This window comes from Cervus elaphus, chromosome 23 (genome assembly GCF_910594005.1).
Source record: "Cervus elaphus chromosome 23, mCerEla1.1, whole genome shotgun sequence".
Classification (NCBI taxonomy): domain Eukaryota; kingdom Metazoa; phylum Chordata; class Mammalia; order Artiodactyla; family Cervidae; genus Cervus; species Cervus elaphus.
The window spans coordinates 60,087,615-60,230,979 of NC_057837.1; the positions used below are offsets into that span (position 1 = coordinate 60,087,615).

General features: G+C 43.7%; 3 protein-coding genes, 1 long non-coding RNA gene and 1 pseudogene across 10 annotated transcripts; 3 read left to right on the forward strand and 2 right to left on the reverse strand.

Moving 5' to 3' along the window:
• Positions 1 to 3,465: 3,465 nt before the first annotated feature.
• LOC122681176 lies at positions 3,466 to 30,010 on the reverse strand. Its single transcript, XR_006336891.1, has 3 exons — positions 29,621 to 30,010; positions 7,811 to 7,910; positions 3,466 to 6,747 (listed from the first exon to the last, which is right to left on the reverse strand). It is a non-coding gene; the product is annotated as an uncharacterized LOC122681176 (long non-coding RNA).
• An 88-nt stretch (positions 30,011 to 30,098) lies between these two features.
• On the forward strand, positions 30,099 to 85,635 carry CSNK2A1 (casein kinase 2 alpha 1). Of its 4 annotated transcripts, none has more exons than XM_043882911.1 (13): positions 30,099 to 30,244; positions 62,603 to 62,813; positions 65,066 to 65,177; positions 69,635 to 69,736; positions 70,244 to 70,294; positions 71,455 to 71,514; positions 72,981 to 73,064; positions 77,675 to 77,785; positions 78,510 to 78,611; positions 79,960 to 80,060; positions 80,794 to 80,942; positions 82,140 to 82,226; positions 84,252 to 85,635. In XM_043882911.1, the coding sequence occupies exons 2-13, from the start codon at positions 62,713 to 62,715 to the stop codon at positions 84,365 to 84,367; spliced, it is 1,176 nt and encodes a 391-aa protein (XP_043738846.1). In that variant the 5' UTR covers positions 30,099 to 30,244; positions 62,603 to 62,712; the 3' UTR covers positions 84,368 to 85,635. The 4 variants fall into 4 exon arrangements, with proteins under 4 accessions (XP_043738846.1, XP_043738848.1, XP_043738849.1 ...); XM_043882913.1 differs by lacking the exon at positions 30,099 to 30,244 and adding an exon at positions 43,999 to 44,021; XM_043882914.1 differs by lacking the exon at positions 30,099 to 30,244 and adding an exon at positions 48,666 to 48,687.
• Positions 48,694 to 50,162, forward strand: LOC122681175 (annotated as a pseudogene).
• Positions 85,636 to 98,448: 12,813 nt separating the features above from the next.
• Positions 98,449 to 116,325, forward strand: TBC1D20 (TBC1 domain family member 20). The gene is made up of 8 exons (XM_043883111.1): positions 98,449 to 98,663; positions 106,200 to 106,385; positions 108,583 to 108,663; positions 111,256 to 111,442; positions 111,598 to 111,699; positions 112,625 to 112,766; positions 113,596 to 113,783; positions 114,047 to 116,325. The coding sequence occupies exons 1-8, from the start codon at positions 98,594 to 98,596 to the stop codon at positions 114,300 to 114,302; spliced, it is 1,212 nt and encodes a 403-aa protein (XP_043739046.1). The 5' UTR covers positions 98,449 to 98,593; the 3' UTR covers positions 114,303 to 116,325.
• Positions 116,326 to 121,142: 4,817 nt separating this feature from the next.
• On the reverse strand, positions 121,143 to 137,895 carry RBCK1 (RANBP2-type and C3HC4-type zinc finger containing 1). 4 transcript variants are annotated; one of them, XM_043883088.1, is made up of 13 exons: positions 137,841 to 137,895; positions 137,164 to 137,261; positions 135,619 to 135,763; positions 129,477 to 129,570; positions 129,175 to 129,373; positions 127,895 to 128,016; positions 127,646 to 127,819; positions 126,323 to 126,483; positions 125,191 to 125,302; positions 124,355 to 124,534; positions 123,483 to 123,662; positions 122,992 to 123,135; positions 121,143 to 121,832 (listed from the first exon to the last, which is right to left on the reverse strand). In XM_043883088.1, exons 2-13 carry the CDS (start codon positions 137,183 to 137,185, stop codon positions 121,752 to 121,754), a joined length of 1,614 nt encoding a protein of 537 aa, XP_043739023.1. In that variant the 5' UTR covers positions 137,186 to 137,261; positions 137,841 to 137,895; the 3' UTR covers positions 121,143 to 121,751. The 4 variants fall into 4 exon arrangements, 3 of the variants coding, with proteins under 3 accessions (XP_043739023.1, XP_043739022.1, XP_043739024.1); XR_006336916.1 differs by lacking the exon at positions 137,841 to 137,895 and adding an exon at positions 122,464 to 122,569 and having other exon boundaries at positions 121,700 to 121,832; positions 137,164 to 137,799; XM_043883087.1 differs by lacking the exon at positions 137,841 to 137,895 and having other exon boundaries at positions 137,164 to 137,797.
• Between the last annotated feature and the right edge of the window lie 5,470 nt (positions 137,896 to 143,365).

Consider the following 143,365-nt stretch of genomic DNA (forward strand, 5'->3'; position numbering starts at 1 on the left):
AGTGATGCTAAAGCTAAAGCTCCAATACTTTGGCCACCTGGTACGAAGAACTGATTCACTGGAAAAGACCCTGATGCTGGGTAAGATTGAAGACAGGAGAAGAAGGGGATAACAGAGGATGAGATGGTTGGATGGCATCACTGGCTCGATGGACATGAGTTTGAGCAAGCTCTGGAAGTTGGTGATGGACAGGGAGGCCTGGCATGCTGCAGTCCATGGGGTCACAAACAGTTGGACACGACTGAGCAACTGAACTGATACAAGATAGAAGTTGATTTCTCTCTCACTAACCAGTAGAGGATAGGAAGTGCAGTTGATATGGAGTCCCCTGGTGTCAGAGATCTTAGCTTCTTCCATTTTATTGCTCTGATATCCTTCTCACGTGGCTTTCATCTTATGGTCTAAGAAGGCCGCTCCAACTTCTGCCAGTATGTCAAACTCCAGCTGGCAGGAGTAGAAGAGGAGTGATGATAGAACGTCCCTTTTTTCTTTAAATACATAACCCAGAAGTTGCACACACCATTGGGTTCACATGTCCTTTGTCAGTACCTAATCATGTGGCCACATCTAATTGCAAAGGACACTGGGAAATGTAGTCTTCAGCTGTGTGACCATCTGCAGCTACAGAAGGGGAAGTCTGATAATTGCCTGATGACTAAATATCTTTGCTACACTTCCTTTCTCCCCACTTCCCAGATAATCTGTATCTCATTTCCTACAGAGGAAAACCAATTTTGATTCACCTATTCTTCCCACTCTGTTAGTTACAGCATAAATTGTATATGCTCAAATTCTTCAGGGCTTTGACTAAATTTCTATAATTTTTCCAAACCAAAAGCTTAGGACTTTGAGACTCAAAAAAGAATTTCTTCCTTTTCTGCCTTGTCTAAGGTGCTAGAGGCCACTAACAAACAGGGGAAAGGAAAGGCAAAGTGTAAAAGAAATGCAAGTGACGTCTTCAACATTACAAAATGCTTACAGCGACAGATACAACCCAGACATCTCCCTTTCCTGACAGCTCTTCTGGTGGCTTCTCTCGACCTTAGATTCTTAGTCTTGGCTTAAATGTTAACCCTTCAAAGAGGTGTTCTCTGCCTACCCTATTTGTTTCCTTCATAACAGACACCATGATATGTAAGTTATAAATATACACACTTTATTTGGCTTGTGAATGACATGAGGGAGGGATCATGTCTGTCTTATCATCTGTGTATCTTCAATACCTGGCACAATGCCCAACACACAATAGATGCTCAACAAATAAATTGAATGATGAATTTGCATACCACGGCTTCATGAGGTACAAACAGTGTTCAAATCTCTTCCCAGGCAACTAAGTGGCTGGGAGTGGCTATAACTGTATTTACACTTAGCGTCTCAGGAGGAACTATGTTTCTTTGACTCTAGAAGTCAATGTATCAACATGAGTGGAGTTTTTCTCAGTGGATGCCAAGGGGAGGCATGCTGGAGAGCCGGCTGGGGCGGGGCGAGGGGGAACTGCTACATCTTGAGAAATACCAGTCATAGACCTCCCCATTCACCCCCAACCAATATCAAGATGCTCCCACCCATCCAGGACTTAAATCAATCCAGGAAAAAACAGAAGACAGGGAAAGTTTGACTCACTCAATTTCATTCAAATCTGAAATAGTTTTTTTTTTGCCTAGATTTGATTGAAGTTTGCATTTTTTGGCATCAGGAAAAACAGGAGCTCAGGAGAAGCAAAATCCTTACAGAAAATGGAGTGTTACATTTTTTTGCATGTCTGAGTACATGGCTGAGAGGTGTGTTTTGGCCACATTAAAATGATGCCATTCTGGAATCACAGATGGATTAACTTATGAAAACTTGTAATCACAGAGTGAAAGTCACTCAGTCTTAGAATCACAGAAGGTTAGAATCATAAACTCTATTCCGAAAGAACATTAGAGATTGTCTTAACTTGGATTCCCCTGAGACCAGAACCTGAGACAAGGATTTGAGTGCCAAGTAGCCCAGGAAGCAAGGGGGGAATTTGGGAGACTGAAACAAAGAAGGGAGGAAAAGCAATTAAAAAAAAGTGACTGAGCCAGTTTCCAACATGGGTAAAGGTGCCCTATCTCATGTCTGACCTTCTCAGCAGCCAAGGAAAGTCAACTCAGTGAATAAGAGGCTGAGACAATAATCTACTCACTTCAACCCCCCACCCGCATGATAGAGGGCTGCCTCTGGAAAGGGTCAGTTGATCCCAAGTCCTGGCTGGGAGTTCCCAAGGCTTCAGAGAAGCCAAATGACTGACAGGTACTTGAGGTGGGATACCATCAGTTTGCTGGGAAGTTACCACCACAGCTCCAGCCAAAGTCAGCAGTGTGGGATGCCAATAATAATCAGGGATCCAGTTTTACCCCAGAACAAGAATTCCCTTCTAAAGTCTAGACTGAGAGTCTGCACACTACACCAGTCTAGGGGATGCATTTTGTTTCATTTTATTGTTTGGTCGCTAAGTCGTGTCTGACTCTTTGTGACCCCATGGACTGCACCACGCCATGCTTCCCTGTCCTTCTCTATCTCCCAGAGTTTGCTCAAACTCATGTCCATTCATTTGGTGATGCTATCCAACCATCTTATCCTCTGTCATCCTTTTCTCCTCCTGCCCTCAATCTTTCCCAGTGTCAGGGTGTTTTCCCATGAGTCAGTAGGCTCTTCGCATCAGCTGGCCAAAATATTGGAGCTTCAGCTTCAGCATCAGTCCTTCTGATGAATATTCAGGGTTGATTTCTTCTAGGATTGACTGGTTTAATCTCCTTGCTGTCTGAGGGACTCTCAAGAGTCTTCTCCAGCACCACCATTCAAAAGCATCAATTCTTTGGTGCTCAGCTTTCTTGATGGTCCAACTCTCACATCCATACATGACTACTGGGAAAACCATAGCTTTAACTATATGGACCTTTGCTGGCAAGTGATGTCTCTGCTTTTTAATAAATACACTGTCTAGGTTTGTCATAGCTTTCCTTCCAAGGAGCAAGCATCTTTTAATTTCATGGCTGCAGTCACTGTCCACAGTGATTTTGGAGCCCAAGAAAATAAAATCTGTCACTTTTCACCTTCTATTTGCCATGAAGTGATGGGACTGGATGACAGGATCTTAGTTTTTTGAATGTTGAGTTTTAAGCCAGCTTTTTCACTCTCCTATATCACCCTTATCAAAGGATCCTCATCAAAAGGATCTTTAGTTCCTCTTCACTTTCTGCCATTAGGGTGATATCATCTGCATATCTGAAGTTGTTGATATTTCCCCCAGCAATCTTGATTCCAGCTTGTGATTTATCCAGTCCAGCATTTCCCATGATGTACTCTGCATAGAAGTTAAATAAGCAGGGTGACAAATATACAGCCTTGATGTAATCCTTTCCCAATTTTGAACCAGTCTGTTGTTCCATGTCCAGTTCTAACTGTTGCTTCTTGACCTGCATACAGGTTTCTCAGGAGCCAGGTAAGGTGGTCTGGTCTTCCCATCTCTTGAAGCATTTTCCATAGTTTGTTGTGATCTACACAATCAAAGGCTTTAGCATGGTAAATGAAGCAGAAGTAGATGTTTTCTGGATTCCCTTGCCTTCTCTATGATCCCACAGATGTTGGCGATTTGATCTCTGGTTCCTCTGCCTTTTCTAAACCCAACTTGTACATTTGGAAGTTCTCGGTTCACATATTGCTGAAGTCCAACTTGAAGGATTTTGAGCATTTTTTCATCAGCACCTTGTTAAAATGAAATCAGGATCTAAAGGCCTTTAGGAGATGCCCTCAGTCTTCATTTTGCTCTATGCCCCACCACTCCCCATTGCCCACACGCTCTCAGACTTGGTTACCTGTCCAGCTTGCAGAGCCATCTGGCCCTGAGGCCCCCACACAGCAGCTCCCATCAGCTGCAGGGCCCTCAAGAAGACCTTTGTCTCACATCTGTGTCTCCAGTTCCCTTATGCACAGCCTGGCCCATAATACGGCCCAGTAAATCTGCCAGGGAATGGCGCTTCTGCTTGCATTTTTCCCTGCCTGGGAGCTCACTCCTCTCAAGGCTGCCTGTTGTATTGTCTACTACCTGCCCCCACCCCCTCCTGCCCAGGCCCCAGTCATTCCCAGTGGGGACTGGGGGTGAAACTCCCTGCTTGGGGTGAGCAGCAGGTTAATTTCCTCCTGGAGCTTCCCTCGGCAAACAATGAGACAATGGCGAGCCGGAGGTGGCCTGCGTAAGACTGCCGTGGAGGGGAAGTTGTAATCTGTGCGTGAAGCCAGCGGGCGGGCAAAGGGGCGAGGAAAGCAGCCGGGGCCAGACCAGGCCCTCCACCCAGCCGGCCCCTGGGACCAACCTGAAGGTCACCTGAGTCGCCCTTGAGGAAAACAGCCACGAACCACCAGAGCGAGGAGAAAACACGGATGGGTGGGGCACGCCCCCACACCCCTTCCCTGTCCAGATGGTCCTAGTTCCTCTCTGCATAACCCCAACTGCCCACCTTCTGAGCCCTGCTGGCAGGGAGTCATCCCCAGACAGACACCATCTGAGTCTGGCTGTGCACTGGCGGTGTGACCTTGGGGCGTGTTACTTAACCTCTCTGTGCTGTTGGTTCCTTATCTGTAAAAAAGAGAATAATACCACCTCCTTCCCCTGGTTGTCAAGAGGATTCCTCCATCATCCCATAGGCTTGTATTGAGCATCTGCTATGTGCAGACACTGTGTCGGACGCTGGGGCTACCACTGTGAACAAGACAGCGTCCCTGACCTCATTAACTACAGTCTTAACATGGAGATAGTCAATAATCGAGTAATCACACCATGAAATTACGACAGTGATAGGTGTTGCCAGAAGAGGAGGTGGCAACCTTAGGACCAAACAACATGAAACTCAATCTAGTTTGCAGGTCAAGATGGGCTTCCTCCAGGAAGTGGCAGTTAAAACTGAGCTGAACAGGGCACAGAAGTTTACCTGGCCAAGGGGGATTGGTGTAGGGATCAATGCAAGGCTTGGATACTGGAACAAAGTTGGCATCAATGAGGAAGAACCAGGAGGCCTGTGCACCCATGACAGGAGTCTGTTCTTCATCTGGAGGGCAACAGGAGGCCACTGAAAGTTGGAGTGGAAGGAAATCATTCCACTGGCTTTCAACTGATGCAGGACAGCACTTAGCACAGTACCCGGGCAGGTGGGGTCCCTTCTCCTCGACAGGCGGCCCTGTCCAGACACGTCAGGCACAACAAACCACTACTTTCCTACCCTTCCCGTCATTGCGCCAGGGCTGGGTTTTGCTGTGTTCCCTCATGGCGGCTGAGGATCAGGGGAGAGGGAGACTGACTGAGCATACCAGTGGGTCCAGCCCCCTCTGGGGGCGAAGGATGAGTCAGAAGGGCAACCTGAGACTGTAGAGGAGGACCCCCAGACTCCTCTGCATCTCAGGGTGGCTCTTTGCCCCTCTTCCCTCACCCTAGTGGCTCTCCTAAATCCAGCTCTGGCCTCAGAAAGGGAAAGCAGCTGCAGACAACTCAGGGGTATCCCCATCCAAGGTCATGACCCCACACATCCCTGGGAGTTGAGCAGCCTCATTCAAAGCCACACCCATGCTCACATTCAAAGCCAGCCTTGAGCTCTGCCCAAGCAAGTGGCTTCAGACTCACAGAAAGAGCAACTCCCACCCTGGGAAGCTGTCGCTACACCCTTCATGGTCCTTCTTCTTGGTCATCTGAGTGCTATGAGCCCCCCTTTTACCAAGGAGGAAACTGAGGCTTGAGAGGGGGAGTTCCCTGCCCACACTCAGAGCTGGGAAGCAGCCTTGCCTGGTCTCAAAGCCCATGCTCTGAGGGCGCGTCTCCTGCAGCATCGCCTACGCCACCCCCAACCCCTGTGGGTTATTTTGCAGACATGTCACTGCACTAGTCAGGGCTCTTGGTGGTTTCCCATGAATGAAGCCAAGGCCCTTCCTGGGCTACAAGCCCCCACCTCTCTCTCAGCATGGGCTTCCCCCTCTTTCCCTCACCTGCACCCACCTCTGAGCCTTAGGATCCCACCGCCCCCTCTGCAGCCTAGCCCGCTTCATTCATGCCTCAGCTCTCCGGTCCCCTAGCAGAGGCTCTCCGCCAGCCCTCACACCCTGCTTCACTGTTCCCCATCTCCTCCTGACTTTGCGGGGACTTTTGTCTGTGGATTGAGCCTTGGTCTCTTGTGCTCACTGCTGTGCGCCAGTGCTTGGCACAATGGTAAGTGCTCAACAAGTTATTTGTCTCATGAACGAATGAAGGAGGATGGAGGATCTTCAACCCACCCTTGCCCCAGTGTATCCCCCAAACCTGCCTCCCCAACACCCCCCAACACCTCACTTGCTCGTGCTGAGCTTTATCCCCTCACTGGACCATCCACAGGCCTTGGCAGGTCCTGGTCACAGGCCCCAGGCTAAGGCGTGAGGAGACCAGATCCCAGCAGGAACCTGTGGCTTGTCCAAGGTCACAGGGCCCCAAAGGTCACAGAGTCACAGTTGTCTGAAGGGGTGTCTCGTGGCGGCCCATCACAGGAGTAGGCACCTCTTCTAGGAGCGTCCAATGTAACGGGAATCCTGAGGCTCCAGCTCACCCCCTTTTTCCAGAGAAACCAGTTATGTTTGGGGGGCGGGGTGGTGTTCTGCTGCCAGCAGCTTTCCTCCTCCCAGCGCTGGGACTCCAGCTCCGAGTGTTCCAGGAAATCCAGGCCGCATTTCCCTCCAGGAGCCGCCGCCCAAAGGGACCCTCTGGGGAGAGACAGAGCATTTTTGAGGAAAAGGGGGGTGAGGGTTGGGGGTGTGGGAGAAAGAGTCACCAAAAAAAAAAAAAAAAATTAGTGGCTGGGCCAGGAATGTGCCTGGGTGAATTGGAGCCAAGCCTCCTGTCACATCCACAGCTGTGCTGGCCAGGGCGGGGTGCAGGGCGCAGGCGGGGCCGGGTCACTCTCCGGGCAGGACACCAGCTGCCAACCTGCTCCTGCTGGACTCCCTGCCACCAGCCTGGTGGGGGAGGAGCCGGGCAAGCATCTGGGCCAGGAGTCAGGACCTGGGGCTCTGTCACCCTAGCCCACTCGCCAGCCGGGGGGCCTCAGTTTCCCCCTCTGTGCAATGATGGGATTTGGAGAAACGCTGAGACAGGGTGACTTTACAATCAGAGATGGGGATGAATAAAGTGAGGGCAGCCACACTCTGTGACAGAGGTTCTGGACCTGGGCTCCAGGACTCAGGGACTCTGAGAGCTTGGATAGGAATGAAATAAAAACTGTACAGTCACCAACCTCTAACTGAAATTCAGCATTCCCTTCAAGTATGAATGGGGACCACGAGCCCCGGGAGGGTCAGCAGTGACCTTGCCACAGCAGAAGTTGAAGACACTTGTCTGACATCATCACAGTGCGTGTAGACACCCCCACACACACATATTGTTTAAGCTCATCGAGACCCCAAACCTGCCTGTGCACCTTTAACTTAATGTCGTTATAAGGAGGCTCTTCTGTTACTACATCGCGAATTCTTGCTGCTGTTGCGGTCATGGCATCTCAGTATGATTGACTTCCTTTGTACCTCTATGCGCTTTATTTTATGTGGTTAAAAACCATGATTGTGATAAGGGGTCCATCCTACCACCAGATGCCAAAAGGGGTCCATAGGACAAAAAGCTAAAAATCCCTGCTTTACATGCAGCCATTTTTGGTTGTAAGTGGGGAGGTACTCTGTATATTGACTTGGAACAGTGTCAAAACACTGTGCTAAGTGCAATACAAAAAGCAGGATGCATCAGTGTCCGTGTAAAAACAATCTGGGTACCTACATTTGCTTGATGTGCAAGGAGGCCCAAACCGGAAACAGTGGTCATCTCCAGGGTCCCAAGGAGATCCATCGCTCAACACCTCGAGTACTGATTTTTCCCCCTGTGCATAAAAATTCAGAAAGAGTCAGGCTTCTGGGAAGATGACTGTGACTGTGGTGGAAACACAGTTTTTGAATCTTTCCAAATCCCCACATCAAAATAGGTGAAGCAAGTAGTTAGCAAACCAAAACCCCACCGCCCAGATTTACATCCAAACCAGGTGATGAGCCGTCCCTACAAATCCCCAAATACAAGTGGATGGAGATCAACCTGCACAGGATCAGGGTCTTCATGGGAGAACACTCACACTGTATTTGTCTCCAGGGATACATGACTTTTAATAATAAAGCCTCAGTCACTGCCCCAGGGCCCAGGATTAGTGGGAGACACAGTTAATCACAGAAAGACATATAAAATTGCAACTGTGGCCAGAGTGATTCTAAGAGTTCCAGATCCTGAAAGTATACAACAGAACCCATGTCGAACAAATCATGGTTGAGAAAAAAGGACAAAGCAAAAAAGAAGAAAGAAAGAAAGAGCCCGGTAGACAGACAGACACACAGATAATCCCCTCTTTGCAGACCCAGCTCAGTGGCCAGGAGACAGAGCGGGCAGCTGTCCACCCATGCCTGCTCCAGGGAAACTACCCAGCCCCCCAGCCCGAGCCTCAACACCCACCGCCCAGCGTCTTCCTTCGCGATGAATCATGTGTTTGTGGACTGAAGACAAGGTGATCTAGCCAGGAAGTCTGCAGAGTCATTAGCATGGAAGCAGCCCCTCAGAGCGGAAAAAACACAGACCTCAGAAGCTGGAGACGTGGGTTCGAGTCCCAGCTTGGCCACGTAATTCACAGCATGCCCTCACACAGACCCTGGAGGTACAGAGAGCCCGTATCTCCCAGGTCTCACACGCACATCTTTAGACGCTTCTAGACTCCATGTGGGCTCTCCTGCACCTCAGCTCCTCTGTGCAGAGGGAAATCGGAGGCCCTTGGTAGCCACTGGACTGTCTCTCACAGGGATGAGGATGAAGGCCTGTGCCCTCTCGCCTTAGGCTTCCCAGATACTCAGGTGGCACCGACAGAGCCCTGGGGACCCAGCCGCACTTCTGTCCACTCTCAAGAGCAACTCCAGGAGGTAGGTGTCCTCATCCCCATTTGACAGATGAGAAAACTGAGGCCCAGAGAGGGGAAGAAGGTGACCTGAGGTCACACAGCCCTATTGTGCTTTGACCCTGGTAACTCGATGGGTGCACCTCACTCCCCTCCCCGGGGACAACGAATCTGTCCTGGCAACTCTGGCCCCATGCCCAGTCTGGAAGCCCGCTCAGGGGTGCGGCTGTCTCCCTGTGAACAAGACTATTTTTAGCGTCAGCAGCAGGGGCCAGGGGCCAAAGCCAGGAGTGACAATGGGGGGAAGGGGGTGGGGCTGCTGGCGGCCGCCCCCGCACCCAGCAGCCGCCCCATTTCCTCGAGGAACCAGGCTGTGCACAATACAAGGAAAGCCGAGTGGGGAGCGGCTGGGGGCTCCCGTGGGGGGGCTGACCTGGCCCATCAGGGCAGCTGGGGGACTGGAGGAGGCCTCTGGACCAGGGGGGAAATGGACCGTTAGTCCAGCTGCCTGGCCTGGGCAGAGATCTCTCATGCTTTATACACACACACACACACACACACACATTCATTCTCTCTCTCACACACACCTCAATCTGCCTCTCACACTCAGGCTCATTCTGTGTTTCTTTCTCTCACGTGTACTCACCCATACACATGCGCACACGTGCGCACACACACATATACACACACAGGTCTTTTCCTAACTCCTACAGTCTCACTTCCAGCCTCAGAGGCAGAGAACTGGGGCCCTGGGGACTCAATGAGGTGATTCTCACAAAGGAGCTGATCCTCCCCAACCAGGAGCTGATCTGGGGTCCAGGTGAGAAATGCCATCTTGAGCACCCCAGACCCTCTGCCAGGCTGTGGCTTCTCGGGGAGGGGTGTCCCTGCTGGGGAGGGTCCTAGGCTGGAGCTCCCAGTCAAGGGGGAGCCGTGTGACAGGAGCAGGAAGGTGGCTCCCTCCAGCCTGGCAGCAAGGGCTCCTTCCTTGACACAGGGGGCTCCAGTGCTGCTGAGCAAGGTCCCTGAACCGAATTTGACATCTGAGGTTCTCACAGGTCCTCCCATGGCCCGGGGCAAGAGACTGTGCCTCTGGTTCCCTGCCCCTGCACTGCCATCCATCCCACCTCCACACCCTGGCTTATGCCATGCCCCTGACAGGGGTGCCCTCCTGGTCTACCCATTCTCCTGCCACCATTAAAGCTCTGAGAGCAAAGACAGCGACATTCTTATCTGCCACCATCACACCTCCAGAACCAAGTACGGTGCCGGGCACATAGCTGGGGTGCAATAAACACCTGTCGAATAAAATCCTTGCCTCCTGCCGGGGGCCTCCTTGCCCCTCACCAAGGCCAGAGTTATCTCACTGGACCTTCTCCACTGTCCAGTGAGGCAGACACATTCATCCCCACCTCAGGGAGGAGAAAACAGACTAGGAGGGGAGGCAGCTTGCTGAAGATCACACAACAGATAGTAGCTTAGGCAGGACTCAGTCTGTACCTGGGATCCCAGGCTGTGTCCTCACAAGCCCACACCTGCCCCCGGCCGTCAGCTCTCAATCTGGAATTGATGTGGTCTAAGTGCCATCACAGTCCAGCTGCCAGATGAAAGTGATGATGGGACAGGGGAGACGGGATAGAGTTCCAGATGCATGTTAGAGATGAGACCAGCAGGACAAGACGCAGGGGTGAGGTGAGAGGAGTCAAGGCGGTCCCTCCTTGGTGTTGGGCCTGAGCAGCGGCATGAAGGGTGGCCCTTTACTGACAGAGAGAATTGCAGAAGCAACAGTAGTGGGCATGCTGATGGGCACGCAGATACCAGCATCTAGAGCTCAGGAGAGAGCCTGGATTCACATGTCAGATTTTTTTTTTTTTGGTTGTTTCCCACAGTTTGTGGGATCTTAGTTCCCTGAGCAGGGATTTAGCCTATGCCCCTGGCAGTGAAAGCACAGAGTCCTAACCACAGGACCACCAGGGAATTGCCTACCTGATAGATCTACATTTAAGAGTCATCAGGGCATGGGTAGGCTAAAGTCGCGGGGCTGGGTGACATTACCTGGGAGTGAGTCCACAGAGGAGAGAAGATGGCAGAATTTTACTATGAGAGTAATCAACGCTGGCATGAGTGAGGTTCCTTTGCCCCAAGATTTCAGGTCTTTGTTCAAATGTCACTTCAGAGAGGCCCTCCCTGACTACCCTCATGAAACAGCTCTGCTCACCTCTTGGGCTTTACAGCCTGACCTGATATTATTGTACACTGATTTGTTTCCTGTGTCTTGTCTGTCTCCTCGTGAGACTGGGGGCTCCTTGAATTGGAACTTGGTGTCTCCTCAGAAGGACTTAGTTTCCTGCTAGGAGGAGCCCAGGAGCAGCCTGGCACACGGTGAGCACTTCATAGGTGTTTGTTGAATGAATGAATGAATGAATGAATGAATGGCCTGGACAGTGCCCATCTGGTCACTCAGTTGCGCTCAGAGTGTGTGAGCCACTGAGGCCGGGGACTCTGGGCTCACCTTGGTGGCACCAGCATTGTGCAGCACAGGAGTGAAGGTGGCATCTGTTGAGGGTCCCTCCACAGGGTCCCATCTGTGGAGTCTGGAGTGGCAGGGGTCCAGAACCCTGGGCCAAGGGCCTGGCCTGTCCCCAGCCCACCCCTTCCCCTCTCCCCTGAGACTCCAGACTCTGCTTCCTCTCTTGCAGCTGTATCTTCCGCCTCCCAGCCTCTTCCTTTCCTCCTCATCTGGGCCCCTAGCTACATCTCCTCAGGACTTTATCTTCCCTTCAGCTGCTCTGGAGGGACAGAGGCCCTCCCTACATCCTTTCCTTCCCTGCCTCCCTGGCCTGCGCCCTAAAGCCTCCCCCTCAGGCTCAGTGCCCCAGCCATCCTCTCTTCTCCCCTCCAGCCACTTCCAGGGGGTACAGTGGGGCACAAGGCTAGACAGGAGTGGCCAGAGGAGCCCTGGGGTCCTTCCAAAGGCCTCTGAGCCTCCAACTTGCTGCGTGGTCTCTCCACTCAAAAGGCCAGCTCGGAAACTCAGTTGTCTGTGCTCCAGTCCCCAGTCTGCCACTTGTTACCTGTGTAGTTTTAGGCAAGTCACTTAGCCCTCCTGTGCCTCATTCTTCTCAGGTGAAAAATGAGGGTCAAGACACCCACCTACTTCACCTGGAAGATCAAAATATAAAGCCTGTCAGGCCTTTAACAGAATGCTTGACATAGAGAGTTTGTCTTAACACAAGGGCGTGATGCCACTGCGTGGAAGTCTTTGTAAAACTGCAAAGCCCTAAATGACCCTTGGCTGTGTATTTGTGCCATGTTTCTGACCCAACAAACCCAAAACTCTGAAGGAGGACCGCCTAGTGGCCCCTAATCTACCCCAGATGTTCTCTACCATCATTATCCTAATCAGTACATGATCAATAACCTCCTCAGGCTTTAGAAAGGCCACAGACAAGGGTTGAGGTTCCAGAGAACACCCTAGAATAGCACCCCTCCAACTAAGCCCACTGTCAGCAGAGGCCTCACAATAATCCAAAGCAGGGAAGAGTCATTATTATTCCATTTTACAGATCCGGATGCTGGAGCTCAGAGAACTTCCAGCTCCCTGACCCCAAAGTCCAGGCTCCATTGCTGTCCCCAGCTGACTGACTGGAGTCCCGGCCCAGCAGTCCACACCTGCACTCAACCTGGGGACTCCTTTGAGCTCCCCAACACTCCTGCCCAGCAGCTTCTCCCTCCCATTTTCACCAGGTACTTGCCTGTCCTTCCAGGATCCTTATGCCAGTCAGCCCAGGAACAAGCTAAGAAGCTTTAGTCATGTCCTACTCTTTGTGACCCCATGGACTGTGGCCCGCCAGACTGCTCTGTCCGTGGATTTCCCAGGCAAGAAAACTGGAGTGGGTCGTCATTTCCTACTCCAGGGGATCTTCCCAACCCCGGGATAGAACGTGCATCTCTTGCATCTCCTGCATTGGCAGGCGGGTTTTTTTTATCACTAGTGCCACCTGGGAAGACCAGGAAGAGCCAGCAACAAATCAACTGCTCTTTCCCCCTAGATTCCAGAACAAGAGAAGCTGGTGTCATTGTGAGCCTGGAGGCCCCAGGCTTAGATTTGCCTATCAGTATTACCAACAGCCCCCACATGGAAGGGGCTCTTATTCCCATATTACAGTTTGACTCAGAGAAGTTAGGTGAACAACTTGCCTAGGGTCACTTAGCTAAAGAGGCTGTGAGCCAGAGTTGAAACTCAGGTCTGTTGGATTCCAAAAGGCTTGCTGCCAGCCATCAAAGAGTTGAGTGACATCGAGTGACCTCTTTCCCAACTCTAGTCCTTAAATGCAGATAGCAACATGTCGTTTGTTGAGTTGTGAGAATTAAGTGGAAGAGTTTATAAAGTGCCCAGAACAGCACTGTGCACACGAGTGTGGTATTGCTGAAGGACCGGGGGCGCTGAGGTCAGGCCAATCTAAGGTCAAGACCCCGCTTCACTTTTGCTCATGGAGACAAACGTTGTATCTCTCTGAGCCTCAACAGACTCATCTGGAATACAGGAATGATCAGCCACTATCATAAAGCTGATCCCCAAAGATCAATTTTTTCAAACCTAAAGACATGATTCTCATACAAATAAAAAGTACGTATGTGCCAAGGGGTTCCCTGGTGGTCCAGTGTTTAAGAATCTGTCTTGCATTGCAGGGGTTGTGGATTTGATCCCTAGTCAGGGAATTAAGATCCCACATGCTGGGGGCATCTAAACCTGAGCCCCACACTACTGAACCTGCATACCACTGCTAGAGAGTCAGTGCACTGCAGTGAGGATCCCGAATGACACAACTGAGACCCTGTGTGGGCAAATAAATAATTCTCTTTTTAAGTGCTTGTCCTCCCTGCTCTCTCTTGGGCCCACATTCTGCGCAACCGTGTCTTGCTCTCAAGAGGCATAAGTTATCTCCCCCAGCAAAGCCGCCCAGGTTGCAGAGGTGGTGGCATGCAGCTCCTCTTTGCTTGGCTCTCAGAGCACGTCATGGCCCTGATCATGGCCTGAAATTCAGCTAGCCCTTCCTTCTGGGTGCTTTGGGAGAGTAGCTCCATGTTCTGGCTTGACTGTAAAACACTTCATAGATGTAGGAGCTGGTGTCATAGATGAAGAGCATAGAGGAAATGTTGGTGTTGTACTGTTATTTTGGCCAAGAAAAGTTTGAAGTCAAAAAGGGTAGTAGAACTGCACAGCTCATTTTACCCAGAAATAGAGAAAGCTCAAGTTTTAGATGACACTGAGGGGGTTCAGGAAGTTTTGGTTTCTGGAAATAATTAAAATTTATACCAAGAACAGAAAATGAGAAAAGGTACTTTTTCCTTGAAAATAAAGACTTTACTTAAAAAAAAAAAAAGCACATGCCAAAATTATCTGTAATTCATTAGCATTTAACCAATCAGCAGGGCCGTTAAGCTGCTTCAATGAGTATAAGAAAGTTTATAACCAATGAAAGACAAAATGCTGAAAAATGATTGCAGAGTGAAACTGCCTAAACTCCTACAGGGCAAAACAACTGCAATCTTCAGGATGACCTTTTCTACTGGACAAAAATCATAAATAAACCTACAAGTGAACACAGAACTTCCCTGTGTTTGGGCCCTAGCAGATGAGTAAATGACAAGTCAGAAAAAGATCTGTTCCCCTAGAGACTTAGATAACCCTTGAGTGGGCCTGTTAAAAGGATGCTCCAGCATGTTTCTGAAAGAACATACAGTTCTCCTTTTGCATTATTGCTGAGTGTGGGGTAGTTTTTTTTAACCTGAGGGTGCAATGCAATAACAGAGGTAGAAAGGATTTACAAATTTATTATTTGTGCAGTGTCTCTGCCCACCAAACCCAGAACTCTGGGGGAGTCCCTCTGAGCAGCCCCTATGATAGATAACAAATGAGGTAGACAGTGAGCTAGGATTGCTTGCAAGGCTATAAACTCTTAACAAACACCACCTTATTCATCTTAAAAAAAAATTCATTTATTTGCTTTTGGCTGTGCTGGGCCTTCTCAGGTTTTCTCTAGTTGTGGCAAATGGGGGGGGGGTACCCTCAAGTTGTGGTGTGCAGGCTTCTCACTGCTTCTCCTGTAGCATAGCATAGGCTCTGGAGCGCAAGAGCTTCAGTAGTTGTAGTACATAGGCTTTAGTTGGCCTTCAGTATGTGGACTCTTCCTGAACCAGGGATCAAATCCACGTCCCCTGCATTGGCAGGGAGATTCTTAACCACTGGGCCACCAAGTACGTCCCTTTATTTATCTTTATTTCCTTCCAGATCACTCTGAATGTCAGGGTTGGGACTAGGGTGAGGTGATACTGAACATCACATAATCCATATCCTTTACATGGAGTCCCTGCTCACCCACTGGCTGTCTGGTAGGGTCTGGAAAAGTGTTTAGTTCTATTTATTCAATGACTATTTCCTGGGGGGCCTACATGCTGCCAACACTGTCCTGGGTACTTGGGATGAAGCAGAAGGCAGTCCCTGACTTCAAAAGCCTAGAATCTAAACAGGAAACAATCAACCAAGATAAGGTAGCTGGGTTTCTCTGGTAGCTCAGACAGTAAAGAATCCGCCCGTAATGTGGGAGATCTGAGCTTGATCCCTGGGTCGGGAAGAAGCCCTGGAGAAAGAAGGGAATGGCAACACACTCCAATATTTTTGCCTGGAAGATCCCATGGACAGGGGAGCTACAGTCCATGTGGTTGCAAAGAGTTGGACACAACTTGAACGACTAACACACACACACACAAGCACTCAAAAGCAAAAGAACAGGGGTGAAGAGGAGCAGGGCTGCCAGCTTCCGGGCCAGCAGAGGAAAAGCTTTTCAAATGGTGACATTCAAGTTGGGGCATAAGGAATGAGAGGGTGCCAAGCAAGGAAAAGACTGTGGGGAAGGCATCACAGGTGAGAGGCACAGCACGTGCAAAGGCTATGATGCAGGAACCAGCTTCAAGGACGGAGCAAAACAGTGTGGCCATTGCTTAGAAAGTGGCAGGAGATAAGGTGAGGAGAGAAACTAGGACTTGTGGCAAGGATGGAGGGGAATCTGATCAGAGACAGATTTAATTCTAAACATGATGGGAAGATACTGGAGTGTTTTGGTCAGACACCTCTGTTGCCCCATCTCTGAAAGGAAGGAGGCGGTCTTGATTTCTACTTCAGGGCTCCAACCAGGGGTTCTGATGGTGAGGTTCCTGAACTGGCAGCATCAGCATCCCCTGGAACTTGTTAGAAATACAGATTCTTGGGACCAACCCCAAACCTATAGATCAAACACCCTGAGAGTGGGACCCAGCAAGCTGGGTTTTAACAAGCCCTCCGGGTGATTTTGATGACGTACAAGTTTGGTAACCACTGCGCTGGAAATCAATTTTGTCATTCAGTCACTCAGTCATGTCCGACTCTTTGTGACCCCATGAACTGCAGCACGCCAGGCTTCCCTGTCCTTCACCATCTCTGGGAGTTTGCTCAAACTCATATCCATTGAAGTCAGTGATGCCATCCAACCACCTCATCCTTTGTCGTCCCCTTCTCCTCTTGCCTTCAATCTTTCCCAGCATTAGGGTCTTTTCCATTGAGTTGGCTCTTCGCATCATGTAGCCAAAGTATTGGAGCTTCAGCTTCAGTACCAGTCCTTCCAATGAATATTCAGGGCTGAATCAATAACCCACAAGTTAGAAACGCGACCCCGAGTCGCCACCTCGTGTTATTTTATGGGAACTACAGCCTGGATACACATTCCATCACCAGCCGGCTGGGAAGAGCAAGAGCACTTTCCACCAAAAGGACACAGACCGTGGTCCTGGACAGGAGGGTGGCTTTAGAGTGTACCTGCCCACTTTTCTCATATGCAAGGACACACAACATAGGAGGGCTTCCTCAGTGAATAACTTCAGGTTTTTTCCCTGCTACAGTCAGGATAAAGCCCAGATTCCTGGCCTGGTCTGCTCTCTCCCTATCTTCCTGTCCTCACCCTCTCTCTCCTCTCACTCATGCACTCCCTGTCAGCTTGCTTCCTCTTTGATTCTCAAACACACCAAGCATATCAGGGCTTTGGTACTTGCTGTTCTGCCTGGAAAGTTCTCCTTGCAGACTTGCGTGGCTCATTCCACTTCAATCAGATCTCTGTTCCAATGCCACCTCCTTCTGGAAGCCTTAACTATACCCAAGCAGCCCTAGCCCTATTTCTATGACCCTGTCTTCTTTTTCTTCCTCCCTGACATTGTTTTATACATTTATTTGATCTTTGTCTATCTTTCTGAGACCATGAGTTCCAATAAGGGAGGGATGTTCATTCTGTTCACGTTATAGCTCCAGTACATACAGTTGGTGCGCAACAGATATTTACCAAACAAATAAATACACTGTGAGACAGGTCTTACCACCCTCTTTCTGACCAATGGGGAGACTGAGGCTTAGTAAAGTGACATGACATGACTAACTCAAGCTCATACAATGAGTAAGGGGCTGAGATTCATACAGAAAGAAGGAGTTCTGAAAGCTGATGTGTGAGCTATGTTCATAGAGGCTAGAGGAACTCCAGTAACCCTGAAGTTGCTGAGGCTAGGGAGACTTTTTTTCTTTTTTGGCTCCTCTAGGTCTCCATTATAGCATGTGGACTTTTTTCTAGTTGCAAGAGAGCTTAGCTGCCCCATGACATATGGGATCCTAGTTCTCTGACCAGGGATCGAACCTGTGTCCCCTGCATTAGAAGGTGGATTCTTAATCATTGGACCACCAGGGAAGCCCCTAGGGAGACTCTTCAATCTGGCCATCAAGACTCCATCACCCAAGGTCAGCAAGAGGCACTTAGGAGTTTCAAAGGATGTTCTTCAAGGTCAAGGGACAGAGGGCAAGGGTCCAGTGCCAAGATCTCAAGTGGGGCAGCATTGTCAGGGGTGTTGGGCAGCCCCACTGATTGGGGTGTGGCCTGGGCATAGAGCAGGAGGAAAGCAGGAGTGCAGACATCCTGCAACAGATCCCAAGTCAAATGCGGTATTCAAACATTCCATTATTAATTAGCATAGGTGCAAATCTTGTTTTTAACAATCTGAGCCTGGGACTAAATTCTATTTTACAACAAACACAGTGTGTGTGTGTCGGGGTGGGGTGGGGAGGAAGGGGTCATTGTTTTTTGTTGTTGCTTTGTTTTTGCTTTTTTGGCTGAACCAGGAGGCTTGTGGGATCTTAGTTCTCCAACCAGATATTGAACCTCAGCCCAGGGATTGAACCTCGGCCCTTGGCAGAGAGAACAATCCTAACCACTGGACTGCCAGGGAATTCTGGGAGGCTTGTTTTGCTTCATTCATTTTAATAGGCTTTATTTTAGTTTTAGGTTTGCAGAAAATTTGTGCAGAAATTACACCAAGTACCTCTATACTTCTCCCCGGAACACATCCAGTTTCTCCTATTTTTAACATCTTGCATTAGTGTGATACATTTGTTACAACTGATGAACCAATACTGACACATCATTATTCAGGGAAGTTCATAGTTTACATTAAGATTCACTTTTTTATGTTGCAAGGTTCTGTGGGTTTTGACAAATGCGTAATCCTGTATTCACATGACAGTATCATAGAGAAGGGTTTCACTACCCTAAAAATGCCCATGCATCATCTATTCATCCCTCCTGCTCTTCCCCCAAATCCTTGGCAACCACTGATCTTTTTATTGTCTATAATTTTGCCTTTTCCAACACAGTATTTGCTTGGTTTTAATAAACAATGAATCTGCCAAGAAAGCAGATAAGTTGGGAACAGATCAGGTTGTGCTTGGTTCAGAACTTTACCTAGAGCTGGCACTCACATTTTGGACCATCACAGCCACGCAGTTGTAGTGTTTGAGTAGTCGGAGCTCCTGATTCAGCCCACAGATTCACAGTGAGTCCACTTACAGCCGTGCCCTCCCAACTACAAGTCATCCCCTGGTATCCAGGGAGGAATTGGTTCCAGGGCCTCCTGCAGATACCAAAATCCACAGATGCTCAAGTGTGTGGATATATAAAATTATATAAAATGGTGTATAGCATTTGCATATACCCTACATACATCCTCCCATATACTTTAAATCATCTCTAGATCACTTATAATACCTAGAACAATGTAAATGTCATGTATTTTGGTGGTGATGGTTGTTGTTTTTTTGGCTGCAGTTTGGAGTATGTGGGGTCTTAGCTCCCTGACCAGGGATCAAACTCAAGCCCTCTGCATTGGAAGCAAGGAGTTGACCACTGCACCTCCAGTGAAGCCCCAAAACCAAGTAAATAGTTGCCAGTGTGTGGTATATGCACATTTTGCTTTTTAGGTCTTTCTGGAAAAAAAAAATTTTTTTTTCCCAAATATTTTCAGTCCAAGGTTGGTTGAATCTTTGGATATGGAGGACTGACTGTACTTCGTGACAATATTGTGCCCAAATATTTATGTGTTGTTTTTTATTCTTTATTAGCTGTTCTGGGTCTTTGTTGCAACACACGGGCTTTCCCTAGTTGTGGTGAGTGAGGCTGGGCTACTTCCCAGTTGAGGTGTGCAGGCTTCTCACCATGGTGGCTTCTCTCGTTGCAGAGTCAGGCTGCCTGGAGTGCAAAGTCAAGTGGGCCTTAGGAAGCATCACTACAAACAAAGCTAGTGGAGGTGATGGAATTCCAGCTGAGCTAGTTCAAATCCTAAAAGATGATGCTGTGAAAGGGCTGCACTCAACATGCCAGCAAATTTGGAAAACTCAGCAGGGACCACAGGACTGGAAAAGGTCATTTTCATTCCAATCCCAAAGAAAGGCAATGCCAAAGAATGCTCAAACTACCACACAATTGCACTCATTTCCACGCTAGCAAGGTAATGTTCAAAATCCTTCAAGCTAGGTTTCAGCAGTGCATGAGCTGAGAACTTCCAGGTATAGAAGCTGGATTTAGAAAAGGCAGAGGAACCAGGCATCAAATTGCCCACATCTGTTGGATCATAAAAAAAGCAAGGAAATTACAGAAAAACATATACTTCTGCTTCATTGACTACACGCTAAAGGCTTTGACCATGTGGATCATGACAAATTGTGGAAAATTCTTCAAGAGATGGGAATACCAGACCACCTTACCTGTCTCCTGAGAAACCTTATGTAGGTAAAGAAGCAACAGTTAGAACTGGACATGGAATAACGAGCTGGTTCAAAATTGGGAAAGGAATACATCAAGGCTGTATATTGTCATTCTGCTTACTTAACTTATATGCAGAGTACATCATGCAAAATGCCAGGCTGGATAAAGCTCAAGTTGGAATCAAGATTGCCAGGAGAACTGTCAATAACCTCAGATATGCAGATGACACCACCCTTATGGCAGAAAGCAAAGAACTGAAGAGACTCTTGATAAGGGTGAAAGAGGAGAGTGAAAAAGCTGGCTTAAAACTCAACATTCAAAAAACTAAGATCATGGCATCTGGTCCCATCACTGCATGGCAAATACATGGGGAAACAATGGAAACAGTGATAGACTTTATTTTCTTGGGCTCCAAAATCACTGAGGACAGTGACTGCAGCCATGAATTTCAAAGGTGCTTGCTCCTTGGAAGAAAAGCTTTGACAAATCTAGACAGCATATTAAAAAGCAGAGACATTACTTTGCCAAAAAAGGTCTGTCTAGTCAAAGCTATGGTTTTTCCAGTAGTCATGTATGATGTGAAAGTTGCACCATAAAGAAGGCTGCATGCCAAAGAATGGATGCGTTTGAATTTTGCTGGAGAAGACTCTTGACCTTGGACAGTGAGGAGATTAAACCAGTCAATCCTAAAGGAAATCAACCCTGAAGAGGTTGGAAGGATTGATGCTGAAGCTGAAGCTCCAATACTTTGGCCACCTGAGAAGAGCCAATGACTGATTGGAAAAGACTCTGATGCTGGGAAAGATTGAGGGCAGGAGCAGAAGAGGGAGACAGAAGATGAGATGGTTAGACAGCATCATCAACTCAATGAACATGAATCTGAGCAAACTCCAGGAGATAGTGAAGGGCAAGGAAATCTGGCCTGCTGCTGTCCATGTGGTCACAAAGAGTCAGACACAGCTTAGTGACTGGACATTTCCTCATGAATCGGCCATGCACTTTAACAGAAATACCACTGAAAAGTATGCTGCATCCCCCTCAGCGTCATATGAGGGATAGGTCAATCTGCCCCATTACTGGTGGTTCTTTATCATCACTTGATCGGTTTCTTCACTGTAAAGTTACAATGTTACCATTTGTAATTAATAAGTACCCTGTGAGGAGACACTCCAGGACTATGCAAATATCCTGTTTCTTGTCAAACTTTAATCCACTATTGCAATATCCATTAATGATTCTCTCCTGAAACAATTATGACTAGAATGGTTGCCAAATGGTAAATTTCTAATTCCTCTTTTTCTACATTTACTTGTTCTTTTACTGTTAAGAGCTTTCCTTTCCCTTATGTGTATATGTATGTATGTATGTGTGTGTTTATACCTTAATCTTATATATACTCTCTTAATCCTACTCCAATCAGACTCTTGCTCCCATTTTTCTATTTACACTCTTTCCTGTCAAAGTAACAATGCCCTCCACTTGGCTAAATCAGTTCTTGATCTTTATCTTCCTGGACCTCTCAGCAGCATTTGACACAGTTCATAAATTCTCCCCGCCTTGAATGTTTTCCTCACTTGGTTCCCAGGGCCATTTTCCTCACTAGCTGCCCTATCTCAGGCTCCATTGTTGGTTCTTTGTCTCTTAATGTTGGGGGCCCCGGGGTCTGAGTCCTTAGCCCTGCCCTCTTCTCTGTCTATGCTCACTCTGTTGGAGATTTCACCCAGCCTCACGGCTTTAAAAATCATTTCCACAATGATGACTCCTGTGTTAATCTACTCGGGCTGCCATAACGAGATACCAGACTGGATGGCTTAAAAACAGAATTTTTTTTTATTTCTCAGAGTTCTGGAGGTTGAAAGTCCAAGATAAGGGTGCCAGCAGGGCTGGTTTCTATAAGAACTCTCTTCCTGGTTTGCAACCTTCTTTGTGTGCCTTCACACAGCCTGCCTTCTGCACACACATACACACACATACACACACACACACACACACACACACAAAGACAGAGGAGACACTCAGATGTCTGTCTTCTTCTAAGGATTACTGAATTAAGGCCCTACCCTCATGACCTCATTTAATCTTAATTACCTTCTTTAAAGGCCCCATCTCCAAATATAGTCACAATGAGGGGTTAGCGTTTTGACACAAATTCTGGGGAGACACAAGTCAGTCCATAACAACTACCAAAATTATAACTCCAACCTGGGCTCAGATTCACAAATGCAACTTCTAACTAGACCTCTCCACTTGGAAATCTGATAGGTGCCTTAAATATAACAAGTTCCAAATATTAATAGAACTGCTAATTCTCCTCTCCTTTCCCCTGCAAGAAAGTTCTCCTTCTACAGACTTACACATCTCAGTTAATGGCAAATTCCTTCTTGCAATTCTTCTGGGCAAAAATCTTGGAGTCATCCTCAAGTCCTCTTTCTCAAACACTCCATCATCAATCTGCTACAAAATGTAGATTAATTTCATAATAACCCCCAATTATTACCTTCATAATAATCCCAAAGTCTAACTTTCGTTCAAACCATCACCATCTTTTGTCTGGACTGGCAGCAGCCTCTTATCTGGTCTCTCTGCTTCAGCTCACTCACATTCCATTTGTTCTACACCCATCAGTTACAGTGATGAGATCCTGTAAAAATGCAAAGTCAGTCCTGTCCTTTCTCTGGTCAAAACTCTCCAATATGGCCCACCTCACTCATAGCAGAAGCCAAAGTCCTTACAATGATCCACAAAGGTGTGCATGAACTAGTCCCAGGGGAACCTCCCTGACATCATCTTTCCCTTGCTTATTCAGCTCAGCCATCCTGTCTACTGGCTTTTCCTTAAACCCACCAGGCATGAGTCCACTTCACGGTCTTTGCCTATTCTCTGCTTGGAACAATCTTCTCCCATATACCCTTGCAACTCCCCACCTCACCTCTTCCACGTGTTTCCTTAAGAATCACCTTCCCAGCAAGGCTTCCATCGACTATCTGTTTGAATTTACACCGTAGCACTCCCTTCTCCCTTCCCTGCCTTGTTTTCCTCCATAGTGCTCATCACCTTCTGACAGAGCACATCTCTCTCTACAAAACGTGAGACCTGGGAGAACAGGGACTTCTCTGTTCCCAGTTGCACCCCCATAATAATCACTCACATTGACTTGACTCTTGTTACATGTCAGCATATTTTTAAGGGCTTTACTGTACCACTTGGGGGCGTCCCAGGTGGTGTAATGGTAGACTCCACCTGCCAACGCAGGGGATGAAGTTACGATCCCTGGGTAGGGAAGATCCCTTGGAAATGGAATAGCAACCCACTCCAGTATTCTTGCCTGGAAAATTCCATGGATCGAGAATGGCGGGCGGGCTACATACAGTTCATGAGGTTGCAGAGTCAGACACAACTGAGTTACTGAGCATGACGTGCTGTTATCACTCATTTAATCCTAACAAGGGCCCTTAGAGGTGGATATAGCATTATAGTAATGCTACATAACAAACCATCCCAAATACCCATGCCTTACGGCAGCAAATGCTGATTTCTCCCTCTTCCACCTGCATTTGGGGTTTGGCTGATCTCAGCTGGGCTCTGCTGGGTTTGACTACTACATGTGTCTCTTATTCTTCTGGATTTGATGTTAGGGATTTGGACAGAAACTACTGCTTTTCTACATTGACACAGAGCATTCTCCTCCCACCTGTTTAGTTTCCTGACATGCAAAAGAGAAAGAGTTCATGGGAAAAAAAAAATAATACATGCAAAAGAGAAGACTTCCCTGGAGGCTTCCCAGTGGAGAAGACTCTTCTCTCCCAATGCAGGGGGCCCAAGTTTGATCCATGGTCAGGGAACTAGATCCCACATGCTGCAACTAAGAGTTCACATGCCACAATAAAAACTGGAGATCCCACATGTGGTGATAAAGACCTGGCACAGCTAAATAAATAAGCAAAAATACAACCTAAAATTTAATACTAGGAACTCCCTGGCAATCCAATGGTTAGGACTCGGCGCTGTCATTGCCAGGGGCCCAGGTTCAATCCCTGATCAGGGAACTAAGATTCTGCAAGCTATGTGGCTCAGTCACCCAAAAATAATAATACAAAGAAAACACTAAACTATGAAACTATCCTTATCCCAGACTTTTCTACGGCAACTTTGACTGACACTGTTTCAAAAGATGGAATATACTAATGACAGTCCCATCCTTATGACAGAGAAGGAAATTCCAAGGAGGCAGCTGAAAACATGAGAGATCTCTTAAGGCCTAGGCTGAACTTGCACATTGTCATATTCATTCACATTCCATTGGCCAAAGCAAACTGCTTGGCCACATCTAATATCAACAAAGTAGAGAGTATCAATCAGTCCTAACTGGGGGAGAGACTGAGTCATTGCATAGTAATCTAATTTGCTGCAAGATTTGTCATACTGCACCCCAATGTTCATAGTGGTACTATTTAGCCAAGAAATGGGAGCAACCTAAGTATCAATAGACAGATAAGAAAGATATGGCGTACATACATATACCTATATACACAATGGAATATTAGTCCACCATAGAAGAATGGAATATTGCCATTTGCAGCAACATGAATGGACATAGAGACTAATATACTAAGTGAAATAAGTTAGAAAAAGATAAATATTATATGATATCACTTATATGTAGAAATGAAAAATAACACAAACTTATTTACAAAATAGACCCACAGACATAAAAAACAAACTTACGGTAACCAAAGGAGAGTGGGGGAAGAAATGAATTAGAAGTGAGAGATAAACGGGCTTCCCAGGTGGCACTAGTGGTACAGAACCCGCCTGCCACTGTAGGAGACTTAAAAGATCCAGGTTATATCCCTGGGTTTGGAAGATACTCTGGAAGAGGGCACGGCAACCCACTCCAGTATTCTCGCCTGGAGAATTCCATGTTCAGAGAAGCCTGGCAGGCTACAGTCCATGGGGTGGCAAAGAGTCGGACATGACTGAGCAACTGAGATTAACAAATGCACACTATCATATATAAAATAAACAAGGATTTATTGTGTAGCACAGGGAACTATATTCAATATCTTACAATAACATGTAGTGGAAAAGAATCTGAAAAAGAATATATATATACACATATATAACTGAATCACTTTGCTGTACATGTGAAACTAACACAATATTGTAAATCAACTATACTTTCACTAAAAAAAGAAAGTAGAAAAAAACAAGGAAGAATCCTGAAAATAAAAGGCAATCAGTATATTATCCTAACAGAAAAAAAATACAAAAGATATATGTCATGCTATACCCTCTCCCCTTTCTTTCTTCCTTCTCTGTCTCTCTTAACAGATAAGGAAACTAAGGCTCAGAGAGGTCAAATAACTTCTCCAAGATTTACTACTAGTAAATGACAGAGCTGGAATCCAATCAAGTTGGAGTCAAGGTTACACATGCCATGTATCTGAGACCAAGATGTTTGGGCTTTCTTAGAAGGTAATGCAATGCCACTGAAAACTCTTGAACAAGAAAGGAGCAGTCAGTATGCAGAGCATGTGGGAGAGGGAAAGAGAAGGGGCCCCCTATGATAGTCACAAAATTTCAGGTCAGAATTGATAAGGGGCTGGGCTGGGGTGTCAAAAAGGGAAAACAGGGACTTCCCTGGTGGTCCAGTGGTTGAAAATCCACACGGCAATGCAGGGGACATGGGTTCAATCTCTGGTCAGGGAGGGAACTAAGATCCCACATGCCATGGAGCAACAAAGCCCGCTAGCCGCAACTACTGAAGCCCATGCACTCTGGAACCCGTATGACACAACCAGAGGGTCCGAGTGCCACAACTAAGACCTGATGCAGCCAAATAAATATTTTTTAAAAAATCAGTAAATGTAAAAACCAAATAGAAAGAAAGAAGTAAGAGACAAGTCAAGAACATTAAAAAAATTTTTTTTCTTTGCTACATGTAGAAATAAAGTTATCTTTGTTGTACAAAGAAAAAAATCAAACAAAAAATTCACACTGTGCAGACAAAAGTGTTTAAAGTAAAATTTCCCTCCTCTTCCTTTCTCCTGAAATAAGTTCCATTAAGAGTTTATGGTAAATCTTTCCTGAACTATGTCTAAAGCCACATAATACTTATATATATACCTGTTTTTAAAAGTTTTTTAAATGTGTTCTCACCAAACTTTTGTCTCTTGCTTTTTATCACATACTAGTATGGCAAGATCAGTTTTCTATGTCCAGAAATCACTTTTAAGGGCTCTGCCACTTACTACCTGCGGGATCTTGCACATGTGGCTTAACCTAAGACTGGGTGTATTTAATTTATAGCTTTGGATAAACATGAACCTGTCACACAGAGCCATTATGAGGATTAAATGAGTTAATACACAGAAAGCATCTTGTACAGTCTGACATATTAAGAGCTCAAAACATATTAGCTCTCCCTATTAATAGATCCATGTTTAGCTATACCATAATACACTTAACCTGTTCTATACCCATGGTCACTTAGTGTGCTGCATTGTTCATAAAGATGGTGACAATGATTCCCCCACCCCACATACTTGACTCTGCAATATGACTCTGTTTTCTTTTCCATCAAGAGACTATTTCTAGTCTCCTTGAATCTGGACATGTGATAGGCATTGATCAATAAAATGTAGTGAAGATTATGCTATAGCACTTCAGAGAACTTCAGAACCTAGGCCTCAAGAGGTCTTGCTGCTTTGGTTTTTTCCTTTCAGAGGCCATCATGAGGAAGCCTGAGCTAGCTTGATGAAGCTACGTGGAGAAGAACCTAGGCCCTCAAGCCAGCAGCCCCAGCCATCTGCCAGACTCGTGAATGAGGCCATATATGTATGACCAATGAGTTTGCTGACTTGCAAACTGACTGCAATGCAGCAGTAAGCCCAGGCAAAACCATGTACAGCTGAAAAGAGCTGTCCCAGCTGAGACATGTCCAAGTTGCCAATCCACACAAACATAAGCAAAAAATTACTGTCATTTTAAACTACTCTGTTTTGGGATGATTTGTTAAGCAACAATAGAAAGTTGATATGCGGAGGTTCTTATGCAGTGCCTATGGCTCTGGTTGGAATGTAAGCTCCATTTCTTAAGTGACCTTGGGCATGTCCTGCAACCTGACTGAACCTCAGTTTCCACGTCTGTATAGTGGGATACTTTTAGTTCCTACCTCACTAGGCTGATGTGAGGATAAAATGAGATGATGAACATTCAGTGTGTGGCACAGGACAAGTACTATGAACATTTTAACTACGACTGTAGCTATTGTTATTGTTTGAAGAAAGTTTAATCTGAGAGCTGTGCTATGGAAGGACAGAGGAATTAGTATTAAAGATAACTAAGCTGTTTTTGGAGGCGCCATAACTACTGAACATTGGAGATTGAGAACTTTTTGGAATCAGAGACCTATACCAAGCTGGCCTGGAAGACAGCAGGGGTTGGGTCTCAACTGTGACCTACACAGTGTGAGGGGTTGTATGTGTGTGTCTGGGTGAGCCCTCTGAATGACGTCATGCATGGAGGCTGGAACTGGGTAGAAGAATGAAGAACTGAGGCTGTGAGGGCTGCTGAGATCATTGGAAAGGTCTCATGAGGGTTACACCCTGGGACTTACCCCTACTCTTTTCAGATGAAATTCCAGACGCCTAACCATGGCCTGAATGCCCTGGCCACCTTTCCCACCTTATTTCCTACTCTTCTTTCCTTCATTCCGAATGCTTTGGCTGCCCTGGCCTCCTTCCTCAAACTTATCAAGCTTTTTCCTGCCTCAGGACTTTTGTTCTGTCTTTCCCTCAGAGGGGCTTCTGAACCACTCAAGCTAAAGTTCTCCCCTCACACCTACTTATCTTTTTCCTTCATAGCGTTTGTTCACTTGTTTACCTGTGTGTTATTTGTTATCACTTTAGAAGGTGAGTTTTACAAGGAACTGGTATCTGTCTTGCTCATACCACATCCTCAGCATCTAGCACACTGTCCGTCTCATGGCGAGTGATGAAAAGCTATGAACTGAATAAATGTGAATAAAGATAGGGGAAAGGAACCAGAGAGTGAAAAGACAGCTGAAAAGCTAAATGAAGGCCTCATTTCCTGGAAGATAGCTTCACAGAAACCTAGAATCATCTTGTCTAACCTGTGAAAAACTAAGACTCATAAAGCAGAAGTAACTAGCGTGAACTCTAATACTTTGGCCACCTGATGCGAACCTACTCATTGGAAAAGACCCTGATGCTGGGAAAGACTGAAGGCGGGAGACGGGGATGACAAAGGATGAGATGGTTGGATGGCATCACCGACACAACGGACATGAGTTTGAGTGGGCTCCAGGAGTTGGTGACAGACAGGGAAGCCTGGTGTGCTGCAGTCCATGGGGTCGCAGAGTCGGACATGACTGAGCAACTGAACTGAACCGAACTAGCGTGACGGCACTCAAGAGAGTCATTACTGTGGACTTTTAGTCCACTGAGGTCAAATGCCACAGACCTCTCTGACAGACAGAAGAGGCCCAGAAAAGGTCACAGCCACCTCCCTGAGGCCACCACTGTATGTCTGCAGCGGCCACCACTCCATCCCTCAGGGGAGGAGATTGTCTCTTTGACAGCAGAGGTGCCAGTCAGCTGAAGAGCTGTGAAAGGAGAGCTGGAGAAGGTGGGGAGGCCCATCCCCTGGGTCAAGCAGCTATTCTGAGGCAGCTCAGGGATAAAAACAGGTACCAAAATAACCCAGCTTTCTCGCCCTTGTTCCAGACCTCACACCTCTGCCCCACCAAAGGTGAGGCTAACACCTGAATTCCTCTCAGTAACACACATACCAGCCTTCAGCAGGGCCTGCAGGGAACAGGGTGACCATCAGACTCAGCCCTGTCCACTGGGAGGTCACAGTCTGATGGAAGAAGGCGGCCAGGGACGGTGAAGGACAGGGAGGCCTGGGAGACTGCAGTCCATAGGGTCGCAGAGTAGGACACAACTTAGCAACTGAACAACAACAACAAAGGCAGGGAAGAACCCCAGAGAAAAGGATCCCTGGATTGGTTCAATGGACATACCGAAGTTAGCCAGTCTAGGAGGTGACAGTAACAGAAGTAATTGCCAGTGCCAAGGGAGGGAGGCAACACAGAAAAGATCCAGGAACAGTCTGCAGTTTTAGTGAGTGGGAGCCTCGGGAAATTTTAATGAGAGCGGCAGAAGAGGCGGCTTGAGACGGCGGGGGCGGGGGTGAGAGAGGATGGCGACAGTGTCCAAATTATGCAGAAACTCCGATGTTAACAGAAGAGCTTGCGCTCTTTTTGGTGCACAAAGGAAAGTCTTAGGAGATGTTCAACCAAGAGGACGTCATAATCAGTTTTGCACAACAGAAAGTCCCCTATACCTGCCTTGGGGCGGTTGCCCGGGAAAGTGGGGTGGAGAGGCAGATCGAAGAGACAAAGTATTTTATTCTGGCTAGGACTCCTGATGAGCAGGAACTGGGTTTAAGTCTCCAAAGGGCTAGTACCGTCACTTCTCGACTCCTGCGCCACCCCACTCCTGGGGCCCAACTTTCGTTTACTTGTTCCGGAACTCGAAGTGTGAGCAGAAAAAAATGTGCTGCTGGAACCCCGACCCTAGACGAGGGACCAATGAACGAGACTTCAACTCCCAAAATGCTTCGCTCTCCAGCTCTGCAGGTCGCGCATGCTTCTTTTCACGAAAGGCGGACCGGCTTGCAGACTGTAGGACTTGCCAACTGGATGAAATGCGGGAAACCTAGGGACCGCCATCTTATCTTAGGTCAAACCAATTGTACACTTAGGGGGAGGTTCGTGTTCTCTCTCTCGTCAGCTCGCACAGGTACTGCAATAAAGTTCGCTTAATTATTTCAAGTCTCCTTATTATGATTTACGATAAGAACGCCTTCCATTTTGCGCCGCAGTTCAGAACTGAACCCCTAGGGATTCAATGAGACATCCCAGCATGGCCGCACTCTGCGAGACTCCGCTGGGGGAGGAGTCGGAAGCGGTCCCTCCCCGCCTCCCGGTCGGAGGGGGGTTTCCGCTTCCGGCAGCGACGGCTGCAGCCTCGCTCTGGTCCCTGCGGCTGGCGGCCGAGCCGTGTGTCTCCTCCTCCGCCGCCGCCATATTGTCTGTGTGAGGAGAGGGGAGAGCGGCCGCCGCCGCTGCCGCTTCCACCCCAGGTACTGTGGGAGCTGCCAGGCGAGGTCGTTGGGGGGTGCGGGTGGGCCCAGGCGGGCAGCAGGGCGCGGCTGCCTCTCACGCCTCCAGCAGACTCCCGAGCGGCCCTTCGTCTTCCCCTGCCCCCCCCCCCCCCCCCCCCCCGCCACACTCACCAGCCGAGGCCCCTGCAGCTCATCGGAGAGGCCTGGGGCCACTCCCCAGGGCGGGGAGGGAGGCTTTGGGGGCAGAGGCTGATGTGAGGATGGGAGCTGGCTCTCGAGTCCAGCTTATGACCGGGGAGAGGGTTGGACTGGGGCGGGGACTAGGGGGCAACTTGGAGAAGGGGGTCGCCAGAGGGGGAAGGGAGCTTGAGGGGTGGGGCCGCAGGGGGGGATGCTAGGGGAGGGTGACTAGAGGAGTGATACCCTCAGTGTAGGCTGGGGTGGACCTTCCTGTGGAGCAGAGCTACTGGAGTGGAGGCCTCCTAAGGTCCCTCTGGGCGAGGCAGGGCTTCCCACCTGCACACTGGGGTGCAAGGTGGAGGCGACCCGGGGCGAGGTCATTGAGGATACAGAGGAAGGGAACCTAGAAGTGGGACAGAACGGGTGGAGTTGGAGTTAAGGGTTAGTTGGGACCTTGGGTGGAAGAGGAGAGGTACACAGAATGAAAGATTGGCTGAGTTTATATGTTAGTTTGTGACCTTTTGAAGAGTAGGACTTTTATTTTTGTTTTTCGGTGGTTGTGTTTTTGCTTTTGCAGCGTTGGAACATTTCTTGCCTTGGCAGGTGATTGGTGGAGCTTATGTAGTTTGTTTTTGGGAAGCGAAGTCGAGGTCGGGAGAAGTTGCTTCTTGGCTATTGCTGTTGTGAGAAGGAAAGAGTTCTGGCAGGGAGGTGGCAAATTAATTGGGGAGGCCTGATTACCTTTTCAACTGCTGAATTCTATGAGAAGTGGGCGTGTGGAGAGGAAATGAAAGGGAAGATTTTTTTCTAAGAGTTGGAAGAGTCCATTCCATCTAAGAAGTGGCAGTACATCTCTGGATTCCCAGTTAGAAGTGCCACTGCTGTTTCCCTGTGTGACCGAACTTCTGTAAATCTGTTTTTCTGTCTGTAAAATGGGATGAAAATATTTCTTAGAGGATAAGTTTGTGGTGAGTGAATAAGATAATTTGTGTCAAGTGCTTACTACAGTGCCTGGCAGGTTGTAAGTGCTCGATAGACCTTACGTGTCGCTTTTCTTAAAGGGCCTACTTGGTATATTTGGGGTTCCGCCAATCTAGGTAAAGTATACGTATGGTCAATAATCTGACAGTAGGCAAGGCTTCAGAATATTATATTTGTAGTCGTTGTAGTGTTTTGTTCTAAATCATTTGGCTTAATTGTCTTGGTGGACCTTGAGCTGAAAGACCAGGACTAGTGCTAGTTCTCCCTCGTGTTTTTTTTTAAAGTTCACCTAGACAGGTTTGTCCTTCTGTGACTTTGAAATATTTGACTTTCATTTGCTGTTGGAGGAGGGTGTGTGACTTGAAGAAAGAATGAAAATATTTCAAGTTTGCTTAGATCAGTTTATCAACTGATAACAAAATTAGGTCACCCTGAGGTAACTTTTTTTAAAAAGCAAAACCCAAATATGTCTAGTTATATCATTTTATATGGGATACAGTAGAGAAGAGAAGCACACATTTAAGGGAGAACAAAGGGTGAGTTTCTACCTAGTGTGTTAATTGCAAAACTGTTTAGGGATGAAATAAATGTATTTTTAATCTCTTTTGCTTAGCCAGTCTCTTCCAGGGTGAGTCCTTGGTTTTATTGTTGTCTCTGTCTCTGAACATACACCTTTAATTCACACACTCTTGGAGAAAGAAATTTTCTTTGGGGACTGAGTTTAAAGCTTTACTTTAGGGTTTGGAGTTGTAGTAGGCAGAGTGACCACCACCACCACCCTCAAGACGTCCAAACTCTTAATTCCCAGATCTGTAAATATGTTACATGGTAAAAGGCCTTTGCAGATGCTATTAGGGTTAAACATCTTACAACAGGGAGATTATCCTGGATTTTGTGGGTAGGCCCAATCTAATCACATGCGCCCTTAAAAGCAGAGAACTTTCTCCAGCTGGGAGTCAAGAGCGATGGGGCAGAAGAGGAAATCAGAGAGAATTGAATCGTGAGAGGGACTCCATTTGCTGTTGCTAGAGGGGGCCACATGGAAAGCATGAGGAAGGAATGCAGGGAGCCTCTAGTAACAAAGACGAGCCCCGGCTGACAGCCAAGAAGGAAATGGAGACCACAGTCCTCCAACCATGAGGAACTGAAGTTGGCCAACAACCTGAATGAGCTTGAGAGTGGATTCTTCCCCAGTTTCCAGCAAGGATAACACCTTGATTTTGACCTTGTGAAACCTTGAGCAGAAGACCTACCCAAGCCCACCTAACTTCTGACCTACAGAAACTACGAGACAATAAATTTCTGTTGGTTTAAGCCACTATGTGTGTGGTTTTGTTACGGCAGCAGTAGAACACTAGTATAAATTTTTGTGCCAGAAATGGGGTAGTATTACCTAAAAACGTGGAAGTGGCAGTAGAAGAGGCCAACAGTTTTTTGAAGAGGAGCATGAGATAGAAAAGGCCTAGAAACAGATTGTTAGTAGAAGTAGTGAAGACTCAAGTGGAAGTGAGGTATACATTGGAAACTGGAGAAAAGATCTTTTTACATAGTGGCAAATAAACTTAGAATTGTGTCCTGAGGTCATGTGGAAAAGAAAACTTACAACTGATGAACTTGGATGTTTAGCTGAGGAGATTTCCAAGTGAAGTATTGGTTTATTTGTAGATGTGGGTTTAACGGTGAACTCCTGTGAAATTCACGTGAAGCCCTCTAAGTTCTTGAGCATCTTATACTAGCAGAAACAATGTCCGCTTGATTGAAAAACATGAGTATGAAATTAAAGGGAGCTCTCAACCCTTCCTCTCCCCCAGATTTTTTTACTAGTAAGAAGCAGGCTGGTAAAACTAGAGATATGAGTGTGTTTCTTTTCTTTTAAAAAAGGGTGACTTAGAGGGTGGAACCAAGAGCCCAAAGAGGTGGAACTGAAGGTTACAGAAGAGATTTCCCTGGCTTTGAAATGTAATGGAGTTTGCCCACATTTTGAAACTGCTTTGGACCGATGGATCCACTTTCCCTTATATTTTGCCTGCTTTCTTTTATAGTTATATTCCCTGTTTGAACTGGAATGTTTTTGACTATTGCCTTATGCCTATCTCACCATTACAGATTGGGAGCAGATAACTAGTTGTCTTTTTTGGTGTTTTTTAAGAAATTGTGCTCCAGGGGGTTGCACTTAATGTATTATACCCAGAGCTTCATCCACACCTGCTTTAGATGGTGAGATCTGGGAGTTTTAAATCGACGAACTTTAGATGAGATTTTTGGACTTAGAGTTGATGTTTAGTGAAATGAGACCTTATGATGAATTGGATGGTTTTTGCATTTGGGAGAGGTATGAGTCTTTGGAGGCCATGAGGGTGGACTCTTCCAAAGATCCTCTGGAATCTGAGTTTGTTACTGTTTTGTGGCAAAGGGACTTTTCAGATATAACTGTGGTTTAAGAATTCTAACATAGAATGGTTATCCTGGATTTTCTGGGTAGGTAGGTCCAGTCTGTTCACATGAAAGCAGACAGCTTTATCTAGCTAGAGTTAGATTTGAAGCATGAGAGGGACTCAGCCTGCCATTCCTGGAGGGGACCACATGGTAAGCACAAGAAGGAATGCTATCAGCACCAGCTGACAACCAACAAGGAAATAGGGACCTTAGTCCTGTGCCCACAAGGAACCTCTTTCAGCCAACAGTCTGAATGAGCTTAAAAGCAGATTCCCCACCTCAGAATTTCCACCAAGGAACATAGCCCTACAGACACCATGATTTTTGGCCTTGCATGACCCTAAATAGAGAATCCAGCCACCCTACGTCACTTCTGGCCTATAGAAGCTGTGAGATAATAAATTGTGTTTTATGTTTGTGGTAGTTTGTTCCAGCGACAATAGGAAACTAATTAGAAAATTTTAAAAAGAAAACTAACTAGCGGGGTTTTGCTTACTTTATTTTAGAATCGTTCAGGGATTATTTTCTAGAGAACAAAGACAGCAGAGATTATTCTGTAAAGTGGGTATTTGGTCCTGGAAGACCTCACAGAATAATGGTGTTAAGTGGAACCTAGGCTTCTTCCTAGATGTGTAAGCATGTGTCATTAGATGAAGTTTGAAGGGGCTAGATGAACAGCTTGGTAAAACATAGATTCTAAAGTTCTAGGCCATTTTGGTAGAATTTCTATAAATTGATGATTCTTCCATGCCTATAATAAGCATCCTGGATAATTCCTTCATCTTTATTAGCGGAATAAAGCATTGAGTTTATTTGACAATCCTTCCTGATAAATCTTTCCTTTATTTGACAAGACTTCCTGTTTTTTTAGAAGAGCTGAAAATGGGTGATTATTTTTTAGGAATTGATAACCACCTATATACAGTAGTCTCTTCTTTCAGACTTCCCACCCCAAACCAAAATTGTTATAAGGTCTTTCTCCCTGTCATTGCCCACCCCACCCCCCCTTTTTTTTTTTTTGGCTGAGCTGGATTTTTGTTGCTGCATGGACTTTCTCTAGTTGCCGTACACAGGCTTCTCATTGCGGTGACTTCTCCTGTAGCAGAGGACGGGCTCAGTTGCCCCACAGCATGTGGAATCTTCCCGGACCAGGGATCAAACCCATGTCCCCTACATTGGCAGGCAGGTTCTCAACCATTGGACCACCAGGGAAGTCCAGTCATTGTCATTGGTCACTTGAGGTTAAGAATAAGATTTGGGGACTTGCCTGGTAGTACAGTGTATAGGAATATGCCTGCCAGTAAAGGGGACACGGGCTCGATCCCTGGTCTGGAAAGATTCCACATACCACAGAGCAACTAAGTCTATGCACCATGACTGCTGAGCCCACAGCATGCTGCAACTACCGAAGTAAGTGCACCTAGACCCTGTGCTCCCCGGCAAGAAAAGGGACTGCAGTGAATAGCCTACGCTCATGTCTACTAGAGAAAGCCCATGCACAGCAATGAAGACCCATAGCAGCCATAAATAAGATTTGGGTATATGTGTGTAACTAAATCACTTCGTTGTGCACCTGAAACTATTGTAGCACCATAGAGCAACTATTAATTTCTAGAAGAGCCAATACAGTTTAAAAAAAGAAGACGATTTTGGAATCATAATTGCAGAAAAGACTTCTGACTTTTAAGAAAGGCCTTTTTGTTGTTGTTTATCACTATGTTACTGATTAGATACATAAGATGTGGACTCTCAACTTTAGTGAAGGGAACTTCAGAGCATGGAGGAAATAAGACAGTTTGTCTTTGAGTTACCTGAATAGAAAGATGATTACAAAATTAGAGCATTTCAGGATATGAAGGACTTTTGTGATTATCTGTTTGACTTTTAGGTTTAGAGTAAAGGAAATTGGGCCACCTGAAGGTTAAGTGACTAAACCAAGTATCTCAGTCCTACAGCTGGCCTAGAATCCTGGTCCAGGCAGTGGGGATTCGTGGCTTTAAGAATATATTCTCTGTGTACCTCGATCCTGTCCTTTTTCTATATTTTACCTTACATAGGTTATCTCTCTATGCCTCATTTTCCTCATGGGGTCATTGTGAGGATTGATTGAGATAACACATATAACACATTTAGCATAGCACCTAACACAGTAAGTGCCCAAAAGATGTTAACTGTTACGTTTATGATAATTGTTTTGACAGCTGTTTGGTATCTTTTGCATAAATATTACAGCACAATTTGTACAAGTTCAGAAACAGAATTACGTGATTTGGCATTGGATTAGGTAAGGACTTACTCTTTTAAGGTAATGAGAAACTGGATTTGATCCTTGGTCTGTCACAATTAATTCTTTGGGTGACCTGGACCAAGTTTGTTTCACAAGAATGTTAGTGTCTTCATACATCTACATTTCTTTGAACTCCTAAAATGGATAATTTAAAATGGTACTGTATCATTTAGTTGTTCCTGAATAGAGAGAGAGAGCTAAGCCATCTAGCTTTTCAAAGGAAGAAATTCCTCTAGAATTATTAAGAAAAAGGAACTGCTGTCCATTGTAACAAATATTTACATTGGGTTATAGGCAATTGGTAGTTTCTCCAAGGTAGAGTTCAGCTGACCTACTTGTTGACCAAACTTTTTTCTCCTTCAATTATAGAAATCAAGTATTATCTTTTTAAAGTTTAAGGTGAAAGAATTAATAGTGTCATACTAAGAGTGACTTTTCACTGGTTTCTACAAAGTGTGTCTTTCAGCCTTAGACATAAGAAATGTACTTAGCAACAGTTACTATGGTGGGCAAGCTTTTATTACATTAGTGATGATAGTGTTTTCTTGCATAGAAAATATGTGTTATCTGAAGTGAGGATTTTAGGGTTAAATACCAGGGTATACTTAGAATAATGTTTTATAATTTAATATGTGTCATGTCTTAAATGCCTTTATATTGGCCACTTTTTTCTTTTCATACTTTCTGGTCTTGTGGATTTTTCTGACAGATTTTTATTAGCTGAAACATTTTAATCTGTTTGGAAAAGTGAACACTTGGAAATTTTTCTGAAGTTATGACTAATGCCCTAGTGGGCATTTCTCAATTTAGCTCTCTCATTAATGTTCTATAATTTTTAAGAAAGCAACCATGTTAAAATGAATGGATAAATTATTTTCCTAAAAATTTAATCATGTCATATCAGAAAGTACAAAATAGCCATTTGACCTTATTGGATTTATAACCAGTCAAATGATGTTAATTCTTTCAACAAGCCGTGAGTGCCTGGTGTATTTCAGGTAGGTGCTGTGCTTACCTGATCTCTAGATGGTCCTTGACCTCAAAGTTAAAATTGAGTGTCATTTTGTCATAATGTATGTGTCATTCTGTAACTTGGCAGCTTTCTGCACTTGATCTTAGCCAAAAGGCAGAGAAGCCATAGCAGCAGCTTTCTGGAGTGTTTTCTTGTGAAAACTCTTACTGGCTTTGTATCTTAGGTATAGTTTCTGAAACAGCTGCAGAAATTTGGTGGGCAATGGATTCAGGATTTTTGATTCTTAATGAAATTCTTTAACCAAGATTACTGGGGCTCAGCCATAAAAAGGAACACCATTTGAGTCAGTTCTGATGAGGTGGATGAACCTAGAACCTATTATACAGGGTGAAGTGAGTCAGAGAAAGATAAGTATCGTATTCTAATGCACATATATGGAGTCTAGAAAAATGGTACTGAAGAATTTATTTACAGGGCAGCAGTGGAGAAACAGACATAGAGAATAAACTTATGGACATGGGGAGAGGGGAGGGGAGGGTGAGATGTATGGAAAGAGTAACATGGGAACTTACATTATCATATGTAAAATAGATGGCCAACGGGAATTTGCTGTATGGCTCAGGAAACTCAACGGGATCTGTGTCAACCTGGAGGGGTGGGATGGGGAGAGAGGTTCAGGAGTGAGGGGATATATGTATACCCGTTTCTGATTCATGTTGAGGTTTGACAGAAAACAACAAAATTCTGTAAAACAATTGTCCTTCAATAAAAAAGAAAGAGAAAAAAAAAGATTACTGGGGGAACTAAGGGAGGGAGGCAGCAGGATAGTTGGGAAAAGCGTCAGCTTTGGAATGAGACCAAGTTTGGGTTTAGTAACCAAGTTTACTTAACTCTTAAGCCTGGATTTTGTCATCTCTGCAATTGGGATAACAACTACCTTGGGCAACTTATTTATTAGCCTTCTGTTCCTTCATCTATAAAATGGGCGTCAGTACTTACCTCTGAATATTCTTGTGAGGATTAATGAGTAAAGCACCAGCTAGTTATCATAGCTCAGTTGGTAAAGAATCTGCCTGCAATGCAGGAGACCCTGGTTTGATTCCTGGGTCAGGAAGATCCGCTGAAGAAAGGTTGGGCTATCCACTCCAATATTCTTGGCTTCCCTGTGGCTCAAGCTGGTAAAGAGTCTGCCTGCAATGTGGGAGACCTGGGTTCGATCCCTGGGTTGGGAAGATCCCCTGGAGAAGGGAATGGCCACCCACTCACTCCAGTATTCTGGCCTGGAGAATTCGGGTCGCAAAGAGTCGGACACAACTGAGCGACTTTGACTTCACAACTGAAAATTAAAGGAGATAATTTATAAAATGCCAGGTACTTTTTCCTTCCCTGTCAATGAAAACTATATGTTCATTGCCATTTTCCGCTGCCAGGAGTTCTTATTTTTCAGTGAGGCCTTTTGACCTGTACTTCCTGTTTCTGATGTGGCCTGTGGGATGGGTGAGGTACTGAATTGCTGCTTAGGGGTGGGTCAGTATGTAGCTCATGCCCAGTGTAGATTGCCTCAGTTACTCATCTACAGTGAACATGGTCAGGTTGTTATCTAGTCTTGGTGAATCTAGGGTTCTGCTGCTTCTAGATAGAAAAGTGACTCCATCTCAGACTTGGGGAAAGTTCAAAGTTTGCTCACCTATGGACTTGTGAACCTGAGATCAGAGATCTTATTCCTGATGGTTCTTTGATCACAGTTTGGGAATTAACTTGTGTATTGTGTGTTAGGGATATGTTTGGAGGAGAACTTTTTCCTGCATTAACATCTTTTCTGTGTCTTGCTCACTCAGGTAATCCACTAACTTGCTTTCTTTGCTCTGTATTCTTAAATCATACACACACACCCTTAGGCATAGCAGAAACCTGTCTTCATCAGTACTTACAGTCCTCTGTATATTTTTGACTCTGTATAGAATGAATACAAATAGCCATCTGCCTTGGGAGTTGTCCCATCTTTCCAAATCTGATTCTGTATACCACTGTGACATTGTGGCCAGCCCATTCAGGTAAGAGAATAAGGAAGACTCCAGATTGTTGAAAGTCAAATCTCTCACCCCTCCCCTTGCCTCCAAATTTAAAGAAATCCATTTCATTGTAGTATTACAAATGATAGGTTGTTGTTGAATCAGTGTGCAGAATTGGGGAAATAGTGTTAAACTAGTAAAAATAATCCCTATTTAGGCTTTGAAACATAAGATTTGACTTGGGTTCAAACCTGGCCTCAGTTACTTAGTAGTCCTGTGATATTTGGCAGGTTATTTATCCTCTGAATCCATGTTTATTTCTAAAATGGGAATCTGCATCTAATACCATCTCTGGCTTACAAGAGACATTCAAATGATAGTTATTACTTATAACTATATGATATATTACATATGGTGTGATATATTACATATATGGGCTATACTTTAGATTACTCTAGGTCCCAACGAATCTTGGTTCCGGAGGGTGGTAGCAAGTGGAATAGAGTAGCAGATTGTGACTTTATTTCACTGTGTTGCCTGGTAAAAAGACACAGGTGGTAGCTTCTTTGCCCACCATTTATTGTATTTTATATTATTGGAAACAGTATTGTACTTCAAACTTATGTCAAGTGTTTGAGGTAGAACTGTGTTAATTCAGATCAGACTGCTTGGGGATGTTTGATTTTGGTATTATTAAAATGTAGTTGATTTATAATGTTTCAGGTATACAGCAAAATGATTCAGAAATATTTGTATGTACTAGAGTAGTTTAGTGTTAGTCGCTCAGTCATGTCCGATTCTGCGATCTTATGGACTGTAGCCCACCAGATTCCTCTACCCATGGGATTCTCCAGGCCAGAATACTGGAGTGGGTAGCCTTTCCCTTCCCCAGGAGATCTTCCCAACCCAGGGATCAAAGCCAGGTCTCCCACATTGCAGGCAGATTCTTTACCAGCTGAGCCACAGGAAAGCCCAAGAATACTGGCGTGGGTAGCCTATCTCTTCTCCAGTGGGTCTTCCCGACCCAGGAATCAAACCGGGGTCTCCTGCATTGCAGGCGGATTCTTTACCAACTGAGCTATCAGGGAAGCCCTTGTTAGGATTATATCAGGTGTCATTGTGAAATTTATATTCCAAATTCAGACCCTTAACAGGATTAAAAAAACTTATACTGTTAGCTTTGAACCAGGTAGTTTTCTTCCTTTTCAGTGTTTACTTGGGATCTTGGAATTTGAGGGTTGGAGTGGGTATTGTGAACTGTCAAGGAGCTAAATTGTTAACTTTTGACCTCTGTATTTTTCCCCAATTGAAAAAACACCATTGATTATGGCATTAGTTTGATAGATGAGGGAGAATCATTTTAAAATAGAGGAAAGAAGATCGCTTCATCTAATCTTCATTTTATTTCCACCATTAACCTGTTTTCTTTTGGCTTATTCTTTCAAGCTATAGGGTTAGGAGATTTAGGTTGTATTTATTGTTTTGGGTTTGTTGTGCCAGTGATCTCTGAATGGATGACCTCCCAGAAGAAATGGTAGTACTTGTACTTGAAAGCTGTGAAAGATAAATTGTGTGTCTCTTAAAGGAGCACTATGAAAATAGTTTTCTCAGCCTACTGCATGGATTTTGACAATTCAGCTTATGATCTCTTTAGTTAAATCAGAATTTTTCAGCCAATGGACTATGTCAGGGAGGGTTACAGATATGCTGAGATTCTGGTCCCCTCAGCCTTCAGGCCATTTGGGCAGAGTACAGGGCCTCCAAACCAGTAACCTTAAGCCCAAAAGTCTTGATCATTTATCCATTATTAAAAATACTATTATCTCTTTGTGTTTTGAGTTTTTAAAAGGCTACATGTAAGCGCTAGTTGAGAAAGTTCAGTAATTGAGTATCTTAACAGTTTTAAGGTTGAGGGGATGCTGATCTGAAAATAGTCTTGATTTAAGTTTAGAAAAGACCATTTTAAAGTGTATCTTTCTGATCCTCAAGCAGTTCCCTTTCCACATATAATTCAGGGGGTATACTTTAAAATGTGAGACTAAAGGATTAGAGTTTGGGCACTTGTGAAGAAATTTGAGTTCTTATTTTTTTAAGCAATAATGTGAAGCAAAACAAGTTACCTTGTATAAAATTGGTGTCCTCATCTGACTCTGAATGCCACTGTATCTTTTCTGGGAGCTGACACTTTGTTAATCATTCGTGAGCCATGGGTCTCCTGCTTTAACATAAATTGAAATCTAGGATATATTGTCTTCCCCTCTTCCTTTCCGAAAGAATGGGATATACTTAACTTAAAATTTTAATTGTTTAATATTTATGTAAATTATGAAGTTAGCTTCCCCCCTCCCCCTTTTTTGACCATGCTGTGCAGCCTGCAGCCTCTCCCCAACCAGGGATCAGACCTGTGCCCTCTGCAGTGGAAGCATGGGGTCCTAACCACTGGACCACCAGGGAATTCCCATCAAGTTAACTTTTAAAAATTGATATTTTGTAGTGTTAAAATATCTCCTTTTGTCTAACTTAACAATTCTTAATTCTGCTGGAGTTTACAGATTTTTCTGAGCCTGTAGTGAAAGCTACAGAACTTTATTTCAAAAAATGTACTGTACACACTACTTTGTATTACTTTAGGGAATTCATGGACCTCCAGTCTCATTGATGAACTCCAGTTTGAAATTTGTTTAGTCCAAATAACAGTTCCCCATTTTATTATTAATACAGTAATATTTGTATGCTTTATTATTTTTCACAGTATTTTTTAACTGAAGTATAGTTAGTTTACAGTGTTGTGCCAAGCTCTGCAGCACAGCAGTGACTCAGTTTTACATACATGTGCATTCTTTTTTTTTAATATTCTTTTCCATTATGGTTTATCCCAGGAGATTGGATATGGTTGCTTGTGCTATACAGTGGGATCTTGTTTATCCATTCTCAATGTTGTAGGTTGCATCTACCAACCTGAGATTCCCAACTTCTTCCTTCCCCCCCTCCTCCTTGGCAACCAGAAGTCCGATCTCTGTGTCTATGAGTCTTTCTCTGTTTTGTAGATAGGTTCATTTGTGCTATATTTTGGATTCCACATATAACTGATGGTCATACGATATTTGTCTTTCTGACTTACTTCACTTAGTTTTAATAATCTTGCATCCATGTGGCTGCATATGTCATTTTTATGGCTGAATAGTATTCTATTGTATATATATATGTGTTACATCTTGATCAACATTTAGTCTGTTTCCATGTTTTGGCTATTGTGAATAGTGCTGCTATGAATATAGGGTTGCATATATCTTTTTGAATTATAGTTTTGTCCAGGTATATGCCGAGGAGTAGGATTGCTAGATCATTCTATTTTTAGTTTTCTGAGAAACCTCCATACTGTTTGCCATAATGGTGGTATCATTTACGTTTCCACCTTTAGGGTAGGAGGGTTCCCTTTTCTTCACACCCTCTCCAGCATTTGTTATTTGTAGACTTTTTAATGATGGCCATTCTAACCAGTGTGAGATGGTACCTTGTAGTTTTGATTTGCATTTCTCTAGTAATTAGTGATGTTGAGCATCTTTTCGTGTATCTACTGGCCATCTGTAGGGCTTCCCAGATGATACTAGTGGTAAAGAACCCATCTGCTAATGCAGGAGACATAGAGATGTAAGTGCGATCCCTGGATTGAGAAAATTCCTTGGAGGAGGGCATGGCAACCCACTCCAGTATTCTTTTCTGGAGAATCCCATGGACAGAGGAGCCTGGCTGGTTACATTCCATAGGGTCACAAAGAGTCAGACACAACTAAAGCGATTTAGCATGCACACACGCACTAGCCATTTGTATGTCTTCTTTGGAGAAATGTCTGATGCATCCTGAGGTTTCATCACAAAACTCATGCTATTGGGGATAATCTTTACAAATGTAATGTAAGGTCTGTTTGTTTTGCTGTTGTTGAGTTGTATGAACTGTTTGTATATTTTGGAGATTAAGCCCATATCGGTTTGCATCATTTGCAAATATTTTCTCCCATTCCCTGAATTGTCTTTTCATGGTTTTGGTTTTGGTTTTTCAGTTTCTTTTGTTGTTGTTTTCCTTTGCTATGCAAAGTCATACGTTTGATTAAATCCCATTTTTGTTTTTATTTCTTTTGCCTTGGGAGACTGACCTAAGAAAATACTGGTACAATTCATGTCAGAGTATATTTTGCCTTTTTATTTTCTTATAGGAGTTTTATAGTGTTGTGTCTTATGCTTAAGTCTATAAAGCGTTTTGAATTTATTTTTGTGCATAGTGTGAGGGTGTGGCCTAACTTCATTGATTTACTTTCCCAGCACCATTTGCTGAAGAGACTGTCTTTTTTCCATTTTATATTCTTGCCAGCTTTGTCAAGGATTAATTGGCTGTAGGTGTGTGGCTTTATCTCTGGGCTCTGTTCTGTTACATTGATCCATATGTCTGGTTTTGTATCAATACCACACTGTTTGGATTATTGTAGTTTTATCTGCTTCCCTCATGGCTCAGACTGCAAAGAATCTGCCTGCAAAGCAGGAGACCTGAGTTCAGTCTCTGGATTGGGAAGATCCCCTAGAGAAGGGAATGGCAAGCCACTCCAGTATTCTTGCCTGGAGAATCCAATGGACAGAGGCAGGCTACAGTCCATGAGGTCACAAAGAGTTGGACACGACTGAGCAACTAACACATACATACACATATACATACATAGTATTGTCTGTGGTCTGGGAGAATTATACCTCTTGCTTTGTTTTTTATTCCTTAGGTGTCACAGTATCCAACAAATATTTCTGCATGGTATTCTGTATGTCAGCTTCTGTGATAGACTCCTGAGACTGCAAAGGCAATATTCTCTGCCTTTGAAGCTTTGTTTAGCTAGGGCGACAGATGTGTGAAACAGTACAGTGACAGTGCTAAATGGAAGAGGTAAGCTAAGTATGCTGTTGGAGTACAGAGGAAGGAGGGTCTTGATCATTGAAAATTTTCTATGAATCTAGTCAGTTCTGTATTTCCTAATTGGCCGAAAGCATACTGCGAACTACCCCATGATTTTTGTTTTTTAAGCTCTAATTGAACTAATAACGGAAACTAAATCAAGAAGCAAATGGTCTTAAATTGAGAGCTTAAATGGGCTTATTACTGTTGCATCTGATTATGCTGAATATTTTCTTTGCCTGTATTTTTCCCTAGTTATCTTTTTAAAATAGTTTTAAATTTATTTATTATACTTATAAAATTATATGTTTAATGTAGGTCAGGGATTGCTAACTGAAATACCTGCAGGAGTCAGGCCAGTAAGATAAATGTGTAGAATTGTTCAGGTTTACCTGTGGCATCTTTGACTGGATAATCACAGTCAGCAGATCCAAAGTGATGTGGTCAATGCAGGAATGCATAATCATTGTTACCAAAAAGACAGACCTACCTACCTTTTCTCATTTCTTCTTATAACAAACTGAACATTAATTTGGTTTTTAGTGTTGGCAACCAAGTTACACTTAAAAATACTAATTATTTATCACGAAAATCTTTAACACATAATTCAACTTAATAGCTGATTCACTTTAAAAACACTGTGGGAAATTTGCATAGGAATTTTCATAGGAATTGCCTAGGAATGTTCATAGCAGCATTAGTCATAGTGGCCATAAAGTGAAAACAAATGTCCATCAACTGATGTATGGATGAACACAATGTGGTATATCCTTACAGTGGATTCAGCTGTAAAAAGGGATGAACTATTGTAAAGCTACATCATGAATGAGCCTTGAAAACATGCTAAATGAAAGAAGCCAGACACATAGGGTTATGTATTGTGTGATTCAGCTTTTATGAAATGTCCAGAATAGGCAAATCTCTAGAGGCAGAAAGCAGATGAATAGTTGTTAAGACGTGGGGTGGGGGGGTGGGGAGTTATTAGGAGTGACTACTATGGGATGTTTGTTTTCTTTGGAGGTGAAGGTAATCATATGGTAGTGACGGTTGCATGTTAAAAACATTAGAAAAACCACTGAATTGTACACTTTAAAATGATGGATGTGATGTTGTGTGGATTTTCTCTCAGCTTTGAAAACTGGAAGAAAAGAGACTGCATGAGCTAAACAGGGTATATATGTTTGCTGTAAAGCAGAATGAATAGGTTTTGAATCTAGACAGAATATCTTAAAATCACTTGCCCTCTGTGACATTGTAAAAGTTGTTCGGATTCACCTACTGTAACATGGGAAAGGTATTACGTAGGTCTTGGGCTTCCCTGGTGGCCCAGCTGGTAAAGAATTCGCCTGCAGTGCAGCAGACCTGGTTTCCATCCCTGGGTTGGGAAGATCCCCTGGAGAAGGGAATGGCTACCCACTCCAGTATCCTTGCCTGGAGAATTCCATGGACAGGAGCTTGGCAGGCTACAGCCCATGCGGTTGCAAAGAGTTGGACACGACTGAGTGACTTTCACTTTCACTGGGCTTGTTATGTTCAAAACATTTTAAATCCCAAGAAACAGTATAGGTATAGGCATTCACATTTCTTTAGATTTGGAAGCTGGATAGATAATGTTTGCTGTCCTGTTTCCAACCTATTATCTGTTGTTGGTAAGTCTAGGACAACCCACCCTATTTTTTATTGCTTATTGATCATCTGCAGGAAGTATGGTTGTCTCTTAGGTAACCTACCTCCATGATAGTAAAGGAGGGAGAGGGAGAGACTGTTACTCTTTATATCCTGCAGTTTTCTCAGTGAAATCAGATAGGTTAAATGACAGTCCCAGAGCCATATTTGGTCTTAATGGCTCAAGTGTTCCTGTTCTTTCTACCACCTTCTGAGACCTTATAAATCCAAGGTTCATGTTTTTCAGTAACAGAGTACTATATTGTTTCTGTAGTTCTATCAAGGATGCTCATCACATGGGTAAATTACATGGCCTCATAAAAGCTCATGGCTCTAAAGAAACATCTCCCACACATTTTGACTAAATTCACATCTCATTGGGAAGTGATAGTATGACTGTTTTACCTCTGTTAGTGATGTGTGTGATAAAATTTACATGTAAAACCGAAGAGCAACTGTAAAATCAGCTACAGATCAAATATCCACTATACAGCCAAACTACTTGTCTCAGTGTTGAAGAGGAGCAGATCCATATGCAAACAGGTTTGATCTTTGCCAATATATTGTCTGTCACTGTCTTAATATCAGTTCATCAAATATTCATGAAACATTCAGCATGGCTTAGGCACAGTGATAAATAAAAAGTGTTATAGAAATATTAAGCTATGCAGTAGGAAAACATTAGGATGGAAAGGAGGTTGAAAACTGATAGCCAGTTATACTGATTGAAATGGAAATGGCTGGATATTCAGGATTTTCATTTCTTCTTGTATCAGCTTTTCTAAGTCTTCCTCTCAATATTTCAAATTTGTTCCTCATGTTGTCCTATGTTTTAGGATACGGCATGTGATAGGATTTCCCCCCTTTTTTAAAATTTTATTCTTTTAATTAATATACAGTAAAACTGATTCCTTTCTGTGTGTTAGTCACTCAGTCGTGTCTGACTCTTTGCAACTCCATGGACTGTAGCTTGCCAGGCTCCTCTGTCCATGGAATTCTCCAGGCAAGAATACTGTAGTGGGTGGCCATTCCCTTCTGCAGGGAATCTTCCCAACCCAGGGAGCAAACCCAGGTCTCCTGCCTTGCAGGCAGATTCTTGACTGTCTGAGCCACCAGGGAAGTAACCACCATCACAGCTAAGACACAGAACATATCACCTCCCCATGTTACCCAGCCTCCCACTCCTGTTCTCTGGCAACCACTATTCTGCTCTCAGTTATTATAGTTTTATCTTTTTGAGAATGTTAAATAAATTGATTCAGGCAATATATAATATTTTGAAAATTGGCTTCTTTAACTCAGCATATTGTTTTTGAGACTCATTGAAATTAGGTATATCAGTGGTCAGTTCCTTTTTATCGTTAAGTAGAATTCCACTGTGTGGATGGACAACAGTTTGCTTATCCATTTAAGATTTTTTTTGGTGATTATGAGTTGAGATGCTGTAGATGCACTTGTAGAGGCTTTATAACATGGGAGGGTCGCCAGGTTACATGAAACTTTGTAACTTTCCAAGAAACTGCGGCACTGTTTCCAGAAGGGCTTTGCTGTACTCTTTGCATTCCCACTGGCAGTGTAGGAGAGCGTCCAGTTGTTCATGTCTCTCTAGCACCTAGTGTTGTCTGCATTACACTAGCAGTGTAGGACAGCATTCAGTTGTTCCATGTCTCTCTAGCACCTAGTGTTGTCTGCATTACACTAGCAGTGTAAGAGAGCATCCAGTTGTTCCATGTCTCTCTAGCGCCTAGTGTTGTCTGCATTCCCACTAGCAGTGTAAGAGAGCGTCCAGTTGTTCATGTCTGTCTAGCACCTAGTGTTGTCTGCATTACACTAGCAGTGTAGGAGAGCATCCAGTTGTTCCATGTCTCTCTAGCACCTAGTGTTGTTTGCATTACACTAGCAGTGTAAGAGAGCGTTCAGTTGTTCCATGTCTCTCTAGCGCCTAGTGTTGTTTGCATTACACTAGCAGTGTAGGAGAGCGTCCAGTTGTCCATGTCTCTCTAGCACCTAGTGTTGTCTGCATTACACTAGCAGTGTAGGAGAGCATTCAGTTGTTCCATGTCTCTCTATCGCCTAGTATTGTCTGCATTCCCACTGGCAGTGTAGGAGAGCATCCAGTTGTTCCATGTCTCTAGCGCCTAGTGTTGTTTGCATTACACTAGCAGTGTAAGAGAGTGTTCAGTTGTTCCATGTCTCTCTAGCGCCTAGTGTTGTCTGCATTTAACTTTTAATTGGAAATAATTTTAGACTTAGAAGAGTTGCAAAGATAGAATCCTCACATACCCTTCACCCAGCTTCCCCTGATGTTAACATATCACATAACCATGACACTTTATTAAACTAAGAAATTAGCATTGATACAGTACTGTAAATTAAATTGTGGACTGTATTTCAATCTTTACCAGTTATGTCCTTTTTCTTATATTTTCCCTGACTCAATCCTAGACTAAGCCATTTCTCTAAAGAGCCCTCATTCCTTTTATTGGAGAAAGGTATTGAGAAACCAAGGTTTGGATACCACTTTCTCTTGACGCTACTCATTAGCACAGCTTCTGGGCGCTCTCAGTGGACAGAGCTCGGAATTTGCAGCCAGTAATGTCCACTCTTTGTCATGGACAGTTCTGTGGGTTTTGAGAATACTTAGAGTAGCAAATTAATAGTAAACAGAACAGTTGCATTTCCATGTGTTGGTCATTCCTGTTCTGTCTTTTTCAGTATGTCTTATTGGAAACATATAATATCTAGCTTTTTGGATCTGGCTCCTTTACTTAACAAAATATATTTAATATTCATCCATGTTGTACAAATCAATAACTTGTTTTCATTGTGTGATTATACACGTACCATTTATCCATTTACCTCCTAGACATCTTGGTGGTTCCCTTTTTTTTGGCAATTAATGAATAAAGCTGCTGTGTGCATTTGTATACAGGTTTTTGTGTGAACATACATTCACTTGAGTAAATACCTGGGGGGGAATGCTGAGTTTATGGTAAGTGTTTATGTAACTTTGTAATCAGTGACCAGATTTTCCCAAGGTTCCTATACCATGTTGTATTCTCATCAGAAGTCAGTTCGTTTCTTTTGCTCTAATTAATTTCTGTTATATCCTCACCAACTTTTGGTGCTGTCATTTTTTTTTTTAAATTGGACTATTTTAATATATAGTATATCTCACTTTTTTGTGTGGTTGCACTGGGTTTTCATTGCTACATGCGGGCTTTCTCTAGTTGTGTCGAGTGGGGGCTGCTTCTCATTGCCATGTACAGGCTTCTCATTGCATAGGCTGCTCTTGTTGCAGCTCTAGGTGCTCTAGGTGCATGGGCTTCAATAGTTGCAGCACAAGAGCTCAGTAGTTGTGGCATTTGGGTGTTCCACAGCATGTGGGATTTTCCCAGAGGACAGATCGAACCCGTGTCCCCTGCATTGGCAGGTGGATTCTTAACCACTTGACCATCAGGGAAGCCCTGAAATTGGCTATTTTTAAAATATTCTTTTCCCTGCAGAACATCCCTTATTTCACTTCTGTAAGGGTAGTCAACGTAGTTGTTTCCTTGAGTCTAAGATCAAAAGTCTGTAGAGTTCTTTTGTTATCAGTTCTTTTTCTTTTAGTTCTTACTCTGTTACAACCTGGATGTCGTATTTGAGAAATTATTTGTAAGATTCATTTGAAGCCCATAGCAGGGTTCTTTTCTCTACAGAGAACCTGCTCGTGTCAGGTATCTGTGGACACAGGTGATCTAGAGGTCACCTTAAAACAGGCTTCAGCTTTCCTTTCGCCGCTGCAGCCGCGGCCACGAGTATGCTCAGGCTTCAGAAGAGGCTTGCCTCCAGCGTCCTTCGCTGTGTCAAAAAGAAGGTCTGGTTGGACCCCAATGAGACTAATGAAATCGCCAATGCCAATTCCCATCAGCAGATCCGGAAGCTGATCAAAGATGGGCTGATCATCTGGAAGCCTGTGACTGTCCATTCCCGGGCTCGATGCCAGAAAAACACCTTGGCTCACCGGAAGGGCAGGCACATGGGTATAGGTAAGCGAAAGGTTACTGCCAATGCTCGAATGCCCGAGAAGGTAACCTGGATGAGGAGGATGAGAATTCTGCGCTGGCTGCTCAGACGATACCATGAATCTAAGAAGATTGACCGCCACATGTGTCACAGCCTGTACCTGAAGGTGAAGGGTAACGTGTTCAGAAACAAGCAGATTCTCATGGAACATATCCACAAGCTGAAGGCAGACAAGGCTCGCAAGAAGCTTCTGGCGGACCAGGCTGAGGCCCGCAGGTCTAAGACCAAGGAAGCCCGCACGCACCGTGCGGCTCCAGGCCAAGAAGGAGGAAATCATCAAGACTCTGTCCAAGGAGGAAGAGACCAAGAAATAAAGTTCTCCCCCTCTTCTCTGTACATAGTGGCCTCGGCAATTGCATAGATCACTCATTCAATAAAAGACAAGCCTTTATCTGCCTACCCCTCTGCTTCCAAAGTCTTCAGTGGGGTCTTCACTGTTTACAGGACCAGAACTGAGGACTGAGATACAGACTCTTCCCTGGGTTCCTGCTTTGTTGCTTTGTTGACTCCTAGCCTCTGGTCAGGCTCATGCCCATTCCATCCATGGTGTGTGGGGCCTACTTTGAAGGGCGGGGAGGAATGACTTCTACCCAAGCTTCGGATATTGTGCCTCAAAACTGCCCTTTACAGCAGAGAAAGAGTGGCACCTCAGACACGGTCTCAGATGTTGGTTTTTGCTTGGTATTCAGTTGTGAGTTGTCACATTAATTAAAAACGACAGAAAATAATATCCTTGGGCTCCTCAACTGCACTGAGGTTCAAAGTTGCAGTCTGCTGCCTTGGAACCCCAGGACAGTAGGGGTTGAACCACCACCGGTCTAGGAGGTATGATCTGAACCTGAACTGCTGGCTGCTGTCTGAGCTCTTTAGACAGCCTTATTGAGATAGAACTGAAGCCATCATTTTGAGCATCCCTATTTTTAATTTTTAAACCTTTTTTTTCTTTTCTGTCCTTATCAGTACTGTTTCCTGTTTTGTTTTTTGCTTTATAACCATTAAAAGGGGCCCAAAGAAAAAAAAGACTTTCTTGGCAAGAGTTGGAATAAAGGCACATAACACACACTTGTCAAAGCCATTCTGGGTTAACTTTATACTCTTTGCAAATGAGAAGTAGGTTTTATCTTCCCTGTTACATAGTAGTAATAATCAATAAAGTATCTGCTGTATGAGCCAAGTACTAAGGCATTAAAAAAAAACAGGCTTCATCTCAGATATTCCCGCTACAGATGGGACTGTAACTCTTCTCTGGATCTTTTACTTCCTGTTCACTTCCTCCCTAAGATTGTGACTCTCAAGTCTCAGCTTATTGTGACAAGGGTCTTTATCCTCCCTCGTTCCCTCCTCCCTTCCATTTATTTATTTACCTGTTTACTAATTATGAATAAATTTTTAATAATAAATATCTATTCATTATTTATTATGACTCCTTACCTTGTCAGAACCCTGGGCTTTGCCTTCTGTCAGAACAACGCTCTAATTTTAGGGGATCAAACAAAGACCCTTTGGGCTCCCCTGTTTGCTTTCTTCTCTGAGTTCTCATTTTCTCTTCACTTTTGGCTTTATGCTTGTCTGTCAGATGTGAAGAACAGACTTGTGGACACAGTAGGGGAAAGAAGGGGTGGAATGAATTGTGAGAATAGCATGGAAACATGCACATTACCCTGTGTAAAATAGGTAGCAAGTGGGAATTTGCTGTTTGGCACAGGGAGCTCTACCCACTGCTCTGTGACATCACAACCTTGAAGGTGGAATGGGGAGGGAGATGAGGGCGTTGTTCAGGAGGGAGGGGACATACGTATACCTATGGCTGATTCATGTTGATGTATGGCAGAAACCAACACATTATTATAAAGCAGTTATTCTCTAATTTAAAAAAAATTTTTTTTAAGTGAGACAGATGAGCAGAGGAAGAGGAAAATGGCAGGGGGTTGGGGGGGTGTTAAAGCCATTCTCTTTGGTTCTCTGTAGGAAACTTGACCTAGTCTGCCGTTACTGAAAGCAGGAGTTACCTGCAAAAACCTTGATTTCTTATTTTTAAAACTGAGAAGCAGTCACACTTTTAAGGATCATCTGCAGACTCTAGCTACTTGGCCTTTCTAGGCGTTTTCCTTTGTGACCTCGGCACCTCTACAGTAGAACTGATTTGTTTGAGGAGTAGAAAAGGAAAGAGAATGAGATCTCAGGTGGAATGGTTGTGAATTAATCATTGTTTCAGGGCAGAGGAGAGAGGCGCACACAGTAACAGTGGAGTAGAGTGCACTGGTGTTTTCTAGATCAGATATTAAAAGATTGTTGATTTGATATGCTTCTTATAGAGGACTACAGGGTGTGCCAGCTTTTGGTCATTTGGGGATACAAATTACAGTCTTTAAAATTCCTTACTTGCTTAAAGAAGGGCTTTGTGATTTCTTGTGTTTTTCATCTGAGTAATTCCTGTGCATGCCTCAAAACTGAGTATAGGTGTTATTTCTTCCCTGACTGCCTTTCCCAAACATAGAGGTACTCCACAGATATTTATTGAATGCATGGTAATGGATTGGTGGGTGACTGGAGTTCCCTTCAATTCCTGCAAGTGCACCCTGACTTTATTCTTTCAAGTACTTATTGCTTGCGATTGTAATGGTCTGTTTTCTTTGTTGGAGGGCAGAGTTACTTTCTCTTTATTCTCTAGGGCCTAGAGAAAAGATCCCTTCCTGGCAATCAAGAATGTTTCCTGGTACATAGTAAGTATTAGATAAATGCTTAATGAGTGAACATTCTGCTCTTGATGTGAAAGGAGTAGATAATTGGAAATTAAGAGCAACTGTGGACATTTGAAACAATTGATTTCAGATAGTATTAACTACTTAGGCTTTTTTGGTGTTCATTTGGCCTTCTAAACAGTGCTACTTTGAAAGAGGAAAGGACAAGTTTGTATGACTAAACAAATGTTTGCTTTTGCTTCTACAACAAGGCAAAAACATATACATAGTTTGTTCCACAAATCCTCTCACTAGTTTATGCTGCCTGGTTGCTGAGAAGAGGTCATTCTCTGCCACTGCTTCAAAGCTGTTTTTTCCTCATACAACTGCTTTTCCTCTAAACGAGTAGTCCTAAATCATGTAGTCAATGCAGTATAAGCACATTCCTCATTCCTTACGGTAGAACTCATCTTTGTTCTGTCTGGATGAGTATGAGCTCTTGTCTGTTCATCGTGGTTGATCTAGGGATGGAAGGGGCAATTTTTATTTTTTTTAAGATGGAGACCCTCAGTAAATAGTAGGGTTAAAAGACCTAGAACTGTTTCACGGCTTGAAAATTGTTGAAAGTTTCAGAATAATCTTTTCCAGTTCTCATACTAGAAAATTGATCCATAAAGATATATTTAGCACAAATAACTGGTTAGACTTATGCAGTTTTCTGTTATTGGACCATTTACTAAGCCTTTAATTTTCTTTTTTAGTTACCAGATTGAAAAACAGAAATCACATGGAGTAGAAGAGATTAGAGGGAGAGACTGGCTGAAGAGGGCAAAAGGAGTTTTTATTGAAATTAATTAGTTCTGTTACATTTATGTCAATAAACTTATGATTTTGACGGTATATATTTTAGCCTGATGATTTAATGAAGTTTTCATTTCCTTGCATTTTATTAAAGAATAGGTCAATCAGAGCCATGTAATTGGCTTTGATTGTAGGTGTAGTCTGGCTTTAGTAGGGAAACTTGTTGACAAGATAACTTTCCATAGTTGATTAATTGGCTTTTATTAGGCTAAACTTTGAACAGACAAAACTTAGCCATGTCTTCATTTAGTCTGAGGGCTTTTAAAATAGAAGTGATCTGAAATTGTTAACCACAAAAGTTGCATCTATTATACATACATGGGGACAGTAAGGACTAAGTAAGGTCATTTAAAATAGAAATTGAAAGGTGATGCTTCTTCTGTAAGTTATATTTTTTTAAAGGTACACTTGATTGTGAATGGCAGATAGGAGAATTGACCTTCAGAACTCAAGCAGTTTCCCTGACTTTTCAGATAAGCCATTGTAAAAATTGCTAAACTAAATTTCTTAGTATTCTCTTAATTCTAATTGTTGTGTGAAAGACAAATTTTAACTGTGGCCCTGTCATTTGATAGAAAAAGCTGTATTGTGAAGGGGGAGAGAGTGGAAGGAAGAATTACTCAAGAGCCCTTGAGTTAGTCTTTTAGTTTTTCTAGCTATGTACCAGATGACCTGAAGTGTTTCGGGGTACCCTGCTTTTTGGAGGCAACTTCATTTATGTTTCAATTTTTGGGAAAAAAACCAACATTGATTTGATTGATGAATAATATTTACTGAACATCCTACAAAATGCAATGCCTTGGGCTTGTACTGTAATGTAAAAAGATGGATTAGATAATGAATCTTGACTTCAAGGAGCCAAAGGTCTAATAAGGAAATTAAAGTTTGAAGACTACCATATGAGGTAGGAAGTGTTAAGTTCGATAGGAATGTAAAGACACCTTGGAGGCCAGTCATCTTGGCTTTGAATCCCAGCTCCATCTCTACTGGATGTTCTTGGTAAAGCTGCTGAATTTACTTAGGCTGTTTTCTTACCTGTAGATTAGGAAAAGAAATGCCTGCCACATAGGATTCTAGGGGAGAGGTGGGGGGTAGATATTTTAAAGCTGGAAAACTTTTAGCTCCAGACTTGTAATACCTAATTGCCTGTTCAGTTCTCTTTTTAACATGTCAAAGAACCATTTTAACCTTACATTCAAAACCTGACTTGGTGAGCTCTCTTCCAGAATGTTTTCTATCTCCCTGAATGGCATCAACAGTCTCCCTAGCCAGACATCTGAAAGTCACTTCCACTCCTTACACCATTAATCCAGCCTACCCAGAGCTGTTGATTTTACACCATAAATTTTGTTCATCATAATTAATTCTTTTATCTCCATTGCTACCACCATAGGTCAGGCTTTCATCATCTCTCTCACATAGGCTACTGTTGATAACTTTTCTGTTTCCCCGAATGTATTCTCTCTGCCTGTCTCACACCAGCCAGAATAAACTTACTCAAAATGTACATACAGGTCACTTGTCTGCGTAAAACTCTTCAATGAATTTCCATTGTCCTTAATCTGCAGATAAAATCTTAAAGGCATATTCATCTCACCCTGTTCTGCCTTGCTCATTATTATATTCCCACAGTCTACCACACTACTTTTTCATAGTAGATGCTCATATAGTTAAAGAGATGAACAAAGGAATGTCTGAAAGAACCAAATCTGTAGTTGAGAGATTTAGCCCATCCCTGTATTTCTTTCTTGTTAGGCTTCATGTAAATGTTGTTCAGTTGCTAAGTCACGTCTGACTGTTTGCAGCCTCATGAACTGGAGCATGCCAGGCATCCCTGTCCTTCACTATCTCCTAGAGTTTGCTCATACTCATGTCCGTAGAGTTAGTGATGCCATCCAACCATCTCATCCTCTGTCGCCTCTTCTCCTTTCGCCCTCAGTTTTTCCCAGTATCAGGGTCTTTTTCAATGAGTCCCCGCATCAGGTGGCCAAGATATTGGAGCTTCAGCATCAGTCCTCCCAGTGAATAATCAGAGTTGATGTCCTTCAGGATTGACTGGTGGTTTTGTTTGTTTGTTTTAACCCTAAATTAGTTATTTTTATTTATTTTATTTTTGGCTCTGCTGGGTCTGTGGTATGACACACAGGCTTAGTTGACCCACAGAATGTGGATCTTCCCTGACCAGGAATGGAACCTACATCCACTACATTGGAAGGTGGATTCTTTTTTTTTTTTTTTTAACAAATTCATATTATTTATTTTAATGCGATTTGTTGTTGTTGGTAAGTCATGTCCGACTCTTTGAGACCCCTTGGACTGTAGCTTACCAGGCTTCTCTGTCCATGGGGTTTCCCAGGCAAGAATACTGGAGTGGATTGCCATTTCCTTCTCCAGGAAGGCGGATTCTTAACTGCTTTATCACCAGGGAAGTCTTAGGATTGACTGGTTTGATCTCCTTGCTGTATAGGGAACTCTCAAGAGTCTTCTCCACCACCACAATTCAGAAGCATCAGTTTTTCAGCTCTCATGCTTCTCCGTGGCCCAACTCTCTAGTCGTGTAGAGATGTCTCTACATGACTACTGGAAAAACCGTAGCTTTGACTAGACAGACCTTTGTCAGCAAAGTGATATCTCTGCTTTATGCTCCCTAGGTTTGTCAGAGCTTTTCTTCTGAGGAGCAAGCGTCTTTTAATTTCATGACTGCAGTCACCATCCCCAGTGATTTTGGAGCCCAAGAAAATAAAATCTATAAACAGTTTCCAGTTTTTCCCCATCTATTTGCTGTGAAGTGTTAGGACTGGATGCCATAATACTAGTTTTTTGTATGTTGGGTTTTAAGCCAGCTTTTTCACTCTGTTCTTTCACGTGCATCGAGAGGCTGTTTAGTTCCTCTTCACTTTCTGCCATTAGAGTGATATTTTCTGCATATCTGAGGTTGCTATTTCTCCCAGCAATCTTGATTCCAGCTTGGAATTCATTGAGCCCAGCATTTTGCATGATGTACTCTGCATATAAGTTAAATAAGCACTGTGACAGTATACAGCCTTGACACACTCCTTTCCCAGTTTTGAACCAGTCCATGGTTTCCTGTCTGGTTCTCACTATTGCTTCTTGACTTACATACAGGTTTCTCAGGAGACAAGTAAGTCTGGTATTCCCATCTCTTGAAGAATTTTTCACACAAAGGCCTTAGCATAGTCAGTGAAGCAGAAGTAGATGTTTATCTGGAATTCCCTTGCTTTTTCTGTGATCCAACAGATATTGGCAGTTTGATCTCTTGTTCCTTTCTAAATCTAGGTTCTACATCTGGAAATTCTTGGTTCATGTTCTGCTGAAGCCTAGCACGAAGGATTCTGAGCATTACCTTACTAGCATGTGAAATGACCACCGTTGTACAGTAGTTTGAACATTCTTTGGCATTGCCTTTCTTTGGGATTGGAATAAACACCAACCGTTTGCAGTCCTGTGGCCATTGCTGAGTTTTCCAAGTTTGCTGACATATTGAATGCAGTACTTTAACAGCATCCTTTTAGGGTTTGAAATAGCTCAGCTGGAACTCCATCACTTCCACTAGCTTTATTCATAATAATGCTTTATAAGGCTCACTTGACTTCACTGTCCAAGATGCCCGGCTCTGATGAGTGACCACACCATTGTGGTTATCCGGGTCATTAGGACCTTTTTTTATGTAGTTCTTCTGTGTATTTTTGCATGAAATGTTCCCTTGGTATCTCTAAATTTTCCTGAAGAGATCTTTAGTCTTTCCCATTCTGGGTTTTCCTCTAATTCTTTGCACTGTTCACTTAAGAAGTCTCTCTTCTCTCTCCTTGCTTTTCTCTGAAACTCTGCATTCAGTTGGATATGTCTTTCCATTTCTCCTTTGCCTTTCACTTCTTTTCTCAGCTATTTGTAAGGCCGCCTCAGACAACCATTTTGCCCTTTTGCATTTCTTTTTCTTTGGGATGGTTTTGGTCACCGCCCCCTGTACAGTGTTATGGACCTCTGTCCATAGTTGTTCGGGCACTCTGTCTACCAGTTCTAATCTCTTGAATCTATTCATCCTCTCCACTAAATGGCAACCCACTCCAGTATTCTTGCCTGGAGAATCCCATGGATGGAGGAGCCTGGTGGGCTACAGTCCATGGGGTCTCAGAGAGTCGGACACGACTGAGTGACTTCACTTCTTCAGTTCTACTGTATACTCATAAGAGATTTGACTTAGGTCATAGCTGAATGGCCTAGTGGTTTTCCCTGCTTTCTTCAGTTTACGCCTGAATTTTGCAATAAGGAGTTCATGATGTGAGCCACAGTCAGCTCCCGGTCTTGTTTTGCTGACTGTATAGAGCATGTGAATATCCATACACATTTACAGAGGTGCAAGTGAAGTAGTATTTCTGAGTAGAATAATGTTTATCTTCTTTTTTCCATCTTCACATCCCCTCTCCATTCCATCACCCTCCCTCACCTCTCCTTGTACCATTTTACTTACCTGAAGTTGCTGGGCTATGTAGTTCACGATTATACACATGCACACACACCCATTTTCTTCTCCCCGCATAATTAATGAAGGCCAGCTATTTGAAATTCATGTGAATGACTCTAAGCAGATTACTTGGTATGCATGACAGTAAAGTGAAGTACCGCTTTGGGTTGCTGCAAAACAGCCAGTTGTCCTCCCAGTGGAGGATGAAATTCCCCTGTTCATAATAAATCAGGTCCCTGTTAATGAGGCACAAAGCTGCAAATGTCAGTTAAACAGGTATTTGAGGATTTCAGGGGTTTCATTAGTGAGTAGTCTTGCTCTGCTCTTCTCAGAGAATACCAAGGCCATATGAGAGCTGAAGACTTGCTGGTAAGCGTATGATTGATACTTGGTCTGTTAAAGGAGTTGGGGAATATTTTCCATGTGAGTCAGATGATTTCCATGGAGAAATGAGGTCTCATTTTGTAATGGCGTGTCCACCCATAAGTTGGCCCTCAGAGGCTGGGAGTTAACCTCAGCTCCTATAATTTTTGTAAATGAAGCGAAGAAAACTAAAATTGAAGACCACAGCCTTTTAAGGCTAGGCTTCTGCTTATTAGTTTTCACAAAGGAGCAATGGTATAGTAATCATTCAGTGTTAATTTACATTGTATTTGGTGTTTCTGAGCCCTTTTTGGAAGAACATCTCACTTGAGCAAGTGCAATTAGGCAAGTTTTTGTAAGTGATGAATCAAAGCTGGAAGAAGCCCAGTAGAGGTCCTGCAACCAATTAGGGATTTGAACTCAGGACTTGACTGCTTGTTTCATCACCCTGTTGCATCTAATCCTAGTTATTAAATTTATGCTGATTTTGTAAACTTGCTAAGTTCATAGGGGAAGAGCTTTGAGACCCACAGTTAAAGGTCGTCTTATAGGTATAGAATATCAACAGAAAGGGTAAATTTTAAAGGAATATAGAGACTGAAGAGGAAAATACTGTTGCAGAGAAGAAGGTAAGAATTTAAAAGTATCTAGTATCATTATAATTTATAAATTGCCGGGACAGTATTTCTTCTGGCTTAATGCTGCTGTCTCTACTGTTTTGGCTGTTTGTGCACATACACACAGCTTTACTCATCTCCCTAGTGTCTTTTGCTGTTTTTAGTGCAGGGATAATAGTCACCAAAGAAGCCAACAGCCCTAAAGCACAAATGACCTTGTTTCTTTGGGAAAAAGGAAACTTAAAAGTGTCTGCTTTCTGGTTTTTTGCTTGTTTGGGGTATGTGTGTCTGTTTATAATTAACTGATATTAGATAAAGATAACTTAGGTTATTACCACTCAAGTTGTTTTATAAAACCAAAGAAATAATTTGTAAATATTTTAAAGGCAGTTTTGATCCACTTTTTAATAACTATCTGAACTATGTTGTTATTTTCTGGCCATATAAATTGTATAATTATAGGACACCAGAGGTCAACAGTGGTGGTTATATTGGGTTTTATGAATGGGAGAATCCATAAGTAGACATATGGATCTTTTGGTCTCGTGTATTGTGGGAGGAGTGGGAGTATCACTGTCTGTCACTTCTGGAATATATGGTTAACCCCTGCTCTCTCATGCTCTTCCTCTAAAGCTTTAAGCCACTGAAACTAGGTATAAGGAGACAAATTGGAGAGAACATGCAGATCGCTGTAAATGAGTTTCATTGAGCTCTCAAATAGGCAGAGTTCTAGATATTTTATTAGCTTATTGGATCCTTAACACAAACCTAAGAGGTGTGAATACAATTATCTCTTGATTTGTAGTCTGGTTGAACATTGCCAGCTCCTTCTAACTGTGTGTCCTTTGGCAAGTTACTTAGTCTTTCTTCACTTCATTTTCCTCATCCTGTAAATTGGAAAGAATAGTAACCTTTCCTTACCATTTCCTCATGTGGTAAGGATTATGAAATATTCACGTAAAGCACATCATGAATGCCTGTAGACGTTAGCTTTTGTTATCTAATTAATTACATGGCAAAAATAAGTTGCTGTCACAAGAAACAGAAGTTTGGTTTCTGGTCCTTATTCTGCTATTAAGTAGCTATGTGATTGTAGGTAAATTTTCCTCTGAGGTAAATGAGCCTCAGTTTTCTAATGCTCGTTTTTTAAAAACTTTTTATTTGGACGTAACTTCAAATTTACATGAGACCAAAATAAAAATAGTACAGATAGGACATCAAAAGCACAGACAAGACAAAAGAGACAAATTAGACTTCATCAAAATTTGAAAGTTTTGTGCATCAAAGGATACAATCAACAGTTTAAAAAGACAAACCACAGGGCTACTCTGATGGCTCGGTGGTAAAGAACCCATCTGCAACCCAGGAGTTGCGGGTTTCGATCCCTGGTCTGGAAAGATCCCACTTGCCACGGAGCGAATAAGCCCATGCACCACAACTTTGAGCCTGCGCTCCAGAGCTGATGCTCAGCAACAAGAGAAGCCACTGCACTGAGAAGCCCGTGGACTGCAACTAGAGAATAGCCCCTGCTCTCCCCAACTGGAGAAAAGCCCGCACAGCAACCGAGACCCATCACGGCCAAAAATAAGTAAATAAAGTTTTTTGTTTTTGTTTTTTTTTAAAAAACAAACCACATAATGTGAGAAAATATTTGCAAATAATATATCTGATATTTGATATATCCAAAATATATAAGGAACTTCTGCAGCTCAACCCCCCCCCAAATAAACAGTTAAATAAAATACTTGCATAGTCATCTCTGAAGAAGATAAATGGCCGATAAACACCTGAAAAAGTGCTCAGTATCACTAATTCTTAGGAAAGTACCAGTCAAAATCATAATGAGATACCACTTTATACCTGTTAAGATGGCTGCTATTTTTTTTAAAAGCCATTACATGGAGAGGATATGGAGAAATTGGAATCTTTGTGCATTGCTGATGGGAATATAAAATGATGCAGCCACTGTGGAAAAGAGTGTGCTGGTTCCTCAAAAAATTAAACATAGCATTGCCGTATGATCTACAATTCCACCCAGAAGAGTTGAAAGCAGAAACTCCAGAAGATATTTGTGCATCACTTTTTCTAGCAGCATTATTCACAATAGCCTAAAGGTGGAAACAACTCCTGTCTATTAATGAATGAATGGATAGATAGACAATATACATACATACAATGGATATATTCAGCCTTAAAGAGGAAGGAAATTCTGGCATATGCTACAACATGGATGAACCTTGAAGACATGCTAAATGAAAAAATGAGCCAAATGTAAAAGGACAAGGATTCTACCATTCCAGTTGTATAAGTTACCTAGAGTAGTCAGACTGAGAGAATAGAATGGTGGTTATTAGGCGCTCGGGGATGAGGGAGTTGGTGTTTAATGGGTACGGAGCTCCAGTTTGGCACGGTGAAAATTTCTGAGGATGGATGATGTGATGATTGGACAAGAATGTGAAAGTACTTAATGCCTTTTAACTGTATGCTTTAAAACGTTTAAGTTGATAAATTTTATATATATTTTACAATAGTTTTTAAAAGTGTTTCCGCAAAATAAAAATGGTACAAAGAACATGTTACCCCATTTGCTTTATCATGTGTAAGTACTCGTGTACGTACCTGTCTAAATTCCAGTTTTGTCATTTGACCTGATAGTATTGTTTTTTTATAGCATTTCTCCTGCTCTAGTACAGGATACAGTCTAGTCTAGGGTAGGTTGCCATGTCTCTTTAGCCTTTCTTTATCTTTTATAATATTTACATTTTTGGAGAGCACAGTATATTATTCCCCATTGCTGACTTTTTTAAATAGAAGCTTCCTCATTTTCTATGTGTGTTTTCCTTGTAATTAGATTGAGGTTACACAATCTAGGCTGAAATATGCATGGCCTGGAGACTCATTACATTTTTTAAAAATATGATTGTGTTTATTCAGATTTATGCATTGGACAGTGTCCCATCAAACAAACAGAGGGGGGTTCCCGCAATACATTTGTAATTAAATGCAGAGTAAAGGGAATCAAGAAATGCTATAGGACTCTTCGAGAATGGAGATAACTAGATTGGAGTGGTTGGTGATGGAGGAGACTTCATTTTTTACTGGTTTGGTAGAAAGCACGCTTCTGAAATTTCACCACCTTTTCCTGGGTATAAAATTTGGTGTTAGTTCAACCAATATATATTACTGTCTTCTACCAATTTGTATTAAGCTTGCTCATATATTAAATAAATCAGGAGGAAATTACTGTTTGATTTTTTTCTTTAATGAAGTGTATTTCTCAATTGGTGATCATGTGCCTATCAATTATTACATAAGGCTCCCCAAATAATAAAATAATATTGAACTTTGATGTATGAGAACAAGTGTTTATTCCCTTCCTGGTTTCATCAAATATTAGAGTAAGACTAAGGTTTGTACTCAACTTTGCCACCATTCTAGAGCCGTTTAGCACCCCTCCTTGAGCTGTAGAAAACTGTTGAAAAGAAAGCTTTTTGTAGAATGTGTAAATAGTAGTAATGCTGATGGGTGTATCCTCAATGCCATTGTTCGCTTTCAGACTTCAAGAGCATCCAAGCTTTTGATGAAGAGGTAACAGGCTACTTTGTAGGATAGGATCAGGGCCAGTATAGGCTTAGATATGTTTCTTGGAGTTCTGTTGTTTTACTTTTTTCCCCATGTTTTAGGAAATACTGATTGGCACAGTTGGGATACATTCATTGGTTACCAGTAGAGAGCCTGAGGTATATTTGAGACCATTACTGTAAGATGACTTTTTTTCTTCCCATATGCTTTTTAAAAATGGTTCCTTGGCCTTTATGTGTTTTGTTTCTGCAGTTTGAAGAAAACAGGTCTGAAACAAGGTCTTGCTCCCCAGCTGCCTCTCAACACAGTGACTGCCAGTTCTCCAGACACCAAGCCCAGCTTTGTCCGCCAACCTGTCTGACATGTCGGGACCCGTGCCAAGCAGAGCCAGAGTTTACACAGATGTGAACACACACAGACCCCGAGAGTACTGGGATTACGAGTCACATGTCGTGGAATGGGGGTAATCATTTCCATTCACTTCATTGTTCTCATCCAAAGGGCCGACTGGGGTGGATTTGTTGAGTAATTTACATCAGAAATTCCCTGACTGCATTTATAAATCTCAAGATTGAACCCAGTTTTTGTTTTCTTCTACAGAAAAGAAACAGGTTATTGGCTTTGGCAAATTAACAGTTTTGTTGGGTTATCATTTAAAAATCATTTCAATCTCTTATTTTTTTCTCTGATACATATAAAGCTGGTAACAGAGTTACCTATTAGCTTGCTCAGCTGAAGGCTTTGCAGTTAGGTGAGAATTAATACTTGAGAGAGTTTGAAAACACTAGACTCTTATATAAAAGAATTTTTGAGGTCAGAGAATGTTGTCCCATGATGATACTGATGGATAAAACAGTTCTCCAGAAAGGTGTCCTCTTTCTGATGAGAAGCAAAATTAAAACCTTAAAACATTTGCCCTTATCATGAGACTAGCCATGTGTAACATGGAATTCAGCCCCAATTCCATTCTGAGCAGTTGCAGTCTGCCTGGACAGCTATATTTGCCCTTCTAATCCTCAATCCTCTGTGCAGTCCCCTCTGGATTTTTGCATATCTTGTCCCAGCATAGTATGTACTAATATAATTGATCGGGTTGTACATTTTGTGATAAAATTATTTTGATACTCAGATACAAAAGGTAGCAATTTGAAAACTCAGTAAAGCTGCAGCTCCTATATGTTACATTTTATATTTGTCCACATGTGATTTTCATAGCATGTAAGTGTTTACAGGCAATCTTCAAAAATTATCATAGGGTGTGTTTTAATCCTGATGATTAATATGTTGATGGCCGTAATTCTTAACAGTAAATATATTGCCTCTGCACAGGGAAGCTCAGTGTGCTTCAAAGATGCCATCAAGAACTGTGGTACAGTGCCAATAAGTGTTACTGATAATCTTAACAGTTTTCCTCTACATCACATGCTTTGGACTCTAGGAATATCTGAGTTTTACTGCAGAAATTTCAACCACTGTCTTCAAATTAAGTCCATTGTGCTTAGTTCTGCTTAAATGACACTAAACAACCCTTTTGAGTTTTTGGCTTAGTGCTGTTTGCTTGCTTTCATTTGTCTTCTAGGCCCTCACACAGGAAAAGAACTCAACCAGAACTAAGAGCTTCCTTCCCTAGGCCTGCACTGATTATTACATTGTCCATTGTCCGTAGTACCTTTTGCCTTCTCTGTTCATTTACTTTCTTTATAACTGCTTGAGGAAAATGAATGGTGGGTTTTTTACATGTTGGATTTTCAAGGGTCCCCAGCAGGAGTAAATAGCATTTAGGCCTTATTGAAAAGGCTGCCATTCTTAAGAGCAAACTCCTCTAAGTTGTAAGCAGAGGTAAAGAAAAAGTGTTGGCATTTTCCCTTACTCCTTTTCACCTCAGATGTTGCTTAGTGGGCTTGGAATGTGGGTGAAAGTAGCGGGAAGAACACCAAACTGATTCATGTTGTGTAGTGTGGTTTGCAAACTCCAGTACATGGACTGTCCTCAGAGCCTTGGAGAACAAGTTGGAAGTCAAACCTATATGTTTGAAAGTCACTTATCTGCAAAGAGACTCATTAGAAATCAGCAACTCCCGAAGTGTGGCTGAATTGAAATATTCTTAAAGCACGTATTGACTTCTTACTAGATGCCAACAGTGAGCAGGGCTATGGGGGACAGAAATATAATAAAAATTATTTTCCAAGGGAAACTTGTCTGTTGTTGGAGATAAACATACATAACAAACCCCAATACAAGCTGTCTATGTGTGGTATGTCAGTAGAAATATAAACAGCTTGGGATTTGAAAGAATAACTGAAAGACTTGAATTTTTTAATTCTGGGATTTGGAAGATACATTTTTAATTGGCCAACTTAAGAAAAAAAATACAAAGAAACCAATTAAAGAATTATTTGAACTACCTCTTACTTCTTTTACTCTACTGGGTATATATAGTTTTGTATGGACTTCCCTGGTGGCCCAGATGATAAAGAATCTGCCCACAATGCAGGAGGCTGGGGTTTGGTCCCTGGGTGGAGAAGGGAAGGGCTATCCACTTCAGTATTCTTCTTGGTGGGAAACCCCATGGAAAGAGGAGTCTGGCGGGCTGTAATCCATGGGGTTGCAAAGAGTTGTACTCAGCTGAGCAACTGACACTTGACAGTTCTGTAAATTGAATTAGTCCTTGATAATTTGAACTTTGTAAATCACTTTGATTCTTTTTGTTCCCAGAAATCAAGATGACTACCAGCTGGTTAGAAAATTAGGTCGGGGTAAATACAGTGAAGTATTTGAAGCCATCAACATCACAAATAATGAAAAAGTTGTTGTTAAAATCCTCAAGGTAAGTACAAAAAGATTGTAATTCAGAGGTCTTAAGTAGCATTTGAAGGTGTTTTTCTAGTGCTTTTAATGCCTTTATTTTATTGTTCCTTTGAAGTTGATAGAAGAGATTATCTTCATTTGACAAATCAGGAAACTGAAGCAAGAGCAGTTTTTTGACTCAAGTTGTATAGAACACTGTACAGGCCACATTGGCCCATGGGCTACTGTTGTACAGATTGTTTTAGTTATAACTGTACTGTGTCCTGTCACATACCAGGAACTTAGCATATAGTTCCTTACCACAGAAACTTTTCTATATTTGACACGAGAAGCAGAGGGCCCCAGACTTTCTCAATTTATAGCACCCATATTGCCTCATTAACTTTGATGGTGCCCCTAAGCCAAATGAAATAGTTTTGTTTTATTAAGTGAAGTAGAAATAACTAAAAATAGTATTTATGTTTCAACTTGGTAGCCTTTTAAAAAATTATACATATGAAGTTAAAGAGAAAAGTAATATTGTTTTATTCTTCTGTCACCATAATTAATTACTATTGGGATATGTATACCTATTAGTCACTACACAGCTTCTCATATGTCAGAATCACACTGGACATCGGTAGCCTCATTTCCTGTTCCACACTGATTTTTGCATGATACTTGCTTTTTGTCGTAGCAACTGCTGAAAACCCAGCTTCACAAAAATATGCCATCAAAGATAATGTAGTGCAGTGTAATATTGAAACTGTGAACTACCTCAAGCTCATCGTGACTGGCAGACCACAAGTATTAACTGGTGCTTCCCTCAAAAATTAAAAAGCCCACAGAGCACCTGTGAAAGTTTTGGCATACCTTTCAAGAACCAGAGAGTTTAAGTATTTATATCTTATTGTGTGTATGAAGAGAACTAGGCTGAAATCTGGACTTTTAGATTCTAATCCCACTTTAAGAGTAATTAGCCGTGGTAGTTGTTTTTTAAAGACATGATTATCTTTGAAAATGAGATAGTCTTGCTTTACCTGTCTTTTTCAGAGTTATTAGGATCAAACACAAAATTGTATATAGATACACACTTTGGAGACTGAAGTTCTATGTAATTATAAAATGATATTCCTACAGAAAAGTATATGATATACTGAGGTGATAGATCATTTAGAGTCATATGAAAGGCACAAGTAGTGAGTCTTACAGTGTAGAAGACAGTGGTGGTACTTGGGGAAAGGTTCCTGAAACTGTTTTCAGGGCCTGAGTGAGGAGGATTTGGATTGGTGTGCATGGGAGGGTGGGAGGGAAGCATAATCTAGAATGCACAAGATAAGAAAAGAGGAAGAAATAAGTGAGAGAAATGTTTCATATGGAAGCTATCATGTGACCATACATAGGAAGTAAACTTAGAAAGGGAGAATAAATTAGTGATGACCTGGAAAAGATAACCTCTGCATTTCCTTCCAGCCAAAAAATTACAATTTTTGTTTCTTCTAGGTTGTTGGGAGCCATTGATGGTCTTTAGTGATGGGTGGTTTGGAAAGATTTTTTTTTTTAATCTCCTCCCATTTATTAAGACAAAATTTACATTGATCACATTAAATTAGGGTTTAAGTGACCCGCCTGGTCTATCACAAACTAGCTTTTGTAAGTTTATAGATTTTAAAGGATTCTATAGGAAAAACATTTTGTAAACCAGGAGCTATTTGCCATCAACCAGCAGTAGAGATAAAGCAATTAGTAGAAAACAGAAGAGAGATTACTGGATTAGTTTCTGGAGAGAAGGGATTCCCAGGTGGCTCAGATGGTGTACATTCTGCCTGCAATGCAGGAGCTGCTGCTAAGTCGCTTCAGTCGTGTCTGACTCTATGCAACCCCAGAGATGGCAGTCCACCAGGCTCCCCCGTCCCTGGGATTCTCCAGGCAAGAACACTGGAGGGGGTTGCCATTTACTGCTCCAGTGCATGAAAGTGAAAAGTGAAAGTGATGTCGCTCAGTCATGTCTGACTCTTAGCGACCCCATGGGCTGCAGCCCACCAGGCTCCTCTGTCCATGGGATTTTCCAGGCAAGAGTACGGGAGTGGGGTGCCATTGCCTTCTCCCACAATGCAGGAGACCTGGATTCAGTCCCTGAATCAGGAAGATCCCCTGGAGAAGGGAATAGCAACCCACTCTAGTTTTCTTGCCTGGAAAATTCCATGGACAGAGGAGCCTAGCAGGCTACATTCTATGGGGTTGCAAAGAGTCAGATACAACTGAGCAACTAACACTTTGACTTTCCTAGAGAGGAGAAACATCTCCTAGATACTCTAGCAGATGAGAAAGATATAGTTGAAGCAAAAAGAAAACTTATGATTGGCTAAGTTTCCCACCCAGTATACTGAATTCTAATAGAAGCAAGGCTGAAGCCATGGATTGAATTAAAAATGGAATTCACTGTTAGTATAATCAAATAGCTTTCATTTATTGAATGCCTACTTTGCATTGGACTTTTTTTTTATTTTTTGTCCACCCGAGGTCCTCATTGGTGTGTATGGACTTTGTCTAATTATGGCAGCCGGGGGTTACTCTCTAGTTGTGTGTGCAGTGGCTTATCTTGTTGCAGAGCACGGGCTCTAGGGCACACGGACTTCAGGAGTTGCGGCATGCATGCTTAGCAGCTCTGCAGCATGTGGAATCTCCCCAGGCAAGGGATTGAACCTGTGTCCCCTGCATTGACAGGCGACTTCTCTGCCACTGAACTACCAGAGAAGTCCCCACGTTGGGCCCTTTTCTAGCTGTGGTTTTATATCACAATTCTGCAAGGCAGGTGTAAAGTTCAGAAACACTTAAAGTGTCTTTGCCAAAGTTGCACAGCTACAAAGCCAGGTTTTCAGGACAGTCGGTTTCCAAAACTTTCTCCTTTCTGCTGTACCATGTGCTTAGGATTCAAGGTTTAAAAAGTCTGCAGTATTGTTTAGTAGTTCCTAGACCTAAATCATCAACTGGCGAAATGTCTAAAAATAGATCTCCATCTTTCTTCTCAAGATTCTGATTCAGTGGGTCTGTACAGTTTGTATATTAAAAAATCCAGGTTGATCATCAAAGTTTAGTGACCAGTAGTCTTGTTAAGGAAGAGATGTTATATGCTTACAATAATTTCTAAGACGTGTATACTGTGTGTCAGTAGTCTGAGGTGACCAAAACTGATAGGAAAGACTCACATGGTCCATTGTGGCAGACACAGGTCACACTGAACATTTGAAATATGGCTGATCCAAATTGAGATATGCTGTAAGGATAAAATACAGTAGTTTTAAAGGCTTAGTACCAACAAAAGAATATAAAATTGTTCATTAGTAATTTTTTATATTGATTTACATATTGAAATTATAAGATTTTGGATTTTTTTTTGTTAGCCCTAAAATATTAAATGTGGGTGCTAACTGACAGCAATACCACCTCTGAACAGTCTTCCTTTTCAGCATTTCTATTCCAATATAATGGCTGCTTGACCCAGTTGAATAAAACTATGTGTAACATAACAAAAAAAATGTGGGTGCTAGAATATTTTAAATAGACACGTGAGGAAATCCCTGGCAGTCCAGTGGTTCAGACTTTGTCCATTCACTGCCATGGCCTCAGAGTTCATTTCTTGGTCAGGAAACTAAGATCCTGCAAGTCTCATGGCATGGCCAAAATAGATTGAAAAATAAAATACACATGTGGCTTGCATTGTATTTCTTTGGACCAGCACTGTTTTAGACTGTTTAGAAAGAAGACTTTGCAGAGGAGGTGCATTTGGACCACAGCCCTTCTCAGAAAAATGAAAGCTATTTCTGTACTAAAACAGATGTGGAAATGATGGGTGAAGACAAAGGAATATGAAAGATACATTGGTTATAAGGCTTAACAGATATTATGTCTCAGCCATATTCTGAGATCTTTTTAGATGTCTCATTTGAGTCTTGCAATAATTTTATAAGTATTCTTATTGATCGTTTTACCTGTAATGAAAGGTTTAGAGAGGTTATATAACTTGCTCATAAGCACACAGCTAGCAGGTAATGAAAGTAGGATTCACATTAGGCAGTCTGACTCCCAGGCCCACTTTTAACCCAAAAGGTTATACTGCACAAAGATAGTTTGGCCATCTTTGCTACTGGTCCTGATTTCCTTCATTTCTGTAGGGTGTTAATAAGACTTAGAGGAAGGAATGGAAACAGCCCCATGTTTCATTCTAATGTTAACACATTAAGACTGATCATCAGAATTAAATGCCAATTCTGCAGGGTTCTGCTGTTTGGAGTAGAAATCTGTATTTTCTCTCAGTTCAGTATTGCTAAGTAGCTGCCGAGTACCTGGCACAGGACGAGGAGAGGGGACTTCAGAGAGATGTCTGACACATGTCCTTCCTTCAAGGAGTTCATAAGCAAACCATTTGTGTATTATACTACCTGTTGAAATATCCTGAAATAATTTTTTTTAAATTTTGTACTTCTACCCTTTCAGCCAGTAAAGAAGAAGAAAATCAAGCGTGAAATAAAGATTTTGGAGAATTTGCGAGGCGGTCCCAACATCATCACACTGGCAGACATTGTAAAAGACCCTGTGGTGAGTATAGTAGGCACTAGTAAGGCCCACAAGGGCTGAGGTGGCCTTGAGCACAACTGGCCTCTTTCTGTTCTTCCCTCTGCCATTAAGTCCTGCTTTAAAAGTGCTTAATCAGTTATACCATTTGACTAGTTCGGGTCTTTCTTTCAAAGAGACCTCCACCCACAGACTATTTCTTATTCTTCTAGGCTAAGAGACTGATAGCACTGGAAACTGAAATGTGTTAATCCATTTTGCAAACTCAGGTCCGATGCCGATGGGCGATGGGCGCATTGTCGGGCTGCCTAGAGCCTGGTGAGACTTCAGCTCCATGTCTTCTGTTTGAAATCCATCCCCAAAGTGACCTAAGTGTGGTGATAATCAGAGTGGGGAGGGCTTGTAGCAATAGAGGGTTTCCTGCTACTGAGGCGAGGACTGCCAAATGCACCACGTAGTGTCCACAAACATTGTGCCCACTAAAGCTGCCAGGTCTATTGCTAATGTGTGTTTTCTTTTTCTTTCCCCTAGTCACGAACTCCCGCCTTGGTTTTTGAACACGTAAACAACACAGACTTCAAGGTATAATGTATAACCAACCATTTCAAGCTGGGTTTTAGGCCATATAAAAAACCTTTTAGGGATGTTCCTGTTAGAAGAGCTTTTCATCCTGATAGTATTAATTTAAAGATATACATACTGTTGTATAGTGCCCACTTTCCACATCTTGTATTTTGCTCTTTTATTTGTTTAATGCTCTTTAATGACCAGTGCGTAGGTTTGTCACCATTTGACAGTTTACCATTCATTTGACAGTTACCACTGATGTCAAACTTAATGAAAGCAACAGCTCATGTTTAATCAGGATCTGGCCTTAGAGCATTTTGCTTTAAAAACGACAAAGTTCAAGAAGGAATATATTATATATATAAAAGCAAGGACTGCTTGCTGTACCTTAGAATTCCTCAGAAACTTTGGGCTCTTGATCTTAAAAAGAGATGGATGGGAAAGAAAGGGTGGTAGTAAATTCTGCTAAAACACAAACTCCTGAAATAGGTATCTCTGACCTCCAGCCAAATTCAAACAGTTCTCAATTCCAGTACAGTAGAAGAACGTGGGCACTCCCTTGGATTTTAACTTGCAGAAATACTTGATTTGTGTTTGCACAAGTCCAGTATTAAGAATGTTGGATGTCAATAAATGATTGAATTCTTATGCTGAGAGGAGGAAAACAAGGAAGAAAAGTTTACTTTCAAATTGGGGCAGAAATATTCTGTTAAATTGTCCTGATGTGTTTGGCAACAAGCCATCTGCATACCCACTGGTGATCTGTAGTGGCTATGACTGTGTAGGCCAAAGGTGGGTTAATTCCCTACTAAGGAGGTGATATATTTGCCCACATTCCTTTTATGAGAGGATCTGGAGGTAAATGAAAAACAAACTAAGCCGAAAATGTGTATCAGCGCATGTTGCAAATATCAATTGGTATGCTTCCAAAAGTAGATTATAGTTTGAACAATATGAGCTTAAGTAGTTCTTCACTTTTACATATAGAGTTGAAAACCCACAGTATCTCTTTAAAGTTAATGTATTGTTGGAGAAGTAGAGACTGGTAAACAGACAGGTCTTAGAACAGTGGTACATGAGCCAAGTCTTGATTTGAATTACTACAAATGAGGAAGAGAAGTTGCCTTCTTTTCAGTACTATTTCATGGCTCAAATGTTGCATTTGTCTTCAACAGCAATTGTACCAGACGTTAACAGACTATGATATTCGATTTTACATGTATGAGATTCTGAAGGTAAGGGATTCTTGAATACTAAATATCTTTGGATTGATCTCCCCTTTGTTAAATAATCCAAATGACTGTAGAAAAGCCAGTGGGTTGACTTTGTAAAATTTGTTGGGGTGGGGGAGTCTGTTTCTGTAAATACTTAATAAACTAATAGCATCAGAACTCTTATACTGATTGAAAGATAGGGTCTAGTAGGAATATAATTTATAATGCTTTGGAAAGGGTATTTAGAAGAAAGGTTAAAAGACTCCTTAACAAACATTTGTAATCTCTATCAAAAATAATTCCTGTTGTACTGGCTTCTGATGTACTTTATTTCACTTAAAATTGGGCAAATAAAACAGTAAACTTTGACTTAACCCTCAAAGAGCCGTTGTCCTAAGGATTATGTGAATCTCTGCTTAGAAGTTGCTGATTTAGAATGAGCTTTGATTTCTAAAGTAGGATCACCAAATATATTGCTTCCAGTACTCAAAAGATCAGCTTTATAGGTAAGAAAATTGCTAAGAGTTGGCTAGTGCCTTACTAAATGAGGGTTGACATAAAGTCTACATTTGAACTATAGAAGTACCCTAGAGAAACTGTGCCAGCAGAACTATTCTATCTTTCATTGGCTCATGCAGTCTTGTGGCACGCAGGACTTCACAAAGTTAAGGATATGCTTGCCTAACCCTGGGTATCATAGGAACCCAGGTTGCCCTTCAGAAAGGACAAAAATTTGACCAGTGGCTTCAGCTGGCTTGAAGGCCTGGATTAGCAAACTCCAGAAGTTATGCCTCTCACTAGTTTGAAATTGGACTTGGTTTTCAAATTGGATTTGATGTCATAAATCAGGAGTTTGCAAACTTCTTTACAAGGCCAAATGGTTTAAAAATTTGGGGCTTTGTGGGTCAGAGGGTCTTGGTCACACTACTCAGCTCTGCTGTTGTAGCATGAAAGCAGCCACAGGCAACATGCAAGCAAATAGTTGTGGCTATTAAAAACAATAAAACAATTTATAAAAACATTCCAATAAAACATTCACAAAAACAAACCACAGGTCATATTTGGCCCATGGGACCATTGTGGTTTGCCGACCTCTGTTGTAGACTCTTAGCTACTAGAGATTTACTATTCTTTGAATAAGAGGTTTGTAGTACAGGTCAGGTTTCTTCCTTTGAGGGGCTCATGTTTGTGAAAATAATCCAGGCTCTCGGTAAGAGGGAGAAATTAGAAGTGAAGTAGTTGGTATACACTTTGAGTTTTTAACAAAAAAGATGTTGAAATACTTCTGCAGGAACAGGTCTTGGGAATTTAGAGTCCGTGGGTTTGCACAAGTCTCTGAAAAATACCTGTGGAAGTGATTGTCCTAACCTTGACTCTCAGGAGTGTTGGAGGCTTGAAGGAAAACTGGAAGAGAAAGTAAAAGACTTCAACTAAAAAAAAGTCTTATACAAGCTAACTCTTCCCTTTTTCACATGTTCCTCCCACAGGCTCTGGATTACTGCCACAGCATGGGGATTATGCACAGAGATGTCAAGCCCCATAATGTCATGATTGATCATGAGCACAGAAAGGTAAAGTGATAGAAGGACAAGTCTTATTTATCAGCACAAGAAAGTTAACAACCCGTCTTTCAACATTTTATCCCTAGCATCTGTCATAGTCTGTGGTACCTATTAGGTACTTGATAAATGTTTGACAAATGAATGAATGAACAAATCAGTGTGGAATCTAAAATATGGCACAAATGAACTTATCTGTGAAACAGACTCACAGACTGGATACCAAAGTGAAGGTGTGTTGGCGGGGGTGGTGCTGGGAGTATGGAATTAGCAGATGCAAAACATATATAGAATGGATGAACAACAGGGTCCTATTTTATAGCACAGGGAGCTATATTCAATATCCTGTGATAAACCATATGGAGAAGAATATGGAAAAGAATGTATATATATGTATAACTGAATCACTTTTATGTATAGCAGAAATTAACACAACATTGTAAATCAACTAGAATAAAAAAATTTTTTAAAAATCACAATGTTTAAAACTTCATTCATATTCCTATCAAAAATAAAAGAGATTAGTGTTGTGGGTAAAACATTAGTTTGGGTTTTAGTCTTATTTATTGAAAAACTACTCTCTTGGGAAATGCTTTTTCTCATCTGCCTTTTTTTCTTATGGGGGTATACAAGTAATAATATTTGTTGTACATGCCACTAGGTTATTATGAGGATTAAGTGTGTACAGTTGTAAAGTGGATGAAATATTCAGAAACTGCTGCTGCAGGTGTCATAAGTATTAGTTGCAGTATAACATTTCTGTTTTTTAAGGTGACCCAAGCCCACCTTTTGTATGCAGTGATGGCTTTCTGTTGCAGGCTTTGGAGATATAGGTGATTTATTCATTCAGTTAATATCCTGTTACACATTTATACACTATGTGTAATGGGGACTATTCTAGAGGCTGGGGTGTATGTGTAAAACAGAAAATTCTTGTCCATAGAAGCTTGCACTTGAGGGAGACTGGTGGCATACAGAGTTAAAAGTTGTATGGAAGAAAAATAAAACAGGAGTGGGGAGTGTCAGAGGGTGTTTCAATTTTAAACAGGGTGACAAGGAAAAGATTTTGTTAGGAAAGTGACATTTTGTAGAACACTTGAATTAGCTGTGTGGTTTGAGAAGAGAGTATAGCAGATGCAAAAACCCTGAGACAAGAATGTGCCTGGCATATTAAAACAGCGCAAGGGTAGAGCTAGGATAGAATGAACACGAGGAAGAGAAGAAGGAAATGAGATCGAGAGAGATAAATAGAACCATATCTTGTAAAACCTTGAAGATCACTGTCAGGCCTTTTCTCTGAAGATACAGAAGTTTTTGCAGGGTTTGAGCAGAGGGTTGATAAGTTCTCCCTTCTGTATTTAAAAATTTACTACACATCTATTAGTACAGCTAAAAGTTTTAAAAAAGAATTCCAAATATAGACAGGAATGTGGAGTAGCTCAATCTCTCACACATTGCTGGTAAGAATGTTAGGTGGCACACTCATTTTGGAGAATGTCAGTCTATATTGTTTTATAGTTTGTCAGTTTCTTTAAAAACTAACCATATGCCTACCAAACAACCCAGCAGTGACATTTATCCCGGAGAAACAGACTGAGATCCATAGAGAAACTTTCAGTTGGTTAAATGATTCTTTAAACTCTGATGTATCTATACCATTGTAGTATCATTACTGATTAGTAAGAACTATTGATGATACAACAACTTGGATAAGTCTCATGCTGAGTGAAAAAAGCAATTCAGAAACTTAAACTGATGGTTCCATTTCTATAATTCTCACGATGACAGAGTTAGAGCACGGAAGGGTTGCCAGGGCTTAGAAAGTGAGAGGAAGGAGTAGCATAAAGGATAACTGTTGTGATGCTCTTTATCTAATCATGGACTAGGTATGAATCTAGCTGTATGAATCTGCATATGTGATAAAATTGTGTAGAACTATACACACATGTAAAACTGTTGAAAAGAAAGGTCTCTGAATTGTGTCAGTTTCCTGGCTTTAATATTGTACTATAGTGACATAAGATGTTACCATGAGGGGAAACTGGGTGAAGGGTACACAGAACACCTCCAGATTCCTATGAATTTATAACCATTTTACAATATTTTTTAAGAGGATCATTTTGGTTCCTGTGGGGAGAATCGAGGGTAAAAGTGAAAGGTAGACCAGTTAAGAAAAGCAGCTATTGCAGTAAATCAGAGACTGGTGATAGCATGGACCAGGGCGGTGGCAGTGGATGTGATGATAGGGTCAGAATCTGATAGAACCATCAGGATATGCTGACAGATTAGATGCGGGGTAGAGGGAGAGAAGAGTCCAGGGTGAAAAGTTTTTAACCTGAATGACAGAATAAATGGAATTACATTTAATATAACAGAGGAGGAGGAGGATTCCATAGGAAAAACAAGTTTTGCAGTGAATAATCAGAGTTTTAATTCTGAGATGTCTTTCAGGTGATCAGAGAGAGATGGCTGGTGAGAGGTGTGGGCTAAATATAGGTGGGAATAGCAGAGATGCTGTGTGAAGCCACAAGACCAGAAATAGTCATCTGGGAATACTTAACTGATAAGACAGGAAACTCAGGAATAACTCTGGAGCACTGATATTAAGATGTTGAAGAGAAAGACTATTAAAAAGCTACATTTTCATATTTTTTGTTATATTTCCCTTTGTTTTCTAAAAGAATACAGTGAACCTAATTAACTGAAGTTTTGGAGACAGTGCTGGAGCAGTCAGGCATTACTCAGGCCCTTCTGCTCACACAAGTTATATGGTCATGCTTTGCATGAAGGTCAAATAAGGTTGCCTCTTGTCCTTGCTACTATTGGGGTGGCCAAAAAGTTTGTTTATTTCTCCATACGATGACTCTAGTAGCACTTAGTTGTCTTTAACTTCATTAGAAATAATTTTGTTGGATTATATTGTTATCAGTGTGCATTTTTTAAAAACTTAGCCAAATTGGTGAATTTTTGTGAAGCCATTTTAATGTTGAAGATGGAAGAAAAAAAGCAACATTTTCAGCATATTATGTTTTATTGTTTCAAGAGAGGTGAAAACGCAACTGAAATGCAAAAAAAAGATTGGTGCAGTGTGTGGAGAAGGTACTGTGACTGATTGTGTCAGAAGTGGTTTGCAAACTTTTGTACTGGAGACTTCCTGCTGGATGATGCTGTTTGGTCAGGTAGACCAATTGAAGTTGATAGCAATCAAATCGAGACATTGATTGAAAAAAATCAATGTTACATACCACGCAAGAGATAGTCAACATACTCAAAATATCCAGATCAAGCGTTGAAAATCCTTTGCACCAGCTTGGTTATGTTAACCACTTTGATGTTTGGGTTCTACAAAAGTTAAGTGTAAAAAACCCTTCTTGACCGTATTTCCACATGTGATTCTCTATACTTAAACGTAACAAAATTGTTCATTTTTAAAACAAATTGTGACGGATGATGAAAGTGAATACTGTACGGTAATGTGGAATGGAAGAGATCTTGGGACAAGCGAAATGAACCACCCATCAACCACACGAAAAGCTGATCTTCATCCAAAGCAGGTGATGTTGTATATGTGGTGGGGTTGAAAGAGAGTCCTCTATAATGAGTTCCTTCTGGAAAACTAAATGATTAATCCCAACAAGTGCAGCTCCCAGTTGGACCAACTGAAAGCAGCGCTCCAGAATTGGTCAACAGAAAATGCATAACCTCCACCAGGATGACACAAGACCGCATGTTTCTTTGATGGCCAGGCAAAAACTGTTTAGCACCTTGGCTGGGAAGTTCTGATTCATCTGCCATATTCACCAGACATTGTACCTTCGGATGTCTGTTTATTTTGGTCTTTATGAAATTATCTTAGTGGAAAAAACTTACAGTTTCCTGTAAGACTGTAAAGGCACCTGGAACAGTTCTTTACTCAGAAAGTGTTGGGAAAATGGAATTGTGAAATTGCCTGGAAAATGGCAGGATGTAGTAGAACAAAACGGTAATACGTTGTTCAATAAAGATCTTGGTGAAAATGAAAAATGTGTCTTTTATTTTTACTTAAAAACCGAGGGAACTTTTTGACCAACCCAATACTATTTTGGTAAGAGCTGTATTTTTATTTTTCTCCTGTGTACTGAGCATTATGTTGAATTATAAAAATTAGCAAAGGTGAATAAAACAGTCCCTACCCTCAAGGATCTTACAGTCCATATTTTTTAAAAAAGTAGAAAGCAAATATTCAGTAAAGAGTTGTAGGTTCTATTAAAGAAATTTATCTGAGGTTGGTGGGTGAGGCAATTCAAAGACAGTAGTTGCTTCTATTTACGTAATTAGAAAAGATTTCGCTGAAGGAGTTAACTCAGAAGAGATGTTCACCAGAACAGGAGTCTAGATTGAATAGTAGAGACATTTTAGTCAGAGGAGTAGTTGAAATTTGCAGAAACACAAAATAATTGTATGTTAAAAAGAGTAGTTTTGGGAATTCTTAACTGCCAAGGGCCCAGGTTCAATCCCTGGTCGGGGAACTAAAAATCCCACAGGCCACACAATGTGGCCAAAAAAAAAAAAAGAGTACTCTAATGGCACTGTGGGGGTATCTTAAAAGACACACTTATTTATTATCTTTTTTTTCCCTTCAGCTACGGCTAATAGACTGGGGTTTGGCTGAGTTTTACCATCCTGGCCAAGAATATAATGTCCGAGTTGCTTCCCGATATTTCAAAGGTCCTGAGCTACTTGTAGACTATCAGGTGAGAAGAGAAGGGCAGATAAAATTTTTGTCCTATGTTTGTTTTGCATGTGATTTTTTAAAAATGTTCTTTTGCATTTGGAATGGGCCATTTTTGCACATCCATGACTGTCCCTTTTATAGGAGTGTAAAATATGAATCTCTTCAGTTCATCTACCACAACTTTTGTGTGTATTGTCACAGTGTCAGTAGAATATAAATCTGCATTTGATCCTAACTGAAAAGAAAGACACTTGTAATCAGAAATTCCAGAGCTTTTAGAATTGAAAGTTCAGGCTCTGTCCTAGAAATTTCTTTTCTGGTATAGCCCTGAATTCAAAGAGCATTTTATACATAAAAATATTTTTTACAGCATTATTTATAATGGTGAAAAACACTATTCTACTATAGGGTACACTAAAGATTAAATTCTGAAACAGTCAATGCTATAAAACAATGGTACATATTAAAAGGTTTCCATAAGCTAACAATTGGGTATTCTTATGTAAGTGAAGAAAGGAATTCAAAATAGTAGGTACAGGTTTCAAAGGAGAGGGTTAGGAAGTATATGTGGAAATGCAAAGAAGAAAAGACTGAAAAGAATATAAAGATACTGATATTTGGACCTTAAAGTCAATGGAGTGGGATTTGTTTGTTTTTCTATTTTTAAAAAAGAGCTTTTTATTTGAAGTGACAAGATTCATCTTGTCATTTGACGTGTGATGACAACATTTTCTTTAATGCAGATGTACGATTATAGTTTGGATATGTGGAGCTTGGGTTGTATGCTGGCAAGTATGATCTTCCGGAAGGAACCATTTTTCCATGGACATGACAATTATGATCAGGTAATATTATGTTGTTCCTGTTGGGAAATTTATTGATGTACCCTCACAATGGCCAGATCTGCTTACTCCTTAGAAACTGCAATGAATCTTGCTAAAATACAAATGCCTAACCCCTACCTGAGAGCTATTAATAAATTAGAATCTCTGAGTGTAAAACTCCAAAATAGTTTTCAGTTAATGGCTTGTTCACTTAATGATTCCAGGGTCTTGTGGGAGGTACTGTTGCTTTGTTTGAGCACAGTGATTTAATTTGAGATAATGTAAATTGATGTGAAAGTGAAAGTCACTGACTTGTATCCGACTCTTTGTGACTGCCTGGACCATAGAATTCTCCAGGCCAGAATACTGGAGCAGGTAGCCTTTCCCTTCTCCAGGGAATCTTCCCAACCCAGGTCTTCCACATTGTAGGCGGATTCTTTACCAGCTGAGCCACCAGGGAAGCAAATTCACGTGAAGTTACCATAATTAATACAGAGAGATATAGTATATCTTTTACCCAGTTTCCCCCAAATAGAACTTTTTGCCAACTATGTACAGGATCACAACCAGGATATTAATGTCAATACAACCAGAATACCAGAACATCCCTGTCACCTCAGGAATCCTTTATTTGCCCTTTTGTAGTCACACCAGCTTCCCCCCGGCCTTCACGCTACTATGTTGTAATCTCCATTTCTGCAATTTTATCATTCCAAGAATGTTATGTAAATATGACTTTATGAAGTCATACTTACCTATGACTTACATATTACAATTCATATGAAGATGACTACTCTTCATATGAGTTGAAGAATATTGGGTGAATTCAGTTAAAATCAGCAGCTTTTTGTTAGGTGCCACACAGGTTTGAGGAATATAGAAAAAAATAGCCCCCTGTCCCGCAAAAGGTTTTTCACAGTCTTACCTAGTAAGAGAACCAAATGTATAAGAAAATAAGTTATAGTCATAAATGTCAGTGAAAGTGTAGATAAGATACACAAAGGCAGTTATAATGGGAGAGAGTGGTCTGAAGAAGTGTATATAGAACTTTCCAAAGGAAGTAACATCTTCAGCTAGGTTGTTGGGGTCAGGGGGGAGGGATGAGACTTCACCAGAGGGAAGGAACCAGGTTATAAAATAGTTTGTTTTTTCTTTTTAATATGTTCACATTGTTGGATATGTTCACATCCAACAATGTGAATGTTGTGTGGAAATCCATTCATGCTGTGCAAGGAAATTTGAAGTAAATGGGTGTAGCATTCATACCTGTAGCCATGATGGTCCCATTCTGTTAACTCGATCATGGTTAATTGTTGATTTAATCATGTAATGTGTTTTTGGTGTGGGTTTTGTCTTCTTTCAATCCTAGTTGGTGAGGATAGCCAAGGTTCTGGGGACAGAAGATTTATATGACTATATTGACAAATACAACATTGAATTAGATCCACGTTTCAACGATATCTTGGGCAGGTAAGTCATAAAACAAAATTATGCATCTGTGCCATAAGCACTTTGGATGTAAAATGATACTTTGGATTCCCAAAATAGTTAATGTTCTGTTTGCCTGCAAAGTATCTGTGGTCCACTGCTACAGTATGCTGCATAGGCAAGCCTGTGATGAAAGCTTTGGATTGAATGGCCATTTTCCCAGATTCACTAACAGGAGTCTGAGTGTGGAGGTTGTAGGCAGAGGATCCCTGACCTTGTAGAGTCTAATAGAAGGGTTGTAGTTGAGTCAGAAATCAAAATCTAGATTTATCTTGCTTCTGTAGATGACAAAAACCCCTCTAAGAGAAAGAAATAATCATAGAAAGTGCATGTTTCAAACTGATTTACAGACAATACTCTAAAAGTAGTGACTAGACCCAATCCTAATTCACTTACCACTTAACGAAGAGGTAGGCTTTCTTGTTACAAAGGCTTTTGGAGGCCAAGTGGTAGAGATGCCAGGAATATGGGTAGGGGTGGGGAGGAGGCCAACCAGCCCAGCCTTCTATAACCTGAATTGTGTTTCATAAAATTGTGGGGACCCAGATTTCTCTTTTCTGCAACACTGCCATTTCCAGTCTCTCCAGTTAAGTCTTGAGTTTTGACCTCTCTTTGTGATTGGCTGGAATGCTAGCCACTAAGGAAAATGTAGGATTGAAATGTTGGGCTTCTCTCCCTCTGGGTCCATTTCTCATTCTCCCTTTTGGCTCTGCAGACATTCCCGTAAGCGATGGGAACGCTTTGTCCACAGTGAAAACCAGCACCTTGTCAGTCCTGAGGCCTTGGATTTCCTGGACAAGCTGCTGCGATATGACCACCAGTCACGGCTCACTGCAAGAGAGGCCATGGAGCACCCCTATTTCTGTGAGTCCAGCTGTTCAGTCCACAGAGCCTTGCAGGCCTGCCCAGCAGACTGTACAGAGCAAGGGAGAATACATGCTGTGAAGAAAGCTCCGGACCCCTAGAACACAATTGGAATCCCAGCCTCCCTTACTTAGCTTGCTGCAAAGTTACTTCACCCACAGTGAGCCTTGGTCTCTTCAGTGCGGATAATGATGGCAGTTGTCTTGCAGAATTGTTGAGGGGATTCTTGTCTAACAGAATACCTGACACATGTCATCCCTAAATAAACTTCTTTTCTTATTGTGTGGGCAACAGTTCTCGTCGCTAGTTTGGAGTGGTTGGATTAGAACATACGGCCCTATGTCTGTCCTATTAATCATTCATTGGAGAGAGCCAGAGAGGCTTGAAAGTCTAATTATATGAACACCTTGATCTAGGTTTGTGAATATAGCTAACTCTGCTGTCTTGAGTGAAAATGCCACTTAGCTAACTCCACTGCATCCTCACTGTAATGTTAGCTTCAGTGTCAGGTTGTTCCTTGGGGAGTGGTGGGATGGTATTTTAGTGAATCAATTATATTCTTGCTCAGTCTCCTGTACTTGAAGCTGACTGACAGGCTGATCGAGATGGAGAGTGAAGTCTGTGGTCATAGCAGTAACTTGATCAGACCTGTAGTTTTGGCCCATTTGGCACCATGCTTGACCAACTGCAGCAAAACTCATTCATTCTCATAATATAATACTGATAGGTAGGGTAGATTGTATTGTCTCGTTAAACTATAACAGGATTGTTTTTGTCTTAAATTAGCTCTACTGGGACTTCCCTGTCAATCCAGTGGTTAAGACTCTGTGCTTCCACCACAGGGGGCACAAGTTCAATCCTTGGTTGGGGAACTAAGATCCCACATGCCATGCAGCATGTCCAAAAGTAAATACTTTTTTTTTTTTTTTTTTTTTTTTTTTTAGAAATTAGCTCTACTATGATTACTTCATTTTCATACCATTTAGTTTAACAGTTGGCCTTTGTCACAGTTTCAAGCAAAAATAGTTCTATTTTATATTACTTGTTGATTTCATAGTGAAGGTAGTTGACACCTCAATTCTTTTATTAGGGGAATAATACAGAGTCTAAATAAAATGTAAAGAATCAGGATGGCTGCTATAAGACCCTAGACCATTAGTTCATAACAGAACCTAACATTTTTGTCTCTTTTTCTAGACACTGTTGTGAAGGACCAGGCTCGAATGGGCTCATCTAGCATGCCAGGGGGCAGTACGCCTGTCAGCAGCGCCAATATGATGTCAGGTCAGTGTCATTGGTAAATTTCTTTTTTTTGTTAAATGTATATATAGAAGTCAATTGTCATTCTTAATTTTGCTCCTTCTTTGTGGCCTGATTTCTATGGCTCTCCTTTATAATGATTACCTTATTAACATACTGACTTGTGTGGCTCTCTCCACCAGATTTCAGGATGCTTTTGAAACCTCTTATCCCTTAGTAGTTAGAGCAAGTGTCCCCCAACCTCTGGGCCACAGAACAGTACCTCCTGTCAGATCAGCAGTGGCATTAGATTAGAAATAAAGCACACAATAAATGTAATGTGTTTGAATCATCCAGAAACCATTCCCCACAACCCCAGTCCATGGAAAAATTAGCTTGTGAAATCAGTTCCTGGTGCCAGAAAGATTGGGCATCGATGAGTTAGAGTATTAACAGTCTCTTTGAGGCCAGAATCACAAAAATTGTTTGGGACTTGACAGTCTCAACAAGCCATTAAGAATGAAAAGAGATCCTTTCATCTCACAGGTTAGAGTGGCAGTAGGTGATGATGTCCTCATCACATAAGAAAATGAGGGAGAGTAGAGATGGGGTTTGTACATGGGTACATATGTGTATAAGAATGGTTCTTTTTTCCAGAGCAGCTACAGGGTGCCTAGTAAATTACAATGGTTTGTGTGCAATTACTTTTTATTGTTGTTGTTGTTGAGTCATTATGATTTAGAGTGAGTTTTTACCGAGAAGAAACCACAGTTACCCAAAAGAAATCATAGGCCTGTCCCCTAAGAATTATATACATGGGCAGCACCCACATGGATACTCTTGTGAGAGCACCTATTCCGACACCCTCAAAAAATTGCTGTTGTCTCAATTTCTTTTTTTTTTTTTTTTAAGAACTAGCTGCCTTCTAGTGTTCAACCTCTGGGTATCATGCAAGTGTACAAAATGATACATACCCAAGGTTACTCATTCTAGCCATATTTGTAATCAGAGAACATTAAAAACAGCTCCTTGTAGAATAAGGAATTGATAAGATGAATTATGGGGCATCCTTTCAGCAGAGTACTATATACTCTGAGAAAAGAACAAGTGTTTTGTGTTCTTTTGTAGCTTCAACTCAAAGATAGTAATGTGAGGTGAAAAGAAGCCAGATGCAGAACCATGCTCAAGACTAGGAATGGGCAAAAACATAGAATCAAGTTCTTATATGTGATTCTTATATGCATATTTTTATAAAATTCAAGTATATCCATAAAATATTTCTGGAAGGATACACTCCCAAAAATAGTGCTGTAAGTTGGCCAAGTTATAGGATAAGGGAGAATTCTCACTGTATCCTCTTTGCAGTTACTTGAGTCATGTAACCATATTATATATTCAGAAAATATATATACTATTTTGAAAATTTGAAGAACTAGCTGACTGAGGGCAATGTAACAGGTAATATGATCAAGAAAGTAAGTGGAAATAAATCCTAAAACACTATTTTAACTTAGAGATGAGAAATGATCCTCTCTGCACCGGCTGACTCTAGGCACAGTGGCCACGAGCACATGAACTTTGACTCTAGCCTTCTGCTGTTCAGTTTGTGGTGACTAGCCACATGTGGCTATTTAAATTCACTGAAGTCAAATACAATTGTAAAATCAGTTGCTTAGTTTAGTTACACATTGCAAATGCTCAGTAGTCACATGTGGCTAGTGACTGTCATGTTAGTACAGGTTACAGAGCAGAAGGTTTGGTTGGACTGTGTTATCTTAGACAGTCTTGGGTTGGAATCCAGGCATACATACCTGCTACTTAGCTTTGCACCTTGGACAAACTGCTCAAACTCGCCAAACTTAGATTTCCTTCTCTGTCTTCTAAATTTGTTGGAACTTAAATTTTAATTTGTGAGGATTTAATTTGAAATTAATTTGTAAAAATTAAGGCGAGGCATTCAATAAAGAGAGTATTTATTGTGTCACTTTTGAAATAGGTGCTTTGAAAAACTGGTGACTTAAGAGTTCTGTGGTTGGTGCTTCTAGCTCACTGTCAGCTGTTTTCTTTCAGGGATTTCTTCAGTGCCAACCCCTTCACCCCTTGGACCTCTGGCAGGCTCACCAGTGATTGCTGCTGCCAACCCCCTTGGGATGCCTGTTCCAGCTGCCGCCGGCGCTCAGCAGTAACGGCCCCTTCTGTCTCCTGATGCCTGAGCAGAGGTTGGGGAGTCCACTCTCTCCCTTGATGCAGCTTGCGCCTGGCGGGGAGGGGTGAAATACTTCAGAAGCACCGTGTCTGAACCGTTGCTTGTGGATTTATAGTAGTTCAGTCATAAAAAAAAAATTATAATAGGCTGATTTTCTTTTTTTTCTTTTTTCTTTCTTTTTTTTTTTTTTTTTAACTCGAACTTTTCATAACTCAGGGGATTCCCTGAAAAATTATCTGCAGGTGGACTATTTCACGGACAAATTTTTTTCTCCCCTTCCAAATTCAATTTCTCGTCACTAAAGATCAAAGATAAACCAGCCTCAATTCCAGCTGCTGTGTTTGGGTGGAGATTTCTTCCCATGCTCACCATTGCTCCCCTACCATCCCACACTCTGGGGGGGTTGTACTTCACACTCTTCTCCAGAGATTACAAAAATGTAGCTTCTTCAAGGGAGGTGGGAAGGAAGGAGGAAGGGAGGACCCAACCTATAAAAGCAGTGCACTGCTAGTCACTTACATCACTTTACTCTAAAAGTGCTTCAGTGGGGTTATCCTGGTGAATCTAGTGGAAATATGTCTTAGTTACATTGAGATGCTGAAAATCTACCCAAAGTGCAGACAGGTCCTGAAAACTTCCTTGCAGTTTGAATCATGTCTTATTGACCTAACCTAAATCCAGCTCATTTATAATTTAGTTTGTTTAGTTTAAAACTTTAATACCATCCCTCCCAGACTCCTTACCTTGGTCCTCTGCCCTTTCATCTCCCAACATGCTCTATAGCTGGTAGGAGGGGGAAGGTAAAATCTTTTTCAGTTTTCTTTGACTTGGCCCTTTTGAATTCAGTTAGTTATTGGGCATAACTTATTGCTTTTTACAAAAGGAAAAAAACATTGTCTATGTAGGTTTCATGCTAGCAACTCTTTAAGAGCTAATGAGAGATGTGGCCACTGAAGTTTATTTTCAGCTTTCTACCTTTATTTCCTCCTACCTTCCCCTTCCCTCATATGTCATCCAATGAGAAGACCTGCCCCTCAGGTTTATAAATGTATCTGAGTGGTAGGAGCAGAGCCACTATCTCCAGTGAAACTGAAATGGTAGACCTGTAATTGTGGGAAAACTAAACTCTCTTGTTACAGCCCTGCCACCCCTTGCTGTGTGTATATATATAATACTTTGTCCTTCATATGTGAAAGATCCAGTGTTGGAATTCTTTGGTGTAAATAAACGTTTGGTTTTATTTATCAAGGTTAGATTTAAGTTCCCTGTGTAAAGGTCTCGCTGGGTGGGTGTCTCACGTTCACATCTGAAGGGCCTGCAGCCCTGTACCATGGAGGCTTCCCAAGGCCCCCATTTTTATACACCCCTCGTTCAACCCATGGTACCGGGCAGGGCAGAGAGGCCTTAAAAAAGCACCACAAGCCAAAGTGTCTCTGGGGATTAAGGATCCTTTGCCATAAAATCATTTTGTGTCTCAGCAGTGCAGGGATTGGGGATGGGAAAAGTTGCCAGTTTTTGTGTGTTTGTGTGTGTGTAAAGTGGATTTTCCACTGTAATCCAACCACCTAAGTTTATCAGGTGCTTCACTGAGGAAGCCTAGTTTTTTAAGCACAATAGCAAAACCATCAGCTCTGTATTATCTCCTATTATTCCATTACAGTAGCTGCTTGTGGGGACTAGGAAAAATTCTTCCAACATATTTTAAGACCTGAAGTCTTAGTTCCCCATTCTCCTACCTTTATAGATTTACAAATTTTTCTCACCCGGGCAGCAGAGGTAAACATAATTGTTTGAGGAGTTGAATTTAATGAACTTATCTAACTTTGTAACCCATCTTGGCTCTAGTAACTTTATCAAGGTGGTGGCTTTAGTAAATATAATGGTAAACTTTAGAGAAAGCTAAAGCCTTCTTTTATGTTTCTCCACCATAGGGAAAACATTCTGACTGTGTGGCAGGGTGATTTTCTTCTTTGTGGCCACATACAGTGGATATTTATTGTTCTTGACCCTTTTTTGCCCTAGAATGCTGTAGGGGGTTACCATGTTGAATCTGTGCAGAAGCTCAAAGCACCAGATGTGCCAGAGATGCAGTCTGTGATTTCATTTGCACTGGATTATGATTTGAACAGGACTAATAAATTCTTACTTCTGAGGTGGGGAGGAGGGTTGTAAATCAAGATTTTACATCACATCCTTGTAGCTCAGAGAACAACCTAGGTGTAGCTGAGGCTGATGTGGGAAGCTGCAAATATCTGGACCTCCTAACATGCATCAGACCTTGAAGGAAGCTGAAGGTGAATGCAGAGGACTCTGAAATGCTACCCAAGAGCCTTTTAAAAGAAATAGAAGTTTTAAAAATGCTACTTAAGGAGTTACTGCAGAAGCATGAAAAATTTAAAAAAGACCCAATTGGGTGGGTGGGAGGGACAAGGGTTTACAGAGTAACAACTTCTGTGTTGTTGTAAATTACCTCATCTGTATACCTTGTATTGGGACACTTCATTTCTCAGCACTACCTGTTTGCATTGATTAGATGGCAGGATTTGGAATGCCAGTCTCAGATGTGTTGGCAGTTACTCTGAAAGGTTTTTTTTTTTTTTAAGTATTTTTTTAACATTGAAGTGCTCCTCCCCCCACTTTTAAGTTTGAAGTCATAAGTTTCCCCCCCCCACCTCAATGATTTATTGGTTGTAATTGTATTGTAATTGGTATAACGAAAACATAAATTGTGCTGGGAAGAAGTTGTGCCATGAAGGTCTTTAATTTTTTTTTTTTTTTTTTAATAAAAAACATTTAAACAAATGAAATGTCCCTGCAGCCTGAGCAGTATGCTTCTCCTGCCGACACCGTGTGTTATAGATTCCTTAGTTCTCATGTGCTTTGAATTTAATACTGGGTTGATGGCAATGTGATGTGGGATGGATTAAGGTTGGTGGAGGAGCACTGAAGTCTAGGAGTTTTTAACAGGGATACAATGAAGAGAGCATGATGTTGCTAAACAGGATTGGTTTCATTCCTGCCCTTGTTACATACTTGGCTACTTGGCAAGTTACTTCTGGATCTGTTTCATCATCCACAAAATGGAGCCACTGCTTCTTTGGGATTGAATGAGAGTAAATATCAAGTGTCTGGCACCTGTTAAACCTAACTCCCCTGGCCCCTTATATGGAGGATTAGTCCTTGGCCCTGACTTAGCAGGTAGTTCAAAGTATGACCTCTTTCTCCTCTGGCTGTCTTGGGACCTCTGTGTGTTCAGTCAGGGGGAGACTGGATGAGATGTCTTCTGAGCTTCTTTTCAGCTCTGACACTGATTTTAGAAAGTTTGAGTTGGTGCATAAAGGCCCATAGAGACAGTGTGTTAGCAGAAAAGACCAGTGTTAGTTAATGGCAGTAAGCCCTGTGGAAGATCAGTCTTGGAGATACCTCCCAGTGTGGGAGGCAATTTGCAGTCTTGGGGCCTAGAATGAAAGGTCCACTGGTGAGCTTATGGTAACATTTGGCAGCTTAAATAGAAACTATGAAAAGGCCAGTAAAAGAGGTGAAACAGAGTTGGCTTTTGTTGTTCATTTGGTAAGTCGTGTCCGACTCTCTGTGACCCCATGGACTGCAGCACACTAGGCTTCCGTGTCCCTTGCCGTCTCTTGGAGTTTGCCCAAGTTCATATCCATTGAATTGGTGATGCCATCCAACCATCTCACTCTCTGTCTCCCCCTTTTTCTGCCCTCAGTCTTTCTCAGCATCAGGGTCTTTTCCAGTGTGTCGGCTCTTTGCATCAGGTGACCAAAGTAGTGGAGCCTCAGCATCAGTCCTTCCAAGTATTCATCATTGATTCTCCTTTGGATTAACTGGTTTGATCTCCTTGCTGTCCAGGGGACTCTCTCAAGAGTCTTCTCCAGCACCACAATTTGAAAGCATCAATTCGTTGGTGCTCTGCCTTCTTTATGGTCCAGCTGTGACATCTGTATAGGACTACTGGAAAGGTCATAGCCTTGACTATATGGACCTTTGTCGGCAAAGTGATGTCTTTGTTTTTTAACACACTGTCTAGGTGTGTCATAGCTTTCCTGCCAAGAAGCAAGCATCTTCTAATTTCATGGCTGCAATCACCATCCACAGTGATTTTAGATGTCACTGCTTCCACCTTTTTTCCATTTGCCATGAAGTGATGGAACCGGATTCCGTGATCTTAGTTTAATACTAAGTTTTGAGCCAGCTTTTCACCTTCATCAAGAGGCTCTTTATAGTTCTTTTTTGCTTTCTGCAATTAAAGTGTTGTTATCTGCATATCTGAGATTGTTGATACTTCTCCTGGCAATCTTGAGTCCAGCTTGTAACTAACTCATCCAGCCTGGCATCTTGCATGATGTGCTCTGCATCATAAGTTAAATAAACAAGGTGACAATAAACAGCCTTGTACTCCTTTCTCAATTTTGAACCAGTGAGCTGTTCCATATAAAGTTCTAACTGTTGCTTCTTGACCCGTGTGCAGGTTTCTTAGGAGACGAGCAAGATGGTCTGGTATTCCCATCTCTTGAAGAGTTTTCCACAGTTTGTCATGATCCACGTAGTTGCTTACTGATGTCAAATGAGTATATTCTACAACATTATATACTTGAATTGCCATTTATTCTTTCTCATTTAAAGAAATAAAGTTGAAATCAGGAGATGCTGTTATCCCAGATTCCTAGTTTTCTTTAAATGTTCAGTGCATCCATATATTATTAATATTGGGAGTTGAGAAACATGGTTTAGATAAAAGGAGCCATTGCATAATATCATGTATCTGAAATGCCTAGGTTAATTGAATGTTAATTTCTGACATTATCTCTTATTTTATCCATGAGACAGATAGGAAGGTTAAATTATTAGAGTGGGCCTATTAGAGGCAGAGGAATATACTTTGTAAAATTAGAACTTCAGGGTGTGGCCAATGACTGTAATCCTAACATAGTAGAGAACATTGCGGATTGGTTGACAGATTTCAAAATTTTTTTATTTCCTCTCAGTCTTTAAATTTCATCATGTTTCACCTGTTGTCAAGTGTGTTATAAGTATCTCTTGAAAAAATACCTAGTTCTGTCACCATTCCCACTAGCAGATTTCTCCCCTGAGATTAGAGTTGGGTTTGAGTAATTATTTCGTCTTTTCAGTCCTTGCCTACGTCCCTGCTGGTAATTTCACCCTCCCTTGTGCCTCAGCTTTGAGGACTGTGGCTGATCATTAGTAGCGTGCATGCGAAAGAGGCTTTCTTCCTGGGATTTTTTCCTGCTTGACAAATGGTCACCAGAAGTCTTTGAAGTAAAGTTGTCCCCAGTTCTGTCTTCTAAAAAATGGGTCTAAAAACCTTAATCTCCACCATATTTAAAGTCACCTCTCTCTGCTTCCCCCACTACCATCTCTGTCCCTGTGCCCTTTTTCCTAGTAACACCTGAACTTGTTATTTTTGTCTCTCTCCCACCCTGCATGCGAACTCCCTGATGACCTTGTATGTTTTACTAATCTGTGAATCTGTGCATCCTCATAAAAGCCTTTTATGAGGATGTGGTAATATCCCTCAGAATTGAAGATCAGTGGAGTATCACAGGGAAAATGCTTGGCACTGTGTGTGTGTATACTTAGTGGTGTCCAATTCTTCGTGACCCCATGGACTATATAGCCTGGGAGGCTCCTTTGTCCATAGAATTTTCCAGGCAAGAATACTGCATTGGGTTGCTGTTATCTTCTCCAGGGGATCTTCCTGAACTAGGGATTGAACCTGCATTTCTTGCATTAGCAGTGTCCTGCATTAATAGGCAGATTCTTTACCATTAGCACCACCGGGGAAGCCCTACCAGGTTCCTAGTAGGTGCTCAATAAATAGTAATTCCATCCTACACTCCCAGTTCCACCTTCCTCCTCCCTCACATATAATAAGTTAATTGGAAGTATTGTTGGATAAGATCTTAAGGTCAGAAGATCCTTGTTCATAGGTTTGCAGCTGTAATTACAAGATATAGGCCAGACTGGATTAACACGACAAAATTTTTATTTAATGTTTGCTGCTTTATTTAGTAATGTAATGAGCCTTTGGTGAAATCTTAAGTGGCTGAAGGCTGAGCAATGATCCTGACCAATTTAGGAGACTTAGATGCCACACACAATATCCCTGCTTTACACCATTTGTATATAATAATGTGAAATTCAGGCTGTTCTCCAAGTAGAACAGACATACAGAGGGTGTCACAGGGTAGTCTGATTCTGGAGTCAAATTTAATGTAGACAAGTGCTTTCTAGATTTTATAACCTTACTGTGATTCTGTGGTAAATTTTAACTACTGCAAAGAAGTAACCTAGTTGAACTTCACATGCTCTGGTTCTGCTGAGAGTTACGCTACACAAGAGTATAGTTTTAGATCAGTAGTTTAACCTCTTGAATCCTTACAGATGACTTAAATTATCATTGTAAAACTTTTTAGATGTACCAAGTTGTAAAGAATTGTAACACACCCATGAACCCACCCGAGTCTGTATTACCAATACAAATGAAGCCCCTTTTGCCCCTCTTCTCTTCCTCCCTGCCCCAGAGGTTCTAATATTGTTTTCATATGTAAAACTTAAGTCTTGGTATCTATTTTGTAAAGTGGTTATTCAGGTTAGATACAAATGCTTGCCACAGTGTCTGGCACATAGTCAAGTTAGGCTGAGATTCATTTCCACTCTGAATTGTGTGTAATTGTGTAGGTCATGTGCATGTGCAGGAAAAGATGCCACATAAGCTGTGCAGTGCTGTAGACTTGTGCATTTATTTCTATAATTTTGCAGCAGAAGGCTCTAAGTATCTGGTTCTAGAAGAAAAAAAAATCCATGCCCTAAATATGACAGGTTTTCAACAGATGCAGGTTGTTTCTAATTTGTATGAAGGCCAGCATTGGCCTGTTCTCACCCCCATCACTCTTTGCCTCTAAGATCCTACCACTCTTGTCTCTGAATTTTTCTCTACTGAAAGCTAAATATTCTTGCACTACAGCAAATTACAGTCTGGATTTGTCTCCCTGTGGTCATAATCACCAGGGATTCTTAGTGACCTCGATGTAAGAAGCTCTTCCCCAGACACCCCCAGATGGGAGACTACAGGATGGCCAATCCCTTTCTTGGAGAAGTTCTTGAGGGGATTGGGTATTTCTGAATCAGCTTCACTCTTGCATCACCTGCTTTGACAGAATTTTCTTGGCTCCTCTTATGATAAAAAGGAAAAGTAGCAGCAGCTGGCAAGTGGTTTCCTGATTTCATCCTATGAGTCAGAGTCTCAGCTATAGATAGACATCTGTAGACTTATCTAGAAAGAGAGGATTTGCTTCTCTGTTGAACAGTTCTGAGAATTCTGTGGTAAACTTCCTATGAAGAAACCTAAATTCTCATAGCTGTTTACTCATTCTAATTCCTTGCTCACCCACTCAACTTCATCCCCTCAGTCCAGAATCAGGGTTACTTTTCTACTCATCTTGACTGGTCTTTACAGAATTCATTTTTTTATAAAATATGCCCCTCAGTAAACATATGCTGATGTCTGTGAGCCTGGCCCCATGCTAAACACTGGAGATTGGGAGAGATGAGATGCACAACCATGGAGAAATGTGTTATTGTCAAACAGAAAAGCAGAAAACAAATTGTTCCCTAGGGAGAAAAAAATCATATTGCTAGTCAGCATAGTGGATTGCTCTAAAGATAGGTACTTACCTCTAAATATGTGAGGATGCTGATATAACTTAATTTACTTTAAAATAAATAGCCAGTTTCAAAGAAAGAAGTGGGAATTTCCAGATGGCAGAAAGAAAGACAGAATTCATCCTGAAGGTAAGTGGGTATTGAAGTCACAGTGGGCCCCAGGACGTGTGACTTGGATACAGGTGGGCTAGGGGCTAGGATTTGAATGCCCCAAGGGAGAGAGAAGACAACCTCAGTGTCTTTGAAGGTAAAAACAAAGACTCCTCTGGCACTTGAAAAGGCTGCCTCTGGGAAAAGAGTTTAGAAGAAAACAAAGTTTAGCTGTAGTTGCTTCTGAAGGGTGAGTTTGTGATACGATGTTGTAGAAAAACTCCTTAGGAAGAAAGAAGTCTTGAACTCTTGAAGAGGGGAGAATGATCAAGAAAGCCTTTGCAGAGGAGGGGATACTTGGAGCTGAGTTGACAGAGGCCCTGCCTTAGCAAGTTCGAGCTGCCAAGGCCCGCACTTGCCATCAGAATCCATGTGTGTTGCTTGGTTCTGCTTCACAGAGTATAGCTTCTGCTTTACAAAGCTGTGGTTCCAGGATCGCTGTCCAGGTTTCTAACCAGTCATTAAAGATCAATTTTCTCTTGCTTTATTTTTGCTCTCTGGTCCTTGCATTATCCTCACACAGATCTCTAGGTCAACTATAGTTCAACAGATCTAAAGTGGGTTCAGCCAAGCAGCTCAGCTTCAGCTTGAGGATTGATGGGACTGAACTGAGCTCCTGTGTTTGGTTTCAGGCTCCATGTAGCTCCTTCTGGGTCCCATGCTGAAGTTGCAGCAGCTACCCAGGGCATGTTCTTATGGTGGATGGCTTGGGGCACAAGAGGCCAAAGGACAGACACCAAGCCACAGAGAGATCCAAGAAGCTCTAAGAACATGAAACAAATTTATACACACACAACTAGGCATACCATATTCAAAATACTAAAAGGACTTCCCTGGTGGTCCAGTGGTTAAGAATCAGCCTGCCAATGTCAGAGGACACAGGTTTAATGCCTGATCTGGGAACTAAGATTCCATATGCCAGCTAAGGTGGTGTGCCACAACTACTGAAGTCTGCATGCCCTAGAGCCGTTGCTTTGCAACAAGAGAAACCATGGCACTGAGAAGCCCATGTACCGCAGCTAGAGATTAGCTCCCCACTGGCCACAACAAGAGAAAGCCTACCTACAGCAATGAAGACCCAGTGCAGCCAAAAATAAAGTATTCTTTAAATTTTTTTTTTAAGGTTAAGAAAAAATCTTAAAGGCAACCCAAAGGGGAGAAAAAAAATGGGACATTGCATGTAGAGGAAGCTTAAGAATTATCAGAAACCATACAAGCTAGAAGACAATGGAGTGAATTTAGTACTGAAAGTAAAAACTCAATCTAGAATCCTATGCCCACTGAAAATATCTTTTGAAATGAGGGGGGAAATAAAGCCTTTTCTCAGACAAGGAAAAACTGAGGAAATATGTTACTGGAAGAAATAATAAAGGAATATTAAAGGAAGTTCTTCAGACAGAAGGAATAGGATGCCAGACAGAAACTTGGACCTACACAATGAAAGAGTACTGTAAATGGAATAGATGAAAGTAAATTTTTAAAAGATTTAATTGCCTTAAATCTAAAGTAGGAGGTAGGCAAACTTTCTGTAAAGGAGCAAATAAATGACTTAGGTTTTGCTGATGACATGATCTCTATTGCAACCACTCTGCTGTAGCATGAAAGCAGTCTTAGACACTAGGTAAAGCGTGGTTGTGTTTCAGTAAAACTTTATTTATGGATTTAGATTTGCATTTCATATAAGTTTTATGTGCTGCAAATTATCCTACTTGGATTTTTTTTTTGCCAATAATTTAAAATTGTAAAAGCCACTCTTAGCTCATGGACTGTACAAAATCAGTCAGTGAGCTGATTTTGGCATGTATGAGTTACCCTTTGCTAACCCCTAATCTAAAGCAAAAATATTAACAATGAATTGTGTATTTATAGCATGTTAAAGTTTTTAAATGTGAATAAATGAACTGCAGTATATAATGAACTACTAAGCAATAAAAAGTAATAAACTTGATATATGCAACAACATGGATCAATCTTAGAATATTATGCTGAGTGAATACTAGACCAAAAAGACTACATACTATATGGTTCCATCCATATAATATTCCAGAAAATGCAAGCTAATGTAGTGACAGAATGTGCTTAAGCAGTTGCCTGCAAGTGTAAGTTGAGGCAGGGTTGGGGTAGAAGGGAAAGAGGAAGGAATTTAATAAGCAACATAAGGAATTTAAAAAGCATATGATAGCAGCATGAAGAACAAAAGGGAGGAAATGGGAATCTACTGTTGTGAGGTCTTTATAATTCCCATGAAAGCAGGATATTATCTGAAGGCAAATTGGTAAATTAAAGATGTGTATTGTAAATCCTAGGGCAATCATAAATTAATCTCCACCTCTTTCCCACTCTCAGCACCAGGGTTTGGGAACTTTTCTTGGAAATGCAGAAACAAAGACAATTCAGCTGTATTTCATAGAGTCAGATGTAGGAAGTATGTGAAACCTGGAGCTGCCAGAGTCATGTTATGAACCCAGGACCTGTAGAAGAATGCAATCAACATGAAGAGATGGGCAGCTGAGAGACAGGAGATGTAGAGGGGCAACAACTTTCCATTTAATGTGAACCAGTGTATCTTTTTGCCTGAGCGGTTTTTTTTTTTTTTTGGGCGGGGGAGGGGGTGGTGAAATTGTCCATCCCTTTGCTCTATAAGAAAACACCACAAATTGATAAAACGCCTACAGGAGACTATCCCCTACTTTGAACGTCTCTAGGGAAGGTCTGCACTTTCTTTTAAATGAGTTGCTTAGGTCCACCCAGGCCAATCTTTAAGTTGACTACAGAATCAACTGATCTAAGACCTTCATTACCTCTGCAGAATGCCTTCATCTTTGCCATATAACATCACTGAATCATGAGACTGAGATCCTATTATGGTCACAAGTCCTGCCCACACTCAAAGGGAGGGAATTCATCAGGCATGTACACCACGGAGTGGGGATTTTGGGGACCATCTTAGAATCCTGCCTACCACACAGACCTAACGGGTGCTCCTGTGCCCTTTACTCAGTTAGGAGTCTTGGTTTCTGGGATTTTCTGTGTTCTCCCAGATTTCTAGGTTGCCCTCTTCTGAGCTCTATTCACTTGGCTTTTCAATTGCCTGGTTACTTGTCTCTTTCCCATTAGAAGTTGAACAACTCAACTCAATCTATGGCCTGTCTCATAGCCTAGCACTGGTTTCATCCATAAACTTTTGTTATATGGAAAAGTGAAAGTGATTCTTATTGGAGATAAAGATTAATCTAGATGACATCAAAGAACACATTCAATGCTAAAAAAAAAAAAAAAATTCTTTAATTCACCCTGCTGACTCCATCCAGTCCAAACTCTGAATATGTATGGTTGAAGAGATTCTGTCTGGCTTGTCCCTGCACACTTCTCTGCCCTTACTAGTGTCAAAGTTCATTTTGTCTTTCCTGCTGTGCTTTAAGAAAACTAAACCACTTGTAGTTTCTAGACTACAATTTGCTTCCTCATAGCTTCAAGATAATGCCTGTGCTATTTTCTCCCACTAGAATGGTCTTCCCTACATCAACTGACTTACTGCTGCCCTTTGCTCTATATAAGTTTAGAAATCACTACCCCAGGAAACTTCCCTTCATCACCCTCTTCTACCCTTGTGTGTGGTTGATCCCGTTCTTTGGGCTTGCATAACCCTCTAAGTTTCTTCCTTTCCTAAAACTTGGCACGCTTTGATAAATCCATCTCCCTTACTAATCTGAGCTTCCTGGAGCACAGAGACTAAAGCTTCATTATGTTGGCTCCTAGCATGAGCTGGGGGAGGACCATGAGCGTTTGTTGAGCAAACAGTAATCTCCATGTTTGTCACTGGGCGTCTTCCAAGATATTAATGTTTCCCAGTGTCAGTGGCAGACTGACCCAGCGGGCTCCACACCCAAGCCACAGTGCAGTGGGCATGACCAGTGTTCAGATCATAGGCTAGTTTCTATTGACTCAGGAAGGTTTCTTCAAAATTTTCACCTGCCGCCTAAATCTCTAAAAAGAGTGGACATGGGAAATTAAGAGGCAAAATCAGTAGCATCTTTGCTCACCCTCTCATTTAGAACTCCATGGTGATGAACTGCAACTGTAAGTGCTGCTCAAAAGCCCCTTTTTTCCACAGCCCCACCAGCATTTGATATTATCAGTCTGTAAAATTTTGCCAGTCAGAGAAGCAAATTATATTTAATCATCTCTTCATTTCTTTTTTGTATCTATTATTTACTGCTATATGTCCACCTGCTAGGGCAGGGGCTCTCATAAAGGAAGACTCAATAGATACTGATTGAATGAGTGGAAGAATTAAAAAAGAATGCCCTGTCAGTGCTGTGGTTAGGACTCCATGCTTTCACTGCTGAGGGCCTGGGGTTCAGTCCCTTCGGGAAATTAAGATTCTGCTAGCTTCATGGAGCTGCCAAAAAAAAAAAAAAAGTGCTATTCAGAAGATGGGGTGCCAGTCTGGGACAGAAACTGATTATCTCTAAGGGACACCTTGTTCCTTCTTCTTGAGCACTTGACAGTAGTTGGCCCTCTCCCCCTTTTCCCGGTGAGCCAGCCACTTTCTTGTTTTACAGAGGATGTGAGCTGGCCCAAACTTCACAATAACCACACACTATTTAGCCGTAGAGTTGTGATGGTGGAGGGGGGAGCCAGTCACATCTCATCACTATTGCAAGCAGGAATCCAGCTGGCTCAACTGGCCAGCACAGTAACTGAGAAGGGAAGAAACATCCCAAATTGCTTGCTTCAGCATGCTACTCCCAGATTGGGTTGACCTAATTTTTTCTTCAAAGCAATAAACATCTTTTAATCACAACTATGATTTAAAGATTAGAAATGTTTTAAACTCACTGAAAATATTTTTGTGGTACTTTAAAAAGTGAATTATTACATTTATAAATGCAGTTGCAAATGTTCAAAGGCAATTAATTGATGAAGTTTTATTAATGGTAGTTACCAAACCAAACTTGGTTCTGCTGGCCCATGCACAATAAAGCCAACCTACCGACCCAGGGTTGTGGAGAAGAAAAGTGCAACATTTATTGCAGGGTGTCAACACAGAGTCCACACAGCTGGTGCTTAAAAGACCCAGATTCCCTGATGGCTTTCAGGGAAAGGTTTTCAAAGACTTGGTGAGGGAGGGGTTGTATGGTGTGCAATTAGCTCTTGGACATTTTTCTTACTCCTTAGTGGTGAAGTAATCAGGAGTCAACATCATCAACCTTCCGGTTTCAACTGGACTGGGGTCTACATGCTTGTGGGCAGCATATAGTTAACTTTTTTCTCCTGGTGGGGGTTTCAGGATCTGCCAAACAAGTCAAAGGATATGGCTCCCAGTATATCTACAGCCCCTGAAAAGGAACTTAAAGGGCCTTGGCTAAACTATTATTTTGACTTGTTTGACTGTTTTCCTTCCTGTCTATATTTTTTTTCTCACTTCTCTAATTAAATTTATCCCTTGGAACTTGAGGAAGGCCTAGGAGGCTAAAGTTTTTCTACAACAAGCCACAAGCAGAGGACATGGAGGAGGGGTGCAGGGAAGGGCGGCGCGGAGGAGGGGGGCCGGGTCTGTCCTCCGAGGGCTCTATACGGTCTTATTCATAGTACCAAAGAAGTGATTGTTAAATGTACTAGATTAATGAATGGAACTGTAAACTGTCAGTTGAAATCAAGGAAAAGCAAGGTTTGAGGATTTCTAATTTTAGTAAATTGAATATTAGTTTTAAAAATCAGATTAACTTCAGTCTTTACTGCTCCTGAAAACTACTCAGAGGACCTTTTTAAAAAGGACTGACAATGTGGTGGTGGACCATGATCCTGCATTGCACAGGATGGACATGAAACCCAGGGATCCAACCCGGCTCTTACGTCTCCTGCATTGGCAGGCAGGTTCTTTTACCACTAGTGCCACCAGTAGTGTCTATACTCTTGATAGTGTTCTAAACACTTTCCCAAGAACTCTTGTGAGTCCAGTACTTCTATAATCATCCGTATCACTTTACAGATAAAGAAAATCAAAAGAAATGATAAAAATCTGCTCCTGAACACACTACTTCAAGACTGCTACGCTCTATAAGTTCAGTTGGAACAAACTCTCCGTGGCGCGCTCCCCGAGCTCTTCGCTCGCCCCTCAGGGCGCCTGCGCGCCAGTGACAAACTCGGCCCCGCCGCCGCCCGCGCGGCGTAGCGGGTGGTCACGTGCCGGCGTGGGGCGGGGCCGGCGCGGGGACGCCTGCGCGCCGCGGGCTGACCAAGCCGAGTTCGCTCCACGGAGCAGGCGCTGGAACCTGCGGCCGAAGCCGCGTCTTCTGTCTGCTCCGCCACCAGCCGGGGCTCGGGCTCGAGCCCGGGCCCCCGGGACATGGCCGTCCGGAGTGCCCAGGGTGACGGCCCCACCTCCCGCCGCTGGGACGGCGGCGCGGAAAAGACAGGTACGGAAGCCGGCCAGGGCGCCGAGGAGCGGCCTGCGGGATAGGGGCGGCCCGGGGGGGCAGGGGACAGCTGCGGGAGGAGGGGGCCGCAGGCCGGGGGGCCAGGGACGACCGCGCGGGCTGCGCCCAGGGCCGCCGGCCAGGGTCGGGACAGCGAAAAAGGAAAAGACTGAAGGCCCGTGTCACGTCTGAAGGGGAAGACAGCCTGGAATTGGGGAGGAGGGGGTGTCAGCGGATGCTGAGGGGACCGGAGGAACACTGGCGGCAGACCCGAGCCCCCTAGTGGGAAGGACGGCGGGGACCCACGTCCCATCTCGTCCGAGACCCGAGGCCAAGCCTCGCTCCCGGCCGAGACTGTCCGGCCACGTCCGCAGGCTCCGGGGGGCCGCCTCCCTAGTGGTCAGGCTAGTTTTCCAAACTTCATTCATCGGTCGTCGTCGTCTGGATTGACGCGCTGGACACATTTCTTTTAATTACCGTGAAATTCACCCTTTAAATTGTACAGTTCTGTGGTTCTTAGTAATTTTTACAAGGTGGGACAACCATCGCACTGTCTTAATTCCACGGCATTTCTAATGCCAAAAAGAAAGACCATCCCTCCGCAGGCCCCATTCTCCACAGCTCCTGCCAACTACCAATCTATTCTCTGTCCCAATCCTGTGCCGCCTATTTTAATGTTATTGAATTGTGTAAAAAGCAAGTCTATTTTTTATACTGCCTTAAACTAATTTCCATGAAAGAGTTTCATTGTGCACTATGTTTTCAAATATGTTTTACCGACTGGTTAATACATGACAGTTAAAATTATTAACGTTTACTCTGTACCAGGTGAAATAATCTCTTTGCCCTCTGGGAAAGAGTAAGGTAACTTTCCCACTTTTCCATCCTCTGGTGGATGATTCCCATAGCAGAACTAACCACCAGTGCAACCCAAGTTTTGTTTCTCTGAGTTCATTTTGTTATTACCTTTTTCTCCTCTTCCAGTCCTCTATGGAAATGAAGCTCACTCCTCATATTACTCCTCTGGGCCCTTTGGCCTTGTAACCCTTTCCTGATGTTTGTATGACATCTGTCCTCATGGCATAATAGTCATTGCCCCAAGTGGCATATGGGTCTTGTGACCTGTTGGAGTGCAACTGTGCCTAGGTTGCAAGACTTTATCCTCTAGTGTCCAGAATTTTGCTTCTCTGGATAAATGGGAGGAATTTAGAGATGAGAGGAGTTTTATTTATTTATTTTTGGTGTTTTGGTTTTCATGATCTTGGAGAGTTGGAGAGGTTACTAATACTGTTAACTCTCCTTTGTAGAGGTTATGATGGGATTGATTTACTCTCTTTTTCTCCATTTTGGGGAGTGGATAGAGCAATCATTCTTCATATGTACTTGTCTTTATTTTTCAGGTAGTCGTTGAATCTCTGCTAATTTGCATACTGTTTGTTGAAACTAATTGGGACCTCCAAAAACAGTTTCTTTTTTGTTTATTTTTGATGGGAACCTTACTCAGAATAGGGCTTCCTTGGTGGCTCAGATGGTAAAAAATACACTTGTAATGCAGGAGACTCAGGTTCGATCCCTGGGTTGGGAAAATCCCCTGGAGAAGGGGATGGCAACCCACTCCAGTATGCTTGCCTGGAGAATTCCATGGACGGAAGACCCTGGAGGGTCTGTGGGGTTACAAAGAGTTGTACATGACTGAGAGACTAACACTTAAACTTTATCAGAATAAGGTTAGGTTTTCCTCTCCCACTGTAATTCTCTTTTTTTGTAGGCATAAATTTTTAAGTTAATTTCCAGCATCAACATCAGGAGTTCAAAGAGTGGAGCTGGGGGTGTCTGTCTATCTGGGAGGCTCTCTATCTGACTGGCTCTTCCATCGTTTTGATTAAGGCCTAGGGGAGCTTCCCTGGTGGCTCAGTGGTATAGAATACGCCTGGAATGCCAGAGACAAGTTCGATCCCTGGGTGGGGAAGATTCCCTGGAGAAAGACATGTCAACCCACTCCAGTATTCTTGCCTGAGAAATCCTATGGACAGCGGAGCCTAGGGAGCTACAGTCCATGGGTCGCAGAAGAGTCAGACATGACTGAAGCAACTAAACAACAGCAACAATGTGTTGCTAATTTTAACTTCTGTTTAAAGTCTGTGAAGCTTTCTTGATATGCAAGCTTAAACCAAATAATCAGTATGGAATTTTATTCTTGCACATAAGATGCATATTAAGTGTATAGATCATTTACCTGATTTAAGTCACTGATACATATTTTGCTGATGTGGAAAAACTTTTAGAGGAAGCGTAGCTAGTGCTCATTTTTTGCCATTGTCCTTAACTATATATTAAGTTTCCCAAGCCAGATGTTTTTGAAGATACCTGTTGCTCTGAGGAAACAGAAATCTTTACTTGACTTCCATAGCCAGAGTAGGGAGAGATTTGAGACAATAACAGACTCAGTCATCCTTATCAGAGTTGTTAAGAACTACTGTTTCAGTGCCCCTTATTTAAATGATCATTTTAATGGAGAGCTGGTCAAGTAGTGCCAATATCATTCCTTTTTCCTCTGTTGAATTAATTACTTTTTAGACAGCAGGGATTTATTTATAGCAGTGCCTTATATTTTGCAGCCAGCTGTAGGATAGTCATTTCATTCTGTCATGGTTGTGAAAGCCAAGACCTTTACTATAAAGGAGTTTGGAAGATACCAGTTTTGGAATATATAGTACATCTCTTATAAGCAGAGCGAAACTGGAGAAGAAAGGATTCAAGGGGATTTGACTTACATGTATACAATCTGTGCTTCCTTGGTGGCTCAGAGGTTAAATCATCTGCCTGCAATGCGGGAGACCCGGGTTCGATCCCTGGGTCGGGAAGATCCCCTGGAGAGGGAAATGGCAACCCTCTCCAGTATTCTTGCCTGGAGAATCCCATGGACGGAGAAGCCTGGTAGGCTACAGTCCATGGGGGTGGCAAAGAGTCGGACACGACTGAGCGACTTCACTTCATACAATCGGTAGATGAAATGTAGGCTTTTATCCCAAAGCCAAATAAAGCATTCTCAAGTCCAGAAATGTGTCCTACCCCAAAATCCATATGTAAAATTTATCTTAAAATAGATAGTTAGACATTGGGCTTCCCAGGTGGCACAGTTGCTGAAGAATCCACCTGCCAATGTAGGAGACACAGGAAATGCGGATTCAGTCCCCGGATTGGGAAGATCCCCCGGAGGAGGAAAGTTATTTTAACCTTTTTCCATGCATCCCAAGAGTAGCTCTGACTTTTATCCTTCTATAGCAAAGAGGATATGCGTAGATTAATTGTTCGGTTGAGACTCCGATTAACTTTTTCTACCTCATTGTGTAGTCTCACAGTTGACCTTATCACTATGTAATTTATACATCTCCAGATCATTTAAGTTTTTTTCTATATTCTCCTACCTTTTTATATCAATCAAAACTTGTACATTAGGTGCAATGAAATATTTGTGTGTGCACACATAGGAGTGCCTTCTTCATCTTCCACTAACATTTTATCACTTAAATATGGGATTGAGAAAGGTGATGTTGGGGTCTGAACAGACAACAGCTAAAATCTACAGTTGAGCAGCATTCTACCCTGGGAATCACCAGTAGATTTAGAAAAAGGCCAAAGTGCCTATAAATCTATTTAGAGTTATACAATGAGTATTGTCTTCTTTTAATTTTAAAAATTTATTTATTTATTTGACAGCGTCATATCTTTATTGCAGCACGAATTCTTTGTTGTGGCATGCAGGCTTCTCTGGTTGCAGCACACAGGCTTAGTTGGCCCATGACATGTGGGCTCATAGTTCCCTGACCAGGGGTTAAACCCGTGTTCCCTCTTTGGAAGGTGGATTCTTAACCACTGGACCACCCGGGAAATTCCTATAGTGAGGATATTCTTAATAGTAATATGGGGAAATAATGCCATTTACTATAGGCCAATTTTTCCAGAGGAACAGTAGCTATGTTAAATTATTTATTCTATTCCGCCCATATGTATTGAGTTCCCACAGAGCGTCAGAATCAGGATGACAGCAGTAAATTTTGAAATGTAGGACTTAAATAGAATCCAAACAGAATTTTGAGAGAAATAAGTATTGGAGCAATGATTTGGGTTCAGAAATAGTTAAAATAGACAATGAAGAACTTTCTTGCAATTCAGGAGACCCAGGTTTGATCCCTAGTCAGGAAGATCCCCGGAGAAGGAAATGGCTACCCACTCCAGTATTCTTGCCTGGAGAATCCCATGGACAGAGGGGCCTGTTGGGCTACAATCCATGGGGTTGCGAGGAGTTGGACACAACTGAACGACTAACACACACTAAAAATCCCCTTGATTGCAAACAGTGTTAATTCCCCCAAGATATAAGCAGTGGTTTTCCTTTCCGCCTGGAAAAGGAAATGGCAATTCACTGCTGTATTTTTGCTTGGAAAATCCTGTGAACAGAGGAGCCTGGTGGGCTACAGCCCATAGGGTTACACTTGAACACAGCTGAGCGACTGACACTTTCACTTTTCCTTTCCCTCAGATTGCTGAATAGCTTAAGTGGAAAAAGGGGCAGGGTAGACATATGTCTAAAAATAATTGAGGAAAAATTTCCAAACTCTTAGCAAATAGATTAATAGGGTTTCTAAATATCAGATACCTCAAAAAATATTCAGTATTACCATTTAAGTGTTCTTAATTTGTGATGTGTAGAAAGTACAAAGTACAAGAACACTCAAAAAAATTTTTTTAATCTTATTTTCTTCTTTGCTAAAAATTCAATTGCTGCTCATATTTTGTCTCATCCTATGTTGTTATATGGACTTCCCAGGTGGCTCAGCAGTAAAGTCTCTACCTGCGATGCGGAAAATCCTGGTTCAATTCCTGGGTCAAGGAGATCCCCTAGAGAAGGGATAGTTTATCCACTGCAGTATTCATGATCTTCCCTGGTGGCTCAGTAAAGAATCCGCCTGCAATGCGGGAGACGTGGATTCGATCCCTGGGTTGGGAAGATCCCCTGGAGGAGGACATGGCGACCCACTCCAGTATGCCTGCCTGGAGACTCCCCATGGACTGAGGAGCCTGGCGGGCTACCCTCCATGGGGTCACAAAGAGTCAGACACGACCGAGGGACTAAGCATAGCGCAGCACAGCCTGGCGCTTTACTGTGAGTAGTTGCTCATGAAATGACGGGTTGCTAAATGAATGGATACATTAATGGACAGGTAGGTGCATGGATAGATGGTAAGACATGTCCAAGCCAAGAGCTTGAAGCACCTTGTAAATAAACATTTTGTTACAGTTGGTGCTGTGCTGATTGATTGGGAATTGGGACTTGATTTTTCCTGATTTCTAGATAGAGTAACCATTGAATTTAGCATCAACCTGGGACATTTTGGGGAGTGCAGGTGGGAGGAGGGGTTTGCTATGAACAATTAATTATGCCAGAAATATAGATGTAAACCAGAAATCTCTCAGACTGCCTGGAGCAGATTCACCTACTAGGTCACCAGGGAAAATAACAGTCTAGCCAGGAGAGCAGGTTTACCTGGGTGAAAAAGCATCCTGTCCTGTCTGCACCTCCAATTGCATGGAACTCCAAACCAGTCGGTGCCTGAGTTTATAAGGTTTATGTCACAGCTCTCTCTCATAGATAGGTGACCAGGCTTATTGGAACCACCTTTCATTTGTGTTAACAATATGCAGCTTTGTCATGGAAACAGTTTGTATACTGTTGCCTCAGAATAGAGCATAACGAGGAAGGCTGCTTAGTGTCTGTCCTAAAAACCTCACTTACCTTCTGATGTTAGTCCTTTCTAAGGCCTGACCTACCTTCCAGTGTTATCTTCTACTTTACATTAACACTAATGCCCTGCCCCTCGTATATGCTACATCAATACTTCCTAATGAAAGGGCCTGTGTTTCTGTCTTCAAGCCTTTCTTCTGGTCTCCTCCTCTCCTCTCTGAATCCTCCCCTTTCTTTTTAAATTTCACTTTTCCATAATACTTTCTTAGATTAGCCTGACCCATAGCTGTCTGAGCTCTTGGTGTCTGCTCATACCTTTTTTCAGACGATTTCAGCGCACTGCTATGTGACATCTCTTCAGTGGGTTGAATAGTTTAAACTTTTCTTGTGTTTGCTGTTCCTAGAAGTAAACATTTTGCATGAAAATTCTGAGAGCCTGTTACCCCATTATTTTAAATAGAGCCAGTTATAGTATGATGCACATTAACCACAAAAAACTCTCAACTAGTCTCCTAAAAAAGTAATTTAAACACAGCAAAATGCCTGTGTATAAATAACAAACTATCACATGAGGATGTAAGATGCTTAATACATTACTTCCTGATCACCAGTGATTAATGTGGTTCTTGAGAAACAGCATGCCCCTTTTACCGCTAGCTACACTGGAGTCCCAAGTATACCCTTTGACATTCTGCTTTTGAAAATACCTCCATGTGATTCTGATGTTTTCCAATTGTATTAGCATGTAACCAGAGGCTTTTTTCACATGTGGTTTTGTTTAAAAATGTAATACTGAATTTTGGTGACATGCATGTACATTTTTCCTAAGTAAATAACAGAGAAAATTTATTATATTAAGAGATATGTGGTCATGTATGGATGTGAGAGTTGAACCATAGAGAAGACTGAGCGTTGAAGAATTGATGCTTTCTCTAGTGGTGCTAGAGAAGCCTCTTGAGATCCCATGTACAGCAAGGAGATCAAACCAGTCAATCCAAAGGAAAATCAACCCTGCATACTCATTGGAAGGACTGATGCTGAAGCTGAAGCTCCAATACTTTGGCCACCTGATGCAAAGAGCTGACTCATTGGAAAAGACTCTGCTGTTGGGAAAGTTTGAAGGCAAAAGAAGAGGGTGACAGAGGATGAGATGGTTGGATTGCATCATCGATTCAATGGATATGAACTTGGGCAAACTCTAGGAGATAGTGAGGAACAGGGAGGCCTGGCATGTTGCAGTCCATAGGGTCGCAGAGTTGACTTAACAACAACAATGCTCTGAAGTTTAGCATTAATGAAGCACAGCATTCTTTAGGAAAACATGAACAGTAGCTATTAGATATGCCTAAATGTACTGAGCATTTACTATAATTCCTTTTTGGTTACTTATATGGTATGTCTCCTTAGTGTTTCACACACCATATATGCTAATCAGTGTGTGTGTATGCATACTAAGTCGCTTCAATCGTGTCTCTTTGAGATCCAGTGGACTGTAGCCCTCTAGGCTCCTCTGTCTATTAGATTTTTCAGAAAAGAGTACTAGAGCGGGTTGCCATTTCCTTCTCCAGGGGATCTTCCCAGCCCACGGATCAAACCCATGTCTCCTATGTCTCTTGCTTCGGCAAGCAGGTTCTTTACCACTGGCACCACCTCGGAAGCCCATGCTCATCAGTAAATTGACTTTAAATATATCTACCTTACTTCAAACCAAGTAAGGAGACTGAGCCCTGAACAGAAGAGGTACACACGGTAAATATGTGCCTAATGCCCTTTTCCGTTCTGTTTTGCAGACTTTAATGCCAAAAGGAAAAAGAAAGTGGCAGAGATCTACCAGGCTCTGAACAGTGAGCCCACTGATGTGGCTGCCCTTAGACGCATGGCGATCAGTGAAGGAGGGCTCCTGACCGACGAGATCAGGCGGAAAGTGTGGCCCAAGCTCCTCAATGTCAACACCAATGATCCACCTCCTATATCAGGTAGTTAGGGGAAGAAGTGCTTGGGAGTTTGTCTAGGAGGCAAGGAAAAAAGAATTCCAGGGTCTTTAATTTTTATGCTCATTTCAAACCAAGAGTAGACGTGTAAACACGTGAAGCGTTTTAGGATATGCTTGGGCCTACTGTGAAAATAAGACCAAACTGCAAAATAAAATTTTAATTAAAAATGGAATGAGCTTTTATTAGGTAGGGAGGGAGCTATTATTGGCTAGTTAGGGGAGTTTATTAAAAATATATATTCTGGGAATTCCCTGATGGTCAAGTGGTTAGGAGTCCCTGCTTTCATTGCCAGGGGCCTGGGTTCCATTCCTGATCCGGGAACTAGTATCCCACAAACCACACAGTGCAGCCAAAACACAAAATGCATGTTCCAGTTTATATTCACCTAGAAGCAAGAATCTGTATTTTAGCAAAAATCCCACATAATTCTGATACAGATGGACATTTGAGAAACGTGGGGTTCTACGGAGATATAATGCCTCTTATAGTCCTTAAAAACAAAAAACTTTTTATAGGGAAATACTGAGAACATTTTGAATTCTGAAATTCTGTAATTCTATGAAAAGCTGTTTCAATTGGCCCTCCAAGTTCAAGGATTCAACCAACCATGTATCAGAAATACTCTAGAAGGACTTCCGCAGAGGTCCTGTGGTTAAGACTCCACACACCCAACGCTGGCGGCATGGATTCAGTCCCTGGTCAGAAACCTAGGATCCTACATTCCACCTGGCAAGGCCAAAAGGCACGTACGCACACGCACATATATTCTGGGGGGAAGAAACCTCCAGAAATTTCCCAAAAGCAAAATTTGGATTTGTTGTGCTCTGGCAGCTATTTACATAGCATTTACCTTCTATTAGGTTTTGAAAGTAATCTAGGGGTGATTTAAGTATACAACAGGATGTGCAAATGTTAAACTGTTTAATATATGGGACTTGAGCATCAGTGGATTTTGCTATCCTTGGTCCTGGATCCAGTCCCCCTCAAATACCAAGGGACAACTAACTGTACTTTATCTGCAAGACCCATGTGATAAAAAAAAAGTTTCTAGAATACAGTGCAGAATAAGAAAGAAAGTACAGAAAACTCTGAATCCACTCTGTCATTCATTGAGTTTACATTTATTGCTTTCCTACTATGTTTGGCAACAGTCCAGGTGTTGGGGATTCTTTCATTCATTTGGCAAGTACTAATTCTGCTACAGTCCATGGGGATGCAGTGATTGAGCACACACACACAGTTGTGCTCCCAGTGTGTGCCATTAGGTACCAGAGGTACCAGAGATGATTAAAACAGCCACAACCAATAAAAAGTTCACAGTTTCATGGTGTAGCCAAGTAGATGTTTTAAGTTGCCACTTGTTATTGTCTTTGGACCTGGGCTGCCTCAGAGCAGTGATCTTTTGTTGGAAGGAATAGACATTGCCATATTCACACTCTAAATCCTGAGATGGTGTTCTGTCAAATTCCAAATTTTCTCATATCTTTTTAAGATGAAGTCTGTGTGTGGGGAAGTATTCTACAGGCTCCTCTGGTAAGTTTTGATTTCTGTTATGAAGGAAATGTACACTTGTTACATATATAACAGCTAGAGTCTGCCTCCTTGCTTTCAGTTGGGCTTAGCAACTGAACACAAGTACTGTCTCCTGTTACCAGTGTTTTAGTTTTAGAATTTCAGGGTTAAGAGAGCTTGGGTTCTTCTCCAAATACATTTATCTTAATACTCCTTTCTGAACAGCTCAATCTTCCCTACACTTTATAGATGTTAGAGTTTTTCCAGCAGTCGGTGATTTCCACATTCATGATCTTACTTGATGCTTAACAGAAATCTGAGAGGTACACATGGAAGGGAATAATCCCCATTTTACAGATGTGAACTTTGAAATTCAGAGTGGTTCCCAGTGACTCACAGTGGGTCCTGGCCTCCTGACTTTTCCGCTGCTGCTCTGTTGCTCCTGGATAATCTGTCTTCCTTCCTCTCACAGTCATCATGACTTGCATGAAACAGCGTGTTTGGGACTAAACCAGGGGTTCCTGTCCACACGTTGTATCTTGAGTCATATCCCCTTCAAGGAAAAGCCTTGAGTGTGTCTTCCAGGCCTTTTGTGTCATGCCAGGATGTGTTGCTCTTGCTGTGGCTTCCCAGGCATTCCTACAATAACGTGTTCCTTCTCCAATAGGAAAAAACCTACGAGAGATGAGCAAGGACTACCAACAAGTGCTCCTGGATGTCCGGCGGTCTTTACGGCGGTTCCCGCCTGGTGAGACACGCTCTGTCTGTCTTTGGAGGGGGGAGGGGGAGGTTTGGTAGGGTGGCTTCAGTCCAGTTTCAGTTACATTACACTGTTGGGTTTGCTCGTCCCAAGATGTTTACGTCCTAGCACAGAACGTGACCAAGTCCAGGACCCTCCCTCCTCAGGGACCCGTCATGCTCCCAGTCTGCTGAGTCATTCTTTCATTGACTCAGTCCATTCAGACCCCCACTGTGAAGGCCTGAGCCCAAAATAATTTCTCTTGGCTTAGAGGTGGTAAATGAGAGAAGAGGGTTTTCTCCCTGCCCATTAGAGCTACAGAAGAGACTTCATAGGGATTTCTAGAGCCATCAGTCTGACTTGAAAGAGCAGATAGGTTTGGAAATGTCACTAACAGGAGCTATTAATACCTTCATTTATAAGTAGCAGTATCTTGCCTATGGGCTTCCCTGGTGGCTCAGTGGTAAAGAATCTGCCTGCCACTGCAGGAGACTCAGGTTTAGTCCATGGGTCTGGAAGATCCTTTAGAGGAGGAAATGGCAGCCCACTCTAGTATTCTTGCCTGGGAAATCCTATGGAGAGAGGAGCCTGGAGGGCTACAGTCCCTGGAGTCACAAAAGAGTCGGGCACAACGTAGAGACTAAACAACAACAAACAATCTTGCATATACATATACTGGGGCCTTGGACTAGAATGAAGGCCAGTCACTACATGTTTAAAGAGTCTGTTACTGAAATTGTCTCTCCATTCCCAGAAATACTAAGAATGACAGTTGCCTCCACTTTCACAGTGAAGGGAACTGGGCAGTGGACCTCATCTGTTTCTCTTCCTTTCGCAGCTGCACCTCTTAAGTCCTTGAATTGAAGAGAGGACAGTTGCTAGAGGGAACAAGAGTCTCAGAACCCATTGCCTCACTCTTCTGAGCCCATGCTCTGGCATTGGATTTTGTTTATTAAAGGGCATCCCTCCTGTTTACAGTCTTGGTTCCCAGAAAGTCTTTTATGATTCTTGTGTAGCCAGTAGCTTGCCGTCTTGGTTTTGATAAACACATACACCTGCAGTCCAGTCCCCTTCTCCTGTTCTCTGGTCTTGAGGAGACCACACAGGACAGATGCATCTCATATTTTTCCCTAGGTAACCTGGTTTCCTTCTGAGCCCTTTATTCCTCTTCCATTTATGTGACATCAGTCCAGGATATTATTCTTCCAGACAGAACTTTCCATGTGGTTTCATATTCTTTTTACATTCATGTTCTTCTGAACTTAGCTGACCACTTTTATACCGAAACTTCAAATAAGGCTTACTTTTTTCTCTCACTGCTTCTACTTTACCTGACCACAGTACTTGGTTTACTCCCATTTTCTTTTTTATCTTCTACAATATGCCTTTTTGAGAAGGGATGGGTAAAAGTGCACAAGAGACGAGCATCACTGTCACCTAAAAACCTTTCTTTCAGTTCAGTCTGGGCTGTTGCGTTAGCTGTTTTCTCTCACAAGATCAGCTTTTGACTGGAAAACCTAATGGTGTGGGAAAGCTGTCTTGTGTGCCATCCTCCTAACACAGGTCATAAGGCCAAGGGTTGGCTTTTTTATAGTAAGAGCCAGAAGAGCTGAGGGGCCACGCTGACCGCTGCCAGACTAGGTGCCTGCACTGAAAGAGCTCCCGAGACCAGCTCCTCTGTTTCCAGCTGCATCTCTGGGTCAAGATCAGTGCTTCCTGTGGTATTTAGTTTGATTCTGAGGGGAGCACACATCTCTTACATTTTTTGCTTTTATGTAATTTTACACCTACAAAAAGGCTGCAAAAATAGGACACAGAATTCCCCAGGTAGCTTTTTCCCGGATTTCTTTATACATCAACCTTTGACTAGATTTTGCTGTAGTATTGTTTTCTCTCTCTCCTTCACCATACATACACATGTTTTTTCCCTCTGAGCTATTAAGAATAAATTACATACATGGTGCCCCCTTATCCCTAAATATTTCATTGTGTGTTTTTTAAAAACACAATTCTTTTTTACATAGTCACACTTAAAATCAGTAATAAAAAATACTATCTAATCTACAGATTTTACTCATATTTTGCCATTTATTCCAATAACGTTCCTTATAGGAAATGTACATTTTCCATTCACTCTTCATATCTCTTCAGCTTCCTTTAGTCTGGACTAGTTCTTTTGTATTTTATGACAGGCCTGTTACTTTATAAAATCCCCCTCAGTTTTTATTTCCTCCTTGTAAGATTCAGGTGATGCACTCTTGATAGGAATTCCACAGAAGCGATGTTGAGTTCTTTTCACCCCAGCACATCAAGAGGCACATGCTGCCCAGTAGTCCCCCTGCTGGCATCACACCCTGTGGTGACTTGGTTAAGATGGTGTTGTTGGCTGGGTTCCCCGACTGTAATGTTGCCAAGTCTGTGGCTCTTTCCTACATGGCCAGACGGCTATCACCAGCGTATGGATCATGAATGTGTTGCCAAGTTGTTTTACTTTATTAAACAGTTTGTCTGCATATCCGCAGCTGACCGTCTTCCTTACCTCCATGTTACTAGACTGCTTGCCTTGTTCAAGTGCTTCTCCCCTCCACTTCCTTCCTCCAGGCATGCCAGAAGAACAGAGAGAAGGGCTGCAGGAAGAGCTGATCGACATCATCCTCCTCATCTTGGAGCGCAACCCGCAGCTGCACTACTACCAGGGCTACCACGACATCGTGGTCACGTTTCTGCTGGTGCTCGGCGAGAGGCTGGCAACATCCCTGGTAGAGAAGCTGTCTACCCACCATCTCAGGTATCCGAGCAAAAGGGCAGAAGACAGTTCCCCCCGGGGATAACTCCTCAGCCCGTTTTCTAGCTGGTGTTTTCAGTGAGTTGAACCCCCTCCCAACTGCCCCCAACCCTGATCCAAGCGTTTGGTCTGACCAAGCTCATTGAAATGTCTCCTAGGGATTTCATGGACCCAACAATGGACAATACCAAGCATATATTAAACTATCTGATGCCCATCATTGACCAGGTGAATCCAGAACTCCATGACTTCATGCAGAGGTATATATGTGTCTACATTTATGTGTACACATGCACACACAGAGACACCCCTCTTCAGCTTTCTCCTAGCCTTTGTTTATTCCTCACAAGCCTAGCTTAATTGCGTCATCATCTTATGTTGATTAGTGTTAGGTTCTTCTGAGTTGTCCTTTCCAGTTACCAGCAATCTAGATAATTCAGTTCTGTGCTCAGTCTTAGAACACTTTTGCGTGCTGTGGTCTTCAAGGAATGCAGATGTCACAGCCCATGCCCTTAAAGAGTTTGCATTTAGTGGAGAGAGGTGGGCGAGCTAAGTATGCCAGGGTAGACTTTGAGGTTGTTGCTACAACAGAAGTATAGAGTCCTATAGGACCCAAGGCCATCTGTAGGTTGTTTTATTTACCACACACCAAGGGGAAGAAATATTTCTTTATAATTCTTGTATGATTTTTCTCTTCTGTTTAGTTGGAAGTGTGTCCTTGGCCAATACCTGCCTCTCTTTAAAAAAAAAAAGACTGTGTCTTAAGGTGTTTCAGTCATCTCATGTTAAGTATACAATTAATATAGTTATGTTTTCAAGCCTAAGAATAGATGCCTGTGCCCCCCAAAAGAGTGTGACTTTCCCAGAAGGAAAATGGTGTAGTTCTCTGAAAACAGCTGATTCTTGTTCCTGGAGTTGACATTTCTTGGCCATTATGAGAGCACCCAAGGAGACAAGGCCAACCAGGACCCGACAGTGGTATTAATGCCACGATGTGGAGTATATTGCAAGGACTTTCTATAATATTTTGTGAGGAGAAGATGCTGAATTTATCAGCAGCTGAATTTTCTAGAAAGCATGTCCCCCAGTTACTTTCTTCACACAGCACTGAGGACAAAGAAGGCCCAGGGAGAGGGGCAGCATAACTCAGCAGGGATCCTAACCTCTGCACTCCCTTGCTCCTAGCGCCGAGGTGGGGACCATCTTTGCGCTCAGCTGGCTCATCACCTGGTTCGGGCACGTCCTGTCTGACTTCAGGCACGTCGTGCGGTTATACGACTTCTTCCTGGCCTGCCACCCACTGATGCCCATTTACTTTGCAGCTGTGGTAGGTACAGACCATGAGCCAGCAGTTTGGCGTGTGCCCCCCAGACCAGCTTGATCATCTTCCCTAAAAGGAAACCTGGTGATTATGGGAAGATAAAAAAGACAGCACTTCCTGGGCTGGCATCCTGGACACTGTTCTTGAAATGTTACTGGGAGAGTCATGGGAGTCAAAATATTCTGTGTAAAAATAAGTTTGGGAAATGCTGGTTAAACAAAGTTGTTAGATTGTTTACTGTTTGATTCTTCTTAACCTTTAAAATGCTCATGTGCATTGTGAATTATCAGGGTTTATGCTGACAACTTCTGGAGCTAGTGCAAATGGCCAACTCCAGGTTTAAGAAGAGGCATGATACTGTAATGGAAAGTTGAAACAGTTTTTAGTCAGGGATGAGGGCCTCCAGTTATTAGAGAGGCCTGAACTATCAGACGTGAGGGTGGAGGTGGTGTTCATTGTGTTTTGAAGGAAGCAAGACCATTCTTTCTGCTGTTTTGAACCATTTCTTCTGTGCTAGAGCTCAAGGGATCTCCAGTAATCTCTCTCCTTTCCTTCCTCCTAAAAAACCTCCTTCCAAAAAAAAAAAAAAAACCTCCTTCCTTTGTCAGCCTTTCATGTCATGGTGTGGAAGTTTGCCTCTAGCAGGAAGTGCTGGCCCATTGGGAAAAGCACTCAGATAAGTATAGCATCACTTCCCAGATAGATACAGGAATTTGCTGAACATTTTGGGTGAGCCCTGTTTGGTACTAATTTATATTACCTCTAAGGAGAATGAAATGAAAGGGCCAAGCCCTTGTGTGTTTTGGTCTCTGACGCAAGGCCTTGCTCCCCACAGATCGTGTTGTATCGAGAGCAGGAAGTCCTGGATTGTGACTGCGACATGGCCTCGGTCCACCACCTGTTGTCCCAGATCCCTCAGGACCTGCCCTACGAGACACTGATCAGTAGAGCAGGAGACCTCTTTGTTCAGTTTCCCCCGTCTGAACTTGCTCGAGAGGCAGCTGCCCAGCCGCAAGCCGAGAAGTGAGTGGGGCCGAGGCACTGGTTGCACAGGGGTGTTTGTTGGTGAGCAGAAGTGATGGGCGAGCGTGTCTGGTAGGGACAGGGCTGGGAGTGGTTTTTCCAGAGACCTGCGCTTATGCCAGTGGACTCCCCACTTGAAACTTCATGGGTCTTGATCAAGAAGAGTTTTCTGAGCAGTGGATGGCTCTGCCCTCAAGACTATTTAGTCCATTTTTTTTCCCCTTCTTTCATCCCATTCCCTTCTGTCTCCTTCTCCTCTGCAGAACGGCTGCCTCTACGTTCAAAGACTTTGAGCTGGCATCCGCGCAGCAGAGGCCCGACATGGTACTGCGACAGCGGTTTCGGGGACTCCTGCGGCCTGATGAGCGAACAAAAGATGTCCTGACCAAACCAAGGACCAACCGCTTTGTGAAGCTGGCGGTGATGGGGCTGACAGTGGCGCTTGGAGCGGCCGCCCTAGCCGTGGTGAAAAGTGCCTTGGAGTGGGCCCCAAAGTTCCAGCTGCAGCTGTTTCCCTAAATGCCAGAGAAGATACTTCCTCTTACATGACGTCACAGTCTCACCCTTCCATGGACAGATTGGGAGGGGGTGGAATTTCCTTTATTAAAAGGGTTTCTGTCAAGGATTTTCTATTCCTGCACCCTTTCCCTCCTGTCCATGGATGCCTTTGCTTCAGAGGCCAGTAGCAGAGCCTGCATGACGCTGGGCACTCGGGGGCCTGAGCACAGAACTCCTCTCCCTCGTGGCCTGAGTGAGCTCTCTGCTGCCTCCTCTTATGCTGAAGGAAATGGGTCTCTGCAGCTCCTGGTTGCCTTTGGAACCCACTGGGCCTGGTCACTGGGGAATGTCTTGGCTGCTCGTAAGTAAACTGGACCACTGAAGGCCCTCCTGGCGGCTCCTCCAGTCTGTCTGCTTCAGCTGGACAAAGAAGGACGGAGCTGCTGCTTTAGTCAGACCTGGGAATGAAGGGGATGGGGCAGAGGAGGCTGGCCTGGGAGCAAGATTGGCCCCTTTTAAGAACAGCTCCAAGCTGGTCAGAAATCTAAGAGACATATGTGAACTAGGTTAGTAGGTAAATCCTACCTATTTTCAGCCTAGAAATCACTTGGGCATTTCCAGACAGGAAGGAATGTTAATTTTAGGACCCCTGACATAGGCCGGTTTTTGCCTGCCTTTTTTTTTTTTTTTTTTCTTGTTACTCTCTTCCACAAGCCACGCAGTGGTTATAAAAATGTACATTTACTACTATTTTTAGAATTACACACATCCAACATGTAAAGTACCACCACTTTTAAAATAATAGTTCCTTCATGGAAGAAAAAAATAGTTCTCATCAGAAGGATTAGCTTCTAAAACCCTGAGGTTTCCTTTCTACTCAAGCATTTAACATTTCACTTCAGCCAGAGCTGCTGTTTATAAACAGCCCCATACTTCCACAGTGCCCGCTTCCTGTCCAGCTTCCCTTCCTTCCTTCATGTTTTCCTTCAGTCTCCCTTCTACCCCCCAGATCAGCATCCAGTCATGATCTTGGCTTTGTCTTTTGCGTTTGACCTATCTCTTCAGCTGCTGGTCTCTCCTTCCTGGTTGGAAATGTCACTGGGAACTTGTCAGCACCCAGAAAGGGACGAACTGCAGCCTGAAGCGTGTGGTGGGAGCCTGGGACAGCCAGCCCCACTGCTCCAGGCTTCCTAAGGACTCTCCAGGCCTTAGGGAACACGATGCATATTCAGTTCTTCTGATACGGCTTTTCGTGTAAGCAAACCTAGGTTTGTTTTAGATTAACTGTGGCTTGGAAAAAAGTGCCTTTTGCTGCTTTGAAGAACTGGGGTGTATGGTAAGAAGCAGCCATGTACTTTTCTTTTCCTGGTCTGTCTCGGGCACTGTTCTTTCTTGGCAGGTATTTTCTTAAACATGCCAGAAGCACTCCCTCCCACCACACCAGACCTCCACATCCTCCCCGTATTCTCACAGTGTGCAGAGTGGTTAGAAGAGGCATCTACTTACATGAGTTACACTAAGCACTTTACAGCCAAAAACAACGGATCATTCTCCATAGCAGGAGTCCCATCTGGGGTTAGCGTGATGTGAATGGATTAATCTAGGAAAAGGTAGATTTATCAAGACAGCGGGAATTTTCCCAAGATCTAGATGATGTGACAGATATTCCCAGTCTTCCACAGCAAGTTTGTCTTATCATCATCTTTGCAAGTGTACATCATTGGCCCCTCCTGCCACAAATCTTGGGTCTATCTGTAAATACTGAAGGGAAGTGATGGGGAAGAGGAAGGGGGGAGGTGCATGTGATCAGAGTCCCAAGGCCACGGTTTTTTGGATTCCAGGAAAACAGGTGGCATTTGCTTCTGCTGTGGCCTAGAAAGGAGAAAGTTCATATGATTTTATAGCTTTGCTGACATCAGGATTAGCCCCTGCCAATGAGAAGAAAGAGTTTTTACCTTCAAGTGGTTTACTATTCTGTAAAGAATATGTGTAAATAATTTGTACAGAGCCCTGTATGAAATAAACAGCCATATGTGATTACTGACCCCTCTTGTCATTCTTCCCTTGTTGGAGTGGCTCTGGCTTTAGACATCTGGATACTCCCTCCCTCCACCCCTGACCTGGAGCTGTGCCTTAAGCTGTGGACTCTTGGTTGGCTTTGACTTACCTGGAGAACTTGAAACAGTTTCTCTTTCACCTGAGGCAAGAACTCACTTGTCTGAGTTTACTGTTTCCTTGCCCCAGAGGGAGACATAGGGGCTGAAAGCTGAGCAGGCATCAGTTGGCTCTCTGTGTCCCACCACCACAGGCCAGCCGCCCATGCTGTCCTTTGATTTGACTCATGGAGGATACGGGGCTGGCCAGGACCACCGCCCTGCCTCTGGGAGCTCACCAGAGAGCCGCATTGAAGGAGCAAGGTATTTTCAGTGGCAGTTTCATAGTTGATTAAAGAGAATTTTGATAAATGGAAAACTGAAGGAAAGGTATGTGTGGTATAATAAATATTTGGGTTTTGTCACCAGTTCCCCTAAAAGCCTTTGAATTTTCTGAGTGATAGGGGTGTCTTTTGTTGTTCATCACGATTTCCTTTTGATTCCAACTCTGTTGATATTAATGAGGTGAGTTAAGGTTGGACACCTCAGTAGCCTCAGGATGGGACAGAACACCAGAAAGATTATACAGTGGGGAATTATTATAACTTTTTATTGTGTATTGAAGTATAGCCAATTACCAAACAACGTGATAGTTTCAGGTAAACAGTGATCCATAGTTTCAGGTAAATTTGTCATCCATACATATACATGTACCCATTCTCCCCCAAACACTCCTCCCATCCAGCCTGCCACATAACATTGAGCAGAATTCTATGTGCTATACAGTAGGGCCTTGTTGGTTATCCATTTTAAATGTAGTAGTGTGTACCTGTTCACCCCAAACTCACTATCTATCCCCTCCCCCACCCCCACCCCTCCACCCTGGCAACCATAAGCTGGTTCATGAAGTCTGTGAGTATGTTTCTGTTTTCTAAGTAAGTTTATTCATGTCATTTTTTTTTTTAGATTCTACATACGAGGGATGTCATATTTCTCCTCTGTGTGAATTGCTTCACTCAGTATGACTAGGTCCACCCATGTTTTTGCAAATGACATTATTTCACTTATTTTAATGAGAAGTATTCCATTGTGTACGTGTGCCACATCTTTATCCATTCCTCTGTCGGCAGACGTGTAGGTAGCGCCCATGTCGTGGCTGTTGTAACAGTGCTGCAGTGAACACTGGGGTGTGTATTTCCTTTCAGATCATGTTTTTCCCTGGACATATGCCCAGGAGTGGCATTATAGGATCATTTTAGTTTTTTAGTAACCTCCATACTGTTCTCCACAGTGGCTGTACCAATTTACATAGTGGGAATTTTGAGCCTCACCACTGACCTCCTGGGAAGGGAGGAGAGGCTGGTCATTGAGTGCTGCAGAAACTCTTGGTTCAGAGATTCAGAGAGCTGCTGCATTGCCGAATACATCAAAGAGCTGGGAGGATCACATGGCCCAAGAAGGCTTGGGCATATCGCAGCCCTCCTACCATTCCTTGCCCTATGCATCCCTTGTATTTGGCTGTTACTGAGTTGTGTCCTTTACAGTAAATCAGTACATGTAAGTGAAGTGTTTTCTTGAGTTCTGTGAGCACTTCCAGCAAATTATTGAACCTGAGAGGGTTTTGTAGAAACTAGTGAACTTGTAGTTGACCAGGCAGAAGTGTAGGTGGTCTGGGCACCACATTTGCAACTGGATCTGAAATGGGACAGCCTTGTGGGACTGAGCCCTTTAACTTGTGGCATCTGATGCTAACTCCCCAGGTAGTTAGTGTCAGAATTGGATTGAATTACTGGACACCCAGTTGCTGTTGGAGAATTGGAGAAGCGTGATATCAGAAAGTACTGCACAAGCCTTGCTGAAATAGCTCAGTTGGGAGAGCGTTAGAAGAAAATACTGCACAACACACAAGGCTGAAGGGAAAACTAAAAATAACAGCTGAATAAAAAGTGTGGGTGTTTTGTACAGAGATGGAGTGTGCATTGTCAGTGAAAGAGGACTTGGGGCTCAGGCGGAGGAGAGTTTTGAGATCTGTGGAAGGCAACTGGGACTCCCTCTGTAGGCAGTTTGTAGGGTGAGGATGGGCCATGACCAAAACTCAGTTTGGAGAGAGTGACTGATGACATGATGGCAAACATGTCCCTTGTTGGCAATGTGAGCTTCTCCAAGGCACTACATCTCAACTCTTTGTCAATGACAGTAAAATAGAGATAGTCTCATCCCACCATGGATGGTTTAATGAACTGACATTTGTGAAAACGTTTTACAAACTGAAGTTGTACAAGTATTTTGATTTCATACCTGTGAACATATATGGATCAATAAACACCTTAATTCAGCCTTGCACTTGCGCCCCGGGAGCTCATCCCTGGATTAAGTGGTGTTTGAAGAATAGGCCAGAAGCTTCTACCAAATACAACTACCAGATGATGGTGCCTGAGGCTCAGCCTGGCTTGCATTCTTCCATTTGCCCTACTGTCCCCTCCATGTTTGCTGCTGGTGGATCCTGCTGCTTTTTTCCAGTTCTCAAAGGCCCTTTTCTCCAGACTTAACATATGGTTGGAATCTGTCAAGCAGCCTTTGTGAGTTGGCAAGGCTATGGGCTTGCCTCCAGCTTCCTGCTTTTTGAGTGAGTGGCTTTCATGGCAGCCCCAGACGCTAGAAGACACGTGTTACTCTGACACAGGCTGTGGGGCCCATCCGCCACTTCCTGCCCACATCAGCAGCTGCCCTTTATCTGAGCAGTGTGCTTCCACTGGCCTTGGAGAGAAAAACTGTGTCACACAAGCACATCCGGGACCTCCTGCTGCTTCCTCAGGTAGATGGCTTGAGTCCAAAGCCTGTGGGTTTGGTTTCAAGTCCGCCCCGGAGAGTTTGTGCCAGGGCCCTGTTTGGGGTGACTCCTTGGGAGAGGGTGGTACCTCCACTTGACTGCAGTGGTGAGCACCTGTGAGCCTGCCCATTTTAGATTATTCACCCTCTGGCATGTGATGTATGGTGCCGGAAGCTAGAACCCTGGGACAGCCCTGCAGCCTCCCATTTGCCCTCCTGAGCCCCCCATTTGGCTGCAGCAGACATAAACCCACTGCCTGCCTTGGTGCAGATGGAGTGGGCCAAGTGAAGAATGTGGCCCATGCAGTTCCCAGTTCCTTCTTGACCTCTCTTTTTTGATACAGCCATGGGTAAAGAAACGTTTCATTAACATTTCTTAGTACTCAGTCTCAAAAGAATGGTGCAAGGACACTGGGAAGTGTAGTGTGACAAGCGTTAGGAGTGAAGGACTGCAGTGAGCTGGATCAGGAACATCATGTGATCTGGACCTGCCACGTGGAAATGAGGACCCAGATTACCGAGCTTCAGTGTTTTTCAAGAGAAGTTGGGTATCTAGATTTTAATGTAGCATCTTCAATTTAAAAATACTAGCAACCAATTCAAGTTTATAAAACAAGACTAGGTAGACCGGTTATAGCCTGGGGCTTAGTAGTTCGTACCTGTGCACCGAGAGTGGTCTACTTTGCTCCACAACAGGCCTCTACGGTTCACCAAGGCCAAGACAGGCCCTGGCAGGAGAGGGAGGCTGGAGGAGCTGGTGAGAGCAAGCACTTGGTCCTGGTCTGGGTGGGTCCCGTGCTCTCCTGGGGCCCAGCTCAGCTCAGCTTGCTGTTTCCTCTGGTCAGTGGCTCTACCTGACTCCTTCTGACTCTCAGTGAGGGAAAGCTTCATGAGCCGATGCAGAGCAGGAAAGCGCTCACATTCTCTCACCTCTCTGCTCGCAGAGCCTGGGGTCAACTCTCTCGAACCTTGGCACCCAGGAACAGAATGGCAATTCCTTTCTAGGGTCTAGAATAAGCCTTCCCCTCCCTCTCCCTCCAAATGACATCCCCCAACTCCTGGTGGCTCAGACAGTAAATACGCCTATAATGTGGGAGACCCGGGTTTGAACCCTGGGTTGGGAAGATCCCCTGGAGGAGGAAATGACAACCCACTCCAGTATTCCTGCCTGGAGAATCCCTTGGACAGAGGACAGAGAGGGCTACAGTCCATGGGGTTGCAGAGTTGGACACGACTGAGTGACTAACACTTTCAAAACTCCTGCAGTCTGGACTGTGAGCCACAAAGATGCCCTCCACCTGTTGTAATCATGCTCCACATCCCAGTTCAGACAGTGTGCTGGCCTTCACTGGGGGCAGGGGGGAGTAGGAGGGGTCCGAGTAGGAGGTAAAAACTTACAGAATGAACACCCAGAACCATATTTTATTCATCTGACCAGCACAGAATAGGTCTAGTAAAGAGCACTGGACCAATGTGCCATCTTATCTCAGATGTTAAAAATGCTCACAGCATCACCCCACAGCAGCGGCACGTTCACCTCTTCCTGAAATATCTCTGTTCCCTGACAGTGGATGCCCACTGAGAGGCTAGAAATTCACAGCAAGAATTTCCTGCCAGCCTACAGCTGCTGCCTCAGCCCCTCCCTCCCTGCCTGAAGCCCACACACACCTGCAGACACCAGTTGGCAGACTCTCAACACAGTGCAAGCCACCTGTCCAGGTCAAGGTTGACCCAGAGCATGCCACCCTCAAGTGGGTGCAGGGGGGCCAAGTCCGGAGCAAGGATCCCTGTGCTCTGTTCGCACCCTCATTCTACACTGACAGGGCCAACGCATCAACTTTTGACTGCAATTCCCAGAGAGCCTGGGGCCCTGCCTGACTCTGTGCTGAGTCCCAGCCCAGGACCCCTCCGCTCTCTCTCATGACATCACACTCAGGCCTTCCCGGGAAACCATTTTAATCAGTGTACACAGGCAGCGAAGAGGAAGTACAGAAGCTGAACTGGCTGGGCTGTCTTCAGGATGCTAGGTCTCCCTCCTGGCTCTAAGCAGAATTAGCAGCAATTCTAAGAGGCCCCCAGGCCTCCAACAGCAAAGCCAGAGAAAAGTCACCCCAAGAAAGCCAACGGGGGAGGCCGCAGGCTGAGTGCTCAGCAGATGAGCGTGGTGGACGAGGGATGTATGGACTCATCCGGGGCTCTCAGACTCCATTCAGCAAGGCCTCTGGCTGGGGCTGTGTTTAAGGCTGGGTCAGACAGATGGGAGCCGCAGAGAGATGAAAGGTCTGGCTGGTAAGCCCCAGGGGAAGGACAAAGGCACTGGGGCAGATGCAGCCATGGACAACGGCCAGCTCAGGCAGGGCCCTTGCAATGCCCACAGCAAACAAGGCCATCCACGCAGCTCAGGGGCCTTGGCCACTTCAGGGCCCCTGTCTCAACCAAGCACAAAGGCATCTTCCCGGCCAGAAATCAGAGCCAAAGCACCAGGTCTGTCCCACAGAAGCTTGTAGGTGTGGGGCTGGGTCAGCAGGGGGACCAGGCCATCCTCAGCTTAGTGGCAATTCTGACAGCTGGGATGGCATGGAATCCCATTCACGCGGCAGCGGCAGCCCCCGCTGGTGTCTCCTGGGCCCTAGGGGATGACGGCGGAGAGAAGAGGTCAGGGCAGAGAAGAGAGCAGTGCCCTCCCCCACCCCAGGCACCCCATCGCACCCACGAAGCACGCTCGCCCACCTGGGCCTTGGCTGGGACACATTCTGCTGCTAAGAATGATCCTCAGCCTCAGCTACCAGATGGAGGCAGCTCTCAAGGCCTTTCTGGTCTCTCGCAGCACCTTCAATTATGTGGTCTCTATCTACCCAACCCGAGACCCAGAGCCGCAAAGGACCTGATGAATTGTTGCATATTTGGAGGGGGTCAGCGCGCTGGCGGCAGGAGGGAGTGCTCCTTCCACCTCCACCTGTCTACTGTCTGCCTGGACATGAACAACACCAGCCCAACTCCAGGAACACTCCTCACAATGACAGATACCACTGCTCCCGCATGTTTTCCATTTGATTCTGACAAGAAGCCTGAGATGGATTCTGCTATCATCCCCATTTTACAGAAGGAGAAACTGAGGCTCAGATAAGGGAGTAACAGCATAACCACACAGTCAGTGTGTGCCAGAGCCAGGGACCCACTCCTCCACTTCAGATTCCCACATGCACCCTCTAGGGCAGGGGTGGGCAAACATTTCTGTAAAAGGTCAGACAGACAGTTACCTGAGGCTTTGCCAGCCAGATGGGCTCTGTCCTTGCAGTGCAAAAACAGCCACAGACAGTATGCCAACGAATGTGCGGGGCTCCCACAAAACTTTACTTATGGACACTAAAATTTGGGTTTCATATAATTTTTACATGTCATAAAATATGCTCCTTTTAATACGTTCAACCATTTTTTAAATTGTATTTCTCTTTTATTATTCTCATTTAATCAAAAATAGACACACAATTAGTTTGCGGAAAAGTTAGAACCCAGGCTTTCTAGCTTCAAGCCTCCCTCTTTTTCTTTTTTAAAAATTTATTTTTAATTGAAAGATAATTGCTTTATAGTATTGTGTTGGTCTCTGCCAAACATCAACATGAATCAGCCATAGGTATTGATATGCATTGCACTGATTTGCATTTTTAAAAAATGCAAAAAGCTTAGTTCATGAACTTCACAAATGCAGGCGCTGGGGTTAGACTTGGCCCGTGGGCTGACTTCTCGGGCACCCTCCCCCAGTACTCCTGAGCCCTCAGGGCACTCACCCCGGGGCCCCAGCGGGGGCCCTTGGTGACCCAGCAGATCTCGGTGTGGCAGACAGTGCACCGGATCCAGTCGCAGCCGTCCTTCTTCTGCACCACGATCTGGCACTGTGGGCAGTGCATGGCTTCACCCTGCTGCAGCATGGTCTGGAGCAGAGAAGGTGCTGACCTCAGACCCAGCCCGCTCCCTGGCCCCCGCCCCACTGCAGGGAGAAACCGGCCACCCTCTGGAGTCTGATTCACTCTCCCATGCTGCTCTACCCAGGCCCAGCTGCATGCAGCCTCCTCTCCTGTGTCTGCAGCCTCCTCCCTTCACCCTGACACTCCCTGCTGCCCGCCACCTGACCACGTGTCCTGAGTCCTGTCTCTGGGTGGGGGAAATGTCAGCAGGAGCTCAGAGCCTCCAGGGCTGCATGAACCACAGCCCTGGCTAAGAAGCCCCCCTCGCTCCCCAAAACTCAGATCCTCGGCCCTCAGCCCTGACCCAGCCTCACTCTCAGCATCTCCGTCGTCTGCCGGGCAGCCATATCGTTCTGAGCTCGCAGGGCCAGGTCATCTTGGTACTCCTTGCAGTTCATCTGCTCATGGACAGCCTGGAGCAGATGAGGCGCTCGAGGTGAGAAAGTTCCCAGAGAGTTAGGGCCAGAGCAGGCATCCACACAAGCACGTAATGCCTAGATGGTGTCAGTGACAGAGCCTTTCTTTGTAAACTACATACCCATTTTACAGAAGAGGACACTGAGGCCAGGGTGGTGAAGCCAGGGTCATCACATATGATAATAATCATATATACCTATTTAAGTCCTGATAGGTACAGAAACCCTTAAAGCACCTCTCCCCCAGGGCACAGCCCCTTGTCCCCAGCTGAGTTCTGCCCTGGTTGCTGGTGTAATGCTCTGAGAGTGAGCTTACAGGGCTGTGACCAGGCTCGGCCCTGTCTATTCCCTCAAGACCAGTCTCTACAGTGGTCATCAGTTGAGAGAATGACGACAGGGATGGCCTGAAGTGACGGTCAGGTAGGGCTCAGTCTGGGTTTGGGGTCAGGGCTCATTCAGGACAGAGGCTGACAGTCTGAGGCCAAGGCTGGGGTTGGTCTGTGACTTAGGCTCAGGATTAGTCAGAGGGCAGGACTGGGGCTCAGTCTTGGGCCAGGGTTATTTAGAGCTCAGTCCAGGGTCAGGGCTCAATCTAAGGGTTAGGCTCAGGTCAGGACTCAAGCCACACCCGGCCACTGACACACAGCTCTAAGCCATGGGAACCAGGTTGGTATACCAGCTCCCTTCTCTTATTCCCATAACAAGTTTGGACTTGCAATGAGCTCCTGGCAGGACCAGAGTGACTGGGCGGGGTGGGTCCCTGTCCCCACCTTGCAAAGCAGGCAGTTGACATGGAAGCACACGGGGCAGGGGAACTCATTGACATCATCCTCAAAGAAGCACCATCCTTTGCAGTCCGGGGTCTTGCAGTGGTAGCTGAAGGCACTGCGGTTTTCCGCAATGGAGATGCCCAGGTCCAGAAACCGCTGGTAATCCTCGGGGCTCAGGAGCTGCCAGCAGACCACAAACTTGGTGCCTGAGACTCAGAAACCTTGGTGCATGCCCTCTGGCCACCCTCAGGAAGCCCCAACCCATGAAGTCCAACACAGCAGCGTTTACAAACTCCACCCAAAGAACAGGTTAGTGCCTTCCCTGGCGGTCCAGTGGTTAAGACTGTGCTGCCAATGGAGGGGGTGAGGGTTTGATCCCTGGTTGGGAACCACGAAGCATGGCCAAAAGGAATGCCATAGACAGAGAAGCCTGGCAAGCTACAGCCCACAGGGTCGCAAAGAGTCGGACACGACTGAGCCATTAACACTCTTGCTATCACTTCAAGGTGAGCAAACCGAAGCACCGAGGGGCTGTGTATCTGCCCTTGAGGTCACCCGGGCCGTCTGGCCCCAGAAGTCCTCTCCCCACTGTTGTTAACTTCTCTGCTGTCTTTTTCCCACAAGGGTGGTTTCCTTACTAGCTATTTCCCCCAATTTCTATCCTGCCCACTACTTGGGCCGCCAGCATCCCACACAGAGAAGGCTCTTGATAAATGCCTGGAACCCAAGACTGGGACTTTCAAACCCGTTTCCACTGGCCAGCTCCCGGCCCAGTTCCCTGAGATGGGGGGGTGGGGGTGGGGCAGAGGGGTGCCCCTTCCTCCCCCAGGCCTTACCGCTCGGATCTCCCTCTCCAGCAGCTTGCCCGAGCATGAGTAGGTGTTGTCGATGAAGGGGCAGGACACCTCAGCCTCCTGGCTGTTGCGGATGGTGCCCTGCAGACACTCCCTGGGGGAGGGGGGAGGAGGGGGGAGGGGTGGGGTTAGGGGTCATCTGAACCCCACCCCCCAGGACTCCGGCCCTCACATGGTGAGGCCTGACCTCGGGCTGGCTCCTCCCCAATTTCTTCCTTTCTTCTGGTGCCTACCATCAACCCACCATGTCTGTCCACCTCATTGCTATCCATATTGCTCCAGCCAAGGTTGCCTCACCCCTCACCTGCAGAACTGCAGAAGCCTCTTCACTGGACTCCCTGGATCAGCCATGTCCCTCCTCACAACCTCCCATCCGACCCCACCCAGAGCAAACCTGAAAGCCCTGGGGACTGACCCTCCCTAATACCTCTCTGCCCCTATGCCCTATCCGCTCCATCCCTCTGCTCCAGACACGCTGACCCCTTCCTGCTGCAGGCAGGCCAGGCATGCACCCACCGTGGACCCCCTGGTCTGCTTAAGCCTGGCTTCCCGAGGGGTTTCCCTGACCCCTTCTAGGGCAGGGCCTCCACTGCTTATCAGAAGCCACTGACACTTAACTTATGACATGATTTACAATTATATCAGTGATTATCTGATTAACATCAGCCTGCCCATGGGAAGGTAAGCTTCAGCAGGCAGAAACCGAGCTTTTGTGGGCATTCAGGGATTCCCAGGCCTAGCCCAGTCCCTGGCAGCCAAGGCAGCTCATCAAATGTGTGCTGTGAAGGAGGACATGCGCTCCACAGCCAGGGCCAGGAGGAGAGCCTCAGACGGCAGACTGTCCGCCAGCAAGCGGCAGGGCGGGGCTGGCCCAGGCTGTCAGGCAAGGGCCTCACTGCCCTTGCATGGGCCCGGCGCTGGGGCGGGAGGGTGCGGGCTCTGGCGCCAGAAGGTCTGAGCTGTGCAGCCTCTCTGTGCCCCACATCCCTCCTCTGCAAGACGGGGACATGGTGCCTACCTCCCAAGTTTGTGAGGATGCCCAAACAGCTGGAAGAGTCCTGGGCCCCACCCGCTTCCAGCCCCGGGTACTACATCGCTGGGGCCGGGCCCGCACCTGCAGAAGGTGTGCAGACACTCGCGCAGCACCACGGCCTCACCCGGCGCCAGGACACTGTAGCACACCGGGCACTCGGCGGGCTCGGTGTTCAGAACCAGGCTCCGCTGATCCAGCTGCACGTGCTTCAGGTAGTTGCCTTCCTGCTGCTGCTGCTTCCGCTGGGCACACGGGGGTGGGGCCGCGGGGCGGGTCAGGGTCTCAGGGGCGGGCAGGACCAGGAAGGGGGCAGGACCGGGTGGGGGTGGGCAGGACCAGGTCGGGGGGGGGGGGGCGGCAGGACTGGGGCGGGGGGCAGGATGGTTCAGACCGCCCAATGGGAGGCAAAGGGGGGCTCATGGAAGGATCCTGGGGTTAGGGTGGGGCTGGGCATGGCCCAGGCAGTGGGCAAGCGCTGGAGATGGTAAGGGTGGGACCAGGAGCGAGGCGACCAAACACAGGGGTGGGGCAGGAGGCAGGCCAGGCAGGTGCAGCTTAAGGCTACAACCTAGGGTCAAGTCAGGGGGCGATGGGGCCGGGGCCTGAGTGGGGAGTCAGGGGAAGCAGGGCTCCCATCTCTGCCAAGAAGCAGGGCAGGGGTAGCTTCAGGGGGAAAGGCAGGGGGATGGGGGCGGTGATAAAGCGAGGGAGCAGAGCCAGGCGGGAGAGAGGCCGGGGTCTGGGCCAGGATTGTAATGGGACCACAATGTGGTCATGGCCAGCAATGGGTCCAAGGGCGGGATGGGGACGTTGGATCAGAATGGGAAACCACTCAGGGTTATGTATCTATGCGTGTTAACACGACAGTGGGAGGGGCAGAACAGGGGCGGGTCAGCCTCCAAGTGGGCAGAGATGCGCTAGGTCCAGGCTCTCAGGAAGTCTAGGAGGGCCACAGCCAGAAAGGAAGGGGTGGGGGGTGCGGGTCAGGAATAGTAGGATTCAGGATGAGGTCAGAGCTAATGGAGCAATACCTAGGTCACAGCGGGATGAAACGGGGGCGTGGTCTGGGTCTTGGCTAGGATGCTGGGGTCAGAGCCAGGTACCCTTGAGTGCACGATGGGAAAGTTAAGTCAAAGCCAGCGGTGGTGCCACAGCTCACGGGGATGGGGGAGGGGGGAGCACAAATAAGCCTGGATTTGCGTCACAGCCGGGAAGCAGGGTCTCAGCGATAGTGTGAATGACCTCAGGGAGAGGCCGGTCACAGTCAAGTGCAGGGTCACCACCATCGGTGTGATCACAAGGGGGCAGCAACGGGGTCAGGAGCAATGTGGACGTGTCTCCCTTTCTGGCCTACGCCTCCCCCGTCCAGGCTGCAGGAGTCTTTCCGGGGACTTCGGCGCCCACCTGCTGGTACTGGCGCAGCGCCTCCTCCTCACCGGCCAGGCGCGCTCGCTCCTCCTCGTCTGGCTGGTACGAGGCGGGTACCTGGTAGGCCTCGGGCCGCGCCCGGCAGCACATCTCGCAGCCGGGCCTAGTGGGCTTGTTAATGAAGGTGCAGCCGGGGCACGTCCAGCCCACCTGGGGGCAGAGGGGCAGTGAGGGCAGGGAGACTAAATGGGGGGTGGGGCATAGGGCGCACGTGTGGCAGCTTACCGGCGGGGGCTCTGGCGCTGCATCAGGCGGCCCCCGCCCCGGCTCTTGAGGGGCCCCAGGCTTTGGGGGAACTGGGTCCAGGGGGCCCCGTGGCTGCAGCGTGAGGTCCTTGAAGCCCAGATCTGGGGAGAAGGGTTCAAGGGGTGGCAGATCCATGTAGCCAATTTCATCCACACCCTGAGCCAGCCAGCAAACCCCCCTTCTATCCTCTCTCTCTGCTCCAAGGACATTCCAGCTCCCTCTTGCCAGGTGGGCCCAGCCATGGCTGAGTGTCCTGGCTCCCACGGGTCACAGCCCCTCCTTCCACCCACCACTGCTCCTAGATCCACCCGGCTTAAGACCCCTGCTTGCAAACAGATCTCCTGTGTGCCTAAGTGTCCACACAAGTGTCCGCACCGAGAGGGACAAACAACACTTCTGTAGTGGCCCCGCCAAAATACTGAACCTGAATCCATTCCCGAGGGCACATAGGACAGAAAAGCTAAAAACAAAACTGGCCTGGAGAGTCAAGGGGAGACCAGAGATCAAAGACTGAAAAAGACTGAGAAACACCGAGGCCAAGAGCCAGGTCTTTCACTATAAAGGACATGAGTGAGATAACTGGTAAAATGTGAGCAAGATCTGCACATTAGATAGTGTTACTATATCAAAGTTAATTTCCTAAATTTGCTAACTGTACAATAAATGTAAGAAAATGACCTTTTTAATTTTTATAAAGGAAATGCAAACTGAAGTATTTAGGGAAAAGGGACATCGTATCTGCAACCTACTCTCAGAACAGTTCCAAAAATTATTTATGCATAAATAAATAATTGTACCTGGAGACAACGATAAACCAAATACAGTCAAAATATTAGTATCTGGGGAATCCACATGAAAGGTACATGGGAATTCCTTATACAATTCTTTGTACAATTTTGCAACTTTTCTGTAGGTCTGAAATATTTCAAAATAAGAAGTAAAAAATTTAAAAACTAGCTATTACATCCAATTTACCGATTTAGACAACTGAGAAGGAGAGATAGGAAGGAACTTGCCTAGGTCAAGGAGTTGATAAATGCCAGGGCGGGGACTGAACTCAGCCCTTCTCCCCAAGACTGGCTGTTCTCTAAAGGGTTCCCCAGATGGCTCCCTCCTGGGGTGTCCTTTGTCCTCTCTTCCCCACTATGGATAAGGTCCTCCAGTCAAGTCCCTGATGGAAAGCCCCTGGGCTCTACACTTCGCTCCCTCCCGCCCTCCGCCCACAGGTGAGTCCACATCACCAGGGAGCAGAGCCTTACCTTCCAGCATCCGCAACTGCCTCTCCCGCTGCAGCTCCTGAGGGTTGAGCGAGGTGTTGCAGGCGGACAGCAGGTAGAGGTAGGCGCTGTCCCCATTCCGCCTCACGCCATGGGAGTGCAGAGTCTCCTGGTCCCGGGCCAACCGCTGCCCAAACACCCACTGCTGCAGGGTTGGCGGGAAGCCATAGTCTAGGAACACCTGTCAGGGAGGATGGACAGGAAGCGTAGGGAGGGAGGAGCAGAGCAGAGACAGGTGGGGGCAAAAGGGGACCCTCCACCCTCCCTTTCACCCCCTCACTCACCATGTCCTTGAGGGAGCCCACCGTCATGTCAGGCCGCACCGTGAGCCAGATAGTGACTGTGTGCATCTGTGCATCCTCCACGCTCACCCACAGCCTGCGGGGAGGGCAAGGGCTCTGGACAAAGGTCCAACCTCAGCCACCAGCTAGCTCCTGGATTCCCGCTCCCCTGTGCTTCCTCCTGGATCAGAACTCGCTGCTTAGGCCCTGCAATGGCTCCACACGGCTCTCAGAATAAAATCCAAACTCCCGTGGCTTCAAGGGCCTTAATGCGCTGGCCCCTTCAGTCTCTTGTATTACTGGCTATTATTGGCTCCTTAACCAAACCACAGCAGCTATTATTAACTGTATGCTAAGACTCTTTAAAGCACTTAACATGTATCAACTCAATTCTCTCAATGAACCCATGAGACACGTACTGTTGTCTCCCCTATTTTACAGATAAAAACAGGAAGCACAGAGAGGTTATAGTGACTCTGCTGAGTAAACAATAACTGTTAGAGGCAGGATTTAAATCCAAACAGGAGTATTTCAGAGAAAGTGGTTTTAAACACCAACCTTCTCAAAGATGCGAAAACTTTTTGGGAAGACCAATGGCATGAAAATGGAGGGCTGAGACGAAAAAACAGAACTGATTTCAGGACACAGAAAAAAGCCCACTTAGAACCTCCAGAGCAACTTGGGAAAACGCTGTATCCTTAAAGCAAGAACAGCAGGAAACAATCAGAAAATGAAGAAGAGTTGCTGGGAATCTAACAGTAACTCCTGACTCATCTGACCTTCAGATCCATCTACAGGTTCACAAGGAAAATGAGAGATACCAAATGACACTCCAAGGAGACAATTCGTAAACTCAGAATGTGGGAGAATTCTGGAGATCAAAAGCCAGATTTCTAAAAAATTAATGTCACTAAAAATAGAGAAAGTGAATAAAAGACTTAGACAACATTAAGAAATGCTATGTGTCAATTCTCATTTGGCTCCTGATTAGAGCAAACCAACTATAAAAAAATACTAATGAGATAATCAAGGCAAGTTTAATACAAATAGAGTATTAGAGGATTTTAAGGAGTTGTTAATGTTTTAGGTGTAATAATGGTATTGAGGTTATTTTTTAAGTCATTAGTTTTAAAGACTTATGAATGAGCTAACAACTGAGACTTGCTTTAAAATACTCCAGAAAATACCTTCAAAATTTCTCAGGATAAAGATTTTCAACATCTAGCCAACCATCAATGAAAGGAGCAAGTTTTAGACACGTAAAGACAACAAAAGTTTACCATCCACTTCTCCATATGAAAAGTTTTTGAAATACAAGAAACAAGAATAGCTGAGTCTGATGCAGAATAGAAAACTAAAAGGGAATTTAAAGAAGGAAAGGAAATTTAAAGATCTTAACCTTCAAGACATTCTTCTTCAAGCAACAGGGTTTTGAAACATGAAAGATACAGTGTCAATTGCACTACTTATTTTACACTGAGTAATATTTCCATAATCAAAATACTATAAATGCTATTTTACTGGGTTTACATTTTTAGTATCAACCTAGAGGCAAAGCATAGAAGCCTTAATTTTACTCAGAAAACAAAATCTAAAAACTATAACCAAGACTTCCCTGGTTGTCCAGTGGCTAAGGCTCCGAGCTCCCAGTGCAGAGGGCCCGGGTTCGATCCCTGGTCAGGGAACTAGATCCCACATGCCACAACTAAGAGTTCACATGCCATAACTAAAAAAAAATTCTGCATGCCACAGTGAAGACCAAAGATCCTATGTGTCACAACTAAGACCCAATAAATAAATACAATTTAAAAAATAAAATAAAATCTATAACCTTAACACCAATAATAGAGAAGTACCGTTGGAGCCCTCATTTCTGCTGTCACCAGATCAGTAGTGATTAGTTAGTCAGAAAATTCATTACAGCAGAGAAATGCAGACATAGTTGCAGACTTTAACACTTAATTTTACCTTAAAGGATACAAATGCACATTCAATGGCCAATCGCTAGGTAAAAAGGCCACTGGTTTTGTTTTTTATTTAGTACAAATCTGCTACTGGAGTTTCCCGTGACTTTTTTTTTTTCTTTTTGTATGAACTATACCCATTATACATGGTTTCTGATCTCTAGTATCAGCTTCTTTAAAGTGGAGCAAGAACTTAAGACTCTCAAAGCATCTGAGTACAGAGAGCCCTTTTGGATTTTTACCACTTTCTTTTTTTTTTTTTTTTTACAATTCACTCACCCTAAAATGAACAGCCTTTTTTTTTTTTTTTGGGGTACCGCATCTCTATTTTGTCTTTCTAAGGCAATCAACTTAAGTTTTCATATACAAAATTCTCTTTTAGCACTCGTGTTTTATTGATTGATACAACAGCTATTAAATTATGCCATGGGGGGCAAAAATTATGCCATGGAAACAAGTACAACTGATATAAACAAGCGGTGTGCGGCGGTATGTTTTACAGCAGCAGCTACAGTGCCATTTAATTGGGGGAATCAAGTGGAGGTCAACTGGGAGCACTTCTACTGCAGTACTAACAAAACCCAGGAAGTTAGGAAAAGGGAACAGTGAGATGAGCATGTTAAATTCCTCATTTTTCATAACAAGGAGTGTACACAGATACCATCTTAAGTGCATATATCAAGAAATGGATATACAAGTATTTTATTTGAAATCAAATGGCCAATTGATCAACAGATGCAATGCAATCCCTGTCAAAATTCCAGCTCACTGTTTTTTGCAGGAATTAGCACGCTAACCCTAAGATTCATATGGAAATTCAAGGGACCCAGAATAGCCAAAAAAAAATCTTGAAAGAGAAGAACAAAGTTGGAGTACTTATGCTTCTGTTTTAAAAACTTACTACAAAGCTATAATAATAAAAACTGTCTTACTGGAATAAGGACAGACATACAGAGCAACAGACTAGAAATTAGGTTTCAGAAATAAACTTCAGACTTACGGTCAAATAACTTTCAACAAAGGTGCCAAGATATTAAACAGGGACAAAACAGTCTTTTTAACAAATAGTGCTATGACAACTAGATATTCACAAGCAAAAGAATGAAGTTGGATCTCTGCCTCTCAGTGTAACAAAAATTAACTCAACAGGGATCAAAGATGTAAAGGTAAGAGCTAAAACTATAAAACTCTTTAAAAACAAAAATAAGGGTAGACCTTTATGACTGTGGATGAGGCAAAGGTATCTTAGATGACATCAAAAGCACAAACAACAAGAGAAAACAAATAAACAGTATTTCATCAAAATTGAAAACGTGTGCTTCAAAGGACACTATCAATACAGTGAAAAGACAATCCATAGAATGGGAAATGAAAATAGGTGTCCACTGTATATATACACACCACAGTTTCTTTATTATTCATGGTTACTTCAGTTATTTCCATATATATATACACAATGAAATATTATTCAGCCATAAAATGAAGGAAATTCTGCCATTTGCAACAACATGGACATTGTGCTAAGTGAAATAAATCAGACAGAGAAAGACAAATTCTGTATTATACCACTTATATATGGAGTTTTAAAAAATCAATGTCAGAGAAACAGAACAGACTGATTGGGGTGTTGCAGGGGTGAAGGTGGTCAAAAGCTACAAACTTCCTGTTTTAAGATAAGTAAGTTCTAAAGCAGAGATGTACAGCATGGTGACTATAGTTAACAATATCATATATTTGAGAACTGCTCAGAGAGTAAACCTTAAAAGTTGTCACAAGAAAAAGTAATTTGTTACTATGTCAGGCAATGGATGTTAACTAAACTTACTGTGGTAATCATTGTGCAACATATATATATATATATTAAACCATATGTCATACACCTAAAATGGTTCTAAGGTTCAATTTCCAACATGTGGAAGGGGAAAGAGAGGGAAGGCTTCCCACACAATACCAAGCAATTTTCAGACACCAGCAGGGCATCCTACAATTCAACTGGATTCTAGCCCTCTCTACCCAGAGACTGTGTCAGCTTTCACAGGTTGTGGGCTCATTCCTACAAGGCTGCTCCCACCACTTCACACACCAATCGAAACCCCAAGTTGTCATTGGTTCTTTGACTGACTGGATATAGATTAGGGATTCCAACAACTTCCTCCATGGGTTGATTATTTTGCTAGAACAGCTCACAGAACTCAGAGAAATATTTACTTACTATATTACGAAAGGGTATAATAGCCAAATGGAAGAGATGTATGGAGCAAGGTATGTGAGAAGGGGCATCATTCTCTCCAAATTCCAAACCCTGTCTTTTTGAGTGTTTATGGAGGCTTTATTACATAGGTATGACTGATTAATCCATGGGCTACTGATGATTCAACCTTCAGCCCTCTTCCCCTCCCTGGAGATCAGGATGATGAGACTGAAAATTCCAATTCTCTAACCACAGGGCTGGCTCCTCTTATGACCAGCCTCCATCCTTAAGCAATTTAGGGGCAGTCCAAGAGTCACCTCACTAACATAACAAAATGCACCTTCGTCATTCTCATCACTTAAGAAATACCAACGGTTTTAGGAGCTCAGTGCCAAGAACAGGAAGAATATACATTTCTTATTGTAAGTCACAATACCTTAAACTAACTCTGTTTTGTACGTCAATGATATCTCAATAAAACTGGGGAAAAAAATATGTCCATATAAAAACTTGGACACAAATGTTCACAGCAGCATTGTGCACGTTAGCCAAAAAAGTGGAAACAACCCAAATGTCCATCTACTGATTAATAAAGAAAATACAGTATACCCAGACAATAGATTATTATTCAGTCATAAAAAGGAATGAAGTTTTGATACATGCTACAACATGGATGAATCTAGAAAACATGATGCTAAGTGAAAGAAGCCCAGATACAAAAGGCCACATAGTGTATAATTCCATTTCATTCATATGAAATTCCCAGAGTAGGCAAGTTTCTGGAGATAGAAAGTAAATTAGTTGTTGCCTAAGGTTGAGGGGTTGAGGAAAGAAAAGTCGGGAGATAGGGAGTGTCTATTAATGGATATGTGGTTTCCCAATGGGACGATGAAAATGTTCTGTAATTGGTTATGGTGATGGTTACACAACTGTGAACATACTAAAAGCCTCGAACTATTCACTTTAAATTGCTGAATAGGGTCTGTCAATTATATCTCAATAAAAAATCAAATGGGATCCAATAGTGAAAATTAGAAACTGTAAAAGTGTCTTACTACACAGCAGGAAAAAAACATTTGAGTGTTTAATATGTGCCAGGCACTGTGCTGAGCATTTCAGCATCAAGTTTAAGTCTCCTGGGGCAGACAGCCTTCCTTCAAGGTGAGTGTGGCTGTGCAAAAAATTTCTGGCCACAGGAGTTAAGTGGAAGAAGTGTGTGCAACTTTGTGAGCTGTGTTCTTAAGAGGAGAGTGGGAGGGTGTGCCCTTCTTCCTTCCTACTGACAAGAGTGATGATGTAATGGCTGGAACGGGAAGAACCATTTTGGATCATAAGGTGAACCGGAGAAAGGAGGTCATGAATGGCCTAAGAAGAAGACAAAAGAAGCAGGAGCTCTGAGAACTAGAGAGAGCAGAGCTTCCACATCTGGAGTGCCTACCATCAAACTTGTTTATGTCACTGTTAATATGTTTTTTTCTGTTCTATGAGACCTATCATTCTAATACACCTCCTAACAACCCTATTAACAGTTCTACTATTACTGCTCCATTTTTTAAATTAAAAAAAAAAAAAACTCTGAGAGGTGAAATGATCTGCCTTAGATCGCAGAGTTGATTTGTGACAGAGCTGGGGTTTGAAGCTGGGGCTCTTGACACCAGAAGCTGCCATTAAGAATAACTTAACTGTTCTATGTGCTCAGTTGCTCAGTCATGTCTGACTCTTTGTGACCCCATGGACTGCAGCCCGCCAGGTTCCTCTGTCCACGGGGACTCTCCAGGCAAGAATACTGGAGTGGGTTGCCATGCCCTCCTCCAGGGGATCCTCCCAACCCAGGGATCGAACCCAGGTCTCCCGCATTGCAGGCGGATTCTTTACGGACTGAGCCGGCAGGGAAGCTCTAACTGTTCTACAGGCCAACACTATATTGCAGCCCACTGGGGTTCAGGAAGCTCTGAACCCTGGGCTTCCTGGTCAGCCATGCACTCCTCACCTGATATCCTGTGTCGGAGAGACCTCAGGCTTCAGTTGCACATTCAGGGGCACCCGCTGCTCTGCCAGCCAGATAGCACACTGCATAGCCACCTGTTCATCCCCACCAGCCACTGCTCGTGTGAGTCTCTGGGCCACCTCCTCAGCTGAAATCCACAGTGCAAGCAGGTTAGCACAGGGTTTATTCTTCTTTGTGGGGAAGGAGGGTGAGGAAGGAGGTGATTCTTTATATATGCTGCTTCCTCTCTGTCTTCTTGGTAAACTCCTACACATCCTTCAGCATCCAGCTTAAAAGTCCCTTTTCTCTGAGAGGCCTTGTCTCACACTCCCCACCCCTGCTCATTTGGTTCTGTTGCCCCTTCATACTCCCAGGTCCCCCATACTTGCACTTGTTTATCCAACAAACATTTAGTGAGCTCTTGCTATTTAGTCACTAAGCTGTATCCAGCTCTTTGTGACCCCCAAGGACTGCAGCACACCAGGCTCCCCTGTCCTTGCCTATCTCCCGGAGTTTGCTCAAACTCATATCCATTGATACCATCCAACAATCTCATCCTCTGTTGCCCCCTTCTCCTTCTGCCCTCAATCTCTCCTTAGCATCAGGGTCTTTTCCAATGAATTGGTTCTTTGCATCAGGTGACCACAGTATTGGAGCTTCAGCATCAGTCCTTCCAATGAATATTCAGGGTCGACTTCCTTTAGGATTGAGCTCATACTGTGTGCCAATCACTCTCACAGAAACTGGGCTTCAGCAGGGAATAAGATAAACAGGGGCCCTCTTCTCATGGACTTCCCAGCCCAGTAAGAAAACTAATAAGTTTAACAAAAGAAAAAGATTCAGACTGTGATCCATGCTGGCAAGGAAATGAACAGGATAAGGAGATCAGGAAAGAGAAGAGGAGGTGACACTGAAGCTGAGACCTGAAGCAGGAGATGTTGGATAATGTCAAGACCTGGTTGGGGAAAAGTGTTCCAAGTGGAGAGAAAATGAAAGACCTTGGTCTAGAAATGGTCGGATTAGAACAGAGAAGCTGATGAAGCCCCAGCAGAATGAGCAAGGGGCCAGATGGGGGAAGGCAGAGATGAGCAAAAGCAGAAGTGAGCAAAGTCAGAAAGCATGTGAGCTACCCAACTGCTCTAGGCTTCTGTTCTAGGAACAAACACAGGGGTATGTGAGCAGGTTGGTGACATGACCTAACTTAAATTCTCCAACCCGAGTGGAAGGCACGAGGTGGAAGGCAAAGACCCTGGTATTCAGGTCAATTGAGGTCTGGTCCCCCACTAGCGTGGGTGGTCTCTTGCCCTCTGGGAGCTCCACACCCTCTTCTCAGCAGAGCTGGCCTATGGGAGGCCTTAGGGGCATCAAATAAAAGAATGACAAGATGCCCTTGGAAGCAACCGGCCTGCAAGGGAGGAATCTGAGGGGCAAGTGGGCAGGAGGACAGGTTAATACCCCTCTCCCAGGCCCTTCTGGGAGGAGAGGCCGCGTTCTGGCAAGGCCCACCTCCCACCCGAAGCTTCTCAGCCGCCCCCAGGCTGTGCCCACCTTTCTTGATCTTCTCGTCCATCTGGCGTGGTTGTGCCCATCCCCCCGCGGAGGGGGCGGGCTGCAGCTCCGGGGAAATGCTATCTCCCGGTCACCTGCTAGAGGAGGGGCAGACCACGAGAAACTCAGCCCCAGCCGGTGGCCTCTGGCGCGGCCCGAGCCTTCTCGGTGCCTCAGGGTCCCGGGTGGCAATCGGGTAGCATCACATTACCCGAGGACCGGGGATGGGGCCTGCGAGGGGGAACGGGTGGGAGGTGAGAGAGAGCGCCTAGACAAGCCGGCTCTGGGCGACAGAGGAAACTGGACAGGCCTGGCTGCGGGGAAGGGGAGGAGGGGCGCCGCACAGCCAGGGCGCTGGGCCGGAGCCCTTCTCCCTGCTGGGAGCGGGAGCGCCCTCAGGGGTGCGGGATTTCAGCCCAACTCCCTCCCGCCCGCGGCGGCCCCTGTCAGTCATGAGAAGGAGCGCAGCAGCTTTAGCGGAAGAGAAAGTGAAAGTGGCGGCTCCGGAAGTGGGGCTGAAGATTGTCGCCGGATCCGGGTCTCCCCGCCACCCCCGCCCGACCACCCGGCGGCGGCCCCCGCCTCGGGTCACGGGAATCCAGGGCGCTCTTGTCCCGCCGTCCGGGGCGTTCCCACGCCGCCCCGGGCCAGACCCGGATTCTGTGACCCTCACTCACCCGCTGGTTCCAGCCAGCAGCGCTGTGGGAGGGGCGGGGCCACGGGGCGGGGACTGGGCCGGGAGGGCGGGGCGCGGCGCGGAGACCGCCCTTGCTCAGTCCAGCAGCCCCAGCACTGGTGGGCATGCTGATCCCTACTCCTTTGGCAGAAGAATCCGAGGCTCTGTTTCTGACCTGCCCGAGGCCACGCAGCCGGATTTAAATGCAGGTCGGGCAAAAGGAACCCACCCTTAGCCAGCCGGACGCTGCCTCTCGGCGGTTAACTCTCCACCTTTTAATTGGGCCACTAAATGAAGTTTGCTTTCGCAGGACACAGGCTGGAAGCTCTTCTCATCCTCCTGTCTTCCCACCCTTGAACTTTTCTCCCGCCCCTCATCCCGTGGATTGGCAGATCCTATGGATCCGCTTGCAGAATAGATCCAGAATCTGTCACCTCTCACCTCCACCCACCATCCCAATCCACCTCCATCCTTTTTCCTCCAGAACCATCCTCCAGCCTCCTGACTACGCTCTTTGTTTCCCCTTTTGGTCACTAAGGTCCACTTTCACGCAGATGCTGGTAGGCCCTGTTAGAATCAACCCGTGCCACTCCTCAGAACACTCCCCATGGGTTTCACCTTGCTCAAAGTAAAAGTGAAAGTCCTCCCAAGACCTGCAGAGTGCTGTGGCTCCTCCTCTGACTACTCTCCGTTGGCTCAGTCCACCCGCTGGCCCCCAGATCCTGGAACAAGGCAGACACCCTTCCATCTCAGGGCCTTTGCACTTCCCATAGCCCAGATATCTTCATGGCTTGTTCTTGCCCTTTTATGTCTTTAGCCAAAAGTCTTTATATCGTTTACCAAAAGTCTTTTCCTGTCCACTCTATCTGAAATTTCACACACATGCACATACATCCAGCATTTTATGTTTTCCTTCCTGGCTTCATTTTTTCCCAAAGCATTTATTACTATCTAACAGCATATTTTACTTCTTTATCTTGTTTTTCTTTTTGTCTGTTCCCCTCTTTTAGAGGGTGGGGACCTTTGTCTGTTTGCTCATTGCTGTGTTCCTGGTGTCTAGTCACAGTTCCCCAACACCTGATAGGTGCCCACGGATTATGTTAAATGAGTGAAGGAATCTCAGACTTTCTTCTGAGATCACTTTCTTTTTGCCTGAAATAGATCCCAAAAAACAGAGGTTCTCAGCCTGAACTGTACGTTTGAATCTCTTGTGGAACTTTTAAAAATCTTATGCCCAGATTAATATCTCAGATCAATTGATTCGGAATGTCTGGGGTGGGTCCAGACATCAGGAGCTTTTAATGTTCTCTGGTGAGCCTAATGAAAAGCCAAGTTTGAGAACTGCTGTTTTAGAATTCCCTGTGGGTTTAGTCTTCTGGTGACAAACTTTCTTGGTTTTTGTTTGAAAAATCTTTTTTTAGACCTCACTCTTTTTTAAAAATAATTTTATTTATTTATTCATTGGCTGTGCTGGGTTTTCATTGCCATGCAGGCTTTTCTCTATTTGTGGTGAGTGGGGGTGACTCTTTAGTTGAGGTGCACGGGCTTCTCACTGCAGTGGCTTCTCTTGTTATGGAGCAGACTCTAGGATGTGTGGGCTTCAGTAGTTGCAGTGTAAAGACTCAGTAGTTGTGGTTCCCATGCTCTAGAGCACAGACTTAATAGTTGTGACCTATGGGCTTAGTTGCTCCTCCCCATGTGAGATCTTCCCGGATCAGGGACTGAAACAATGTCTCCTGCATTGGCAGGTTGATTCTTTACCACTGAACCACCAGGGAAGCCCAACACCTCACTCTTGATAGACATTTTTGCTGGATATAGAATTCTAGCTGGGCACCTTGAAAACAGCATTCTGTTGTCTTCCAACTTCCATGGTTGGTGTTGAGACATCATCACCTGTCAGTCTAACTGCTGTTCTTTCTTTAAGTAGCTTTACCGAGAAATAAATTATACACTATAAGATCCACCCATTTAAAGTGTACAATTTAATGGTTTTTAGTACAGAGTTGTGCAACTATCTCCACAATCTCATTTTTTAACATTTTTACCCCTGCAAAGAAGCCTTGTATCCATTAGCAGACACTCTCTATCTCCTACTCTCTTACCCCCCAGCGCTAGTTTACCTTTGGTTTCTATAAATTTTCCTATTTTGGACACTTTATATAAATTTAATCTTACAATATATGGTTCTTTGTGATTGATTTCTTCCATTTAGCATAATGTTCTTGAGGTTCATCCATTTTGTACTGCTGTTCTTTTGAAAGTAATCTGTTTTTTTCCTTTTCCCTCTGACTGCTTTTAAGATCTCTGTCTTTGGTGTTGTGCATTTTCACTATGATGTGTCTGTGTGTAAAAACATATGGAGTCTCTTAAATCTGTGATTGATGTCTGCTTTCTATCTCACTAGTTCCCTTGTAGCCACATCTAATCTGTGGTTTAACCCATCTGTTGAATGTTTTATTTTGGTTATTGTATTTTTCATTTTAGAAGTTCAAATCCATTTAGGTTTTCAAATTCATTACATTACTTGATATAACTTCTTATGCTTTAGAAATAGTTTCAAGCTTGTTATAGATTTAAGTGCACTAAATATTTCTCTGTTATAGTATGTCTCTGATAGTATTGCTGTCTGAACTCTGAGTGTCTGTTTCTGCTGGTTTTCACTCCTGTTGGCTTGTTTTCTTCTTCTGAGCCTGCTGGTTTCTTAGGTTCATGTTCCTCTCAGCCAGCACAAATTTGTACTGGAGGCAGATACATTTTTTTTTTTCAGTGTTCTGGTCTTATCCTTGTTCCTTCAAGGGAAGCGTTGGCATTCATTTCAGACATCCTTCACCTCAGTGGGTAGACTCTGTGTATCATGCAAGCCTGGGTTCAGTCCTATGTGTGCATTAATCACTCAGTCGTGTCCAACTCTTTGTGACCCCATGAACTGTAGCCCACCAGTTTCCTCTGTCCATGAATTCTCCAGGCAAGAAACCTGGAGTGGGTTGCCATGCCCTTCTCCAGGGAAATCTTACGGAACCAAGGATCAAACTCTGGTCTCCTGCCTTAGCAGGCAGATTCTTTACCATCTGAGCCACTGGGTTAGTCAATAATAAACATGAAGATCTCACAGAGTCCCTATGAGTTAGGATTTCAGGAACAGCTTCTTAGGTGGTTTTAGTGCAAGGTCTCTAAAAAGTTATAGTTAAGATGTTGGCTGGGGCTTCAGTTATCTGAAAGCCTGACTGAGGCTGGAAAATTAAAGCCCACTCACAGACTTGGTTGGTGCTGGTTATTTCGGAATGTATAAGTTCCTTGTCACATGTATCTCTCCATAGGCTACTTGAGTGTCCTAGCAACATGGCATTTGGCTTTTCCTAGAATAGATGATCCAGAAGAGCAAGATAGAAGCCATAATATATTTTATGGTCTATCCTTAAAGTCATACTCTTTATTTTCAGTTTCCTATTATTTACTGTCACCCAGCTCAAGGTAGGGTGGAATTATACAAACCCATGGATACCAGGTGCTACGGATCACTGAGGGCCATCTGGCTATCACATATCAAATGAGATAATGCGCGTAAAGCACTTAGAACCATGCTTGACATGTCATATGTGCTCAGTAAACATTAACCATGGCTAATATGTGTCTTGGCTCTGCTCTGGGCATGTAGGACCTGCACGGCAACCACATTTACTCACGAACATTTATTGAGCGGCTCTATGTGCCAGGAGCTGTTATTGGAGTTAGGGAGACAATTATAAACAAAGCAGATACTTAGACTTATGAAACCCACACAGACAAACAGATGAGAATGTCCTGCCAGGTGGTGCTAAGTTCTGTGAAGAACCACAAAACAGGGTGAGGGGAGAGGGAGAGAAGACGGAATAGGGCTACACTTTTTTCCCTAGAAAGCTGGTACAACTGAGGTGGCGGTTCAGATTTTGACCCAGTAAAGCTCCCCACATCTGTGAGTCCATCCTAGCATCACAGGTAGGTAGAATTTATGCCCAAGTTACACCCATTTTACAAACAGACACAGAGAGGAGCTGACATGAGTTCTCTGAGTCCCCGAGGAGGCAGGCTTTCTCCAAACATAGGGGTTCTCCAACTGGGATGCTCAACAGCATCACCTAGGGAGATTGTTATTATTATTATTATTTATATATTTATTTATCTTTGGCTGTTCTTTATTGCTACACGTGGGCTTTCTCTGTGACGAGCGGGGGCTACTTTTTTGCAGGGAGGAAGCTACTCTTTGTGGTGCAGGGGCTTCTCATTCCAGTGGCTTCTCCCGTCACAGAGCATGGGCTCTAGGCACACAGGCTTCAGTAGTTGCAGCTCGAGGGCTCTAGAGAGCAGGCTTAGTAGTTGTGGCACAGGGGCTTATTTGCCCCTGGATATGTGGGACCTTCCCAGACCAGGGATGGAACCTGTGCCCCCTGCACTGGCAGGCAGATGCTTAACCACTGGGCCACCAGTGAAGTCCCCTTGTTGCTTTTTGAAACCCCAAGACCACCACATGAAGGAGCCAGCACCGAGAGCACATGGAGCAGGAATGACCCTCCCCAGCCAAGCCTCCCTGGAGCCAAATGAGTGAGGCTGAGCTGCCCTGTGGAGCTGTCCGCTCTCTGCAATTGCAGGAATGACCAGCATCACATTGATTGTCTGTTGACCCAGACAATCACGAACCACGACGTTTGGGGAGTTGTAAAGCAGCAAAGACTGATACAGCCTAGTTACTGGGGAAGAGAATTCTCCTTCCTTCTCTTGTAGCAAGTTTTTCTTATTTTTGGTAATTAACACTAACTGCCCAACAGACAAACTCCAAATTGTAGACTTAACACAGGAAGCTTCGTTTCTTGCTCAGTAAAATCCAGTGTGAATCCAGTGGTTCTCCTCTCGGTTCAGTTCAATTCAGTTTAGTCACTCAGTCGTGTCCAACTCTCTGCGACCGCATGGACTACAGCACACCAAGCCTCTCTGTCCATGCCAACTCCCGGAGTTTACTCAAATTCATGTCCATTGAGTCACTGATGCCATCCAACTATCTCATCCGCTGTCGTCCCCTTCTCCTCCTGCCTTCAATCTTTCCCAGCATCAGGGTCTTTTCCAATGAGTCAGTTCTTCGCATCAGGTGGCCAAAGTATTGGAGTTTCAATTTCAGCATCAGTCCTTTCAATGAATATTCAGGACTGATTTCCTTTAGGATGGACCGGTTGGATCTCCTCTATCTTATAGCTAAGGGAACACGAGGCCTCAAGGTGGAAGGGAAAGACTGGTATGGAGGCCTACCAGCTCTCAATCAATTCAGCCTAGAAGTGACCCCCTTATGTCACTTCTACACACACATTAGTGGTCAGAACTTGTCCCGTTGACTGAAAGGGAGGACAGGGCATGTAGGGGAGCATGGGACACAGTGGTGATGCCTGTCTTTGCCACAAAGAACATACCACAGATATGATTAACTTCTTCATTTGTGTGGTTACCTGTTTAATATCTGTCTCCTCTGTTGGACTGAAGTCCATGAGGGCAGGACCA

Bases quoted from the DNA above. Each gene is read 5' to 3' on its own strand.
- CSNK2A1 (XM_043882911.1), top strand. From the start codon at position 62,713: ATGTCGGGACCCGTGCCAAGCAGAGCCAGAGTTTACACAGATGTGAAC. The intron at 69,737-70,243 runs GTGAGTATAGTA...TCTTTCCCCTAG, and splicing joins ACATTGTAAAAGACCCTGTG to TCACGAACTCCCGCCTTGGT. The intron at 71,515-72,980 runs GTAAGGGATTCT...TTCCTCCCACAG, and splicing joins ACATGTATGAGATTCTGAAG to GCTCTGGATTACTGCCACAG.
- TBC1D20 (XM_043883111.1), top strand. From the start codon at position 98,594: ATGGCCGTCCGGAGTGCCCAGGGTGACGGCCCCACCTCCCGCCGCTGG. The intron at 111,443-111,597 runs GTATCCGAGCAA...AATGTCTCCTAG, and splicing joins CTGTCTACCCACCATCTCAG to GGATTTCATGGACCCAACAA. The intron at 112,767-113,595 runs GTAGGTACAGAC...TGCTCCCCACAG, and splicing joins CCATTTACTTTGCAGCTGTG to ATCGTGTTGTATCGAGAGCA.
- RBCK1 (XM_043883088.1), bottom strand. From the start codon at position 137,185: ATGGACGAGAAGATCAAGAAAG. The intron at 135,764-137,163 runs GTGGGCACAGCC...TGTGGATTTCAG, and splicing joins GGACGAGAAGATCAAGAAAG to CTGAGGAGGTGGCCCAGAGA. The intron at 121,833-122,991 runs GTGAGTGCCCTG...GTCATCCCCTAG, and splicing joins GCCCCCGCTGGGGCCCCGGG to GGCCCAGGAGACACCAGCGG.